This window comes from Triturus cristatus, chromosome 4_1, assembly GCF_964204655.1.
Source record: "Triturus cristatus chromosome 4_1, aTriCri1.1, whole genome shotgun sequence".
In the NCBI taxonomy this organism is placed as follows: domain Eukaryota; kingdom Metazoa; phylum Chordata; class Amphibia; order Caudata; family Salamandridae; genus Triturus; species Triturus cristatus.
The window spans coordinates 946,214,246-946,358,424 of record NC_140585.1 but is presented as its reverse complement, the minus strand read 5'-3'; positions in this window follow the sequence as shown (position 1 = coordinate 946,358,424).

The window sequence follows — 144,179 nt, the reverse complement described above, 5'->3', positions numbered from 1 at the left end:
AAAAACAGGTACGCCTTAACTTGCAGGTCTCCTCGGTCAGTTTGAGAAAAGCCATGTTTTTAATGATCTTCTGAAGGAAATGAGAGACGTGCTGTTTTTAATCGCTAGTGGTAGAAGATTCCAGGTCCAAGCAGAAAACGTCTGCCTCCCCATCGTGCCTGTCTGTACCTAGGTATTTGAAGTAGTTTTAACTGTGAGGATCTGAGGTTTCTAGAAGGCACATAACATTTCAGATGCGATTTCAGATATAGGGGACCTGTGCCCTGGAGTGCTTTGAATGCAATACATTGTGATTTAAATATAATTCTTTTTCTCACTGGTAAGCATTGCAGCGCTCCTAGTCGATGTGACACTGATCCATATTTAGGAATATCCATTATCAATCTCGCTGCAGCGTTCTGTAAGCATTGTAGTTTTTGTAGATATTGGGTCTGAATCTCCACACAGAGAGCGTTGCAGTAATCCAATCTGGACAGCGCTAAGGTGGTTACTAATGTTTTTAAAGCATCAGGGGGAATAAAGGAGCGAATCTTCCTAATCATTTTCAAAATACCCCAAAAAGTGGCAGAGAGATTTTTGATTTGGCCGTCAAAAGTCAGTCTATTATCAAAGATCACGCCTACATTTTTTGCACTGGCGACAGGTGTTGGACAGTCTCCCAAGTTAGCCGGCCACAATTTTGACGACCAGACTGGAGGGTTAGAGCCCAATAGCAGGATTTCCGTTTTCTCACCATTAAGCTTTAGGCAATTGGTCTGCATCCAGATGTTAACATGAGAAATACAATTGTTAAAGCGATCAGCAGTCTCGTCCTCGTTGTTAGTTATTGACACATCCATCTGGGTGTCGTCTGCATAGGAGATCACGGAAAAGCCATACTGCCTGATCATCGAGGCCAGAGGAGCCACATAAATTTTAAATAGCATGGGGCTCAGGGACGAGCCCTGAGGCAACCCGCACAGTAGATTGAAAACTTTGGAGATAGAGCCACCCAGTTCTACTGAGAAAGATCTGTCAGCAAGATATGAAGTTAGTAGAGCAGCAGCGGATTCCTGCATGCCCAGCCCTGCTAATCTGTCAATTAGTATTGTATGATTGACAGTGTCGAAGCCCGCCGATAGGTCTAACAAAATCAAGGCGGCCTTACCTCCTTCATCTAATGATCTTCTGAGTTCCTCAGTCGCTGTAATCAGAGCAGTCTCAGTTCCGTGGCCCTCTCTGAAGCCATATTGGAAGTGATCTAAAAGGTTACTCGAGGAGATATAAGAGGTAAGCTGGGTATTAAGCAGTTTCTCCAGTACCTTCGATGGAAATGGTATTCTGGAGATTGGCCGATAGTTGCTGGGATCCTCCGGATCCAACAGGGGGTTTCTTCAGCAAATGTTGTACTGAAGCTACCTTCCAGGCCTCAGGAAACTGTCCTGACAATATTATTTCAGAGAACAGTAAGCCCAATTGTTCGCTGAGTATTTTAGGAAATAAGTTGAAGATTTTTTGGGGGCAGGGGTCTGCTGGGGCCCAGGATTTGGTTGCCTTTATTGTTTCGATGATCTGTTCCCGCGAAGGGGTGGAGAAGGAGAAACTAGTTTGTGGCGTTCAGGGTCCAGTCACTGACTTTGTAGATTTGGTAGAGGGAGGATTGCTGTCTAAAAAGGTTTTATAAACTGTCTCTACCTTGTTAACGAAAGCCCGACCCAGGGTGTTACAGAAATCCGGGCTGCTGTCTGTTTTGGATTTGGCCGGAAGCTTGGCTAGGTCTTTCACAGTAGAGAATTGTTCCCTACTGGAGTTCTTGGCCTCCGAGATTTTTGCTGTATAATATTTGCTTTTTTCCTCAATAATTTGTCTCTTATATAATGCCAACGATTGAGCATATTTTATTTTTAATGCCTGGTCATAGTTTGACCTCCACTGTCTTTCGGTTCTTCTTCATAGTTGTTTTTGATCTCTTAATTTTTCGGAAAACCAAGGTTCGAAAGGCTTTTTCCTTTTAGAAATGATAGTTTTTATGGGTGCTGCAGCGTCTACTGCCTTTTTTGGCCCATAATGTCAAATTATAAACCGCTTCATTCGTATCTGCTACCATCTTAGGCTTGGTTTCATGTAGTGATGTCTGGAGGGAGTTAATGTCAATTTTGGCCCAGTCTTGATACGAGGATGCAACAGGTGTGATAGTTGTTGCTGTTTGTTGAGAGTATGCCTTAATTATGAAAATAATGGCTTTATGGTCAGACCAAGGGACTGGTAGCACCTCAAATATTTTGAGCATGGCATTGGAGGTAAAGATGCCGTCAAGAGTATGCCCTGCAACATGAGTCTCTTCTCTGACTAGTTGTTCCATTGAGAGACCTGTCATAACGTCAGTGAGTTCGATTTTTTTGTGATCAGCTATGTTTTCTAAATGGTAGTTAAAATCTCCTAAGATTGTGTAATCTGTGCAGTTTATGCTGGCTTCCAGAAAAGGGCTTATTCTGCCCAGCAAGGAGGTCTGAGCCTTAGGTGGACGATAGATTAGTAGTCCGTTTAAAGAGTAATTAGTATTAAGCAGTATCTGGAATGATAGTAGTTCGCAATCCTGGGAGGTACCAGACGAGGATACTGTTACTGATAGATCTTCTTTGGCAATAATGGCTAGCCCCCCTCCCGCTTACATGTTCTATCGGCTCTGGTGATGGTAAATCTAGTGGGGAGTGCGAGTGTCAGATCAGGATCAAAAGTTGTGTCCGCCCAAGTTTCTGTTACAAAGACTAAGTCGAGCTTATGGCTCTCTATCATCTCAGCCATTTCAGTGTTATGTTTGATTAGTGAGCACGCGTTAATCAGCATGGCTTTAATATCTTTGGTGGCATGCGAATGCGCTGGTTTTGATGACCTCAGTTTACTTTTCGTGAAGCTAAATTGCAACAAGCATTGCTAGACATGAATATTATTGATCACAGCAATAGCGACCATCAGTAGCAGTCCGTGGAAGGAGTTCGGTGGGGCAGTGAGGCGGGGCGGGGGAGGGGCAGGGTGGGGAAATGTAAACACCGGAATATGGATGAACAGAGGTAAGTACACATTTAAATAAATAAAACAAATTTCGTTGCGCGCGCTGCATCGCATTTTGCGATGCAGAACGCGCAAAGGAATTCGTTTTATTTATTTAAATGTGTACTTACCTCCGTTCATCCATATTCCGGTGTTTACATTTCCTCACCCTGCCCCTCCCCCGCCCGCCTCTCTGCCCACCGAACTCCCTCCACGGAAAGCTACTGGCGACCATTATGCTCTTCAGCTACTGCTGTACGGAGTGTCTTTTGGGGTCTCTAACATTGCACCACCAGCATTTACAAACTTGCTACTTTGATAGCCAATAATTGCAGAAACATTATCTGGGCAAAACTGGTAAAATATGAAACCACTCTGCCTCGTATCTATTCTTATCTGGTACAGGTGTTAGGGCCTTACATGTATGCTTCATTAAAATCTATTCCAGTGTGAACTTTCCATAGGCACTAATTTTAAAAGTGTGGAAGAGATCTGAGATAATTGAGGCTAGCAGACTTTATAAAGCAACATTGGTAGCTAGCAAAGGAGAATGGGAGTCTGAGAATTCGCTAGAGATGCTAAAAGCAATAAAACAAAATTAGTCCAGCTCCTTCAGGCACATTGTTGCCCATGGGGACATACGTAAAAATAATTATACTGAAGTTTGCATGTCTGCTGAAAATTGGGAAAACCATTTTGGACATGTGTATCAAGAATCTGTGAATAGTACACACAGAAATAGATCGTTAGGGCTCCCTTAATCCAATGCTTGAAATAAAGTCTTCATATTCTCATTGCCTGTTTATTATCTGGTCCTGAAGTTGCCATGAAATCTGTACAAAAAGCCAAAGCACCAGGGCCCAATAGTATACCTGGTGATCTGTTCAGTTCCAAACCAGTAATTTGGGTACCCTATATAAATCTGCTGTCTATAGTGATAGCCGAGGGAGCAGTTGTGCCAGAAACGCAGAAGGCAGTGATAACTTTGATACATTACAAGGGCCCTAAAGGCAATTCATCTTATTACAGGTCCATCAGCTTCCTAGACAACCTGCAAAAGGTTTTCTACAAGCAAGTTTTGGCCAAACTGAAAATGGAAAGTTTGATCACATATTAACAGGTTTCCATGCAAGTTTCCAACCTAGGGTTGTCAGGTTTTGTGTTGGAAATATGTTTTTTGAAGAGAGGCCATTTCTAACCAAGTTTTGCCGATTTACGTTCTGCTTTTGAATTTATACCTTGGAATCTTTTGCGAGATGTTTTGAGAAATGATGGCATCCCTGACTACTTACTGGGTATCCTCATTTGACATCACTCCCAAACATGTGCAGAAAGTTAGATTGGTCCTGTGTGGAGCTTACTAATATGATCCCTACAGCTCGTGGAGTTAGGCAGGGCTATGTCCTACCCCACCTTTATTTTCACTTTCCATCAATGTGGTTGTTGATTACCTAGGAAAGTGCCAAAATGAAGCTCTGGCATCAGCAGGCATCAATGTTGTAGCTTTGATGCTTGCTGATGATACACTTCTAATATCCAGGATGTTAATGTGATAACAGGCCCTGCTGAACCAGTTTTCCTCCTTCTATATTGATTAAATGTGTTCTCCTTTCAACAGAACAGAATACATTTCATCAACTTCAGAAGGATGGAGGTTCAAGCCTGGATATTGCAGAAGGTCTGTCTGGCAAGTGAGTGGAAGCAGCTTATTTCAGACACAAGTGGGGACAAAATGTCCTCCAGGACTCTAGAGATGGGCATTTTCCCCACTTATTTTGGTTGATGTATTGTGCACTGTATGCTACCTTGAGTCTACTGCAGGGTGCTCTAATTCAATAACAGCCTTTAAAAGGTGTAGTGGCTTAGAGAATTAGCAGTGGTCTGGCACTGCCTTTGTTACCAGCTGGCCCAACTCAGTGTGTAAACACAGCACACACAAGTAGATGATGGACGGATCACTGAATCTTTTCAGACGCTCACCCCCAGTCATGGATCTGGGTTGAATCCATAATTTTTCTTTAGCTTACTTTGCCACCCCCGTTCAAACTCGGCCATATACAAATCAGTCTTGACACTGTTCTCTATGGGAACAGTCCCGCTCGAACTGCCAAGCCAGGTCTTCCCTGGACCGGAACAAACATCCTGGGATCCGTTTCGGTGTAAGTGTGTGGCATCTTTAGCCACTCTTGTAGTTTTTCTTGACCACCACCTCACATATTTGCACTTTTAGGATGACACTAATATTTAAAATTGGAAATTGCAGGTCACTGGGTGCATGTGAGAAAGAATGGGAGAATAGCTTATAAGGTGACACAGTAAATTTACGAAATTGGGGGTTGGCATCTGGACAAAATTGCTTGACGCTCAGTTTGCAGGTTGACTTCTTCGCCTTAATCCAAATGAGAAACTGACTTACTTTGTCCTAGATTTCTAAGGTTTTGAGAGGAACAGATGTTCACAAACCCCTGAATTTCCCCATAAAACTGTTTTCTCATGTGTGATTAAATCCTCTCACTGTTGTCAATGGAAGTGGCAGCTGGCTTTGTTAATAGTCTAGGCAGAAAAAAGGTCATCTTAAATGTTTCCCATTTGTAGATGATGGCTTTTAGCTCTTAATTTATTTAGGAGGGCAGAGGGGGAAATGAAGATATAAAAAAGTCATGGTCTTTTGCTTTGTAATCATGTCCCACCTTCCTTACAAAGAAGAAGGTTTGCATTAGCTGTTTTCGATGTTTTTATGTGATGTGCCATACATAACTGCCAATTCTTCCCTGGGACTCATTTGTATCACCTAGAGGGACACTAACACCTGTGTGGCCCACTCAGTCTCAGAGATAGCACTGGTGCTCAGATCGAGCAAGGGCAATTGCCACGGCATATCCCTCATTTGGACAAATACATGGATATTTTGAGCAAAAAGTCATGTGAGCCATACTTAATGTTACCACTATTAATCAATGGGTAAATGAGACACATCAGAAAACACACAAATCATGTGTACTTCTCCACTCCTCCACCAACTCGGATACCAACATAGTCAAGGAGGTCAGACTTCCTGTCAACCACATCCGCCCAGCAATGTGTGAGCTGATGGACCGTCAAGTCAACTCCAAACAGCCTCTGTATCTGTATCCACCCAGCAACGTTTGAGCTGATGGACCGTCCAGTCAACTCCAAACAGCCTCTGTATCTGTTGCCGTACCCTCTCCCAACGTTGCCTCTGCACTGCCACGGGGTTGCCCAGGAGCACACGTCTCCCACTGGCTACCATGTTTGGCAGGTAATGGGTTACCAGCCACAGGAAGCTCCGAAATTCCTCTTCGCCCATGGGACGAGCCCTACCATTTCCAGGCATGATCTCACCCAAAAACAGCAAATGCCCAAACAAAACAGAACCCCCACCAAACCCCACAACTACCCCTATAACAACAATACCCCAGAAGACGAACACCTGAAGAAACACAGGACAATACACAACAATAAAAAACAAGAAAGCACAAAAAGGACTTATAGATACATGATAGGAACAGCAGACAAAACAAATCTGCTCCAGACACAGAAAAACACTCTCCAGCACAGGCAACACACAAGCACACACAAGCACTGTGACTTAAACTGAAAATGAAAGTAACTTCACAATTCCTGGTTTGCAGCATGCATAATCCATGACATCACTCCGTGGGCGGATGCATATGCGTACTTTTTTTAAATTTACCAATCATTGTGTCGATTTCACACAAGTCATGACAAGGCACCATGCAGTCATTCAGACGTGTCGGCTGGGAAGCGCCATTTTTTACTTAAGGGTGGCGGCAAAATTCAAGCTTTAAGCTAACGCTTCTTTTTTTAAATGCTACCAGTCAAAGCTTCGAATTCACACAAGGCAAGGTCTGACAAGGCACCATGCAGTCGTTCTGACGCGTCGGCTTGGAAGTATCATATATGTACATAAATATATTACCTGCTCTTTCCATGGACACTAGATGTTGATACAGAAACTGGTGAAAAAAGTACTAGAAAAAATGAGTTTATGACAGTAGGAGCTCTCATCAATGTGAAAAGACATCCGCAAAATAGTTGATCGCATGACAGAAACAGAGGGAATTAGGGGCAGGTGACTCACATACAGTACATGTTTTTCAACATAGTTCAGCAGACAGTGTACACCACCATTCTAAATCCTCCAATGATACATGATAAATTGTGACAACGCAGCAACCCCCAATACATATAAGCTTCCAGTTCATCCAATGAAGTCATGCCCCCGTGAATTCAGTTGATGGCAGCCCCACTGGAAGGAGATGGAATATTGTGGTTTACTGCTCCTAGTGCCTAATGCACAAGATCCAATAGAACCATCCAGGCCAGCTGGGAGAAACGTAGAACCCATAGAAGACAGTGAAAGTACTGAGGCCAAGATGGCACCTTGTGCCCTGGCTATGTCTGCTTGGCTTTTTTAATACAGCTGAATTATCTGTAGAGGACATACTATACCCCAAAAACGTTATGGAAGATGGGAACTGCAACACCTCCTACAGACATACAGTGCCAAGAAACTGTCAGCACATATGTGTCACAAGGAACTGTCCAAGATTCAGTCATATTGGGAATGAAAACAACACTCCCTGCAAGTAGTTGACACCCATCAAAATTACACCTATTATCACACTATTAAGGATTTTAAAAGGCTTAGTTAGTACCATGATTAGCTGTACACTTATAGGAAAGATATGTTAAATTGCAAAAAGGCACATTGCTCGGCTGTGAGGAGTTAGGATCCCCCAACTATCCAGGAGTGGGCAAATTGAACATGTGCACTAAGAAATTCGGGGTGCCTCCAGCCTTAAGCTCAGAGACATCCTTTGCTCCTAATAGGAAATTGCAATTTAGGAAATGCAAAACCATATCCGATTTCACCCATAGACAGGAATGCAATGGCATTTCCTATTTGCGATTCGCTAATAGCGATTCCTAATCTGTAGGAATCACTATTAGGGAATTGCAAATTTTGTACATATCCTTTTGCATTTCTTATGTAGCGATTCCTATGGAGTCGCTATTTAAGATATACAAAGAGGAACCTTAGTTCATCTGGCCCCAAGTGAAGGCACATACAACACTGTGCACATTTTCACACTCCAAGGGATCTTCGGCACTTTGACCAGACTAATGAGGTGGTTAACCCAATTTAATTCTATGTACGAATTCAATGAACATTTACTAGTTGACAATCGAATACTACCTGTAAGGTCTGCCTACAGTGTGTTAAATGATTTAAATGCAAAACTCAATAAATAATGTTTTTAAAAAATAAGGATCCACAATGCAGACAGTAATTGTCTTGTTATCAGTCACACACCTCATATTTGTGTAGTAGCAGAACAATAAAGAAATACTGTAGTTTTTGTCATTATTGGTCAAATCTTATACTGGATGGGATTAAAGTCAAAACTAGTGGTTTTTTGTTCATTTAACACGATTTATTCTTATGGTTATTTGGACAAGTTGAAAATTTCCCAGTTTATGTGCACGCATAAATGCAGCAAACAAAAGTAAAACACAACTATCAAATTATCTGAGAAGTTTTATTCAGCAAGTTTTCCGTAGTCACAACAGCCCAAACATCACATTTACAAGAAATGCTGCATTTTCCATTGTATTTGCGTACATTCAGTATCTAAAAATGTTTTTGTTGCTGAATCGATATGATTCAGTTACTTTACCTATATTTGCAAAAACTTGCCTATAAAAATGTAATGTTCTTGTGGGTGAACGTCTGCACCAAATAGATAAGAGTAACGCTGAGATCAATATTGTGATGTGTTTACCTCCAATATACAGAAATCTGTGTTCGTGACATGCTCCAAAATAGATTTAAGCCTAATGTTAAAATACATTTTTTTTTCCGTAATTGAAAACAGGGGTACCTCAAACTCATCCCGTCTTTACAGAACTGCTGGTCTGTTTGTGACGGGCAAATTAGGTGGACAAGAGATCTACATGGAAACTAAGGGGCATACCAACAACAACCGGCGATAATTATCGCTAAGCGCACTTAGCGCTAGGATAATTATCGCCGGCTAGCGTGAATTTTTAACGCTGAGAAAGGGTGCTATTAGCAACGCTTATCTCAAAAGCGATAAAAATCCTCACACTAACTGCCTAACGTGAGATTATCGCTGGAAACCCAGCGATAATCTCACGAAATGTGTCGTTAGCTTGTTGATAGGGACTCACAAACTTAGCCACGATATCCACCTTCCTTAGGATATCATGGTTAAGTCAGTCCTGAAGCAGGCGTAAGGAAAGTAGCGATAACAGGGGTTATCGCTACTTTTCTTGCCGCTATGCTTCATAGCGTGGGGCTTGATGATAGGAGAAATGTCGCTTAGCGACATTTCTCCTGTCATGTCAGGAACGCCCACTTTGCATCTCATTAGAGATGCAAAGCTGGGCTTTAGGAATTCCTACGCTAACGCAAGTTTTCACGCGTTAGCTTGCTAATTAGGCGATAAAATTATCGCCGCTTTTCGGCCGAAAACGGCCGCAAAAGCAGCGATAATTCTATCGCCTCGACTTGCTGATATGCCCCATTGTCTGTAAAGTATGGTCATGAGCCACAGCCTCATCAACCCAAACATCACCAACTACATCCTGTCTTTCTCTACCAGTCAAGTTACTTTTTGAGTGGGTGCTAGTTTATATTTTGACTATCCCCTTCCACCTCTTGCAAAGCTGTGCTAGACACCCATCTCCTTATAAGATGTGCCTAGTAATTGCGGAATGTTGCTTATGCCTCATTTTACCATTTTCCACTTTTTGGGGAAATCTAGGCTAAAATGCACATTTACTGCAGGTAATCCATCGCGGAAACCGTGCTTGCTTAATCTTAGTCATTTAGCCCTCCCATGAATACTGTCAAGGTTTTCAGTGTTTTTTAGTGAACTTTTCCAACATACACAACCACGGTCGTACATTTCAAATGGCAAATAGGTGAATGTTTTCATATTCAATGATGAGAAACTCCTTGTTATTTAATTACATTTTTCTACCATATCTTTTCAGTATCTTTTTCTCAGCAGTTGGTGCCGATTTCTACATATGCCTGGTCACACTGGGTCCTTTTTTATCACTCTCCCTAAAAGAATGTATTGAGTTTTGGTTATTCAAAGAATGTAATTCAATTTCTCTGCAGGCTACAGTATTTAAAACCCAGGACATAGTTCCTTACTTCACAACCTATCCTAACTTGAGACCCAGCAAGCCATACCAGAGGAAAGTCGCATGAGAGAGACCAAGCCGAGTTGGAGGCACTCTGGAACTCTCTGCCTGCAATTCTCGGAAATATGAACCTGGCAGCTTTCAAAGAAATCCTCGTAGCAAGACTTTGATCAAGTTGTTCCCATCTGCCCATGGAACCATCAGTAAGCTGCCCTCTCCAGTGCCGCACAATGAGGGACAGGCCCCCGCTTGGCGCAGTTCATCTTTCGCCGAGAATAAAAGCTGAATTTACAACAGGAGATCGATCCCTGTACTTCTGTGGCAGTTCTCAATCCACCTGCCAGTAGATTAGGAACAGTACACACCGTTTATCTACCATGTGAAGTGACATTCTGTCACAAGCCAGCACTTGAAAAAAATGTAAATATGTAACTAAGGACCAGATGCACGTGATACTTATATTGCATAGCGACTCCTTAGAAATAGCTATTTAGGAAATGGAAAATGGTATGTACAAAAATAGAGATTCCCTAATAGCGATTCCTACAGAGTAGCAATCGCTTTTAGGAAATCACACTTTAGGTATTAAGAAACCCTTCTACTATGGGTCTAAAGGCCCATAGGTACTAGTGCTTTTGCATTTCCTAATTTGTGATTTCCTATTAGGAAATAACAGATTGAAAAATGCTAAAATAAGAGTGACGTTCGGCCTAAGGCACCCCTTGCTGCACCCCAAAAAACTGTTGCCCATGTAATGCACACTAATGCTGTAGGGGCATATGTGTGCTTTATGGCAGTTTAAAAAAAAACATTTTGGAATGCTTTTTTAAATAGCACAAGGTTACCATCGACTTCGAACTGATGGTAATTGCATTTCCTAACTGCCCAATTTGCATTTAGGAAATGCTTCGTACATGTGCTGAGACATCGCAAATAGGAAATCCCTATTTGCAATTTCCTATGTAGGGAATTGCAAAATGCAATTTCTATTGTGTAGAAATCACATTTTGCGATTCTCTAAAGGCCTTCATACATAGGAAAAGGCTGTTGTGCATTTCTTAACAGGCCGAAATTACGACTTGGCCCATCAAGAAATGCAAAAAGCATTTGTACATCTGCCCCCAAATATCCATCCTACAGGCATGTTCAGACAAGTGGGAAAATGCATTTCAAAATAGCTGTTCACCTCATTTTCATTGCAATACTCTAATCCCTCTTCTGACACTCCCTCATGGTTGTAGACTGGTCTAATCGTACATCAAAAAGAAGGGGAGATGTACTCATTTTTAATGCAACGCATCTACCAAATTTGCTATGCTGCATTGCACAAAGGGAAAAACACAGCACAGAGACATTTTTGTAAAGATTGGCTGCTGGTGCTGTCTTCCTCTGCAGCTGTGGTCCTTACCACTTTGGTTTGGTGGACCAACCATTCACATCCACTGCACTACTCTTTTAGTGCGGTGGAAGTGAAAGAAGTCACCCCCCACACTTTTCAACTAAAGACCATATGAGCTAAATTAAATTTTTGCATTTCCTAAATAGTGAATCCTAAGAAATCGCTATTGAGGAAATGCAAAATGGCATGTACTAAAATTGCGATTACCTAATAGCAGTTCCTAAAGAGTCGCAATCGCTATTGGGAAATCACTATTTAGGAAATTACTATTTAGAAAATGCAAAAGCATTCCTTCCTCTGGGCCTAAGGCTCAAAGGTACGAATGGGTTTGCATTACCAACTTTGCAACTTCCTAATAGGAAATGCAAATCCAAGGGTACTTATGGACCTAAGTCCCCACTTAAATCCCCCAAAAATAAAGTTGTGCACGCGTAAAGCACTCCAGTGCCCTAGGGGCGAGTGCGCGCTCTATGGTACTGCCAAAACTGCAGTTTTGGGTGCCTTTTTTTATTTTGCACATGGTTACCATTGACTTGGATTCGATGATTGGATGATAATAGAAATTACGAGATGCCCTTTTCACATTTAGGAAAGACTTTGTACATATTCTTAGGATATCACAAATAGGAAATCCTTGTTTGCGATTTCCTATTTTGGTAATCACAAAATGCAATTTCTACGGGGTATAAATCGCAATTTGTGACGTTGATTCTGCCTTTGTATATATGGAAAGCCTATTTAGCATTTCTACATGACCTAAAATTGCGATTTGGTCTGTTAAGAAATGCTAAACTGATTTGTACATATGGACCTGAATTCTTCTGGTGCGTGCAGGGATCCACTCTCTCCGAAGTGTATCCCTGCTTGGGGAGAGGATTGCTATTGGACTGCTATTCCACAGCAGGGAACAACCCACTAGGCACCGGGAAAGTCATTTGTGGTGGGAGCAGACCCCTGGGCATAGGCCATTGCTCCCCCGGCCAAAACGTTTAAAAGCAGCCTTTGTGCCTCAAGGGAGGATGATTTTGAGTTTACCCAAATCCGAATTTTAAGATAATCTAAACCTCTACACACAAGGGAAGAGTTCAAAACAAAGAAGAGGTGCAGGTGACTTGACCTGACTTCGGGCCATGCTCACACATCAAAACAATTCCAACAGTTTTTTTGTCAGGAAAAATATGTGAATGCTGGGTGATATGCATTTTATGGTTTCCCACAGATTCTGGAATGCTCTCTCATGGAAATATGAGGAGAATGTGTGATTCTAGCTATAGTTTGAGGTTTTCAGTGGATTCTGGATAAGAGAATGTTGTGGGGTCCACACAAGTCACATGACTTTGGAATCCTCTGAGTGTCTAGTTGCTTTCATTGTCTGGGGTCTGTAGGCCTTCCTGGGTGACGGCCAAGTCCAAGCCCAAATCCCGCTGCTACCCACATCGGCAAAACATGCAATTGTTTATGTGAAAATTTGAAGTCTCCATGTTGCACTTTGGGACCTTTCCTGTCATAGGCGATAGGCCCACCCAACACAACTGGGGTAAGAACACAGCATAGTATATAACATTTGTTATTATACCCTGAATTTCTCGCTTTTTTTGGCTTCCAAATGAAATCAATTTGCAAGAATGAGCACATTTTGCAAAATGCCCTTCAAATCACATAATATTACAGGTAGCCCCAAATTCAGAGTAGTACAAGAACCACAATTCTTAAACTCTGTGTATTAAAAAAAAATGCATAGATTTCCTTCATGCTCATTTTTATTAGTATGATTGTACCAGGGGCGTAACACAGGCACCCGCAGCCCCTGCGGTGCAGGGGGGGGGGGGCCAACCTCAGCAACGCACGTCAGCCAAAGAGCTCCAGATGGAGTCCGGAGGGAGCCCCTCCACCTACCCTGCAGAGGGGGCCCTTCAGGTTTCGTCGCATGACTGGATTGTACATATGAATTGAAGAATAGTCTGCACACAATGAAAAATCATTATAAGATGCAGCTCTTGTTATCTCAACTTTTTGGCCAACCAACACATATTTCTATGACCAGATGCGTCTAATAGACATAATGGTATATTACTTTTGTAAATCAGCCTTTGGGACATGAAATTACAGATGAAAACATTGTCACCTATTTCTAGTTTTTCCAGCTTATTGTCATGATTTATTTATTTCAAGGAATAGTTTCTTTGCGTAAACCATATGTGAGCTACACAGCTGAGTCATTGCTGAATTTGGAATTTTATCTAGATTTTTGGTAATGCCTTGTGGATTCACTCACTAATATCAGATCTGTCTCTACCAGAAACAGCAAGTAGTAGAAAAGAGAATACGGTAAATTAGACTACCACTAAAAAAATTATAAATCTGTGGTAACAAAGTTGGTTATTTTACAACTGCTTGTTCCTCAAAGTTCATTAGATGGTGATCTTACCACAGCAAAGCTTTTACTGATGCGCTTTTTATAAAAAAACTTTCTGGAACAGCACTTTTTTTCATTTCTTCACCCAAAAAAGCATACTATTTTGCCGGATCCTTGCAGGGGCATCTACAAACCTTTATTACCTATACAATCCCAACATGTAGGCCATAGCAGTGTGTGCTGTTTAGCATATGATTGTAACCGGAGGCATATCCTTCCAGGACAGAATCCTATGCAAACATTTCTCTTTGTGAGCACCTACTTCAAGAGGACGTTTTTGATGGAAATTACATTCAAGCTACCTTAGCTTTGTCACGAAAACTATGGATGTTTTATTTATTTATTTATATTTATTTTGAGTTTTATAGAGCACAAACCAGACCCGTGAGGGTATCAGAGCACTTTACAGGATTGACAGGTGATATGCAAAACTGAGGAAGGGTGGATACAATTGAGGAAGAGCAAGTAGCTGCATTAAACAACAAAAGAAAAGAATAGGCAGTAACAAATCCTGGATACATGTGGGATAAAAACAGATAGAACATTATGCAAGAGAGGCAGTCTCAGTTCCCAGGTAGGATGCCCAGAAGTGCCTGGCAAGTCAGCGTTTTGGCTGTAATGACCCACTTGAGCCACCTTGATGCAGTGGCAGTTGCCAGCTACGGGTACTGTACTATAGGGGGCGGGCAAATGACTGCTGCCAGTGTCACTGCGTTCAAGTGGAAAGGGGGAGGGATGGAAGAGGAAGGCAGAAGAAAAAGAAAAAAGAAAAATCAGTCACTCACCTGGCTTGCACATCCTCGCTCCTCCCGATATTTTTCTCCATTCCAGCATCGGCCCGCCAAATCCCTTAACCAATCCTGGCACTGCTCTCATTCTGTGAGAGCAGCGCCAGGATTGGATGGAGTGCCAGACTGGATGCTCCTTCAGGCACTGTAGGCCTATGCTTGGTCTCCACCAAGCTGTCTAAGACAGCTAGGAGGAGAGCTTCAAAGTGCGCATGTCACTTTGGCTGGTGTAAGACAGCCGGCCAAAGTGACATGCTCATTTTGGAGCATCCAACTAGCCACTGCTCCTGCTCCTGTCCTCTGTTGCCGATCGGCAGCAGAGGACACCCTCTGCATGTCTCTGGGCCAAGGGAAGGCTGGCTGCTGCAGTGTGGTGCACACCAGAAAAATTAAATCTTTTCATTGCCATTTGATTTTTCCTGCAAGGCTCGCAGCGGGCGGGGGGCGATGCTCCCCTGCCCAAGTGAAGAAACTGCCACTGCCTTGATGCAAAGTAGTGCAGAAACGTTTTTGCACTATAATAAGTGCACCATAACTGTGCAACATACCTTTTGCAGTGGAAAGCAAATACAGATGCGTTGCTCTGGACAATTTCTCCTCACTTTGCCTTGGCGCAAAGTGTTAGTAAATATCGACCAAAGTGAGTATGTGAAGCATAAGCACGCACATATATAGCCCTTACTTATATTTTATATGTCATGTCCTTTTACCAGCGTTTGTAGACTCTTCAGACATTTGCATGGCCGGAAACGTATCCCCTCAAACGTGCAAGAAACATTGTAAACCAGCCCCAATATGTTCAAGAGAAGAGCCAAAATCATTTTTCCGACACATTATTTCGATTTGTCTCAGTCTGACTGTGAAATGTTCTCTTTTAAAATAATTTTAGAGAAAGCCCACCACCTCAAATCATAAAAAGCGTTACAGATGACACACGTACACCTAAGCTGCATGAAATCAAACTTGGACTTGGAAAAATGTCGGGGCGCAACTTTATATAATATATAGTAAGTCAGGAATGTTGCATGAAACTATAGTTATCTTTAGTCTTTTCAGTTATTTCTCTCTTTAAAATATTTTCCTTGTGGTAGCATATGTTTCTGCATGGATAGGATATTTAGTGTTGTATTAAAAACGAATCGCGTGGTTACACAATTTCTATAATTGCATTATAGAATAAATGTAAAGGTGATTCAAGCAGAGATAGTTTGGGCGCTGAACAGTATTTAGCAAGACACCTAGGTTTTAGTTAAAAGACATTTTTTTGGACCAGCTTGACAAAAGTAGGGTATAAATAAACAGCATTTTGATCTCAAAGAAAATGATTGTATATCTGGCAGCCCAGCAGGTTGGAAAGACTTCGATGCTGTTGATCCGCTATAAAAATGTGAAGACTGCTCACCAGCCCTGAAAATTTCTCATCTCCCACCTGTGGTGTCATGGTCCAGTGGCTGCACATTGATCTCCAAGATAATGCTCTCTAGGTGACAGAGGTTCAAGCCTTTCTTTAAGGAATAGATTTGCAATGAGCCCACAACTGTGCAGAACAAAACAGCAGTTTAAATGGCTCAGAAAACTAAGTAAAAAGCAGGATTTTGTCTTTGTAAAAAACATCACAAGCTTTAGTTAATTTGAAAAATATGCATTCACTACTTATGGCTGGTAGATAATAGTTTGCATTTTTCTTTCTTTTCGCCTTTTTTCTTAAATCTTTCTCACTCGCCAGCTCCTTTCCTATTATCTTTTAGCCAGTTATGTAGCATTCCTTAATGGGCTGAATCGCTATGTTGGCCCTTTAAAAAATGCAAAAATTATCGTTTTGCATTTACAAAGGCCTTTTGGGAATTCCAAATGTGATTTCTACCCAGTAGAGATCGCATTCGGGGCCAGATGTACGACTAGTTCCTTTTGCGAGTCGCTACTTGCGATTTTTTGCAATCAGACACTCGTAAAATGAAATGTACTAGTATGTCTTAGACGCAATTAGCGATTCCCAATCGGGGTCGCAAATGACCTGCCTCATCAATATTCATAAGGCAGGTCGCAATTTGCGACCCGTTGGGAATGCCTGCACTCACAGGGATGGTGGCCTGCTTGGGTCAGCAGACCACCATGACTGTGATAGCTTTTTATATAAAGCATTTAATGAAGCCTTTAAAAAAGAAAAATTAAAAGTTTCCTTTTCATTTTTTAAGAGTAGGCAGTGGTCGATGGGACCACAGCCTGCTCTTAAAAAAAATTGGTGCCCACATTAACAAAGAGGAAGAGGTCCCTCGGGGACCCCTTACTGTGTACGAATGGGTTACCACCTCCTACACAAAGTTGATAAAGAATGAATGTTTCGGGAGCAGTCGCTTGAGCGCCCGGCTCCGTCGGCCCTTGGCCTCGGACTATCATCCTGATTCCTATCCTTGCCGATTTTCGAGGTGCAACGCGTGCGACGACGCGCTGACTGCGCCGCCGCTTTCCCGAAGTCTTAGCCCGCCCGGATGCCGGAGTTTTTGGTGCCTTTGTTCCCCGCCCTGGACCCTTGCTCTACTGTGGCCTCGGCCGGCCCCCTGGAAGCGTCGCAGTCACCGGACCCGCTGGTGCAAATCTGAGCCCGAGGTCCCGATCCCGCCTCACGCCACGTACGGTCGCCAGAAGAGCCGGGAGAGAGACGCCCGGACACCTCCTGTACCCTGCATCTGACGGGCTGGAGCCAGAGGGTAAGCCCCGGTGTGGCGGGTCTCCTACCCCGCTCTGTGGACCACGCCGTGGAAGGCCGCAGACCCCCCTCTTCTATGGTCTAGTCGGCTGCAAAGAGAGCCCGAGGGAGGGGAAGAGACTGCTGGCTTTCATCTGTTGCGGCGCAGACCTGTTGGGAATTGCCTCCTAGTCACGATCCCCCCCCCCTGGCCACGGTACCGTTCAACGGTAAAACATGGCGCTGATTGCCTGCTCGCTGCTGGGGGGTGATGCTCCGGTCTCGCCCGCTGTCCGCTTCGCCCTCCCTCTACCAGACTCCAGCTCCCCAGTGCCGTCCCGGATTGCTGCCATTGGGGGGACGCAGCTTCCGCTGACATACGGCTCCGTTCTGGCTGCCCTGCGGGACTTTCGTCTGCAATTGTGTGTCGGCTTGCAAACGCTGAGTGAGCGGTTCGACTCTACACTGTCTGCTGCGGGCCGTGAGCGCCCCGTTTGTGATCAACAAGACGTGAGTCTGCCAGTGCTGTGGTCCTCCTGCGGGGAAGCAACGACTGGGTATAACGGTGCTACACTGGTGTCTGCATTTGGCTTTCCCGGCGCTCGGGATCAATCGCTCTCCTGCTCAATGGCAGATACTTTGTTTCCCCGGTCATTGCTGCCTGCTTTGTTGTTGCCTGCCTCACCGTGCCCGCAGGAGTTTCCAGCTGAACTACACCTGGCGACCTCGAGGAACCGTTCACGGTGGCCTATGCCTCCTTTTATGTGGAACTCATGTACTTTACAAGCCAGGTCTGGATTTTATATGGTGTGCAAGGGGACCTCCATAGATGATCGGCGGCCATTTTGTGACTCTCCTTCTCCATCTTCTCCCAAGTGGCCATATTGTCTTTGTCTGTTCGGGATGAGGGGCATTCACGAGGGGGCGGGTCTAATCGTACGCCCGCGATCGGGCCAGGGCTAGATTACTTTCTATCATCATGGCCTCACGGCCGGGCTGGACTGGGACTGGAATTGTCTACTTATGTTGTGCGCACTCGTCGCGATCTGTCTGCCTTCATTTCCGTGGTGTTACATGCTATCTTCCCACGACCGCCTTCGGGTGTAGTGGGGTTTCAGTGTGTGGAGGCTTGGTTGGCCGGTGGTGTCGGGCGCTCCTGAGGATACGTGGGCTCCTCCCCGCCTCCTTTCTTCTTTCTTCTCTTAGTTTCTTTACTCTATTCTTACTTTCTCTCTCCTCTATATTTCGGGTTCATTGGGCGACAGGCACTATGCTGGGGGGGGGGTAGGCCATAGCCTCCGCATTGGTGTAGGGTGGGGGGGTAATTTACTGTTTCCTTTTAGTTCTATGGGCCTCTTTCTTTCATGTCTCTGCGCTATACTTGTTTCGATTCGGGGTCCGGGTGTGGGGTGGATTGAGTGGGGGCGGCTTTTAGGGGGTGCGTATTTACTACTGTGATGATCCTATTATCTAATTGCATCGCCTTACTGTATGAGATTTTCTATGGCTGTTTTAATGATGCTGCTGCTCTCCAGTGTATGAAGCCGACTTGCGGACTCGAATCTCCTTGTTTCTATCCTTTACTGACTTTATTCTCGATAAAAAATTTTTTTGAAAACCTTAAAATTAACCTTCACTTCTCCTTCCCCCGGTGTCAAGGATCCCTCCAGTGTATGAATCCTGAATCGTTGCTAATCTTGACCTTGCCGCACAGGGGATGTATTGTTTGTCTCTGTGCTCAACCGTATTGTGGCCGGCCTGATGGTTGTAGGCCCGTATTTGTTCTTTTACTATGCACAAATAAAGGTTTTTAAAAAAAAAAAAAAAAAAAAAAAAAAAAGAATGAATGTTTCATGACCACATTCCGGTCGCAAAACACTCCTACATGCTCCTGCGACTCTCTATTAAGAAGGGACCCTCTTGGCATGCCCCTTCCTAATAGTGACTCACAAATCCTATTTTGCAAATTGAATTAAATAGAGTTAGTACATGCCAGAAGCCGTTTTAGCAGTCACAAACATCCAGATTCTTCATTTGCAACTAATAAAAATGGTCATATCTGGCCCTTGTGACAACCAAATAGAAAATTGCAAATAGGGAATTCCTATTTGCGATATCACATGCACATGTGCAAAGAATTTCCTAACTGCAAATTGGGCATTTAGGAAATGCAATTAACATCAACTCAATGTCAATGGTATCCATGTGCAATTTCAAAAAAGCACTTCAAAATGCTTTTTTAAGAGTGCTATAAAGCGCACACATGCTCCTAGTTATGTGCACGCTTTACTTGTGCACCACCTTTTTATGGTGTGCAGAAAGCGGGGCCTTACTTTAGCATTTCCTAATTTGTGATTTCCTATTAGGAAAACTCAAATTCAGAAATTTAAAACCATTCGTACCTAAGGGCGTCTAGGCCTATAGGAAGGAATGTTTTGGTATTACCTAAATAGCGATTTCCTAATAGCGATCCCTTCTCTGTAGGAATCGCTATTAGGTAATCTATAATTTTGTACATACCATTTTGCATTTCCTAAATAGCAATTTATATGGAGTCTCTATTTAGGAAATGCAAAATAAGCATTCCGTACATCTCTTTTATCACCCTTTCTAAATGAATATCTAATTTTCTCTATCTGTTATTGTCTCTTGGTTTCCATTTGTTTATTCACTTCTTTTGCAAGAACCTCAGTTTAATAAGCTATTGGATTCTGCTTGCGAAGTTAGCATATGCATTCTACTGAAGTGTGATTGACAGGCATGTATTACTAATGGTGTGTGCAGGTGAGGGCTTCATAAGCAATTGCTGTAGTTTTTTCTGGTTCGGGACATCTCCGGAGCACTGTGTCTGTTATGCAGGAGGAGCACTTTTGATACAAGATTACTACCTAAGTATCGGCTAAAGTGTTATCCATTTTGTACTGCCTTGTGTAATCCGGCATTAGCAAAAGACCTCTTGTTGCCTATCTACACACAGTACAGGTTTTGTGTCATTTGGCATTGGCTTTAGGCCAGGCTCACTCACAGAGAAATTTTAATGCATGGGCAAAGGGGTCAATTGCCCAGGGCCCGCATCATCCAAAGGCTTCCTGGTAGCATTATAGGGGCATTGACAAGTCTCTCTCATTTTCACCCTCTCCTTTATGTCTGTTTTTCTATCTCCATCTTTCATCCTCTATGTCTTTCTATACCCCTCCCTCAGTCTACATTTCCCTATTTCATCACTCTCTACCTTTCCACCTACATATCTTTCTCTACTTAACTGATTTCTTGCTTTGGCATCTCTAGTTACTGTTTATCACTAATCTTTGTCTATATACTTCTCCCTGTAACTTACTCTTACTGCCTGCTTGTCTACCTTTCCTCCATTCATTTCTCTCCCTTCTTTACCTCCTCTTTCTAAATTTGATCCCTCTACTGCTATCTCTTGCTGTATTTCATCTCACTGAACCTCTCCAATCACTAAATTCAGTGGTATAAAGAAACTTGAGGGCCGCCACACTCCATACCCAGTCAGGAGCTCTCAGTGCACAGTGCTGGAGGGTGCTCCCACTGCACCCCGCGGGCCATTGTTACACTACTGACTAAATTCCTGTCCTTCTCCACAACTCATTTTTCTATCTACCTTTATTTCCTAGACCTTTGTCACTTTTCCCTACCACCCTCTTTCATTGCGCTATTTATCTTATGTCTCTCGCTTTACTTCCCCACCTCTTCCACTACACTTCTCTCTGCCTCATGCTACATCACCATGCTCCAACCTATCTCTTTACTCTTTACCTCCTCTCATTCAAAACACATCTTTATACCCCAACTTATTTACTTGTCTCTCATGCCCTCCCCTTTCTCCAAATCTCTGTCCTATCTTTAGATCTCTCCCTCAATGCTCTCTACCACAACCCTCTTGCTGGACCTCACTACTATGTTTCTATCTCTCCTACCTGTATCTCTCTTTCATCTGTGTCACCTATCTTTACTTCACTTTTCTACTGCTCTCCATATTTCAAATCTCTCTACCACTTTCACACACAAGCTCCCTACTTCACCACTTTCTCTACCTCATTTCTCTCTGTAGCGCATCCTACTCTACTCCAACTCCCTCCCACTACCTACTAATGTACATTTCCATTTGCACACTACCTTTCCTAGCCACCTCCCTTCTCTCTTTCAGCCTCTGTTCACTTTAGTTCCCCTATGTCTCTACCTTACTTCTTTCTTTCTCTTTCTCTTTCTCCACCTCTACCACTCTATTTATCTTTATCCCCTCTATTTCTTGCTCATCTTTGTCAGTACTTCCTTCTCACTTTCAGTTCATCTTCTCTTGCTCAACTCTCTCTTTAAATATCTTTACTTCACTGCTCCGTCTCTACCTCTACCTACCTCACTGTCCCCTCTACCACTTTATTAAACTCAACTCTTCACCTCACCACTGCCTCTCTCTTTTAAACCTCTTTTCTCTCAACACCTCAACTGTCTTTCTACCCTTTACTCTCTGTCTTGTGCTACATTTCTCTCTGCTTTGCTATTCTTTGTAGGTGACTTATACCGTTCTCACCTTTCACTGTTTCCTCTCCCTTCCTCATTACTTTCTCTCTACTTTGTGTCTCTTTGTATTGTCTCTTTACCTTGCCTCCCTGCCTACCTCTCCTTCTGTCGGCCTCTATGTATCTCTAACTCACCTTTCTTGGGACCACATGCACGACCAAGGTATTTGCGACTCGCAAATTGAGTGGCAATAGCGATTCACAATTTGTGACACTCAAATTGGTATGTACAACAGTGTCTGCGACACTGATTGCGATTCAATGGGGTCACACATTGCATGCCTCATGCATATTAATGAGGCACTCACAATTTGCAACTCCATTGGGAATGGCTGGCCCTCCCAGGTATAATGGCATGCTGGGCTCAGCAGACCTCCATGTCTGGCAATGCTTTTAAACAAAGCAGTTTTTTAAATGCAGCCCGTTGCATTTAAAAAAGAAAAATTAAATATTTCTGTTTCATTTTTTATGGGGGACCCCTACTCTTTTGCGATTGCATTACCTCCCTCTTGTTCAGGGCAGTAAATTGAGTGTGGCTTGCAACCGCAATTGCGGTCGCGAAACATTTGTACATGGCTTGTTTGGAAGGGAACGCCCCTTCTTAATAGCGAGTCGCTAAACACTATTTTGCAAGTTGCAATTTATTTGTGACTCGCGAAATAGTGTTAGTACATGGCCCACAGGATTTTTGCATGCACAAACGGGTCACAAACCTGTTTGCGCATGCCAAATCCCATCGTACATCTGGCCCTTTATGTCGTACCTCTCTACTTCACCTGTCAGTGTTTCTATCACTCTCTACATTTCCTGCTCCCTTATTGCTATTTTTTCCTGCCTGTCTACCTCAGTCTAAAACCTTACCAGTCGCTCTACTTCTAAGTCATTACCTATCTCTTCATCTTTCTACCTCTCTTTATCTTTCTTACTGGCTTCCTCACCTTTTGCATTCCATCCTCGATATAGCTCATCCCTGTGCCTTCCTTCTTTCTCCATCTACTTGAACTCACTATGGGGCATATTAACAAGCACGGCATTAAAATTATCGCCGCTTTAGCGGCAGAAAACTGCCGCTAAGGCGGCAATAATGAGCTTGATAATATGCCGCAGAGAATTCCCATAGAAGCCCATGTTGACACCAGAACATGGGCTTCTATGGGAATTCTCTGCCGCATATTATCAAGACCATTATCGCTGCTTTAGTGGCAGTTTTCTGCCCCTAACGCGGTGATAATTTTATCACCGTTTCTTGATAATATGTCCCTATATTTTTTTGTTTACCTCTGTGTCTCCTGCACCCTTAATTATCTTACTCAGCAGAACCAGAGATAACTGTGTAGCCAGAGAAGTGTACCCATAGAAAAAGGTGAGACGGGACAACGCAGGTACAGAGAGATAAAGTGAAAACTATCATAATTTTCTCAAAACTCTCGATATTCAATGTTGCAACAGGAGTGCCGGTTCTGAAGTTTGGGGAGGCTATTTGTTATTATGGATATCTGATATATTAAGCTGAGATTTCAAGTATTATGTGCATATGTCATAAGTTAATATTATGTGCGTCCAATAAATGTCCACTAAGTCACCCTTACTGTGTGTTTGCTACAATGTATGGATTGGATGGTTAAACATAAAATTCTATATGAGGTATTGTTGTAAGTACAAAATTTATGGCCACAAGTATCAAAATAGCATTTTGCGATTACAAATAGAGATTTTTACCAAATCCTTATTTGGTAATCGCAAAATGCGATGTATGGAAGGATTTGCTAAAGATTTAGTGATTTCTTGAAATTCGCATTCGCAATTTGCAATTACCAAATAGTGACTCAGTAAATAGAATAGGCAGTTAGGAGTGCTGAAACTGTCGCAAAAACAAAGCATAGAATCAGAGGAGAATGGCAAGGAAGCAGGAGGGCGCAAATGAAAACTCAAATTCAGTGAGCAGGAATTGGAAGTGTACCCTAAGGAAGTGGGGAAGAGTAATGACAACCTATTCAGTAAAAACTCTCTCCATGTCCCAAAGTCTGAAAAGCGCAAGATTTGGCAGGAGATCCAGTACAAAATCTGTGCAGTGGGGCTGACGTGGTAGAGTCCACTCTGCCAAATGAAGCCATTATTGGAGTGACTGGGATAGACACATTAGCCACGCCCAGTACAAGCCAAGTTGAGATGCATGATTGACAACATGGGCCTTTAATAGACTGCTTTCTCAGAAAACAAATTTACTTAGGGGATAATTATGAGTACGTTGGTCCTGTGGCAGCAGTACTTGTGGTGATGGTCAGATACTTCAAACCCTGCGGGTCCCCCGTCGTATTCCAAGTGTGGCAGTCGGACCGCAACACAACTGCCGCCTCCGCCGGGATCCTGAATCCCACAGCAGTGGCAGTGTGGAATGGGGCAGGAATATACTGGCAGTTCGGATGCCGGCACCACTGAGCATATTCTGAGTTGCATTTCCACTGCCCATTTCATGGCAGTGAGCCTGCCATGAAAAGGGTGGCAGACATATGCAAGTTCGGGGGCCCTAAGAGGTCCCCAGGTGTATTTGCCCATGGGGGTGTGCGAGCAGGGGGACACGTGGTTTCGCCTATATTTACACCTTTGTTCCTGCACTGTGTGGCATGCACAACATTGTTCAAACCACACAGTGCAGGAAAGTGCAGTTGTTGTTGTCACGGTGTTAGTCTGCTTCTTGGGGTCTCCTGTAAGCGCATCAGTGGCAGCCCTACAGGAGTACTGCCAAACTCATAATCGCCCCCTTAGTCTTGACAGTTGGTCTTAAGATCATAGGCTGTACTAATGAAGAATGGATTATTGAACTATTTAATCAGTATTAAAAATAGATGTATTTGGTTTATTCATCGATTGAACTGTCCTTCCCTTTACTGATATCTCCTAATACTTACAGGAGCCAAAAAAAACTATGAGGTGGAACACTTACATTGAAGTCATGGACAGTGATTTTATCAAAACAATCTTGAGTATCATCTCCCTATTTCAATGATATGGGTCAGCCTCAACTCTTAGAGGTAAGTACCCACATCACACCACAAAGGAAAATCCTGATCAACTCATCGTTATCTAAAGAAATATTCCCAGATTTTTAAAAAAAGAGACCAGGCAAGCCTTCTCTGAACCTCTGGTGGAGTGAATCATAAGGACTGTAAGAAATTTGGATTATTTGCTGGACGGGGTGAGAACCCCCTTCAAAGATTAATCACAATCCTTGTCAGGATGAAACACTAATGCTTCCCCCTCTGGCAGCTTGGCACAAAACAGCCAGGCTTCTCTTAGGGGAAATGTATAAAGTATTTATAGTAACCCTGGGCGTAGTACTACGCTTTGCTCACAGAGCATGCGTAGTTTGCAATTCTACACACAACACAAAATGCACGTAGCACAGTGCAAAAACTGTGCTACAACACGTAGCGTAGCAGCAATATCAACAATACCCACAAATGCTTTGATAAAGCAATTTTACATGCTAAAGAGCAAATAACCAATTCACAAAAGTGAACTGTGAATAAAAAATATTAGACAATGAGAGAGGTGATGATTTTGGGGTCCCCCCTAACCTAGGGGGAGGACCAAGCAGATACCTTGAACACAAAGAGCATATCATGCTGGTGAACGATTCAGTGGTGGTCCCTTCCTCCTAGGACCAGCCCAAGCACAATTATGGGCAAAAATACAATCCCAACCAACGGCCCTGCAAAGCATTATAGGACGAGATTAGAAGTGGGCAGTGAATATTATAGTGTCCAATATCAAAATAATTCTACAAAGAGCTGCAGTTCAACTAGTCGTTACTAGATGTCCCTCACGAGTCAAATGCAAAAGCATTGAAATTATTATTACATCAAGCTGTAGTTCCACTAGTCTTTACTAGATGTCTCTCACAAGTCAAATGCAAAAGCATTGAAGCCCTTTCATGAAGCTTTTGCATTTGACTCGTGAAGGACATCTAGTAACGACTAGTGGAACTGCAACTTGATGTAATAATAATTTCAATGCTTTTGCATTTGACTCGTGAGGAACATCTAGTAACGACTAGTTGAACTGCAGCTCTTTGTAGAATTATTTTGATAATGGATACTATAATATTCACTGCCCGCTGCTAATCTTGTCCCATAATGCTTTGCAGGGCCTTTGGTTGGGATTGTATTTTTGGCAAATATTGTGCTTGGGGTGGTCCTAAGAGGATGGGACCACCACCGAATCGTTCAAGAAGATGTGCTTTTTGTTTGCAAGGCATCTCCTTGGTTCTCTCCCTAGGTTAGGGAGGATCCCAAAATCATCATCTCTCTCACTGCTTGCTTATTTATCATTTTCACTTTTGTGAAATGACTATATGTATTTTAGCATATAAAGACCTGATCCCTGAAGGGCTGGGCCTGCATCACTCTGGCTTGACCGGAGCGAGCAGGCTGCGTCACTAGGGGTGAAGGGTTTTTGGAGGACAGATAATGCTTGTCCTTCCCGCCTTGAGGGACTGGGCCTTCATTCCCTGGCTTGACCGCTGACGTCTTTGGGTAGAGTGGGCAGGAAGAAGATCCAGAAGAAGATCTCTTGGAGACCAACGTTGCAGAAGGGGTCACTAGCTTTCTCTGAGACTGCGGGACCGGGCCTGTGGCACCTGGCTTGACCGGGACCAGGCTGCACACCCCAAAGCTGAAAGAGCATCTAGCTGACAACCCCACGACAAGTCTTAGTGCGGAGGAGCAGTCTTCACCATTTCGCCCTGCACTATCCACCTGCCAGCGGACCGGACGACTTTGTCTGCGGTGTCCTAGGGAAGTTGCCTACACCCGACCCCTGCCCTGGCCGCGCCGATCGCGCTGGCCCCCTCGTGACAGAGGGAAAGCAAGGGGAACAGGGGAAGCCTCATTTTATCGTGGTTTTGCCTGACACTTGCTACTGTTATGAGTGTCTCCATTTGGAGGTAAGACTGGACAGAAATAAAAGCTTTAAAACCTCTGCTTTTCCTTTCTTGGAGGAGCACGCTTGTGACATTTCTACAGAGGCATCGGGCGGATTTTATTTCCAATCCCATCACGCCCCTTGGCCTCTGATCCCCATTTTGCATACAGGGGAGACTGCCTGTTATACCAGAGCAGTGGCGGCCGCCCGCTCCCATAGTTTATTTCGATATTCTAAACTTCTCTGAACATTTCTGTTTCTGCTAGTACACAGCGCGTAAAAGCCGGCACGCCTGCTCCCTCAATCGCACAGCAGCTTGGCGGGTGCCGATAGACATTAAGTTGAGATACCTGCAGGGGGCTTACTCCCCCTTCCCCATCGAGGCGATTAGCATGGCCTCATATGCACACATGCCTCATATGCACACATAGCTGGCAATATACGCGCATCAGATTACGTGCCAAATAAGGTGCGTGTGGAAATTGATGAAGCTCAAAGGAAGGAGAAGAATGTCTTGTTTCTCATTGAAGAAGTGTTAAAGAAGGAGTGTAATATATCTGAGAGGGCAATTGAATGTGTGCAGGACTTCTCCAACAGAGGTGTGTTTGATGTTACCTTTTCTACTGAGTCTATCTGTCAAGGGTTTCTCCACAATGCAACAGGGAAACAACACAGTAATGCTTTCTATGGGCTCTCTGTAACCCCTATGTTTGCGCCCAAGGAGACTGTGCTAGTGGTACATATGTACAACCTGTAACCGGATCCCAGGCTAATTGAGGTGTTTTTGAGTCGGTATTGTACCACCGTCAGTGGGGGGGCAAAAGATTACAAACCTGTGTGGGATTTGGAATGGGAAGAGGAAATATGTGGTTACATTCAAGGAAGACCCTGAAGGAGTATGTGGGTTAGCACATCCACCAATCAATCAATCAATCAATCATGGAACTTATATCGCGCACTACTCACCCGTAAGGGTCTCAAGGCGCTTGGGGAAGGGGGTCTGCTACTGCTCGAACAGCCAGGTCTTGAGCTGTTTCCTGAAGGCCAGGTGGTCCTGGGTCATCCGCAGGTGGACGGGTAGGGAGTTCCAAGTCTTAGCTGCCAGGTAGGAGAATGACCTTCCTCCAGCGGTGGCTCTCTGGATGCGAGGGACGACGGCGAGGGCGAGGTTAGCGGAACGTAGCCGGCGGGTGGGCGTGTAGAAGGTGAGGCGGCTGTTGAGGTACCCTGGGCCTAGGTCGTGGAGGGACTTGTGTGAGTGGGTGAGGAGTCTGAACGTGATCCTCTTGTTGACCGGGAGCCAGTGCAGGTCTCTCAGGTGGCACGAGATGTGGCTGCGTCGGGGGACGTCCAGGATGAGTCGGGCGGAGGCGTTCTGGATACGCTGAAGTCTTTTCTGAAGCTTGGCCGTAGTACCGGCGTAGAGGGTGTTTCCGTAGTCTAGTCTGCTGGTGACGAGAGCGTGGGTGACCGTCTTCCTGGTCTCGGTTGGGATCCATCGGAAGATCTTTCGGAGCATGCGGAGGTTGAGGAAGCAAGCTGAGGAGACGGCGTTGACTTGTCTGGTCATCGATAGGGATGAGTCCAGTATGACGCCCAAGTTGCGTGCGTGGTCCGTCGGTTCAGGTGCGGTGCCTAGTGCCGGGGGCCACCAGGAGTCGTCCCATGCGGAGGGTGATGGTCCCAGGATGAGGACTTCTGTCTTGTCCGTGTTCAGTTTCAGGCGGCTGATGTTCATCCATTCAGCGACGTCTGTCATCCCTTCGTGCAGGCTGGCTTTGGCGGTGTCGGGGTCTCTGGTGAGGGAGAGAATTAGCTGGGTGTCATCGGCGTAGGAAATGATGTTGAGGTTGTGTTGGCGTGCGATGGCAGCGAGGGGTTTCATGTAGATGTTGAAGAGAGTGGGGCTGAGCGACGATCCTTGCGGGACGCCGCAGATGACTTCGGTGGCCTCGGAGCGGAACGGAGAGAGGCGTACTCTCTGTGTTCTGCCGGAGAGGTATGAGATGATCCATTCCAGAGCCTTCCCTTGGATGCCGGTGTCGTTGAGGCGTTGGACTAGTGTGCGGTGGCAGACAGTGTCAAATGCTGCGGAGAGGTCTAGGAGGATGAGTGCCGCTGTTTCGCCGTTGTCGAGCAGGGCTCGGATGTCGTCGGTGGCTGCGATGAGGGCGGTCTCGGTGCTGTGGTTGGCTCTGAATCCGGACTGTGATGGGTCGAGGGATCCGTTCGTCTCGAGGAAGGCTGCCAGTTGCTTGTTGACGACCTTCTCGATGACTTTGGCGGGGAAAGGAAGGAGCGAGATGGGGCGGAAGTTCTTGAGGTCGGTCGGGTCCGCTGTTGGTTTCTTCAGCAGAGCGCTGAGTTCGGCGTGCTTCCAGCTCTCCGGGAAAGTTGCTGTGTTGAAGGAGGTGTTGATGATGTCACCACAGACATTCACCCTGGGAGCCAATAAGGGGTTTTTGGTGTACTCAGGGCAACCCCTTTTTTGTAGACTCTGCCTGCAATTTGGCCACTCCAAGGAACAATGCTCAGGCCTCATTTGCAGGAACTGCGGGGGGCAGATCATAAGGCCCAAGACTGTGTTGCTCCAAAGAAATGCAATCTCTGTGGTAGTGAGGAGCACCTCTTTAAAATGTGCCCCAGGGGTAAATTCCCCTGTGCCTCAGCAGCTAGCACCCATTCCACGCAACACGCTCCAGCTGCTCATACCACCCAGCCAGTAGCTTCACCAGAGCCACAACCCGGCAGGAACAACCAGACATTACTGACTCTGACATACTGGGTTGCTTTGATGGTATAGAGATTAGAAGCAGTAGCGCACAAGCAGAGCAGGAGGGGGAGCCAGAGGCGGCAGTGCCTCCCCTAGACACGGAAGATCCTCCTAGCCCATTCCTCTGCTGTCCCAGCTGGCAGGGGATGAGGTGGAACGCAAAGAAACAAAGAGGGTTAAAACTGCAGCTTTTGAAAGAAGAGCGTGGCGCGAGCATCTTAAATCACAGGGCGCTACTTCCTCCGCTTGCCTGGCGCTGCACCTACCCTCGCAGAGGACGAGAGTCCGATCACTGAGGTCCTTGATTCTGGTGTCTCAGTGATCCCCCCCCCCACAGCTCATGTACTTGTTAAAAACGTCACCATAGAGCAGGCAGTAAAGGGTCTGAGGCAGGCTGCACAGGACACTGCTCTTTCTTTGCATTCCTCGACTGTGACCTCAGAGAGGGGGAAGGATATGGAGCACAGCGGTTGGACTACGTACTTTTCCAACAAGCACAAAACGAGATGTACTAAAAGCCCAATGGACTCGCCTGCTGTCACCCGCTCCAAGCGACGTCCTTCTTCCTTGGACCGCTTTCCCCGAGGGGGCAGGTACGGCCCTCTATTTTCCATCTCGGATACCGAGGAGGGTTTATCAGATGTTGCACAGGTCTTGGAAGTCAGTGATGGCCCTATAATAGATATAGAAAGCACACCAGATTTGGAGACCCTGTTCTCAACCTCCATAATCACCAGTTTTGAGCGGATGGGCATCACGGAAGATGGAGAGTCAGTGAGGGCAACTACCTCTTCCAAGGTGTAAATATGGCTGGTTCTCTTATGGTTTTCATTATGGCAGTAACAGTAGCCTCTTGCAACATGAGGGACATAGGTACTGCTGTCAGCAGAGCAATTGTATTAGATGATTTTGCAAACACAGAAGCTGATGTTATATGTCTTCAGGAGTGTTATCTCCCCCATCAGATGCAATACACCTCATTCCAACAACAATGGGCATATGGGCCATTGGCTTGGTCAGGAGGAGCTAATAGGAAAGATGAGGTGGTCATCCTTCTTAAAAATAAACATTGGCAGATCTGATTTCAGTACTTATGGATGGTCTACCATTACGTATTTGTGTTGTTTATGCACCAGCCTCCAAAACAGAAAGAGAGGGCTTGTTGAATCTAATCAAACCTTTATTAACAGATGCTATACCTCTCTTATTAGCCGGGGATTTCAATTGCATCACACACAGCAAGGACAGGCAAGGCTCCCAACAAAATTATGTACTGGATGTTACGTCAAAACTGTTATTAACTCTCATACAGGATTTACACCTATATGATACTTTCCGGAAGCATCATCCGCCAGGTGAGGGCTACACTTGGGAGGCGGATAATGGCCTCACACGATTACGCATTGATTATGTGTGTGCTTCTAAAACTCTCTGCGCTGATAGCAGCTCTGTTACACCAGTACCCTTTTCAGATCACCATATAATCACAGTCTATTTGTCAGTTCCTGATCGACCTCAAAGGGGTCCTGGATCATGGAAGATTAATAATGGCCTCCTTACAGACCAGCAGGTTTGTGATAAATATGTGATGAGCTACCAGAAGTGGGCCCAAAGGAAGGCTCACTTCCCCAATGTGTACCAATGGTGGAAATGGGTTAAAACTAAAACACGGCTGTTTTTCCAAGAGCAAGGGAAACTCCGACGCAAAAGGGAATGACAGCACTTCCAGCGTTTACACAGGAGACTTATACTCCTCCACCAAATGGGAGAAGCTGGGGGTGATGTGAAAGACAAGGTACGCTCTGCGAAACTAGACATGCAGAGGTGGTTAAACAGAGGGAACAAAAATGCTATCTTCCACTCAAAAGTCAAGAATTTCCAAGAGGATGAAAAGTGTAATTCTTTTTTCTTTAAAAAAGCTCACGCATCACACACGCTGTTAACTAAATTACAAAATGAGAAAGGGGACATATTACAGGGGACAGATGCATGCCAGACCATCGCTTTTGACTTCTATCAGTCCTTGTATGATGCTCCTGTCAAAACAACTTCAGCTTCAGATTTAGAAGAGTACTGTTCTTTACTCACAGGAGGGTTAACATTATATCAAAGTAACTTCCTTGGGCAACCTTTTGGAGGTGAGGAATTTCTGGACGCACTGAGATCCTCCCCCAAAGGCTTGAGCCTAGGTTTGGACGGTCTAACTTGGGAGTTTTACAAGAAGCTCTGGGGACTGTTATTCACTGACTGCTTGCAGGTCCTGGAAGAGGGTTTTCAAAATGATTGTTTTACACGTGATTTTTCCACAGGGGTTATCACCCTCCTTTATAAAAAAGGAGATGAAACATCACTCCAAAACTGGAGACCAATTTCACTACTAAATGTGGATTACAAATTGGTATCTAAAGTCCTGGTGAGTAGGTTCAGGAAAGTTCTTCATTCATGTATCCACCCTGACCAGACATGTGCAGTTCAAGGAAGCACCATCGTTGACAGTTTGGTTACCATTAGGGATGTTCTGTGGCATGCTCAAGGAAGAACTCTATCACTTGGGGTTTTAAGTCTGGATTTCCAGAAAGCCTTCGACCGGGTGGCTCACCCATACCTTTTTGCTGCACTTCAACGCTTTAATGTACCGCAAAATATCCTAAGCATCCTACACACTCTGTATAGCACAGCACACAGCAGTGTGAGCATCAATGGTTTCCACACACAAGAGTTTCCCATCCGTGCTGGGGTGCGACAAGGATGTCCCTTGTCCCCAGCGCTCTTTGTCTGTGCTTTAGAGCCTTTCCTGTGCAAGCTACGAAGTGACAAAATCATCAAAGGTGTGTTTGTACCGGGGTGGGGGTGTTACTCCTGCCAAAACGGTTGCATACATGGACGATGTCACAATCTTATGCACAGATGCACAATCTGTGCGCAGAGCTCTACTACAGGATTCACTCTTCCAAGAAGCATCAGGTCTCCGCTTAAATGTGGACAAATGTGTGTGTCTCACTATGGGTCCCTGGGACCGGCTACCTAATCTCCCAGTTGCAGTTACCACAGAACCCACAAAAATACTAGGCGTGCACTTCACTACTGATACTCATATAGAGAATAACTGGAAAGAAGTGTAGGAAAAAATGAAAAAAAAGATCACCTTCTGGAAATTGCGCAAACTCACCATCGAGGGTAAGATCATGGTAACAAAAGCTGTTCTTCTTCCTATCCTGCTATACCTGTCTATGGTTTTCCCTCCACAGGCCCGCACATTGCAGAAATGATCCAAATTTATTTTCTCTTTATTTGGGGTTCGAAAATGGAAAAGATGAGCAGGGAAAAGATTTGCTTGATTTGGAAAAATGGGGGGAAAAGTATGCCTAATATCGAAGTGTTTCTCTTTCCTAAAGTATTATGCTATGCTGTATCACGGACTAATGTGGACTCCATGTCTGTACCAAGTTTTTTCTCCAAGTATTTCTTGGGAACTATACTGTGGGGATATGGATTGTTTACACACTCACATTTAATGCCATTTGCACTGAATGTACCCCCATATTATAATGGACTTTGCAACTTTCTAAAGACTCTGGACTCCAGCAAACTATCTAGAGTGATATGTTCCCATGCGAAAAAACTGAAACAGGCTTTGGTCGCCCATGAAAAACCCCAACAAGTGGGTCTCCTGTCAGAGTCTCAGTCCTTGCGTGTCTTGAGAATGGTGGGTCACCGAGATCTCACACACAGCCAGAGGGACTTGGCATGGATGAGCATACACAACTGCCTGCCAGTGAAGGTGTTCCAGCATCACAGAGGATTGGCACCATCAGCTCAATGCCCACGTTCCCGCTGCGGCCACAAAGAAACTGTCTTTCACCTGTTCTAGGGCTGCAGGCAGGCGCAAGCCTTTTGGACTTTGGTAAAGCCTTGTCTTCTCCATGTCGTGAACATTGCTGTGCTGAATTGGGACACTGTGCTGTATGGACATTCTATCTCAGAGAAATGTCCTCCCAAGGCTTGGAGACTTTTGAACTGTGGTAAAGAATCCCTGTGGGACTCACTGAACTTGTTCCTTTTGTTGCATAAAGAAATCTCTGCCACTGATTGCAGGAACCTCTTCCTTAACAAACTAATGACTTATGTTTATCTTGACCGAGCACTTTTGGGAGGCAGAAGCTGGTGCACTCTGGTATTCGGACAAATGGAACGGGTGGATCACTTAAAACTTGTTTTTATTGTTTGCTCCTTTCTGATGCAGATTGTCACTCATATAGGTTTTTTTTTCTGACACCTGCGAGAAATGTAATTTTGTAGCGAGATTCTCACATATCATGAGCATATTGTAGATTGTCTTTTTCCTGTATGTGTGCCTTTCTTTAACTTAAATAAAGGTTTCCAAAACAAAAAATATATTAAGCCAGAGATACTTATTTTATCATAACTTGCACTGTGCAAGATGCTATTTGCTATTATTGCTCAGAGCAGACAAGCACACAGTGCTAACAGCTACGCACTATGCAGTTTGCATAGCTGAGCGTAGTTCAAAGTGTACTTCGCGTCGCTACGTGTAGTGCTACTACACAAACTACGCCCAGGGTTTATTTATACAGCTCTTAAACAGTAATAAAGGCAACACAACACAAGAAAACCTCCAATCCAATTTAGAAAAATAAATCATAATGTAATAAATAAAATAACACCAAAACACCAAAAATCCAGTCAGTAGAACCGGAGGAATTAATTAAAAAAATGAGATTTATAATAGCATCAAAAAGCACAAAGCACCAACTGCAATTATCTGGTCCCACAAGACAGGGTCAAAAGTGAAGGCCAACTGCGAAGGAGTGCGGGTCTGACATATGGACCAGGTAGTCCCAGTGAGAAGTTTATCTTCAAGCTTAGAACTTTTTTCTTGAGAAACATAGTCAACGGGTTGGTATTCAGTGTTGGTCCCACTGAAGCCTTCGGTTTTCTGACTTGGAAACCTTTTCAGAAAGTCTCATCTCCTTCAGTGGGGCAAACCCGCAAATTGAATCTAACCGGTGATTTGACAGCTATAGCTCCATGGTGGTTCTGGTTTCCAACTGGTTCTTTGGAGGAAAAGTTGGCAAAAAGTTTCTAAGTACTAGCCTTTGCAGCCCGGTCAGGAGGAGTACACTCTAACAACAACCTAGGGGCCAGGACCTCAAAATCACCACTTGGGGGATAGTACTCACTCTAACAGGGGCCAGAAGCAGGGTCCAGAGCAGGTGCTGTTGGAATTTATTAGTTGGGTGATTGCAGGAAGAGGCCTGCCTCTGGAAGCCTGTTGTGTCCCTGAACACAAAAGATCAGCAAATGACACTTAAAGTAACTTCTGAGGACCTGGCTTCAAGACAATCAAGTCCAGTCTTCCATAAGTATTCAGATGTAAGGGCAGCCCTTCTGATCTTTACTGGTCCAGGTGTGTTCTAAGAGGGGCACTGGGGATGTGACTTTTATCCCTGGTGCCAGTCTGTGGGTAGGGAAAACTCCTGGTAACTCTCTAACCAATGGGGTAAAAGATGACAAGGGTGATCCTATCCACTTCTGCATCACTTCTTGTGTGTTTTACTGTTAACTATACTACAGTGTCTTTTTCCACCTAAGTCCAACATGGCAGAACACTTCTTCCCACTGATCAGAGCGCCCTGTGCCCACCCACAATTGTGGCTGTGATATTGGGGAAAACTCTCTCTTGTAGTCACTTCAAACCAGTTGTACGCAGCTCTATTCCCACTGGGTTTGGAGCCAAACTGATTAAGAAGACAAAGGGAGATAGGCCTAGGTGTGAGCTGCAACTGCCAGTGACTTTGTAGGCATCCTTTGAAGCTCAGGAAGGGGTGGCCCACACCTCCCTAGGACATCCTGCTCAAGGAATTAAAACACCTCTACACACGCAAGCCTTTTATCCACTGTCTAGGAGCAATCCACATCTCAGCACAGGGGAGCCATTCACCAGTCAGGTGACACTGGACACTAGCAGAAAAATATATTTGGCTTAGGCAGGACAATTACAACTTTCTAAAAGTATCTTTTTCAAAATATTTATAAAAAATATGACGTTTCCATTAAGTTGGAATTTAAATTACTATTAAAATAAGTCTTTGAATAATTTTTTTAGTGACACCCATACTGAAATCTAGCAATATAAGTTTGTTTAATGTAACCCAGTGTTTCCCTATGGGAGAGCTCTATTTGGAACCGTGAAAAATAACGTTGGAGCTTTTTTACTGCCTGGACATGTAAAACCTTAAAAATTTTAATACCAGGTGCCCTGTCCTATGGCATTCAGGACTTTCGTTAGGGGTGACTTAGATCTGGCAAAAGGTTTATTTTGCTAGGTCAAAATGTCAGTTTTAAACTACCCACTTAGGCTTCAATTGCAGACCTAAGACATATTTTACAGTGCTGTCTTCAGTAGGTGGCACAATGAGTCCTGCATCCCACTTGTAGTATTTAATATACAGACCTGAGGTATATCATTTATACTTATGTCAATTAAGTATATGCACATTTTATCATATTTAAAAGGGAGAACATAAGCACTCAACCACTGGTTAGAAGGAGTAACGTTTACAGAGTCCTTATAGTCAACAAAAATGGGTTCAGCTAAAGAAGGGAAAAATCTGCAGGGAATACCTGCCAAAGATGGTATTTTTCTTATCAAAAGTACTAGAAAGATGCAGAACCTGGCAACTAAGTAAATTAATTGTTAAAACTGACCTACGCAATGATCATATGTGTGGATTTAGGGAAGGCTATAGCATAGAAAAAGACATTCTACAGATAGTTAATGATGAGTTAAATCTTTTACACAATGGCGACTTGTGTCTTTCACCCTTTTCGATTTGTCAGGAGCCTTCAAGAAGGGGCAGCCCTTAGATGTTTCTCCTCTTTTCTAGAAAATCACTCCCAATAAATAAAATTAAGTGAAAATCTTTCAGCTCCAGCTTGTTCAGAAAGCAGTTGCTCAGGGACCAATCTGCTCCATATCTTTCCTTAATCGTTAGATTTAAACTTTCCCCACGACACTGAAACAATCAAACATTTCATGTCACCTCGATGCTGATAGTACTCAACTATACAATAACAAACCCGGAGGACATTTCCAAAGTGGGTAGGCTGAAACACTACCCACCAATCTTGGTTGGCTTACCCACCATCTAAAACTGAGTTCTCTGAAGACTGAGGAGCATATTCTCAAGGACCTATTGCCGAGTTATCGGCACTTTATCGCTGCCAAAATCACGATAAATTTATCACCCCATTCACAAGCTGGTGCAAACAGCCGATATCACCACTTTTCCGGCAATTGCATCCTCAAAAAACATCACCACAGATGACCCCTGCAACTATCGCTAATTAGATGCAGAGTAGGCGTTCTTGAGCAAAAAGCCGCGACAACACCACACCTCAACACTCTCAATGACCTGCCAGATCGGCGATAAGACCACAAAACATGCAATAAGGCGCTTTAGCAGCAGGAAATTAACACCTGCTCTGACCTGGTGCAAAGTGGGACGACAACCGGCACCAGAAAAGGGAGCCCAGCCCACAGCCACACCTGAAGACCAACAGATACCATGGAGCCACTGATCATACAGCTCGAAGCCCCAAAAGGGCCACAACACCCACTTCCACCACCCCCAGGACCACCACCCCCCCCGGACCCTCTCCCCAGACCACCAGAGAGGCAGCGCGGACAAAGACAGTGGACCCTCAGGAAACGCACCAGCCTCACAGACCTGACACCAGACAATGTCATTGCCCACTACAGGCTCAAAAGGACAACCATCCTACGCATCCTGACCATCATCGCCCAACAGGCTGACAGCACCAACACAGCGGACAACCAACATCCCGCTTCAGACATAGCTGCTGGCTGTGCTGCACCTGTTGGCCCCTGGTACCTCCCAACCAGCAACCCCCAGAGTCTGATGAGTCTCACAGCCAGCCCCATCCAAGTCCCTCACACCTGTCCTGGATGCCCTCATCAGCCTGGTACCCCAGTACCTATACCTCCCCCATAATGCTCAGGAACAGCTGGAGACCAAGCAAGGACTAAATGCCATAGCTGGATTCATGCACGTGTTGGGGGCAATCGACAGCACACATGTCCTACTTGTGCACCCTGGTGACATTGCACACAATTACCTCAACGGAAAGCACACGCATTCCATCAATGTGCAGGCAACAAGTGACCACCGGGGAATCGCCACCAACGTCGTCGCCAACTACCCAGGCATTGTGCATGATTCCACTTCTACCGACAGTCCATCATCAACCAGCGCTACCAGGATGGCACCCATGGAAATGCACTGCTCATTGGTAAGTACCAAATGAACACACCACAAACCTCAACTCCACAACCATGCAACTCACAACACTGGGAATGCACATGTTACAAACTCACATACAACATGCCCAACAACATGCCCACCCACCAGACACAACAGCACAACTTACTGTGGCAACCTGGGCTAGCCATGTACATGAGCCATCAACGGCATGGCACATCAGCCACACAATAGCAGATTGTGTGGAGATGTGGGAACCAGGCATGTGCGAAGGAGGCAAGTTACCCATGAATGAGAATGTACACAATGCCAAGTGTGGCGTGGATATGATGGCCAGACTGCAGTATGCAGACCATACCGATATCCATGTTGACATACAACGTTGGTGTATAGAGTGTAGCGGACAGTGGACAAACCATGTCACCCCAGCCAGTGGGGAAGATCACGAAAATGTAGCCTGTTACGTCCCCCCCTGTAAGCTTGAGAGGAGTGGGCTAGCCCGGCGTACACCAGGCCAGCGTAGGGGTGTGAATAAAAATAACATAGCCCTGGGCATGGTTCTCTTCTGGAATGCCCAACGTCTCTGCCAGGGCAACGCCTCTCACCCCGCCATGAGGCCGATGCTGTCGTCATGAGCGGAGCTGCCTGCGATCCTGTGCACCTACTGTATCCCGGGCCGCTGGTCCCCGAACCCAGCCAGGCCTCACTGCTTACCTGCCAACACTGGCATGTGTCAAGGAGGGTTCACCACGTGCCGATGCAACCTCCAAGCCCAAGGCCCGCGACCTTGGGAGCCTCCTTAGACCAACACAGCCTCCTCGAGCAAGGTCCGCAGTCCTCCTTTCTCGTTGACGTACTCGACCGGCATACACAGTGGACAAGTAGGTCACACATTTGGAACTGAGTCTTGATTACACAGTGGCAGAGTACATATTTATGGCTGATTTTATGTCCCAATACTCCCTTTGATGTGGTGCCACCAAGTCTGTGTATGACATTCCAACCACAAGTGTCTGTGGGCCCTCGTGGACTACTGCCCTCGGCCCACACTGCACTCGAGTAGGTCACACATTTGGAACTGAGTCTTGATTTCATCATGGCAGAGTTCATATCATTGCACGCCAGGAGAGGTGTAAGAGGAAGACGCGTTTCAGTCTGGAGGAAAAAAGGATAATCTCAACGGAGGTGACCGAGCACTACCAACAACTGCCCTGGTGTCACTAACTCTGTGCATCGCAAGCCGACGACACGTGATTGTGGGCCCCTGCTGACCGCTGCCTCCGGCCTACCCTGTGGTCGAGTAGGTCACACATTTGGTACTGAGTCTTGTTTATACAATGTTCGAGTACACACATTAATGCAGAGTTTAAATCACTATATTCCCTTCGATGTGGTGCTACCAAGTCTGTGCAGAGCATCCCAACCACACCTGTCTGTGGGCCATTGATGACTACGCCTTCGGTCTATACTGTGGTCCAGCAGGCCTCACACCAATCCAATCCAGTCCGTACCAAGCAGGACACAGCATCGTCGCTGACTGATCACCTGCTCAGCTCTGGTGCTTCTACCTCCGTACACCACAGGTCACCCCCACATGCCATTTTAACGTTGTGTGTTAGAGTTTCAGGAGGAGCTTGCTGAACAGCGGTTGGCCAGTGCTGACCGCTGCCTCGGGCATACACTGCGGTCGAGTAGGTCACAAATTTTCGGAACTCAATCTTGATTCAATAATGGCAGATTTGATATCATTGTACAGGCCTCATCGCAGACTGCATCCCCTTTCAGCTCCGGTGCCACTAAGTCTGTTCCCCAGCATCCATGGACACTTTCTGGTTGAACTTTGGTGGTGACTGAGTCTATGGACTGGGGGTTCTCGTCATCATCATGTCGGTGATGCTGACTTGGTGGCAAAAACGAGGCAGTAGCATTTCACTCCTCCGCTTGCCACTTCTACCCTCTGCATCATGCCCTGGATGACACCTTCCACTGTCCCCGGCAACCCTCCACCACATTCACCTTGGACATCGAGGAGGACCCATTCAGCTCGCGTGGCCCTATCTCACTGCACCGCAAGTCACCGTCCCGTGGCGGTGTGCCTGTGCCGGCTGCAGTGCATCTGGGCCCACTAACTCTGTGCAGCTCAAGTCAGGGACCCTGTCTGCTGAGATATTGGATGGCCTCGGAGACAATGGCCTTGGGTCATCAATGCCATGTGTATGTAGCCCTGCACTGTCCGCTGCCTCCGGCCTCAACTGCGGTCCGCCAGGGCTCACACATCAAATCGAGTCCAGACCGGCCCGGACGTCACATCACCGCAGGAGGCACACGCCACCACCACCAGGACCACCTCCAGACGCCAACTGCCAGAGTCGAAAGTGTCTTACTGACAGACCATCAGAGTTGCTCACACCTGTCGTGGATGCCATCATCTGCCTGATATCCTGCTCAGCACTCCAGGAGCCACTAACTCAGTGCACCATGACTCATGGACCATTTCTGAATGAGTTGTGTGCCTTGGAGAGCCCACACAGCAATGTCACCTCAGGTAGTGTGGTAGACCTGGGACGATGAGGAGGAAGATGATGCAGGTGTAACACACCCCATTGCAGCTGCATCAGGAATTTCCAGAAGGGACACAATCCTAGACATTTTCTTCACATGAGCATGCTCAGTTCTAGTGCCCCAACCTCAGTGCACTGCAACTCACAGACACTTCTATTTGCATATTGGGTGACCTCTGTACTTGCTCTGGCTACCACCATGATGCTCCACAGTTGTCTCTGTAATGCTGGTGTTTTCTGTTTCCGTTTTAATAGTGTTCACTGTTCAAGTTGTTGCAAGCACCAACCACTCCGTGCGGGCTGGCTTACACTCACACCACACACATCCAGCACAGGTGTCACTGTACATGTGATACTGCCAATAAAGGGGCCGGGTGCATGTGCCCGTAGCCAGTTCCACAAATGATCTGCATTTGTCCGTGTGGTCATGATGTATGCATGAGGGCCCCAGGGCCTACAACATTACATTGTGCTGTGTACAGTGGACGCAACCATGTCACCGCTGGCAGCGGGTAAGACCTTGGACATGTAGCTTTGTCATCACCCACTCAATATGTAAGAGGAGTGGACTGGGCCGTCGTACGAAGGTCCAGCTTGAGGATGTGAATGATGATTCTGGGGCTCTGGGCGTTGTTCATTGTAGGAAATGTGCATATGTATGTGTCTCTGTTGAGGTGTGGGTCTCCTTTGTGGGGTGTAGGTGGTCCCTGATGGGACTTCAACATCCACGTATGTGATCTAGTTCAAGTTCCATGAGCTCTGACCCCACCTGCACCTGTTCAGCAACCTCCTTTTGTCATTCTGACACCTGGCATTGGAATGCGATGTGTGCCGAGGTGAAGTGTTGGGAGCCAGCTGTGATGGCGGGTGCTTCCTGCTGTTTGTTGCTTGGCTGCCCTGCTCCAGGGGGTAGGTTGCCTAAGATGTCCATGGGCTGTTGTAGGGCATCAGTGTCGAAGGTGTGGTGGTCCTCTCAAGCATCACTGATGAGTAGTCAGGTCTGCTCTGCTGGAGGTGTTGTTTGTCCCTCTGCAATGTGAAGAGGAGATGCATGTTGACATTGTGTTGACATGTACGTTGGCGCATTGTTCTAGTTTACATGCAGACTGTATGACAATGTACATTGTGACTGTTTGGGAGTTGCTGAATATTTGATGCAGGACATTTGGACTACATGACGGATGTGAGGTTGTACATGTACATTTACATCTCACAGTTTACTGCTATGTTAGATGTGATTGGTGTGTTTCTGAGCATGAGCGGACCCAGTTGTGTCCTCTGTTCTGCAGTGTCGGTGTTGCACTTTGTACCACATTGTCATCGGATGTGCTGTTATTGCTATGTGTGTGTGCTGCAGTGTACTACGGGGATCAGGGACATGATCCAGGGCCATTGTGGGTGTGCAGTGTGCTACACATCGTTGTGCATGTGTGCCATTGTGCCCATCTCCCCCGTTTCCCCAGTCCCTGGTCGTTACTCACCCTGTTGATGTTGTGCCAGGTCCTATCGAGTTGTGTCCGGACTCCCAACTCCTTGTGCCATCTCCACGGTGATTACTGTGGCCTCCATTTCCTCCAGCTCCTCCTGTGGCGCAGGACTCCCACCTCCTGTTGCCGTTGCTGCCTTCCTGTTGGCAGCGGGTTTGTGCTTGGTTCGGCTTTTCACATCATGACAGCACCTCTTGTCCTCCTCCATAGACCTCCTCGACACTCCGACTGCATTCACGTTTGTCATATTGACGTTCAGTGGATGGTAGTTTTCTGTCACCTCCGTGACACTAATCTGGTTTTCCTGCGGTCTGCACCCTGTCTGCCTCTTCCTGTTCTCCTTGGCCTTCCCCGACCACGAGGTACCTTGCTGGTGGTCAGTGGGGCTTGTGGGGTTCGCGTTGGCCTCTGCACTCAGTCCGGGTGCATCCATGGTGCTACGCAGTTTCTTTTTTTCTCCCTTTTTTTTGTTGCTTTTATAGTGTATTTTCCGGCATGACGCTTGGGAATTGCAGGCCTGTGGCTGGTTTTCGCTGATTGCAGCTTTTTTTGCGTTTCTGTTTCGCATTTTTGCGGTATCGCATTGACTTTATCGCAGACATTTGATGCGTTATCGTGAGCCTATCGCATGGTACCGCTGGCTTGAGAATACCACGTTACTACGGTGATATTTTCCTGCGATAGACTGCGATGTGCAAAGTTGCGTTAAGCTAATTTTTTGATGATTATCACACATTCTTGAGAATATCCCCCGAGTACTTAGTCTTATATCCTCCTCTGAGCTCAAATCCAGTACAATCTTTGCTCAACTCAATTGGTGTACTTTGATGCAAACCTACCATAATTGAATGTACAAAACCCCGTGTTTCACACTCACAAAAATGTGAACTACCCCTTCCCAAGCACACGTTTCTGCAATACCAAAGACCACTCAGTTCCAGCTGAAATTCGTGAAGGGGATAAAATCCTTCATTGCCACTCCAGATTTCAGAACAATGGAACAGTCTCTGGTATTTTCAAGAATGGACAATGGAAATGTCTTTATTACCTGAGCTCCAAGACTCATCACATGAGTGAAATGCTTTGAACACATCACACCAAGCCTTAAAAATCTAAATTGGCTTCTCATGAAAGCCAGAAACATATTCTGAAATGCATGCATAATGAGCACATTCACGTGTCTTGCTCTCCAGCATAATTGCCACAAAACGTAGAACATTCGGGCCTCCCGATCCCTTAGAAGTGCCAAATCCATGTTCTTTGAACCTCCGTGGTTATAGAGCTAATGAATAATCTGCCATTTCTTTTCAGTTTAAGACCCCTCCAAATACATAAACCCACCACCTGAGGCCTTCAATGAGGAGTTGAAAATAACTTTTGTTTCAGCTTTAGCTCCAAGGTCAAACCCTAATATTCTCTGAAACTTCACCTGATATTGAATTTGTATATATTGTCATCTAATAGGCAACTCATCTATTTTCTTCTGTTTCAAACATCTTCTGTTGTATTCACTACAATCACTGTTTATGAGCCTGCCTTTACTGCTGTACTGTCTATATCACTTATAAAGTGCTCTGACAAAACGAGGGTCGGGTACAGAAGCTGGCAAAAAACTATAGAAATAAAAACACATTAATAAAGCTATATGACAGTTTAACGCAAGATAATGAATGCAGATTATCAAAATCTAAATATTCACTTGATTTTGTCATACCTATTTAGGTGGACACTGTGAATGCAATGTTTGGAACATTTTCGTAACAAAAGATAAATAGGATTACTTTTTTCAGATGGTAATGTGGAACACATCTTCCCCCCTGGGTACACACCAGAATTGTGCAGTTATACAAAACATGAGCACAGGTTTATAGCTTATTTACTGCAGGGTCAACAATGGCTATTTAAACATATACAAGTTTTTAATTTATAGTGGAGAACACCTGGAACTGGGATCTGATTGCAGCAGGCCCTTGCTACTCTGAGGACCAAATATGAGATGTCAAGATGAGAAATATACATATATATGTAAACTGGGAGAACATATTCAAATAATAGTTTTCTTGCAGAGTTCATATGTAATGTATCCTTCTTCTACAGACAAATTAAAGGGGTCTGCAATCTTGTGTTGTAAGAATACCAATGTAAAAGTATTACATTGAATGGGCAATGACAGGTTGCTTAGGGGTAAGGGTGTTAGGGCATGGAAAGCTATGCATTGAATGGTTCTGGCAGAAGACAATGGCTCAGGTGAGTTCCTTAACCATGTCAGGCAGACACATTATATCAGCTCCATCACACTCATCCAGGAGATCGATTTAATCCCAAGCTGAACAGAAGTGAAGGAGTCAAAAATAAGACCACCATAAGAGTGATAGAAAAGAAGGCCAAGTGTCATGATCAAAGCAGCTAGTTCCCAATAGCCAGCAAAAAGAACATTTGATGGACAGCAGAGCACAGGACCCACTTCTGGGCATACCCGTCCCACTCAGGGTGAAAAATGCAAAAAGAACAATTGATGGATAGAATGTTGAACACGGTCAAACAGTCACACCAGTACAACGATTTGGGCCTAAATTCATCATTTTTTGCTCCCCATGCCATTCCAGTTTAAACCCAGCCTTATGCAAATCAGTCTTGACCGTGCTCACCATGGGAACAGTCCAGCCTGAACTGCCAGGCCAGGTCCTCCCTGGGCCAGAAACAAGCATCCTGGGCCCAGTTTCGGGTTTTCACCCCTCATCAGCAAGGGTAGCTTGACTCAAGTGGCATGGAGAGCACAGGACCTACGTCTGGGCATACCCATTCTACCCGGTGTGAAAATAGCCAGCTTCATCCCATAGTCCTGTTTCCTTAATATACCTTTGTTGAGATTTTCATTTTTGATTTCTGTTTTTTGTATCGTTAGAGAAGTAATTTAGCTTGGGAGACATTGATAATCTGCGCCGAATTTTTCTGGACTGCGTTTTTAAAAATGGCAAATGTGTTGCAGTGATGTAATATTTCAGGCACCATGAGACCTATATACTTCATTTTGGTGTAAAACATAGCTTTCGGGGCTCAAGTAGTCTTATGAAGAGAGAAAATAACTCCTCAGAACAACTTTTCTGCCATTTTCCAATATGAAGGCTCGATAAATATATATTTTAACCATCATAGTGCACATGAGCACAGCACGTGGTAACAGAAGATCTTTACCTCCGGACAGAATGCTGCTAACTACAAATTCTGAGAACTAATTTAAAAGAAAAGCATCAACTGCAGCTGGACAGAATAGAGTTTGAGATGCTGCAGAAATATGGCAAGGCAAGATCACAAAAGATTGAAACTGATGGATGAAGAGGATCAAATATTTTATCATTGTAGCAACAAGTGCTACAAGTCGTATACAATGGAAAAAAGCCTGGAAAAATGTGTATTAAAGAAATAGCCGAAACCAGTGAATCACAAGAATCTAAGACTTCAGAGAAAGTGGCGACAATCAAACCCAATGCCCATCCACTTAAAGAAGCTTCGATGACTACCCCTCGTCCACCACCAACGACTGATCAGAAAGTGGAGGATCTTCAGTGTGTTATCAGAGGTTTAGCCAGAACAAGGGCCAAAGGACTTGACGAAAGAGCAAAGTACAGAGTATGTGAGTCTCTAAGGGCAAACATGTTTTATCTGCAGCTAGGTTCTTCAAAGACTTTGGGGCCTATTACGATAGCAGGCGGACTTTGTCCGCCCGCCACCGTATCGGGAAACGGGACAGCCCGCCATTGTCGTGGCGGTCCCGCAAGTGGCTTTAGGATGCGCCCGCTAGACTGGCGGGTGCATCCGGCATTTTAAACATTGCGGTGGGCGGTGCTGCAAGCAGCACCCTCCGCAATGTGTAAAATGCATGTTGTGCATTTGAATGCACAACGTAACAGGCACAGCGCGGTGCTAGCCACTTTGTGCATGCAAATGCAGGGGGGTACCATAGGTACCCCCGTGTGCACCCCCTCCCCCCGAACACCCTGGGGGCCCGCAACGGGCCCCAAAGACAAAACCGCCTGCCTTTCCATGGCGGAGTCTCCGCCATGGAAAGGCAGTTCACCACCATGATGCCAATATGAATGGTGGTGCCTGCAAGGCACCGCCACCATATTCCTGGGCTTCTCCGCCGGTAGGCAATCGGGCGGATTGCCTACCGGCGGAAAACCGTCAGACTGTCTTCCCATCCGCCGGGGTCCCCCCTGCCATCGTAATGTGGCTGGGGAAAAGTAATGCGGGCGGTAGATTTTAGCGGGAGGATCGCGATCCACCCGCTATCATAATGACCCCTAGGTTTTCAGCTGAGTAGCTGATCTAAACAGCGAAGTGAATGTATTTGCAGCGGATTTGTATGTCCACCCAAACTGCACGCATGTATATATATGAAAATATAAATGTACAATGAGCTCTCAGCAGCAACATACCCACCAGCCTTCAGTTGGGTTTGCACTCTTTGAAAAACCAAATGAAGTTTTAAAACCACTCTTGAGTGCTGGCTACGGGTTCACGCTGAGTGCAATCACAGAAATAATGGTCAACATTGATGAAGATGTATTGACCCATAATAATAAAATTAAGATTTTTCTGCCGAGAATGTACAATGACAGAATTCGTTTTTGTCAGTCCAACAAAAAGAATAGGCCACTTATTCTGTTGTAAGCTGATTTGCACTCCTGAAGTTCTTCCTGACAAAATAAGATCACAGAATTCAGTAAAATCACCAAGAACCATTTGTGAAACATCCGGAAAGATTTAGATTCTCAACTTAATACCAAATTTTGTGATGCCCCAGTGCTCGGCTCATCATGGGAGTCAACAAGTATCACTGATGTTGTCAAAATGTTTTACATCATTATTTAATATCAGCAAAGTAAAACTGTTACAAACTAAAGTTCTTGAGTTCTGAACAGAAATCAAAAACATTGATGATGGTTTTGAAGATATAAGTGTAGAAATGGAAGACAATCCCATGAACCAACATGCTTATGCTGTGCAAATGTACTTTCTTTTCCAAATCATGTTTTATGAATTACATCACAGCAAAAAGAAAACTCTGCTACATATGATGACTGGCCACGCAATCTATGACAAGTGCAAAAGTAGAGAGCTAATCACTTCAATGAATAGGATTGGTGTATCAACAAGTTATAATGACATAGTATAGAGCATAAACTTGTTAGCAGCCCATGCAGTAAAATCTTGTGAATCCGACAGCACACCACTTTCAAGTCACTTTACCAGGAAAGGATTTAGAATTGCTGCTCTTGATAACTTTCCAAAGAGGGTTGAACAACAACACCCCCTGGTTGTCAATGAATAAATAACCGGACCTGTCTGTGAATATACCCTTCTAGACTAACAGAGATCACAAGGCAACTATCAGCAAAATACACATACACAATCTTGAAACATAGTTATGAATATTTTGAGGCCATCTTTTACTAACAAAATGGCACACCCGACACTCTGTAGACAACATGCATCTAATTTTCATCATTTTAAAACTTTAAGGTCTCTTTCTGAAAATAACAGGGCACGCCCAACTGCATGCACGAGATGTGACTTACACCACATCACTGGAAAACACTAAGAAACCCACACCTAACCATTCTTTTTCTGAAACATCATCAATTAAGGTCAGTACGGACATATAAAAACAATGTCTGACACTTCCTGCTCCCTTTTGGGATGGGGAGAACGTATCGGTCAGAGGCAGGAGATCTCGACACACCAAGTTAGTGGAGGACTAGCAATACTAACCAAACACTTAGCGATACTGAGAGTCAACTTTTCTCTCTATAATATAATATTTTGTTTGTTTTTGAACCACCAGTGAGTGATGGAGAATACTCCTGTACCTACTCGCTATCCATGAGGCATTAGTTGACCCTATACAAGGTAGATTTGTGATAATTATTTCCTTCAACTCACTGTTAGTTCTAATTACTGCTGTAAATGATGATTTAACATTTAATAGACATGAGCATATGAAGTACTCCTATGTATTTTTTTAGAAAAGCAAACCTGGCTCCATCTATTACTGAAGAGTACTTGACTAAAGAGATGGATAAACCATGAGATCTCCTATGAGAGAGCACATTGCCAAGCTGTAGAAACTAGCAGACGGAGTCAAAATTAATATATATGGATATAAAAATTCCCACATTTTTACCAACACGTCACTTTTGAGTTTGGTGGAGATAGAAAACCAACTATGTTCACAAATTGTGACCCTCCCTTTTCTAAAATAAGTTATTCCTTGCATTAAAGAACAGAAAGCACACTGTTCTCCCACACAAGATTTGCACGGTGCAGTGTTAAGAATTCTGCACTATTAAGATGACATATATGCATGACGTATATACCACTTATTGCGGAATTACCAAATAACACACAAGTATGAGAAAACTTTATATACACTTTATTTCTTGCTCTCCCCGTTCCTTTGTCTTCTTTTCTCCCAGGTCTGCAGGCAAATACACCTACAGTTACGATTGATTGCAAAAACAAAAGAACGTACCTATGGGAGTACCAAGAAGAAAGGGGATCCTATTGGTTTAAGATCCTGATGAAGGCCACTGCTCCTTAAAGGCATTTTCCGTCCAAAACATGTTGACCATTCTACTTGATGCCAAGGATAAGTAGTTCCTCCTACTGGTGCCAAACATTGCTTTTAACCTTATCCCTATTCCCCTCACTGTTTATTAAAATTGCCTTTGGTCATAGTTGATATTCAATTCAATTCAATTAAGTGTTTTTTAGACCATACTGATCATAAAAGACAATAAATAAATGTTATCACCAAAAATGTACATACATTGTCGCCAGTACTTAACAATAACAGTTCATGAAAGTTGGTGTTACATAGTAAAAACAAAGAAATGTATATTTAGTTAAAGAAAGCTTATACTAGTTTTTTAAAAGTTTAAAATCAGTACTGGCCATTGGCAGTGGTTTATGGGGGTTGCCTTTCATTACATCTAGATTCTAAAACCATTAAAAACTAACCATACTGTATACTAGGGTCCCAATACTATACTAAGTGTACAATAAACAGGTTGGTAGTAGCATTCCCTAAAGGGAAGACCGCACATCAAAAAGAGAAAAAAGGCAGTGTAACAAAATTGACAAGTACATGCGTGAATAGTATTCCAAAAGTAGGTATGTCAGGGTGCTAAGGTAACACTGAGCACCTAATACCAAACGGTGCTATCGGCAAGTTACAAAGAACCTGCACCTGAACATTAATGAAAGAGCTATTACCGCACACCCTTACTAGTTACAGTAAATCCAAAAAGCGTGTATTGGATATTGGAGTATCGTAACCAAAACTGGTCAAATCCTGAAGTTTAAAAGCGAGTATAGTATATTCCACTCCCATACAGGTTTTCAGAGGTAATCCACAAACCTCATCCATAGAAAAATTATTTTTATTGATGTAAACAAAGTTCCCAGCAATTACTGAAGCCAACACGTGTTTCTTCTGTACACATCCGTATTCAGACTTTTTCAAGGCAAGTTAGCTATGGTGTCAGCAAAAGATCCAAGACTAAGTGTAGTACATGACAGAGCAACTAAAACAGAATGGAAAATAGTGAGTGAAAATAGTCACTGTCGCTGACTACTTGCTTTCGATCGTATGTTGGATTCTCCACACCCAACCTAAGAATTTTGCTACAGCTATCACGATAGCCTCCTGAGTGCTTGCCTTCAGTATTCGCAATGCAGTAGCACTAGACCTGGTGCCCATATTCGAGCAAATTGGTTTAAGCCATTTTCTCTGTGGGGAACTATATGCTGGACAAACAAATAGGATGTGAGGTATTGTCTCATCCATGTTCTGGCAGTATGAATATTTACTGTCTAGGGAGTGGTGCCAGGTTTTGGAGAAATCTTTGGTCGCTAGTGTACCTGTCAGAAACTGCAAGAGAAGTTTCCTGTCAGTGGGCTTTGTTATGAAGTCCCACAAATCTTCATACAATGGTTCCGACTTGTGCCCCAGGAAGATACTGGTCAGTGATGATGAGCTGGGAGAACACAAATTGCCAGCTCTAATCATTGCCCAGTATGCTTCTTTAAAAGCTTTTTTGGGGGGAAACATGTTATTCACCGGATCTTCCCACAGGTGACTCATGCCCATGTTCACTAAGGAGCTTTTCACCCGCCTTAACCGACTAATCTTGTGAGAGGTGTCGGCATCTCTAATATCTTTGAGTGCTTGGGCATAGTGGGCTAGCTCCAGGGTGGACCATAGTCTTCTCCAGTAGGCTAATGGTCTAAATCTAGCAACCTCAGCCAGAGTGTTACACCCTAGATCAAAGTATAACGGTGTGAGTGGTGTACTTTGGGGAAGACCAGTTAGACCTCTCACAAATCTGTTTTGAGCCAGGATTAATGGGGACAGGTTTTCAAACCCCCAGAGTTCCGCGCCGTAGAGAATGGAGGCCATAACCTTGGTGTTATATATCTTAAGTACAGGGCCAACCGGATTGGTCTGGGAGAGCCTGTGTTCTTTCAAAAGTGTGCCTGCAAGCTGGGAGTGCTTAAGTGCCATGATATCTCTCTGGGGTTTCCAGTCTAGTTTACGGCCTATAGCCTAGATAGGTAAATATATCCGTTTGTTCCAGTGGCTCTTTATTCATAACAACACTTGCCTTAACTACTTTGTGTTTATGTAGCACTATGAATTTAGTTTTGTCCACATTTACCTCTAACTCATGTGCCGTGCAGAATGACTCAAAGAGGCTTAGTGCTCGCTGCAACCCAACTTGTGTTTTTGATAGAATGAGGGAATCATCAGCGAACATGAGTATTGGGACCTTTTTGCCTGCAACAGAGGGAGCATCGGTGAGGGTGCTCTGAAAAATAATTAACCACCCCGTTTATAAACAATGAAAACAGGGTGGGAGCCAGAACATACCCTTGGCATACCCCTTTTAGGATTAGGAACCTGGGGGTGGTGTTTCTTTGTGAACCCCAACGGGCCTGCGCATAGTTGAATTCGTGCAGTTTAACTACAAGCTGTAGGAGCTCTAAAGGTAGACCTAGGTCTTTCAATACGGCCTAGAATTTGTTTCTCGGGACCGTGTCGAATGCTGCTTTGAGGTCTATAAAGGCGGCATAGATGGTGCTGCCCGCTAGTAGTACAACACGCCAATAGATTGAAACAAAGTAAAAAACTTGGTCGATTGTACTTACAAAGGCCCTAAAGCCTGCCTGGAATGGGGATAGTATATTATTCTCTGCTTTCCAAATCTGGATTCTGTTCAGCACTAGCCTGGCCATTAACTTTTGGGTGGAGTCAATTAGACTGATTGGCCTATAATTGCTAGGGCTAGAACGATCCTCCTTTTTATAAATAGGTAATATTTCGGCTCCTCGCCAAGAGTCCGGGATGGAAGCTCCGTAGGCTATCGAGTTGGCAAGTATCAGGATGTACCGGAGCCAATTGTCTTATCAGATAGAAACAGGACAGCTGGAATACAATAAAGGCCCTACCCTTTGGTGCTGAGTTCATGGCGCTTTCCACTTCACTTATAGTAAATGTTACTATTGTATCTAAGCTTGGTACTTGAAAGGGAGAGGCATTTGCTCCGACTGCAAATTGGTTCTCAAAGAAGGATTCCCACTGATCAGGCGCAATGTGGTTTTGAGGTATGTTGCCTGAGCCTCCTCTACCCCACTTTACCAATTGCCAAAATCTTTGCATATTTTTCATTTTGCTAGCCTGTAAAAGTTCTGACCACCGTAGTTCATCCCATTCTTCTTTTGCTGCTATTTGCGAGGATTTATACTTTGTACACGCTGTTTTGATTATACCCATGTCTTTGGTTTTAATTGCCGGGATAGTTGCTTATATGCTTTCTTACAGGCCTTGTTATACCAATGGTCATGTTTAGGTGAGGGTCTCTTAAATGTAGTATGAGGTTTGACAAAGAAGTGCCTAATCTTTTCGAACATGGCCTCGTGGACTTGGGTAATATTAGAGTTAATTTCTCCCTGGTTATTAAATTTATGTAGACCATCTAGTGTGCTCACCACCACTTCTTTCATTTTTTCAAGGGAACTTTCATTTTCGACAATCCTAGACCATTTAATCCTCCTCATGTCATTACTTATGATAGCATTGGCAGTCTCACTCTCGTTAGTTATGGGCAGGGATGTTACGTGGCCAGTTACCTTAAGCTTTAACAACATTGGGATATGGTTGCTTACGTTCCTCGCACAAACCTCCATATCAACTAGAGATGGCCAGTTCTCTACATTAATGAGAATATAGTCAATACGTCTGCTTCTCAGGCCATTACTGTATGTGTGGGATCCTAAGAGATCAGAAGGTGTATGACCATTCACTGCCCTGACTCCCCTTTTTAGGCTAAATGCTTTAAGTTGGAGCGCTGCCTCGGTCCATTTTTTGATCGGTGGCATCTCCAATTAGGAAATACCCCATTGAGCGTCTTCGTCTGCACTAAGGTAGCTATCCTCAGTGTCCAGAGGCTCAAATGTGGTGTTAAAATCTCCTCCTATGACTAGGTTATTGCCTTCGCTCATTGTTTCTAAAAAAGTATTACGTTCAATGATTGTCTTTGATGATCTTCCTTCCACCATACCCCTGGCATACACATTGACAACAAGTAGGTTAGAGGGGTGTTTGGGGAGAATGAGTATTGCTATAAAATCAATGTTATCAATCTCCTTTTCTACTATCTTATAGGAGCTCTGTCTTACCCAGATTGTTAACCCACCTGAGGGCCTACCTTTTCATCCACCTATTGCTGGCTATGAGATATTTAAATAGCCAGGGCGGTAGATTGGATTAAGCAGCCAGGTCTTTTGAAACGCTATAATATCCTGTGTGTCTATTAAATCTGACCAGTCCAGTGAGGATGTCTTAGAGGACAACCCCGCTATGTTCCAGGAAACTAATGTCATTGGAGAAGTGTCATGATTGTCTATAGGATTACATGAGCTAGCCTCCGTAGCATTTCCCAAATTGGGAGTCACTGGTACTATAACATGGTTGCCTATAAGACAGGATAGGTCATCCTGCGACGTTAGTATGGCCCTGGGGGGTTCTACTGCACAGTCCTTCCCGACATGGCTAACACTGGGAAATGATCCTATGCGATGACTATCATCTACCCCTAGTTGAGTGTCTTCTGATAGTCTAGGTGAAGGGTGCGAGTTCATTAAACATCAATCTATGTTTTGTAGAGACGAATCCCCAATACAAGTTAGCACTGGGGCGATAAATGTTTGGATGGAGACAGGGTCAGGGAGGTTGAGTTTCATCCTGATATTTGTGGGTATCAAGTGGGATGTTCTTAGGTCAAAAGCCACCAGATTCTCTACCAATACTGGGGAGGCAAGAGTAAGACACACATAATCAGAGTTGTTACCCATAGATGGATGTCTTGTGGCGTAAGATATATCTTCTCTAATTATTGATCTGCACTTATGTACATGTCTCAGCCACTGAGTGCATTTATTGATCAGGGATTGCTCAACTTCCTTGGTTAAACTAGGGGTAGTTTTTGGGACATTAGTCAGAAAAAGTTGACATTTGGAGGAACGGGACGGGGGTTTGTCTTAGTGACTTGCCCTGGCGGTTGGATTACTCCGGGGTGATGACTGGGACGGGGGAGTTTGTAGAATTGTTTTCTGTTGTCCACAATTTGCAAACTGTGGACTCTTTTCCCTACCCCTATGTTGGCAGAGGTGAGCTGCAAAGTACTTGGGCCACAGGACAATTGATTATTGTATGTTGCTATGTGCCCATAGGCTTTAGTTTCATTATTTGGACTGCCAGTGTTCCCTTTAGGGGTATTACTCGTTTTAGATGCTTGAGCTCTGATCGGAGCTTCAGTGACCGGTTGGATTGTACTAGTGCATGTTTTGAGTGCAGTAGAAAGTGTGACTATCATGCCCTTTAGTTGAATAACTTCCTCTATACGCTGTTTGGACTGAGCCTTTAGGTCAGCTATCTGGCCTGTAAACAGGTCGGTACATGAACATGTACCCCTACTGGTTGTGCGGTCATATCTGGTAGGTTCACCTTCTGACCCCTTGGTAGCCAGATGGTCACAAGATTCCTCAGGGATTTCCTCAGGGATTTCAATTAGGGATAGGAATCTGTTTGTACATACAATGGTAGGCTCAATGACACTTGTAATGAGTGAACTGGGACTTGTCAAATGATGGTTTTTACTCACTACAGGCGAAGTGCTTTCATGTGCAAGCGTTTGCTGGCCCTTCAGAATAGATCTTTTAAACATGTCTGACATTGACGGGGTAACTTTTGGGGGGGTGATGGTAGTAGAGGGGGGCAATGACTTGACCATGTTTGGAGAACTGCCATTCAAACCTGATGGAGCAAGAAAAATCTCCTCGCAGTTGCTAACAAGGTTGTCGATACGGTCCATGACACAATTGTTTTTACACAATGCCTGTTTGGATTACATTTTTGCTTTTTTTCCTTTCCCCAATAGCCCCCCACCCACACAGTCTGCTGCTTTCCTTTTCCCCATTGGATCGGTCCGAAAAAATGTTGGACGAGGACAGCAATATATTAAGATGTCAGTGAAGGAATATAAATGGCAGAAACAGAATATTTTTCATACAACCTAGGCGTGCGTCAATAAGTGGGGTTGATACTTGTTACAGCTTTGGCCTACAGCCAGAATGGATAACGAAAACAAAATAAGTAGATAATGAAATGAATCGATTGCCAATGGCGTGGAAGACAGTACCTTTTGAGTCCAGCAGGGCAGTTGGGGGGCAAATGTCAGAGGGGTGGCCCTACCCTGTCTCCTTCTGGCGCGGATGGGTGCAGATGGGCCCGCGGCCGGATTTAAAGTGCCTCCTTGTGCTCACTGATGACAAAAATGGCCGGGCACCAGTACACAATGGCAGGCTGGGCGTTGACGTCCCCCTGGACCTTGTGGCTTGATGCAGCAGAGAGTGGAGATGAAAGCGGGTCGCGCGCTGCAGGAGCCCGCAGATGGATTTAAAGTGCCTCCGTGCGCTCACTGATAACAAAAACGGCCAGGCGCCAGTAGACAATGGCAGGCTGGGCATTGAAGTCCCCGTGGACCTTGTGGCTTGATGCAGCAGAGAGTGGAGATGAAAGCGAGAGATAATTTTAATTACAGTTTTCCCACTAGTGTGACTTACCTGACACTCTCCCTCAAGTTGGAGGCATCGCTCACCTGGGGAAGCGAGTACCCAGGTGCGGAATCCGATGATGATGCCACCCCAACAATCTCCCCTAGTCGAGATTATACATGGCTCTGGAGGCAAATAGGGCTTGAGGGTTTCTTAGACAGCAATTGTGAGACTGAGGCATAACAACTGTAGTCGTCCACTCTATTTTGTGATTATATGTACATGCTCACTGGGAGCCAAGAGGACCTCTTAAAACTCCATTCTCCTTTCTTTGATTATTGAAGCATAAGTCAAGGATTGTCAGAGCTTTGGATACGTTATGGAACAGGCTAGAAAAGCCACTAAATTCCACTTCATATTCTGTACAAGAAACGTGACCCAGAGATGCCCAGTGTTCTTATCAAGGCACATATTCTTACGGCTGATGACAGTATGAGCAAAATAGGAACAAAGCTTTCAGATTTAACTGCTAAACCTGTGAAGTTTCTAAAATGATTTGCTAAGACAGAAGAACACATTTGACGATCTTTGGTGCAGTGAGTTCAAGCGATAAGTCCTGCTAAGTGGCCTTCCACTGAATTCATATTCAGGGCATGGACACATTAAAAGAGCATTCTACTTGGTCAGAAGATCTGTAAATGTTTTGGATTATGCATATACAGAGAAAGATCCATGTGAATTTGGTTGGGAAGATATTGATGGGGTGCTAAAACCTATCATATTTCTAAAAGCCTCTACCCATAGAATGTAAAATGAACATGTAATTGCAAAACCTGTGCTATAAAAATATTTCCCTGTCAATATGCTCTTCTCAAATGTTCAACATTCGGCAAATGTACCACGAGTGATTGCTGAAACAAATAAATAAAGCAAACTATGAAAATGATTAATGTGTCTTAAAAACAGGAGTGATACACATTATTTGTTTTACATATTCAGATCATAAACATTGTTTGGTGTATACATAAAAGGATCAAAACACTTTAACATTTGTTTCTTTTCTATATATGTCTCTTCTTCCTCTATTATAGCTACCATTTTAGAAAATGGCGGAAGGGCTGCTTTGAGTAGTTATTTTTTGTCTCTATAAGACTACTTGATCCCCAAAACCTATTTTTGGACACCAAAATGAAGCATGTAGGTCTCATGGTGACTGAAATATTAAATCACTGCAACAAATCTGCCAGTTTTTAAAAATATCGTCCAGAAACATTTGGTCTGGAACAGCAATGTCTACCGAAGCTAAATTACTTCTCTAATGATACAAAGACACAAATCAAAAATGAAAATCTCTGGACAACAATTTTTTACAGAGGTATATCAGGGGGCTGGGATTACCACAAGAGTATTAACTTTCTAAGAAGAACAGCAGCAATTTTGGGTGGGCCGGTGTTAGACCTGGCTTTTACAGCAGGGTTATCCCCAGGTTGTTTGCTTTGTGGCCTTCTGAACTGTTTTTGTTGGTTGTATGACTCAGGGCACTTTACCACTGCTGATCAGTGCTAAAGGGCATATGCTCTCCCTGTAAATTGTATGTATGGATTGGTGATTCCATAATTGGCTGATTTGATTTACTAGTCAGTCCCTAGTACAGTGCACTGTGTGCGCCCAGGGCCTGTAAATCAAATGCTGCTAGTGGGCCTGCAGGACTGGTTGTGCCACCCACATAGGCAGCCTGTAAATGTAACTCAGGCTTGCCATTGCAGTGCCTGTGTGCAGTCTAATTCTGCCATGTCGACTTGGCAAGTGCACCCACTTGCCAGGCCCTAACCTTCCCTTTTCTTACATGTTAGTCACCCCTAAGTTACCCCTGTGGGCAGGGTGCAGTGTATGTGAAAGGTAGGACATGCCCTGGTGTGTGTGGCATATCCTGATAGTGAAATACTGCCAATTTAATTTTTCACTATTGCAAGGCTATCTGTTTCCATAGGGTATCATGGGGAGTTTGCTTATAACATCTTATAAGCCTAACTACCCCAGGGGACAAGGTAGGAAAATAAAGTTTAGTATGCCTGAACTCAGAATGTTAAAATTAGGGGTGGGCGGAATTTGCGAAAGTGACTTTCGCAAATTATCGCGAAAATGTTAAAAATCTCCGCAAACATGCGGAAATATAGCGAAGATGCAGAAGTTTTTTTCCCGCCCGTTCGCGGTATTTTCTGCGTGGTCGCGGCTCGCCAACTTACCCATGCGGTTGCTCGCGGGCGCGGCCATCTTGTTTTCACTCTTCTCGCGGTGCATGATCGTGAGAAGAAAGACGTGATCGCGCGACCAATGACATTACTGCGGGCGCGAACTGTCGCGAGACAGCGCAAATGGCTACCAACAATCCAACATCACGTGGAGAACGCGACCGGATCGGGAAAACTTGATGGCGAACGCGGGGATTCAGGTAAGGCGATCGCGCGCGCGCGAGAATGTATTATTTTACAGCGCGAGCAAGAAACAAATTATCGCTAAGCTGCGGAATGCGGAAATTTTGACATTTTCGCGCTCTCCGCGGAACGCGAAAATGTCAAATTATCGCAATTTCCGCGAGCGGAACGGAAATTTAGCCCAGGCCTAGTTAAAATGCATCTTTTAGTGAGGGTTATTTTTATATTCTGTGTTTGAAAATATCACTTTTAGAAAGTAGGTAATTTCTTGCTTAGCCATCCGGTGTGCCTCTGCTAGGATGTGTATTGACTGGCTTTGGGGTGACAGGGGCTGGGGGTGTGCTGTGGATCCAGAGAGCCTGGATGAGTCAACGCTTAGCTAAATAGGCCTGGACTGCATTTGAAGTGGTGGGAGGAGTAGCACCTGTACCTGAATAGCGCTGTGTCTGCCATCCACAATGATGGTGTCTGGAGCCAGGGCTTACACTGACAATGGAGGTTGTTGTTCACTTGCAAAGTGCCCCCCCAGAATTGATTTGAACTGGGCTCAGAGCCCTGGGCCAGGGGAGAACAAAGAGATTTACTGTATAAAAAGAGGGGCCCAGACTGCAGACTTTTAGATCACTCCTGGGAATCAAGAGAAACCTTTGCCAATGTGAAGAGCCAGGGAAGCTGAGGAGGAATACTGCCCCTGTGCTGTTTGCTGTCTGGGGTTGGCCTGCAGTGGCTAGTTGATGTCAAGGAAAGGAGAAGGACTTTGCTCTTTGCTATGTTCCCTGCTTGAGGAAGATCTGCAAGGGCTTGAAGAAGAGCTTGCCTCCTGTTCTGAAGTCTCAGGGCCACAAATACTTCACCCCAGCTCCCCTGAACTTCCTTGCTGGGAGTTCTGACCTTCCAATAGGTGCCTGTAGATGTTCTGGGTCTCTGGAGGTTGTTCTGGCTGTTGGGAGCTGGAAAAGCAATGCTACAACAAGAAGCATGACGCATCCGCACCTGTTTTTGACGAATTGCCATAGAACTTGTCGGAGCGCCTTTTCACAGCTCAAGAAATTGCTGCACTCCACATTGAGAGCACTGATCTCCAAAATCTGACATCACTGCACCGATTCTGACGCAAGTTCTGCTGTGCGGCTGCAAGAACCCACGCATCGTCCTGCATCGTCGCATCACATCATTGGGGGACACAGCAACAAACCGACGCACCACCTCCCCAGGCAGTAAGAAACCGACACTTCACCTCCTCTCTGGTAAGGAACTGACGCATCACCTCCCATGCGCAGCAGTAAGGAACCAACGCATCACCTCCCCTGCGCAGCAGTGAGGAACCAACGCATCACCTTCCCCGGAGCAAGGAACCGACGCATCACCTTCCCTGAGTGTAAGGAACGGACGCATCACCTTACCAGCAGCCCTTTTTGTTTCTGTGCACGACGCATCCAAGGTACTTTGTGTGAAAAGTGTTGCAAGTGCACTTTGCTTTGATCTGAATTATTTCTACCATTTGAAAGTAATATTTGTATTACTGTATTCTGGATTTTTTTCATTTGGTCTTGTTTGGTTTAGATAAAAAATTACTTATTTTTCTAAACTGGTGTGGTGTCCATTTGTAGCGTTTTCACTGTATTACTGTATGTGTTCAAAAATGCTTTACATATTGCCTCTGAGATAAGCCTGTCTGCCGTGCCAAGCTGCCAAGGGGGTGAACAGGGGTTATTTTAAAAGTGTATTCCCCTTACCCTGACTATAAGCAAGGGCCCCTATTTGAACAAAGGTACCGACCTCTGCCAACTAGAGACCCCCATTTCTAACAGCTGGGCTATAAATTGGCCCACCCAAAGCCACGCCAAGGACAGGGCCGGACTGGCCGTAGCGGGCACCGGGCAATCCCCCGGTGTGCCGCACGGGTGGGGGCCGGTCTTGGGCCCCTGGGGCCGTTTTTGTTCAAAATCGGCCGAAAAACGGCCCTGGCAAAGAGCTCGGCGGCAACCCCCCGGGTGGGGGGGGCCGGCCAAACACTTTGCCAGGGCCGGTTGTGGTTCCCAGTCCGGCCCTGGCCAAGAACCCATCGGCAATATTCTGCAGAACATGAACTCTAGCCAGACAGTCCTTTATGTCCAGGTGCTACTGAATGTCCAGGCTGTACAACCTGACATCTGCATGCTACACCCTTAGCTGAGTAGTTCATGATGTGAATCCTCAGCTCTTGAGATAACAGAACAGATGTTGGCCAATAAAAGATTGCAGTTTACCTTATGAACTCCATATTGTGGTACCACCCATCAAAATCCTTTATGTAACATAACCTTTGAGAGCTAAAATAAGGTGAGTGAATTGTTGTCGGTTTGTTCCATTCAAGTGCAGTCATGCCAACTTCTACAATTTAAGACTCTGCAGTCACTGTCCTTCCCGGGTGCAGCCGTCTTCCTCTGTTTTCAATCATATGATTTATTTTTGTTCCTTGTTCCTATGATATTGTTTTTAGCATAAATGTAAATACTTTGGGGCATATTTGCAATCCCCTATCACTACCACAACGTCACTTTCAGATGGCGATAGGGGCCTCGCCTTATTTACAAGGCAGCGTTAAGCCACTTAACGTGGCTTAACCCTGCCTTGTAAATAAGACACCCTTTCACACTGTATTTGGCGTGAAATAGGAGGGCAATGGGTGTTGAGGTGGGCGTTCCACTGCAACACCCATTGATTTTGATGCTGCCCCCTATTCACAAGGACAGCGTACATAGTAGGCTGCGCCAAACTTAAGACCAGCGAAAACCTGGTCTTAAACTGGCGAAACAAGGAGAAATGCTTTATTTCTACTCGTTTTTGCTGTTTCCAATTGTGCTGCCTTGTGCAGCACACATAGAAACAGCAAATTGCCTATGATTGTTTATGTGCAGAAAGGGCAGCCTTCCTGCACGTAAACAATCATTTAAAAAAAAATGAAGTTTTGCAACTTCTATGTGTGTTGCATTAAGCAGCACACATAGAAGTTACGAAACGGCATTTAAAGAATTATGTTCAGGAAGGGGGACCATCCTGCACATAAACAATCTTCCCCCAATACAGACACCCTTGCACTATACGTTGGCGCTAGGCAGCAGAACTCAGTGCCAGAGCTAGGGGAAACGCAGGCGTGCGGCGCATTCTTGTGAATACGGCATATCCCTGCGCTTTCAGACTGGAGAAGCACAGCGTTAGCAATGTTTGCTTAACACCACGCTTCTCCATTCTGCTGTAAATATGCCCCTTTATGTGTTTCATATGACTGATTCCTCAGTATTCTCTGCCAAATTTAACGAATGTCACAGGATTATTAGATTGTTTTCAAGCAAAACAATTTGAGGACATAAAGAGAAAGAGAGTAGCTGGGAAGTACTCCCTTTAAAGACACTTGTTAGTTTAGAATTTTGAATTAGAATCCCTTGCATATTCTCCCTCCCTTGCATCATGCTTGCATAATGCTACCTTTAGCGCAACGCATTTCAGTAGCTTACATCAAAAAGTAAAAACAAAAAGCCTGGTGGTCTCTTACAGAGGCAGTGGTTGAATTACATGTACATCACTAGCAGAAATTTCAGATAGGCCTAAAAACTTAAATCGTGTACCACAGCTCCTTTCACTCCCTTAACCTCCTCTAACCCCCAGTAGCCACTCTCTTCCCATACTAGCCTCATGATCGTCTTTTATCTCCACATGAGGCACTTTTTTCCTTCTCAAGGCCCAGTCTTAGCCACTCCCACAGACTCCCTTATACCATGACTTTTTCCTCATCTTTTCAGTCATGGACTCCACTCTTCTTTTTTTTATTTTCTTTTAACTCTTTTTAGTGAAAATTTGTTGCAAACAAATACAACGACCAACCTTCCAATTGGCACTTGCTCATAGTTGACATGTCTTATATGCATCAGAAAAAGACGTTTATCGTTAGTACAATATTATACGTTTTGGGCCCCCCCTTCTATTTTGTACCATGTAGCTATTGTCAATCTTACATTGCATTGCCCCGTCCCTCCACTCTTCTTGATTTACGCCGCACTTCCTTACTATCCTATTGCTCTCATCTACTTCGTTCCCTCTTATAGCGCTACTCGCGCATTTTGTGCCCTTGACCTACTACCCTCCCCTGTCTCTGTCTGCTCTTTTCATTCTTCTAAATCTGCTCAGACTCTAATCATGGCCTCAGGCTCCATGGCGCAGTTGGGGTTAACTGGAATATGTAGATTCGTGACACATTTATGATTTATGCTAGGATAACCTTCACTGCATCATGCTTCAGGTGTACTTACTAGCATGGCTCTTCATAATATACAAGTTTGCTTGTTTCCAATTCTCAGCGTCTGTTTTTCACACGACACGCAACGCAATATCTGTGTTTGTAGCATCAGCAAGTTAAATTTCCCTGATGGGATAACTTAGAGACGCAACAATATTTTCGAATTCCACGAGCAAGGCTTTCTTAACATTATTTTGAACAGTCCTGATTTGTAGAAATACAGTGTGCTCCAAAGATGCGAGATTCCCTTGAAGGATTTGAAGTACAATTTTTTTCATTTAGAAAATGTCCTCATATTGTCCACATCAGGGAAATATGAAATAATATATCAACGTTTATTGACAGGTGTGGACGCATTCCTAATGCGTTCGGAGCGCAGTTTTACCTTTTAGTGCATTTTTAGTTTCCTCTGGGCTTTTGTCGCCAAGACGTTGCTTGTAAGAATGTACCTGGTTTATTCCCGCAGTCAAAAATTATTCCTTCTTTTTTGTTTTTTCTTTAACACATTTTGTGTTGCAGGAAGAGCACTGCCGCAATACATGTCAAGGACACATCCTTGTTTGCAGTCATGGCCCCCCCTGGTGGAGGAAGAACGTAAGTGACTCCTCGTTTTCTGGCATTTTCCATTCTTTCTTTTGATCTCACCAGAGACGAAACCATGAACAGCATTTTCTAGCCTGTAGCAGGCTGGTATTTTAGCCAAGGCTTTGACACATCCTTGAAACGATATTGACGCGTAAGATGAAGTTGTATTTCTGTGTATTTAGAAATGTCCCTATAGTCCATTATTCGCCCTGCAAGGTGCTTTATATCTGTAATGGAAACAGGATGGCGCAGATTCACAAAGGGATATTTGAGGAGTTTACGCCATGAATACTATGTGCCTACTCTAATGAATAAGTTACTCATTTTTGCAGGTTAACATGTGATCGCTTTAGTTATACGAGGAGATTATTGATATTGTAAAATGACCCCTCAAATATGTGCGATTCACATTTTCAAAATTCATTTTCGCTACATACTCAACTGCTGTTGGGAACTTGTACATAGTCACGAAAACTCTTTCTCTCCAAACTCTCCAGCACAATTTGCCCAGAGTGCACTGGCTTGACCACTTTATCTATTGCCGTATCATCTTCATTGGTTCTTCGTTGCATATCAGAATCACTTGAAGCTTTAATGCCTAGTCCGTTTATCCGTGTACGCTCAATACACTATCATTTGAGGAGCACTTTGGCAGTGTATCCTGTCTTGTTGCTCCCCTCTATATTGTCTCCTTGAGTCCCCCTTTTTCACTGAGGCCCATAAGTGGGCTACTTGAGCTCTCAAGACTCAACTGTATGCAGTGCTCTTTCACATGACCTTTGACTTAGTTCTTCCTTTTAGATTTAAAAAAAAAAAAAAACTTCAAGGCTTATTTACAAGCCCATTGCGCAGCCGGTATATCCCTTTTTGTGTGGGGAAAAAGGAGGTACTTGGGAGCAAGGGGCTTGTAAATAAGCCCCTTAGGCAGGCTCCTCCCACATACAGGTGTCTTATCATAGGTAAACTTATTGGTCCAAGTGCTGCTTACTATCATGAACCAGAAACACATATTTTTTATTTAAAATCCACTTTTGTAAATGCAGAGGAAAGAGTTTTTTTTCCCAAGAATAAGTCAATCTTCTGTTGCATCTTTCCTCTCTATTTGTTTAGATTGGGACCTGTTTTTTTGTTTTGCATTACTGGCTGAGACCTCCTAAACAGGCTAGTCAGTTTTTAGCCAAAATGTTTTCCAAGTCCCCACGTTTGGATTTTGGCTGTCTGGGCAAATTTACCACAACTTCCAAGGGTCCACGACTGGAGGGGCATCACTTGGAGGGTCAGGACCCACTTAGGCAGCGTCTAAATGCAGGTTCAAGATGGAGGAAGCCTTTTGTGTCTTAGTGGCTCTGAACAGTAGGCCAGCAAACTAGCCCTTGTGAGTCACTGTGAAGATCCTGAGGCAGTTAAAGATCAAGTCTTTGTACCCAGGTAGAAGGTAGCAGAGCAGCAGGACAACAGGGCAGCAATCCAGCAGGGCAGCAGTCCTTTAGAGCAACAGTCCACCAGAGGGGCAGTCCTTCTAGCAGCACAGCAGTCTTTCTCCCTGGCACAGTATCCACCGGTAGTGCATGGAATTCCCTGCCTCCCCTGTCCTGGCTCCAAGCTGGCTGCAGTAACAATGTGGGGTTGTTAGGTTCATTGTGTAAATGTAAAGCAAAGGGGGGCTGTGATCAGTTCTGTCCGCAGTTGGCTAATTCAGGCACAGCTAATCCCTCTACTGTGTGACTGTCTGGGAGGAATTCACAAAGTCTAACAGTCAGTAACTCATAGTTGTGTGACCCAGGCCAGTCAGTAGGCACAAAAGGGCAGAAAAATGCAAACTTTCGAAAAGTGAATGTTTGCATTGTTCAGCATTCCATCTATAATTTGTTCCTTTTACTTTTGTCACCCTAAGTGAGAAGGGTATGCCCAGACATGGGTACCGTTCTCACTGCACCACTGGATTCAAGCTAACCTGGCTGATGAGGGGTGATGCTCCAAAACCGGTCCCAGGATGCTTGTTTCCGGTCCAGGGAGGACTTGGCTTAGCATTTCGGGCTGGACTGTTCCCATGAGGGTTGACTGATTTGCATATGGCTGGGTCCAAACTGGGGTGGCGTGGCGAGCAAAATGCCACTTTCTAAAAGTGGCATTTTTTAAATTGTAATAAAAAACCTGACCATTTAATAGAGATTTCAAGTGCAATTCTAAAGACATCAAAAATGATATAGCGACTTGCTCACAATTGGGAATAAGAGTGTATTAAATGTTATAAGGAATACCCAGGGTTATCCTATGAGAGGGGAAGGCCACACACTAGTGAAAAATTAGTTTTGGAGTTTTTCACTACCAGGACATGTGAAACTAAAAAGTACAAGTCATTCTTTTAGTTACACAGCAACCTGCCCTAAAGGCTACTAAGTGCCTACCTTAGAGGGGACTTATATGTAATAAAAGGGTAGTTGAAGAATTGGTAAGGGAGTTTATACTGTAAGTTGAGATGGAAGTTTAAAACTGCATTCAGGCTGCAATCGCAGACCTGTGGCATGTTTTAAGGTTCTACTTAGGTGGATGGCACAATAAATGCTGTAGTCCCACTGGTAGCATTCAATTTACAGACCCTGGGCACATGGTATACCACTCTACAAGAGACGTATAAGTACATTTAAATTGCCAATTGAATATAAGCCAATGTAATCATGTTTTAGGGGAGTGAGCACAGACACTTTAGAACTGGATAGCAGTGGTAAAGTGTGCAAAATCCTGAGGCCTACAAAAATACGTGCAACAAAAATGGAAGAGGCGAGGCAAATGGTATAGGAGAAGATCACCCTAAGGCTGACAGGTCTAACAGTTATTATGGTGAAAGCATGCTTAAAAAGTGACTGGTACCTGTTGCATTAGACAAAGCTCAGCATCCACAAGGCTTCCAGGGCTCCTATATTTCTGACAATTTCTGAAGGCTGAGGACAAGGGTCAAATAAGTCCCACCCATTAGAAGCTTTTTCATTTAACATAATTTATTTTTTATGGATTTAATTTAAGGAAGGTTGTTGTTATGAATGTTTTTATGTGGATTTAATAGCTACCATGTATTGCCTGCATGAATACAACATATAAGGTTAAAATCATGTGGCAGATGACCCAAGGGCGGAAATGCAAGCTGAAAAGTGAAATTGAAGACCCTTGTGGGGCACTTCCTAAAAAACAGGTTTGGGATCAGAGGTAAAAAGCTTGAGTCTGATCACTGAGGAAAGATTTAATGCACTACAAGACAGCTGCATAGATCACACACTTTGAAAGGCAATGGATTGTGGTTGCTGGTGCTGAATGCAGCTGACGTGCCAACTAAAACAGCGTGCCTATTCTGCCACCAGAAAATCATGCCCAAATATACCAAATCCTGATTTGTCAATTATGAAAAAGACTACCTGTTTCCACATGCCCCAATATCTGATATTTAGCCACTCTTTCTAAGAGGTCTGCAGAATAAATAATTAATGAAATGGGACCAAAGTCCCTACATTTGTATCATTTACAGATTGTCTCTTGAGGATTAGGTTGACTATAGTGGCCATGTGTTCCACAAGTACTATTCCTGATGAAAGATATGAGTGAAGTGACTTTGCCTAAGTGTGAGGAATACATTTTTTCATCCTTCACTTATAGTAAGAGTTTAACATGGCAGATTGCACGCGGGGATCCAGTCAATTTGTTTTTGCCATAATATCCTTAAACTCCGAAGGGGATAGGATTAGTAATTTTTCAGATTTGTAGTTTTTTCAGCTTTAGAACCACTGGATGGGAAACTTAAGTTCCACCTCCCTCTACATTCATGAATTCACCATTGATGTTCTTCACCTTTTCAGAAAAAATGTGCCAATCCTTCAGCCAAAGGCTGCAAGGCTACTTTCTCATTTTGCTCAGAGTAGGCACTGAACGACTTTATTCTCTGAGATCCTAAACGTTTTTCGAAGTTAATTTTTCTAGAAAGGTATGTTTTTACTTCACCCTATTTCTAGTGCAGAAAAATTTACAATTTTAATTATCAGTATTGTTTCAACTTGTAACATACTAGGATAGGCTACGACTCCAGGCCAAATTCTTCATCTAGGTGATAAATGTTTGCTATCGTTTTAGAATGGAAACTAAACCAAATCATTATTAGTCAAACATCAATTTTTAAGTTTAGTTAATAATGAGAGTTTTGGATTGGTTTCGAAAACCTTTATTCTCATAAAAGGATTAGTAAAGACCTTTCCTTCGATCAGTAAGTCAGATAAAAACAGTTTACAGAAATTCATCAAGTGAAAACATAAGGTTAGAAAGAGCCACAATGCAAAAGGGCAAGCGTGCTACATAAAGGATTAGTCGCTATTCTAAATACAGGATTAGAATCAAAAGTTAACAGATCCCATACATGGTTTGTGAAAATAGTGTGATCAATGGAGCATAAAGCTCAGAATCAATCAGTCAAATTCTTCATAAAAAGCATTTCATGAAACTGAGCTGAGTCTCAATATTCAAAAGAGTATTCGCATACAGATGCAGCAGTAGCTGCAACCATCAAAAACTAGGAATAGGAAGGTTGAGAGTCTAGAAGCATCACCTCCAAAGTGGCAGGTTACAGCAACAGCCATTAGCAGTACCCGTCAGCAATAGTCGCAGTGCAGTCTCAATAGCAGCTCCAATGCATAAATAACTGTATATCTGTTTACTCCTTGAAATATATACATTTCAGATTTTTGTGACTTTCAAAAACACATACATTTACTTAGAAATACTTTACAAATTTACAATACTTTACAATTCAAATATTGTAATTTCTTTCTAGAATGAGCCTCAATGATAGCACTTTTTGGCTCCTTAGTTTACCATTTTGAAGCACTATCAGTGTTCAGTTTGAGCTAGTGGTTGCAAGTGTGGCCCACCGGTGCTCATTTTTTGGGATGCGACCCCGAGCAAGAGAGGTAAAAACACACAAACAGGAAAGAAGAAGGAGGAGATACAATGGAAAAAAGTCCCATTAACCGGAAAAGCAGCAACCACCAAGATTGAAATAAGGGGGCAGCAGTGCCAGTTTCTGGTAGTGGATACAAGAGGTCTGGTCGAAATTCAACATTACGTGGCCTTGCTATACAGCGCATTAACAGCACAGCTGGAGTGGAGGTTTGGGCACAGCATTCATTCTTTTACAAATTAAGCACTGCCCATGTCAATATACTACCACCGAGGTCTTGCTAAATTATTCATAAACAGACCCTCGTTAAACAGCAGTAATGATGCAGCACAGCTTATCTTCTTACATGTGTTACAGCTATGGTACCTGTAGAGCAGGATAAATCATCCCCGAGGTCAGCGTTCAAAGCATGATTTCTATAAGTATAGCTTATAGACTGTAAAATATACAATTATAATAGTTCATTATCACTTAACAAGGTAAGTTGGCAAGAAACAGGAGTTAAATTATATAACATCAATTAATATTATACAAACAATAGGAATAGTAAAACTCTAATCCAACTAATAAAATAACTTATGTGGTACAATGGTCAATACATCAGGCATTAATTATGACAATTCTTTAAAACCACAGCTAACCTATAGAAATTGTATAACAAATTAATTTAGCCTGCTTTGCTTATGACACAAAACAAGTCAGAATGCTTGCACAACCACAAAATATTTGTGAAAGAACCTAGCAACTAATCAGTGTTCGTTCAAATAAACATAAAGATCAAAAATGCAAAAAAGTGTAAGATCTTCTTATGACTCACACTCTCCTACACAGAGAATGGCTGATTTTTGATTAACATGCTACAAGCTACTGACTAGCTAATTCCAGATGTAAGGTTCCCAATTTGAACATTACACAGAGCCTCCTCAAATCTGGCAGATGTATTTCATCAAGATATTTAGAGCACTACTGTGCTTGAGGTCAAATAAATATTTTCCTTAGATGTGGTCTCTAGCCAGCAAGTTCTCTCTCTGTGCATATTTTCAGTGAGAAAGATTTAGGGCCAGTTTGGCCACAGCGGAAAAGCACTCTAGATATTCCCCCATTTAATTTAGTTTTAAATCACCCCCACCATCATTTAAACAGAATCAAATTATGTGAGACACAAGTCAAGATTTAAGACTCAGACCTCCTGAAGAAGAATTAAGATGCACTTGCAGCACTATTTAATGATGTGCGAATCAATGACATGAGTGCTCTTTAACACAGCCAAACCTCCACAGGAATTAGAAACAATTGCATAATGCCTTGAGCCCTCATGAGTTACTGTTAGTTGAGGAGGACATTTTCATTTTTAACTTGCTTACTGGGAACAACAGAAGCCTGAGATGATCATAAATTGATAGCAGTCAAGCAGAAGTGAAAGTGCCTAGAGGTGATTTGAGCTTGGTGCAAGAGATCTGAATAAGGAACATATCTCTCTACCTAGCCTTAAGAAGGAAACTAAGTCATTGATAGGTTTAAGAAATTTAGGAACAATGTTTTTTCTTGCTATGTCATTGACTGTCACTATCATGCCTACTCATGTAGATCAGTCTGATGTTTGGAGAGGCATTGTAGGTATATAGTATATATATATGAAGAGGGATTAGTTCCTCTCTACAGATTATGCCTGTGTCTCACTGCTGAGAATGAAGTTAGCTTAAGGATATCAGTATTGGGGACTTAACGCATCTAATCATCAATCTTAATCTGCCACTACACACTAGAGCGGCTTTCACTTTCTTCTTACGTTTCAACATTTTATTGATATTTCCCATTACAGATATATGCTTATTGCATACAGAGATATATCTGACATGGTCCATAGTAGTGACAATCAAATCAAAATCAAAATCAAGCTTTATTCGGTACATAAAAAATGACCATAAAAACATACTATAATATAAAAACAACACATCATTCCCTAATACATTTATGTGCAATTTTTCCAAAGATTACTCCAAAAAGGTATTTATGTCCTTATTTTTTACATTAAAAAAGATGTAGTTTAAGAAAATGTGATCTATTCATTTTCATAATTCAAGTTTTCCAAATAATCAAGATCCTTTCTTTGATTAATAGTCATCAATATAAAGTAAATTACCGCATTACAAGTTGATACATTTCCCAAATTACAAATTTGATTAAAAGCAGCTTTAAAGGAATACAGGCTATTAACAATAATAAGCATTGGCATAGCCAATAGGTCTCGCTTTTGGGACCTTATAAGTGTTTAGCATTCATGCAAGGTTAAGCTAGACCTATATGTATGCCTTAAAAACCAAAACATAAATAAAAGGCATTGTCAATTGCCATGCCAATACCTCAAACTCGCGTACATGCGAGACCTATTGCATTGCGAAAGCTTGTTATATAGAGCAGACATTACCCATTTGCAATAAAAAAAAAGCATTTGCCATGCAACAGGTCTCGCACCACTGAAGGCCTAAGCTAGCGGCGCCGCAAATAATACTGCTACACCAATAGCTCAAACCTTCAGCAATGGGAGACCCACCGCACTGCAGATGCTCCCCTGTCTATTTTACATGTTTACCCTCATAAAACATCTCTCATCAGTTTTCATAAAGCTGGCACGACTGTAATGCTGCTAAAAGAACACGTTTGGGCTCAATGACGAGCTACATGAACCCCAGGGCTTTAAGGAGTTCTCCCCACCTTTTCAGTTTTAATCATATCAATAACAAATATCATCATCATCATCAAAATATCTTTATTCGGATATTGAAACATCCAAGAAAAGAACAATACATTTACACATTTCACAATACAATATTGTGAACAAATAATCTTAAAATAATTAAAATAAGTCATTTCTGCAGGGTCTGTCCGGGGCCTTAATAACAGGATTATACTGGAAAAAAAGGCTGCAAATTCATAGAGTTTTAAAGTGCAGGGTGCTAACATCTATAAGGTACGAGATACCAACACAGTAAAATTATTAAAATGCATGATCATAGCCAGTTTAAAACAATACTTTATAAAATAAGCTATAACTTATTAAAACATCATAAAACATCCCAAATACGCTGTTCCATACAATTCATAATTTACATACATCCTCGGTAATGTCTACTATTGTGTGTAGAATATAAACAAATTTTTAAGAGGGAACTTTTAATCATAGAACCCAACCCTCTGTGACCAACAAGCAGAGTTGCTTACACCTCACGTCTAGACTTCCTTAATTTTGCAGCTAATCTTAAAAAGTTCACGGTGCAAAACAAGGTAAGGGGTTCCGAGGAGAGTTTCAGGTATAAGAGTGCTACCCTAACTTAGCTAAATTTATTCACTCTTAGGATGGTTTTTAAGAAAACTGCCCGCGGGTATTCATATAATGGACAAAAGAATACAAAATGGAGGGTATCCTGCGGAGATCCCAGATCGCAGCCGCATGGACCCTTTAATCCAATATCTCTTGTAAACCCTGCAGGGACAGCTGAGATGTGGTGTAAAAGATCCAGTCTGAATCTGGTCATTAAAAATCTATCATTTTTATTATATATCTGCGCCAGGTAAGGTTCTAAACCTGGGACAGATTTCGTTAGTATGTGTGATCGCACTGACCCTTTCAGTAATTCACTGTCTTCCCGGGCGCAGGCTAGACACCTGAGGTATTCTGCTTTTATAACTACTTTTAACTGGGGCGTCAGGGACGTGGGCTCATCAAAACAACTAGCAAAGCCCAGCCACTTCAGCGTATCCTTCACATATTTGAGCCACGGTATTCTATGTCCTTTGTCCCTATTTATACAATCTTTGATTATTTTTCTACTTAGACTAGCCTCAGGGTTGGTCCAAATTTTAATCCAACACATTATTGGTTTAATGCTTAGTCTATCAGTAATGTAAGGGAGCCCTAGCTCCTCGTGAACAATGTGGGCCGGGATACTTTGAGGGACTTGCAGAATCCTTCTCAGAAACTTATTTTCCTCCAGTTGTATCATGGAAGTGTTTCTGAATCCCCAAACCTCACTCCCATACATAATTTTGGAGCAACAGATTGCGTTATATAAATTCAATATTTCATTCAGTGACCAGCGGCCTAATCTCGTAGCTCGATTCATAATTGAGCCCATTGTACTCGACTGTTGTTTACATTTTTCTGAGATTAGTGTGTTAAAATTGAGGTGTCTGTCGAAAATTATCCCTAGATAATTAAAGATCTCGACCTTCTCTAGTTTGTGGCCCCCAATTTTAAAAATAAAATTCCTCGTTGGTCTTTTTCCTGCTTCCATGACATATGATTTTGTTAAATTGGGAGATAGGTCTAAGTTTGCCATAAACCCACAGAAGCCATCAATAAGAGACTGCAGTCCCCTCCCTGTACGTGACAGGAGTACTGCGTCGTCCGCGTATAAGAGGACAGGTATGCTTCTGTTGCCCACTCTAGGACAATCTACCCCCAGCTCTCCAAGTGCTTTGTCCAAACCATTTATATATAGCGTGAATAAAAAGGGTGCCAGGATGCAACCTTGTCTCACACCCCTAGTACATGAGAAATGGTCAGTGAGGTTCCCCTCATTACTGTATCTGACCTGGGCTGTTGTGTTCATGTGTAATGTTTTTAAAATGAATATCAAACCTGAATGGACCCCTAACAGCTCTAAAATCTCCCACAACTTTTCCCAGTTAACCCGGTCAAAAGCTGCTGTCAGGTCCATGAAGGCTAGAAAGACTGTCCCCTCGCCTGCCATGGTGTACTTTGCCACCAGGTTGTATAGATTAAGGCATTGGTCCGAGGTAGAACGTCCCATTCTAAAACCATACTGGGTATCGGTAATGATTTCATTTTCCTCTGCCCAGTCCATTAGGCGGTTTAGGATTACCTTCCCTAGAACCTTTGCTGACACGTCAATTAGTGAGATCGGGCGATAACATTGAGGGTCGCACTTGTTGCCCTTTTTGAATAGGGGAACAATGCTAGCAGTTGACCAAGACCTGGGCATTCCCATTTCAACTGCCATATTAAAAACTCTCGTAAGTATAGGTGCCCACAGGTCGACCTGGGACAAAAATAAGTCGGGGGGGATCCCTTCCGGTCCTGGGGCCTTATTCCGTGTCAGGGCGTGTATTCCATCTTTGATCTCACCCACTGTAAACTGCGACCAAGAGCATGGTAAAATGCCCACATCTGTAATTTGTCGGGCAATGGTGCTGCTATGATTATACAGATTCTTAAAATGAGAGACCCATGCTTCAGGCAGGACATTGCAAGCCACCTTCTCATTATTCGGTGCTTGGAAACTGGGGTCATTAATCACCTTCCAAAATCTCGACATATCTCTCTCTTCAGCTGCCTCCCTCAAATTCTCCCAGGGCTCGTAGTGGATAGTGTATTTCCTCTTTTTTATGGCCAGTTTATATTGGGCTCTGCATTCCACTATCCTGCTCCTATTCTTAGGTACCGTTTTGAGTGCCTGTTTCAATTCTTTTTGGGCTCTGGAGCATGCTTTGTCGAACCATTTTGGTGAGGGGTTAGACATAGGCGATGATTTGGCCCTCAGTAACCTGTCAATGTCCCTTGCCATGCTTTCAAAAGCACTTATCAGTTCTTTACCTTCAACTTCCTGGCTTAAGCACTTCCATATCCCACTTTCTGAGGATGCAATAAGTCTTTTATAAAATGCTTCCCCATCTATGTTGGTCCAGCGTATACGCCTGCCCTGGTCAATTGCTTCCAGTGTTATCCTCATCATCCTGGTCCTTGCCTGCGTAGGTAAATCCAAAACCCTCAGGGACAACACCAAAGGGTTATGGTCACTAAAAATACTGATTTCTATACTAAAATCTATGATCTTACATTTAAAACAATGTGACACAAAGATAAAATCAATAATTGTATCCCTGCCCCTGCCTTTAAAAGAGGGATTAATGGTATTAAAGTTCCTGGGTTTGATTATTGCTAAATCCCATCTCAAATTAAACCTCACAAAAATTCCCAATCTAGGTCCCATTGAAGCCGCTTACTTTACAATTATGGACACTGCCAGGACCATCTGTGCTGGCATATAGGTCTATAACCCCCCTGCCGTTACCTCTTCCTCCCTTACTACTTTGATGCATTCTATCGCTGATTTTTCTCTTAAACACCCCCATTTCACTGTATTAGGAGATTTTAATTTACATATTGATAATCCTTCCTGTACTCTAGCCTCCTCTTTGTTAGAAACTTTACAAGGACTCACCCTGTCCCAATTTGTGACAGACCCGACTCATATAGCAGGCCATACACTTGACCTCATTTTTTCGAATCATCCTACCCTCTCCACCCTCCCCCCCACTCCTTTGATGTGGACCGATCACTTTCTCATTCCTTTTTCTTTCACGGCCCCCACCCCTCCTCCCCCTATCCCCCTTAATCGAGTTAAAGGACGTAAATGGGCCAAAGTTACCTGTGACTCCTTGGAAGCTCATCTTCATTTTCATTTCAACCAGCAAAAAGACCTCAATTCTGAAACTTTGAGATTTAATTCGTCTCTCTCCGATGCGCTTGACTCTGTTTCCCCTCTTGCTCCTCTTACTTCCTTCAGATCTCGCCCCTCTGCCCCTTGGTTTTCCCCTCTGCTGCGTGAGGAAAAGAGCAAGTGTAAGCAGCTGGAACGCAAATGGAGACTAAACTATGATCCTTTAGCCAAATCGGCTTACGAATCTGCCTTAAATCAATTCCACAAACTTAAACGCTCTTCAATGAGAGCTTACTTTTCCAATCTTATTCAACAGGCGCAGAATTCCTCTAAAACCCTTTTCTCCATTGTGAAAGACTTCGTAAACCCCCCTGCTTCAAAATCCCTCTGTACCCCCACTCAAGATCTCTGCAATGGATTGTCTGATTTCTTTCAAGAGAAGATAGTTAAACTTTCTTCCTCCTTTGCAGCGACGACTCCTGACCACCCTGAAGATCGCTCTTGCCCCCTCTCTTGTTCTTTCAATTCTTTTTGCGAGCTAACTCCAGACCCTGCTTTAGTCTTGCTACACAACGTCAAGTCTGGTTCCCCCCTGGATCCAGTCCCGGCCAAAGTTATGAGCATTCTCGCCCCCATTCTAGTGAACCCGTTTCTTTCCATCTGGAATGCCTCTTTGTCGCGTGGCCAATTCCCCTCAGTTTGGAAACAGGCCAGGCTTGTCCCCATACTGAAAAAACCCGGTGCCGACCCTTTACTCTTTAGCAACTATCGACCTATTTCGCTTCTGCCTAAACCTGCCAAGATTCTTGAGAAGGTGGTACAGAAACAGTTGGCACTGTACCTTGAGTCAAACCAGCTACTACACGATTCCCAGTCCGGCTTTAGAACCGGCTATAGCACTGAGACAGCGCTGCTTGAAGTCTCAGAAATCATCAGGGAATCAGTGGATAGGGGCGAGGAGGCCATGTTGGTCCTCCTCGACCTATCCGTTGCTTTTGATACTGTTTCCCATAAAATACTTACTACCCGCTTACAACAGCTAGGGGTTGGTGGGACAGTGCTGGCCTGGATCACTTCTTTCTTGTCTACTCGTTCTCAAAGGGTTACGATGCACCCTTTTGAATCCGAGGACAAACCCCTCTTGTGCGGAGTGCCCCAGGGCTCTGCTTTGAGCCCTCTACTGTTTAATGCTTATGTGGCTCCTCTGGCCAAGGTAGTTGAGTCCTGGGGTGTCAAGGTGGTCTCCTATGCTGACGATACTCAGCTTATTTTTTCCTTTCGAGACCATTCTGACTCCCTTTTTTCCAACTTTAGAAACTGCCTTGGCAACATTTGCACCTGGATGTCAGCCAATCATCTTGCCCTTAACACCGACAAAACGGAGGTTCTTTTTTTCAGCAAGAAATCCCCCCCCCCCTGCAACCCTTTGGTGGCCTACCATCTTGAATCCTCCTCCCACCCCCGTTCAGGCAGCTCGTAACCTTGGCTTCACTTTTGACAATTCTTTGTCTGGAAGTGTACAAGTCAACAAAGTGGTAGGGGCCTGTTTTTCCAAATTGCGTATGATCAGGAAAATCTTCCCCTTCCTCCCTCAATCTTCACGCAAAACTGTGGTCCAGGCTCTTATCACCACCCATCTAGACTATGCTAACAGTCTATATGCAGGTGCCCCTCTATACCTTATCGACCGCCTGCAAATAGTTCAAAACGTGGCAGCCCGGCTCATTGGTAATATCCCTGCCTGTACTTCAGTCAGAGCCTATCGAGAAGAGCTTCACTGGCTTCCCATTTCACGTCGCATCGATTTCAAAATCCTGACTCTGACATTTCGGGCTATTCATGGAATTGGCCCGCTTTATCTGAGAAAGCGTCTCAAAATCTCTGTTTCAGTTAGGCATCTAAGATCCAACAACCTTCGTCTTCTGATGGTACCAAGATTCAAACTTTCTCGGAGTGGCGGCAGATCTTTCACCGTCACTGCCGCCAAGCTCTGGAACAGCCTCCCCCTTGATCTCAGGTTTTGCGAATCTGAGCCAGCCTTTCGACGCAAACTCAAGACCTGGTTGTTCACTAAGCGTTAGGGCCTGGCATTGTCAGACTCTCGCATTCTCCTAGTCCCTCTGTGGGATATGACTCTGGTTACTCTTTATGGGGACAATTATGTAATCTTAGCGCCGGGACACCTCCGCCGGAGGTAGCTGTGCGCTTTACAAGCTTCAAAAATAAATAAATAAATAAATTAAGTCCTTCGTGGGGGCTAAATCATATGTGCCCAGAATTTTACTTAGTTCGCTGCCTTCCATTGTGTGCTCTAAGTGCCAATCCTTTATAGACGGACAAGAGTCCCATTTTCCCCCTCCCCATTTCAAATACGGGCATTGGTGACAGTTAAAATCGCCCACTAAAATCAAATTTGGGGGGCTATTTCCCCTAACGTGCAAGTCTGCCAATCTGTCCTTGAGCTCGTTCAGCCTCTGCATTGATTGGCCCGCATTATAGAAATTTATCAGAACAAATTTTAAGCCCTTCTTGCAATAACTGATACCCTGGATATTGTCCGAGCTCCAGCCCAGGACATCCCAAGACACTTGTAGGGAGGGAGACACATACGTTATTAAACCCCCTTTAGCTCTTCCCCTTGTAGATTTTCGGGCGGGAACAAAAAACATTTTATACCCCTCTAGGTGCGGGGCACTGCTGTCCGTCTCCCACGTTTCCTGTAGGCAGATAATGTGGAATTTTTGACTGAAATCCAACCATTCCTTATTTTTTAATTTGGTTGAGATCCCTGCGATGTTCCACGATACCACCCTAAGTTCCTCAGCCTCATGGTTTATCTCTCTCCTAACTGGGATAGCCTCTGTTTGAATAGAAAGTCCTGCTAGACAACTCGTTGCCAATACAATACTCTTGTCTGGGGGGTTAAGCAAAACCTCATTTGGGTAAATATCGGATGAAGGAGGATTTCCCAAGGGACCCATAATATCCCTTAGCATTGGGCTAACTGGGGGAGGGGGAATCTCCCTGTTCTCACCTTGGGCCAGTCAGTCTAGTTCGTCCATCACTGCCGCATCAAGTAACGGAATAAACCTGTTTGATACTGAACCCAGTCTGTTGGCCCTTGTGTTGGGAATTTCCCCTCTTCTACGTGTCACTTGGCCTGACTCTTTTGAGTAGTCCCTATAAAAAAAGTTCAGGGGGAGCATCTTTATGGTCGTCCCTCTGTCAAAAACCCCGTAACTGGAAATAAGCAATTCTTTAACCAGCTCCGGGTTTCTGAAATTAACAATGACGCAGTCTCCTGCAAACTTTTTCTCTAAGGGACCCACCCAGGCTACCCTTCTTGCCATAAGGATGTGGCTACTCTGTAACTTAAACTCCTTCACATTGTTGTACATCCAATGATTGACCTTATTTATCAGGGAGCTTGTGGACTCTTCTCTATCCTGGTTATGGGCTGGAACCCCCGCTAAGACTATCGTGTAGGGACAAGAAGCTGGGGGTAAATCCAACGTCTGCAGCCCCGGAGTAAAATGCACCTGATCTTCTAGGGAGCTGTTGGCTGCTACGCGCCCTTTTTTACTACCCTCATGTTGTAATCTATGGGGCACAATAGTAGATGGAGTGCCTTTATCCTTGCTGGAAGTGGGATTAACACTCCGCTTATTTCCTACCAACCTGCTTCTGTTTCCACACGGACTGACAGGGCAAGGTACAATCCCTAACCCTTCATGTCTCGAACTCAGTGGGGGCACTGGGGGTTCACCGCTGTTCTGTTCTAGGAGCCTGCTAACTTTCTCCTCTATTCTCTTTATATGTTCCACTATGGGAGCCAAATGTTTAAGAAAAAGGGCTTCCAAATTGGCCTCTAATGTTTTCATTATCTCCCGCGACCATTCCGCCCCATTTATAGGAGAGCGAATTTCATGGTGTTGGCAAGTTGACCTGTTTCTCCCGTCCTCAACAACTTTGGGATCTTTTCTAGGCCCACCTCTTTTCGCTTTATTATCTATTCTATTTTTGTTGGTCCCGTTGCTTTGTGAGATAACCGTGGTCCTTGTGACCTCTGAGGCAGCAGTTTCTAGGGGAGAAACTGGCACCAATAACGCTTTTTTTGAGCGAGTAACCATTTCCCTTTCCCTCCTTATTAATGCATTAGGCTCCCTCTCCCCTCCAGGTGTAATACCCTCCTGCTCTTGGTCTCCCTTTGCCCCAATGCCCGATGTTTCTACCACCAAGTTTCCTTCCAATCTCTCAGGGGAGAGTATATGTTGGTGAATGGTGTTTACAGACCCCTCCAAAATTAGTGACTCTTGTTCCCCACATACTGGCGTGTTAATATGGACTTGTGCCGTGGTAACACGCTGGGTTACGCTATGGACAGGGAGTCCCTGACTTGCTAGGGTACTTACCCCTGGCGTGACACACTCAGCTATTGTCCCCAACGACGAACGTTTATGTGCCAGAAGGGAATCAAGGGACAGCCTACGCTCTGTTAGCTGTATTTCGTGGGTCAACAGGGATTCAGCTCGTGTAATAAATGCATCCAGAGTTCCCTTTACTCCACCCCCTAATCTACTTGGAGTTTTTTTGGTTTTCCCCATGTAGCAGCTTCAGGCTCACAAACTTATATTGTCGTGTATCCACTTCCTTGGCCTACCAAATCTCAAGAAGACACTTGGGACTGACCCAGGGAAAAGTTACAATGGGTACTAACCAACGCTAGCAACCAACGTTAAGAGCCTGAAACACAAATAGCAATGCACCTTGACAGGCCCCCTACTGCCAGTTTCAATACCTGTGTCTGGGGCTCAATGTGCCAAACCTTGGATAACCCTCGAGCCCCCTCCCTTGACTTGTCTCGACAGTCCTCTTGTAGATACGGCGCTGCAGTTAACAGTCTTGTTTCGGGAACCAAGAGGAACGGCCCAGCCCGGCCTCCCTCGGCCCCTGACGGCCACAGACGGCCCGCCCTTTGCCCGGGCTTAGCCCGGCACCGCCCGCGCGAGTCCAGCGACGTGGAGGGAGTCTCTCAAATTTAAGCGCCTCCGGGCGCGCTGATAGGCGGGACCAGGAAGTGCCGCCAAGGACTCTGGGGGCTGTAGTCCCCCCCCACAGCGGCCAGCGAAGGTAATGGCGGCGGGGGAGACCACAGCGTCACCAACCCAGGAGAGATGCCAGGAATTGAGCAGAGCGTCAGGTGAGTTCAGTAGGTTCTGCAAAATGCCCCCGCTGCACCGAGGGAGCCTCTCAAATTTAAGCGCCTCCGGGCGCGCTGGTAGGCAGGACCAGGAAGTGCCGCCAAGGACTCTGGGGGCTGTAGTCCCCCCCACAGCGGCCAGTGAAGGTAATGGCGGCGGGGGAGACCACAGCGTCACCAACCCAGGAGAGATGCCAGGAATTGAGCAGAGCGTCAGGTGAGTTCAGTAGGTCCGCAAAATGCCCATCAATATTAGATAATCCTGGGTGTGTCCCACAACACAACTTTAAGCATGTTTTCAGGATGTGAGAGGGCTTATCACCCACCACCAATCTTTGAAAATACCTATCTGGGCCTCTCTCAATTCGTAAAATGATGAAGGGCTATAGGTCCAGGTGTATAATAATGCTCTAAAGATATATCTGTCAACTAGCTCACCAAGGGGTCGGACAGTTTGCCAAACTGCTTGGATGCCTGCTTCAAGTCATGTGATAGTGACCCCACTGTTAAGGTTCACCACAAACTGTGGTCGATGACCCTTCGTTTTGAGTTCATTGCTTTTTCCATTGAGTTGCAATCAATTGATTGTCTGCCTCTACCCAAGTAAATATATGCTTTTTGAATTTAGGTCACATGTCCCATGTGCGTGGATATAAGCCCTAACTGCACCAGTCCTAGCTGGGATTCGTTAAACCAACTCTATCTTGACTTTATGTGAGATGTCATCATCAGCTTTTAGATGTATTTTCCGTATGTTGGAGTTATTCTCAGAAAGTGATTTCAAATCAATCAATTACAGTTCAGATCCTCTTTTGTGTCGGGAATGCTCATTTTCACATTTTAGGCTGCTTACCACTCATCAGCTTGTCAGTCTAGTGGAAGAAGTCATCACCAAAACTGCTTCTTTGGTCATGCTACTGCACACAAGTTGACCCATGTTGTTCTACTCTGCATGGACTCCTCACTTCTCAGGGAAGAGCTGAAACAATGTTTGGAGTAGTTGCATGGACACTGCCGGATGCCGCTGGGGTCTCAGTTTGTTACGCAGACCATCCAGTAGAGTAGCTCCCTTGAAGGCTTCTGTGATCACCACATGGGTTGCTATATCAGCTCAAGTGGCTTGGCCCAATGTTTTGCTTCACCATGTCAGTCTTCTTTCTTAATGTTGGTCACTTTTATTAGCGCTCTTACTCCATGTTACTCTTCCCATATTCTGGTGAGTTCAACATCTGCTTGGGTGCCCCTACCAATATAGCTGCTTAATTTCCCTTATCTTCACCTCCATGTGTACTAGGTATAGGTCTATTGCCTAGGGGATGCAAAGACCTAGACCTCATGCACCTCAATGTAGTGACCCTTGAGCTAACTGCTGTGGAACTACATCAATCAGGTCACAATGCCTGCTCTTCAAGTGCACTGTTTCTGCCCTGGTCATCAGCTACTGGTAACCACTCCTAGCCTCAGCACCACCTCCTTCACACTGGGATCTAACCACTCAGTTGCTCAATCTACCACGTCACCCATTGGGGATCGGAGGGCGCTCCTATCTGATTTCTTCAGGGTTCCGCTCTGCCCTTCTACACCACCTAGACTGCTGTTTCCTACGGACTCAAGCAGCCTGTCTCCAGGCCCACCAACAGAGGTCCCACCACCATCTGCTTCACTCTTCCAGGGTTCCCATTCATTCCCAAGGTATTGTCACTGACGTTGGTGTCTTAATCTATTGTCCACGTTCGTTGTTGCAGAGAGTGAGAGGCAAAGCTTCACAAGTTGCGACAAATAGCTCTACCCTATCACCAGAACTCCCTGCCACTATTTTGAAATAATTGTCAAAAGTCACAAATCGATTGCTAACCAATTATAATGAATATGGAATGATAAACACAGTTTTTTATTACAAACAGGTTTGAAGAGTAGTGAGCAATCCTAAGGAAGAGAAATAACAGGGTTTATTTATGGGCCGCTTATTATGAGGGGTATAAAGTGAAATCAGAGCATATTTAAATACTTGTGATACCAATAGCCTCATAAACTGAGTAAGAAATAGATTTAGGGCCATAGAATCAAGGTATTAAAGAAGCAGTTAAAACTTTAGTTTTTAAGATATCTGTATTTTTCATTTCTTTTGAGAGTAGTAAAAAATACTACATTTGTTTAATTGTCAAAGAACACGCACCGTGAAGGAGGCTTTACTGTTTAGACAAGGAGGAGGGGATAATATCAACTGAAATATAGTGGCGAGACTTTCTTGACAGGTAAATGAGACTTTTATCGCCAAACATAGGCCACGATCAGTTTTTTGGGATGAAGAGTAGTTTAATTTTTTTTAAAGTTCAGTGGAAAGCAACATATAATAAGAATGGAGGATAATGTCTTCATAATGTTATTTTCCTGTTTTTTTCTACATTATGGATCTCTGTTCATTTAGTAGGTTTGAATAATACTACTGTGAGTCATATATTCTTTTTGCATAATGTATTGACAGTCATCGACTTTAGCTTCAAATTTCACAAAACGGATACGACTAGCCATGTAGCAATCGCAATAATGTGCATTCCGATAAAATAGTACATCATTCTTTCATATTTAAAAAAATAGTTGTAGGATAATATTTGTGAACATAAATCGTGGATAGTCCAAGGTTTTTAATTAGTTCTTACAATAAAGATGATCCATAGAAGCAACCACCTCCAAATTCAAAGTGGCCAGGGGATTTCCTGAACACAAGGGGGCATATTTACAAGCCCCTTGCGCCACTTTTGCGTAACTTTTCCCATGTTTTCAGTTTACATACAAAAACATTTGCAGTCGTAGATGAAGATTTACAATTTGCAGTGCCCTAAATGTCGGGAAAAGCAAATGTGATTACTGTAAATGGATAAACCTCCAAGTGGGCAGTGAGAAACTGCCAAATGTCCCAAGAATCTGACTTCATCATGGTTGACATGGTATACTAATGTTCTTTTAGTCTTGCCCACCTGCAGGACCCTCGAGTTAGAGCTTGCAAACTTACCCATGGGCATTAGCAGTGGGACATTAATTCTAGGCCCACTTCATCAATAGTGAATCTCCCATACATTGGAAGCGTGCAACATTTGTATTTCAGAGAGTAGGGTTTCATATCTCTTAATGATTGACTTTTGTTTACCTCCCTTAAATACATGGTTTGCCCTAGAATATTACATGTTATATATCTATTTTTTACATATTCTGTCTAATCTCAAAATATGTCAACAGTATCTTCCAGATTAGCATTCTTTCTGAGTGCATGCCTTGCCTTTTCCTTGCAGATGTCTTTATAATTGTGAGGGAGAGGGACAGTGGTGGCTTCTCTCAATGCCAAGTGGTGGAGAAGAGCAGGGGGAAATACCTCCCCCCAAACGGATGAAATAATGAAAACAAAAGCTCCACTGCTTCTGCACTAATGTGAAATTGCTGGCATTCCAGGGGCTGCTGCACACTGTGCAGGCTTCCAGATGCCAATCAAGATGCTGCTCTCATGGTTGGAATACTATTTCTCGGTATGAGAGAAGAACTGGGATTGGTCCGAGTTGCCTGGCTTGGTGTTCAGACAGGGCTTAGGATACTGTTTCTATTCTCAACCCGGTTGTGCAATACAGCTCAGGTTGGAGAAATACTAAGTGTGCATATTGGTTTGGCCATCCTAAAACTGCCGGCCAAACCTTCATGTGCACTTACAGTGCCCACCACTCCTCCTCCCTGAAGCTGAGGATGGCTCCGCCTGGCCTAAGACTTTGCTGGCACAGGGAAAATTAAATGATAATAAAATTGTTTTATTATCATTTTATTTTTCACATTTGCCTCTGTTGGCTATCATCAAAGGGGCGAAGCTCCTTCACCATAACGGAGGAACCGCCGATTTAGAGGGGCGCTAAATTACAATAGCGTACAAAATGGTGCTGATACTATATTAAAGGCATCACAAAAGTCTTATTTTTCATGAAAAATCCAACTTTTACAACCTATGTGCAGTTTTTTTGTACATTTTTGGGTAGAAATAGACAAGGGTCTTCAGCAGCAATATGAAAGCCCCCACTAAGCATTACTTTTTACACTAGTATAGTAGCCTTTCTCTCTGGGACATGGATACAGATATTTTTAATAATATCCATAATTGTGATTTTTATGGCTCTGTATTGAATCACCATTAACTATGCTATTCAGAGAAGTGCAGTGTCAAGTAACGTGATTTCAAAATATTTTTACTATATGAATCGTTGAAGACAAGTGGCTCAGAATACATTTACTTTTTATATTTAAGGTGAGTGATTTATGTGCATACAGCATTCACGTATGTATGTAAATTGCACTTTGATTTCATTTAGTGAAGTGGGTACATTTTCTTCATATTTAATTATGCCTCTTGGGGTCTATTCACAAAGGTAACAAAATAAATGCAAATCACAAACATTTTTGTTCACTGGTATGTGTGTTTGTAAATGCAGGATAAAATAAAACATTTTCATGTAGTGTTTAGTTCATGATTTAGAAAAACCAGCGCATAATGAGGCTATGTCCCTCATTTGGCAATACTTCCTCTAAAACGCTACGTACAAGACCCGCGATATTAAGACTCGCCCGATCAGCGGCTAGATGCACGTCTTAAAGAGATGAGTAAGTGCACTGACTTGTTGTTGGTACTAGGAATGCGACACATCGAACATTAATCACTGTTCACAACGCATTGCTTTTAAGTAGTTTTCCTACCCATAGAACAGAACCAAAACGCACGCACACCATTTTTATTAAACAGAAAAAGCCTACAATAATACGCGCTATATCAAAATCTTCTCAAGTTGTGCCACACTTGATCTCAATACAACAAAACACACTGTATCTTAAGTATTTGGTGCTCCTACCACTAAAAGTTAGATTTCCACACCAAGTGGAACGAATTTGCCGAGTATAAGGATACAAATATTCGGTGTCCAATGTGCAACAGTCTAATCATTTGTTTACATGCAGAATCTACCAAACCATGAAAGGGTACTAAAGAATTGCCATTTTCTTATTTGCATATTTTAAATCTTTTTTAAGGACATGTTCAAGTTGAACACCGAATATCATCATCATGAGACAAAAAATAAATTTTACTTCTTCTCACTATCACTCGATTTGTCTCTGTTTGTTTCTCTCACTGCACACTCTAGGTACTTCTGACCTCATGTTCAGAGAAGTGATCACTAAACAATAACACTGGAATTCAACAATATCCATCTCCACCACTATCTCTAGGTCCTGACGAAAGCCCCCCGACCCCTATGAGCAACCAAAGGGGCTGAAACATGTCGACCACCAACCTGGATTAACAAGTGCAGCGGACTCATAAAATGTCCTATTATGCGCAACACTGTTTTTACCTCTCCCCATGCTCCAAACTGAATAAAGCTACAGTTTAGGTGGCATGAGAACACTTTTTTAATAAATTCACTCCACTTGAGCACCCTCACTTTTTCTATATTTCTGATCACTAGTAATAACCAGTGATTCCCTCCAGGTGGAGGAAGCATGAAAGAAACCCAATGATGATGCTGTCATGTATCTGACTAGGGCAGAGAATCAAGATATACCGCCTAACGACTTGTCTACGTGAATGAGGGTTGTCTAAGCATTGACATGTTGAACTCCTGAACCCTGGTAGCAGGTACAAGTGATTCATTCCCCATTGATTTTGAGAGAAATATAATGCATCATTAAGGATTCCAACACCTGTATGGGATACCTGCTTTAGTGCTATGTGACACATTCATGGTGATAAGGCCTTACAAAGACTTTTTGTTGTTGATTTTGCTTACAATACTGTGTCATTGCGCAAGTGGACTCCCTGATGTAAGTTAGTGAGCTTACTTAATATTCATACCTGATTCACAGAAACGCAACTCAATGTGACTTTTAAATGTTATCTTTACAATCATAGTTTCTCTTGTTTCGATCTGTAATTATCTCCATACTGCGCTACAAGGAAGATTTACATCCTGTCACAATGTGCAAGATATCATACAGGTTTACTCTTGTGTTTCAATAAAACTCACAAGATGGCACCCATACCTAAATTGAAGACCCAATTTCATGGTCTTTTTCACTGAGCAGGGTTACAGTTCTGAGAACCCTTACTAATCAATTCTACGCAAGATATAGTCCCTCTATTACTAACTACAATCTCCTCCACACAGATCCAAAAAGAAGTAGTGTGAAACAGGACGATGTGCACAAGTTGGAATACAAGCAGCTTGAAGTCCTATTAACACATGCAAGTGATGCCTAAACGCTGCAGTAGGGGGATCAATCACTAAATGTCACAAAGTTTTTGCCTCTCAATGTAATACAACATTGCCAATGGGGCCAATGTGGTGACTGTCCTCTTTTTTGGAGAACTCTGTGCACCGAAAACATCTAAATATTAATAATGACAGATACTCAAGAGAGGACAACTAGAGAGAAGCAGAAGGGGGTCCAAATAACACAGAGAACGAAACTCTGCTCAAAGACGTACCAAGCAGGACCCTCCATCACTGGAACCCCTATCAAAGGGAAATACAATCTAATCAACAACTTTGAAACAATCTAACTTAAGCTCAATGCCTTGCATGACTTATACCAATCTGACAAAGCCTATATGGAAAACCCACAACACATTGGTATTGGAAAACAGAAACAGAAGGGAACATCTGAGAATTTTTGGGCTCCCAGCAAGCAAGACAAATAAAGAAAAGTCTTGTGTAGACTTCCTTGAAACTTGGCTTCCAGGTTTACTATGTATATCATTTAACCGCACCTTCAAGATCGAAAGAGCCCATAGGATTCCAACGCGTTGCAACGCTATATCATCCACTCATCTTAGAACTCTTTCAGCCACTCCGGTACCAACATACAGAAATGATCCTGGAATGGATGAAGTAAATCAAAAATGGTTTCTGGACTGGGCACAGGATCTCTCAAGAATATGCCAAACCCACAGTGAAGCGGAGGAAAACATTTCTTGCCTTGCGATATGAACTCATGTCTCTGAATACTACTTTTTCCTTCACAGGTCCAGCTAAGATGAGGATCGTATTTGAGGGTAACTCACGGTTCTTTGATAGACACAAGGATTTAGAGACATTTCTGAGACAAACCTCAGAATCCCAAATGAAACATTCATTCATATCCATGCCATCTCTATGTCTGGATACTTTCTGTTTTTGCCATTTAATCGCATCCCAAAGATGTTATCCTTGGTATGACTGTTCTGCAGGGGCCAGAACTCACTTTTGCACATTGCTCTTCTACCATGAGTACACACTGTCCTGCACAATTCAATGCTAAAACGTATTAGACATGTTGCTTCCTAGACGGGTTGCTCTGGATTTAGCAATTAGAACTCAAGCGCTATGTAATAGTCAATGCCTAGCATGTCTCATTTTTGGTGAATCCTGGTTTCAAATTGATTATTTAATTACAATGCTTCTACAGATTCTTGCATGGCTAGAAAGTTCCTTTTGTTCTTCAAACTTTGACTTACGTTTACAATAATGTTAATTTACCACATAGTTTCTGATTGCTATCAGAACATATGGACATTGTTGTAGTTTCTTGTTACATTGTTCTGCTCTCGTCCAGACACCGGGTCTGGTGCCGTCCTCAATGCTGACACCAACATGGCTCTTTTTCTGGCGTTAGGGATGAGGGAGGGATGGGTGAGTAGGATCATGGAGGGGTGGTTCAGGGTTTTCTTGGATGTTATGGTTACGCCTGCTATCAGTTGGTACAATGCAGTTTTCGGTAACAGGGATGGACTTCATTCCTTTGACTTATAGTGATTTGTTACTGCTGTTCTTTTTTTTCTCCGGCACCTACTTTCTTGCTCGACTGTACCTTTTCCTCTTTGCCTTTCTTACTTCATTGCCTCCCATTTAGAGAAACTGTCATAGCTTCTAACATAATGATCAGTGGCATAGCTATCCCATGATGGCTCAAGCATCGTGCAAGATTATTTCTCTGAATCCCAAAGGGCTCAAACTTCCAATCAGGCGGAAGAAGGTATTGAACTATTGTCATAAATTAAAAGCTGACATTATACTTCTTCAGGAGGCCCGAGCTGGGGTGACAGAAGCTTGCAGTATACAACACTCCTGGGTGTCTGACTGCATTTGCTCTCCAGCTACTAAGAAAAAGAATGGGGTGTTTACTTTGATTGTGAAACATGCTACATATTCAGTTAACCTGTCTGTTCCCGTCACAGAGGGTAGATGGCTATTCACTAAACTGACCAAACACTGATTTTAATTTTTTATAGTCAGTATCTATGCTCTGACTGCTGATGACTGATCTTTTTGGTCTTCTCTGAATCAGGAACTTCAAGAACTTCCTAAAGACAGTAAAATTATCTTAGTGGGAGACTTTAACCTCCCTTTTGACCCAATCTTGGACAGACTCTCACAATGTGTCCTCATGTAACATAAACTGGCTCTCATGTAAACCACTCTGATACCCGATGTCTCTGGTCTAGTTTGCGCTATAAAACACTCTAGGAAAATACATTAAAAAAAAAATACACATACAGACCTAACCATTCTCATACTAAACTTCACATTCTGATGGAAGACAACAACTTATTTTGACATCTGGAGATTGCATAATCACACTGGTAGAGACTTTACCTTTTATTTGCATAGTCACAATACCTTATCTAGAACAGACAACTTTTTCACAAGTAAAAACTTAGTCTATTCATCTGCAGAGCACACTATTGAACAAATTCTCATATCGTACTGTGCTTGTATTACAATAACTTTAAACTTATCTTCAAACCCAGCTAAATCTGGTTCTTGGACGATGAATGGTGAGGTGGTAATGGACCTGGACACAAAAACCTGCATTGAACAATCCTTGACTAACTTTTTTATGGAAAACATTACTTCAAAGATAGATATGAAAACAATATGGGATGTCATGAAAGCCACTGTTAGGGGGACATGATTGCCATAATGTCAAACAAAAACAAACAGCTCAAAGTGAAATTAAATCTCCTAGATTAACATATAGATTCACTAGAGAAAACTAGTACCACCACTCTTGATCCCTCATTAGCAATTAAAATAAAACATCTCAAATATGAGTATAACAAAATCTTAAGTGATAGAGCACGTGTTTGGTCCAACATACTTAAAGCTAGTTATCTTCAGGATACAAAGAAACATGTAAATATAGTGGCCATTAAGGACCATAACAATAGCCTACAAACAGATACTGATAAAATATTCAAAGCATTTCAATATCTTTATTCAGAGTTATATAAGCCCTCCCAAATAGATAATACTTCCAACATAGATGAATGCAAACAAATGCTAGAACCCCTTGAACTTCCCACTCCTCCTCAGAGTGATTTGGAAACTCTTAAAAATCCAGTCTGACATGAGGAAAGCCTGACAGCTATCAAATCTCTTAGACAAAAAAAGCCCCTGGTCCAGATGGATTTCAAGCTTCTTTCTATCAAAATTTCCAACATATCCTAGTGTCTTACCATGCGACACTTTTTAACAATTTTGGCAAGAAAGGTTCTACCACCGAAGCACATATAGTAGTAATTCCAAGGACCCATTAGAAATGTAAAGTTTCCACCCCATCTCCCAACTCAACACTGATTATAAAATTCATACTAAGATCTTAGCTCTAAGGTTAGAAAAGGTTCTCCCATCTCTCATTCATCCAGCACAATTTAGTTTTCTTAAGGAATGTTTAGCTGTGGATAATAGAAGGACCTTCTGTCATGTACTCGAAAAAGCCAAACACATACCTTCGTCCTCTATGGTCATGGCTTTAGAAGCAGAAAAGGCCTTTGATGAAGTTTCATGGACTTTTTAAGAGTAACCCCTGAAAAAATAACATAGGCCCTTGTTTTATTTTTATGGCTATGGCAATTTATCAAAAATCCTTACCATGTAATAAAATTAATGCGCAGTTGTCCGATAGGTTTTCCTTATCTCATGGTACTAGACAAGGATGTCTGCTATCCCCTCTGTTCTTTTTTACTTTCAATCGAGCTGTTCTTACATTCCCTTAGGATTAATGACACAATTCAAAGTATCCCATTTAACTGTGAGCCGCAAAAACTAGCGGCATACGCTGATGACATACTGATTATTTGCTACAGATGCTACAAGGTTATTGCGAATTCTTCAGGCAGTACCCAACATAAAGAAAAGACAGAAATTTTCCCCATTAATATTCTCTGGCTTTGGAACATAGCAACCTCGTTTAATTTACAATAAGAGCGGCACAATAAAATATTTGGAATTGAACTAGCTAGCACGGTTGCTAGCACGGGTGTTGAAACCAGAGACCATATTCAGTCTGTATTATTAGCCAAAGTCAAGACATTGACAGAGGCATAGTCCCCAAAATGCATTACCTGATGGGGATAGACTGAGTCTGTTAACATGTTACTTGCACCACAACCTAACTTCTTCCTCAGAATGTTTTCTGCTAGCCTCTCTGTTTTCTTTTACAAATCCCTTGACAATATCGAACTTTAAATGGAAAGGTAAAAGAACAAGAATATCTCTTTGTAATCTTCATTTGATAAAACTCTAGGAGGTCTAAATTTTCCTAATTTTAAGAACTATCAAACTGACTTTTTAGTGAAACAAACTGTTTGGTGGCGCCACCCAACAGCTGTAGGTCACCCATCATTGGCTGACATTGAGTCAGAGTTGGTCCATACAATCTCTCTTTCATTAGCATTTTAACAATGAAACACCTTAAGGTCCCTCACTCCTTCTACATTAATAATTTGCTATTTTAGCTATCAAACACTTAAACAAATGTTTTCTCCATAAAGGGCTCGAAATTTGCATCCTTATGGTTCAATAACATTTTTAAATTAGGCTCTACACTCACTTTTTGGAGACAATGGTCATCTGCAGGAATATTCTATATCAAACAAATTATCCAACCCAGTTACCCTTTCCCTTTTGCTATCCTATATGAAAACTCTTGCCTCCAAACAATAGATCTCTACCATTTTCTAACTTAAAAAGTGGCACTTAGAGGTTTTAAAATGATCCATAAAGCTGACTGTTTAAGCTTCCTTCAAAAACTTAGCTCAAAAACTCACAAGGCATCTGTAATATAGAGAACTATACAAAAGGTATCCAAACCTGAGACGGAAAAAAATGAAGAACATGGAATGAATCATGCTCTAAACACAATTTGAAATGCATTCCTGCCATTAAATGGAAGAATACATGGGGATCTATGCTAAGATATAAAATATCTCCCCAATTATCACAATGCAAAATCTGGACTGCATATAGAACATGCTGGACTCCTGAGCATCTGCATAAACAGGGTCTTTTGCCTTTTAACGCTTGTTAGCACGGCAAACAGTCTATAGGAGATCATCTGCTATTCTACTGCAGATATATCTGCTCTTTCTGGATATATATTGAAAACAATCTATGTAACATTTTTTATTTTTTTATTTTTATTTTTTATTTTTTATTGAGCAGAGCATTAAGAACATGATATACATATTATGATCTAAAAAATAAATCATAAAAAACATTTTTATACAGATAAAATAGCTTCTTCTTTCCATTACGAATTCTTATAAAATATGTTTATAGCAGATAATTGATATATGTAAAAAACCATAGTAATTACCAAATAGCAATGTGCAAAACGTGCAATAAAGTGCAGTGACAAAGAAAGTGCTAGTGCTTTTTTACAACAAACTGCTAATATTTCTAAATCAATAACGAGTGATATTAGCCCTCCTTTAACATCTCTAGATTACTTAAAAACTTCCAATTTTTATTAAGTTTCCTGGTGGCTCCCACCCGTTTTGCAAATGCTTCTTTGAAATCACGTGTCCTTTTCAATTTATTAAACCATTTTAAGTGGGAAGGGACATCCCTAGATTTCCAATTTTGAAGAATTAAAGATCGGGCTAGAGTACAGGAAATAAACAGGAAAGTTCCTTCGGCCTCAGTTAAAAGCGTTCTATCACTACAAAGTCCGAACAGGGCAGTCTCAGCCTCGAGCGCAACTTTCTTCCCGATTGCCTGGTCTAAGTCTAAAAATATTGCTTCCCAGAAACTTCTCAACCGTGGGCATGTAAAAAAACATATGGTGCCTCACCATCTGACTGACTACGGAATCACCTATTTTCAGCATCCGGATATCTTTTTTCAACTGCTTCCGGAGTTAAATAAGCCAGCCATCTTGATAGGAAGGGCATCCTTTTGAAGTTAGCTGCACGTAGGGATTTACTTTCTAGATGGCATAAGGTTTCCCATTCATTAATAGAGAGAATACATTGTGTCTCACACACTATTCTTTCCAAATGTTTCTCTATCAAGGATACTTGACTCTGATCATGTAGTAAACGATACCAATTACCTGTGCCATTTGCTTTGGCCCCATAGAGAGCTACCACGAGTTATTTAGGAGTATCTAGAATGCCATTAGTATTTTTTAGCAAATGAACAATTTGTTAATATTCAAAAAAGGCAGGATTCTTTAGATTCCCAACCCTTGCCATTACCTCCTGCCAGGAAATCACCTTATTTTGTAAAACAAAATGTCTTAACTCTCCTAGGCCACAACCTTCCCAATTTTTCATATTACTTACACGTATCTGGAGGCCGAAACTAGTGCATTCTCCCAATCTCAAGTACTGTAGACCCGAGGAGCCCATCTTTTTAAAAAAGGACTGAAGTCTAAAAGAATATTCCTTTAAGGTCTTGTATCTGTTTTTTTTTGGGAAGTTTGGAGGTTTTTAAAAACACTCGAGTTTGAGATCCTATTTCTTGTGTCATTTTGTCAATAAAGAAGCTGTCTCTGGGACATTTAGATCCCAACGAGCCCGCCACAAGGTTTAGAAATGCAGCCTCATAATAAGTTCTTAAATGAGGCAGAGTTAACCCCCCTGTGCAGTCGATAATTGTAATACATTCAATTTAACCCTTGACCTTTTTTCCTCCAAACAAACTCTCTGATCAGGGTTTCCATTTCTTTAAAAAAAGACACATTTATTTTTATTGGAACATTAATAAAAAGAAATATAAGTAACGGAAGTATGGACATTTTAATTAATGAAACTCTTCCCACTAACGTTAAAGGGAGTAAAAGCCACTGTTCTAAAATTCACTTAATTTTTTCTTGCATCCTTAAATAATTCAATTTATATAGCTGATGGTATTGGCTGGACACATAGATGCCGAGATATCTAATTGGATCTAGTTTTGAAGCTTGTGCCCTCAGGCAAGATGGAAGGAAATTCAAATCTATGTTGAGGGCTAAAACCTCCGTTTTATTAGAATTTATTGTATAACCGCCAATTAACTCAAAATTCCTGAATTCCTTCAATACCATGTCTAAATTAACTATGCAAGGTTTCAAATATAGAATGATATAGAATGATATCATCAGCAAAGAGTTTCAGCTTTGCCATGCCAGAGATTGGAGGTTGGATAGCAGCATTGTTTCGCATCTTTATTACCAAAGGTTCTATAAAAAAGGTAAAAAGCAGAGGCGAAAGCGGACAGCCTTGTCTTGTCCCACGGTTTATTTTTACAATACCTGCACTTTTCAAGTTTATTACTACCTGGGCAGAAGCCCTGATAGATATTACGTAGCATGGTAATGACATTGGGAGGGAAGCCAAATCAACCGAGTGCAAAGAACAAGGTTTTCTAATTTACCAGGTTTTCTCCGCATCAACCATCATAATACAGGTCGGGATAAAATTGGTGTTAAAATTGTCCAGGGACTGTATTAAAAACTCGGTATCAACATGTTTTCTGCTAGCCTCTCTGTTTCCTTTTACAAATCACTTGACAATATCGAACTTTAAATGGAAAGGTAAAAGAGCAAGAATATCTCTTTGTAATCTTCATTTTATAAAACTCTAGGAGGTCTAAATTTTCCTAATTTTAAGAACTATCAAACTGATTTTTTAGTGAGACAAACTGTTTGGTGGCTCCACCCAACAGCTGTAGGTCACCCATCATTGGTTGACATTGAGTCAGAGTTGGTCCAAACAATCTCTCTCTCATTAGCATTTCAACAATGAAACACCTTAAGGTCCCTCACTCCTTCCTCAACTCCTGTATAAAATTAAAATCACCTCCTATAACAATCTGTCCGGGGGCTCCCTCAGAAGCTCATTGATTTTAACCAAGCCTGAAGTGTCGTCCGAAACAGGGCCATAATAATTTACGAAATTTAAAATCCTCCCCTCCAACCTTGTTACCACCCATATCCCCCTCTCCTGTGGGTCCCTGTGCACTTGCATAAATTCCCAGGGTAGATTTTTAGAAAAATAGATGGCAACTCCTCTCAGTGCGAGACCTGCAGATGCAAAAAAACATGAGAAAAATCCCTGGGCAGAAATATTTTAGGGGAATTAAATTTTAGATGTGTCTCTTGAAAAAACAAAACTCGGGGGGTTAAACGATATCAGCCATCTAATAAGAGCACCGTATTTTCGTTTGTTGAGAATTCCATTAGCGTTGACTGACAGGATCTTACATTTACTGGTTTCTATTACTATTTCTATTTCTAAGAGTAAACTGCGAGTTTACTCAATAACTATTCTCTAATTTTCTTACTATCTGTTCCTTCTGCTCTTGCTCTTTTTACTGTTGTGAACGCTTCCCCACCTCCACCCGTCCCACCCCAGAAACAGCCTCCCCTCCCCCAAAATGTGGTCTCCTCTGGTCCCGCAAGCCACATTTTCCCCCTTCTCTTATCAAAGGGTGCTATGGAGACTCCCGCACCTCCATAGCCGTAGTGACCTTGGACCCACTCACCAGAGCAAACTCAGCATTGGCGTGCTGTGAGGAATGGCGGCAGTACGCGGAATTCCAACACCGTGATCCTCCCAGAGCGCCCAGAGCCCCTGCGATGCAGAGAACGTGTGCATAGTTGAATGCGAGGACTTTTGCGGCGCTTGAAGATGGGAAATATGGGAAACGGAGGAGAGAAACGCGAGGCTACCCGGCATTGATAAAGGTACCGGGGGCACTGAGGAAGCGGGATGCCGCGTAAGAAGGTCCTTCAATAAGAACGGAGAGCGAGTAATATCTGAACGAGAAGGGGGCAATCCTCAATACTGAGATGTTAGTATCTGCAGCGGTAGGAGAGCAGCTTGAGCAGTGTGAATATCAGAAAGCGGCCGCCCTGGGGAAGAATGTCTTTGAGCTGGATGTGACTGGGGAGTGGAGCTGAAAGGAAGTGAGTGGGACAAGGAGTTCCGAGACTGCATTGAGGAAACAGAGGGGGCCTGTAGCTCAGCTGGTGAAACTCTTTGCACAACACAAGTCTTCTGCAGTGTTTTATAGAAATCGCTGGTGGAGAAACTGTGGTGGGAGGTTCATATAAATTGCTACTAAATTGCTACTGAAATGTGAAGACATCAAAAGCAGGCTAGTACGGTGGCCAGGGTAGAGGCGGCCACCAGAATGAAAGCCAGGAAGTGTCTAATTCAAGCCAAGGGAACCTCTTTTGTAGCAAAAACCCTGGTGTCTGCAAACCAATCCGAAGTGAGCTCCAGCTCAGAGAGCTCTACTGAAGATCTTATGGGACTGCCACCAGTGATACCTCCCTGGCAAATTCCCGGGTGGAGGTTCCAAAGGGGTTGACCAAGGGAGTAAAAGGGAGTGCAACGCGTTTCCTTTGTTTACAAAAAAAACCAGCCAGCTGCCTGTCACTCAGAGTCCAGCGCTAACCTGTTTGGTCTCTCCAACAGCCCCTCAGAGTGACGCAACAGTCTCCTTGAAGGTCTACACATCACCCCAACCCATGAGGCGACGCAAATGGGTACGACTACCTCCGCGAAATCTTCGGCACTTTCTTCAGCAACAGCTCCAGCTCAAGCAGATCAAGTGGAAGTGGAAGGAGATTCCGCTCTATCACCTTTTAATCAAGGTTCCATAGACCTCATACCTGCTCAGCAGCCCTTCTCTGAATCAGACTTAACTTCGGGGAATACCGCCAGACTGCAGGTGCTGGAGTCTGTGCAAATGCAGATGCAAGACACATTGGGAGTTGTAGAAGAAAATGGCGGAGAACTAGTAAGATACAGAAATGAAACCCTCCCTTAGAAGCCTGAGGGTCCGTCCTCCAGTACCAGCATGCAACAGATGGAAGTGAAAGATCTCCTGAATCTAATACTGGAGGAAATTAGAGAAATGAAAAAATCCCAGGCATTAGAGACTGCGATTATACATCTAAGGCTGGAGAAAATCGAGGCTTTTATTGCTGGATTCCCAATCAGGCTCGACGAAGCAGAATCTAGGATTGCTCACCTGGAGGAGCAGATGAGCTCTACTATCCAGAAAGTAAATGAGGTGACTGCAGACAAGATCATTCTTGAGTCAAAAATAGAGGACTTAGAGAATTATTTGCGTCGTTCAAACCTTTGGATAGTAGGAGTCCCGGAGGGGAGCGAAGGTACTAATACCCTTCGGTGGGTCGAAACCTTTATCAAACAAAAGTGCTCCCTGGACAGGTGGGGGACCTCACGCTAACAAGATCTCATTGGGTTCCAGCCCACCCCTTCCCAAACTCAAAGTACCCGCGGACAATTCTAGTTAATTTCTCGGACTATTAGATGAAAGAAAATGTCCTTATGAAAGCTATTCAAATGAGACAATTTGTTATTGCTGAAAATACGAAATGTCGCATCTTTTCTGACATGTCGGTGGGGGCGGCACGAAGGCGGAAATAATTTGTAAAACTGCTTTTGTTATTTAAAGCTCAGGGGGCCCAGGCATCAATTACGCAGCAATCAAAACTTAAGGTGTTGGTTAAAAGGAAGTTTCACTTGTTTACACGGGTAGAAGAAGCCCAGGAATTCTTGAAAGAAATATCTGAGACAAGATGAAATTTCTTGCAATATGTTTGTGTATTATGGAAATTTTGCTCTGATCGTTTTGGTGGGGCCAGTCACTGAGGGTGCAGGGTCAAGGCACCCCTATGTAACATTTTCAATGTGAATTTATCCTTAACTCATACTCTTGCAGCCTTAGGCGAACACACAGGTGGTGATAACTAACTAGTTAATTTCTTAGCCTCATGGGATGGATTACTTTTTGACCTCTTATTGACCATAGGGATTAAAAATATACTCTCCCATTGGCAGGATTAAAATAACATATCACATCATAAATGGTGGGCATGGGTTTGTTAACTTAGAAGTGCTGATAACATACTACATAATAACACTTTTAGCAAGAAATCTTCTCGCCTACTATGATCCAAACTAGACACGTACCTACAAAAAATCAATCATCTCTAAAAAGACAGTATGGTGATTTGATGGAACTTGAATGAATATACACTTCTTCATCCTCTTTATATTCACTTTTCTTTTACTATTTATTTTCTCCTCCTTTTCTTCTCTCTCTCCCTTCTCTTTTCACAGCAAATTTCTCATTAAATATTGTGTTGTATACTCTCTTCAAGTGAATATTCTATAATTATACACTAAAGCATTGTACTGTACTCTTATGTACTCTTTTTATATCAAATAACAAATTTCCTGAAATAAAAAAATATATATTTGTGAAGGATACTTAAGGTTTGGGCCAGCAGATGCACAGCCAGGCTCTTCTCCAAAGGATGTTAAAGCTTGGCACAGTTCAAATATTAGAGGTTGATTCAAAATTTTAATTAAGGGGCACACCTCAAAAAACACAAAAGTTGCAGTTATGCTGAAGAAGGATTTTACTCCATTTGTTCAGTGATTCAAAAGGAGAAGGCGAAAGTTAACATTATTTATTCTGACATGTTTCCATTTTGAAAACTATTTAATGGGTCAGATAAGAACCTTTCCTCCAATTAATAGTTATACATGTTGAAAGACATTGGAGACTCCTTGAAGTAAAGGTAAGTAAAACATTTTTGAGTTTACAGACGACTTTGTTTTTGATACTGCAGTCCTTCATCGGGTGTCTTACTGGGAAGATTGTTTGTTTTCCCTATGCCAATAATACCTCAAAAACACTACAGTGGGTGATACATCAGTTTAATTGTACCCCGGGATGGGGAACCGTAAATTAGCCATGCCATCCACTAAGGATCACCCACTAACCTCCACCATTACTAGCTTTCTCACTATGGCCATGGGGGCCATTACCAGCGAGATCGAATGCGTGGAGGAGAGATTGGGGGCCACAAAGTGGGCACTGCATATGAGTCTTTTGGTAGAACCTGCTAGCCTATTATAGAGTCAGCAACCCATGGGCTCTAAGCCTCCCATGGAAGATGTAAAATCCAGCGATCCAGAGGTTTCCAAGGTCCTTCTTTTGATATCTTATGCTCCCCCCTTCAAAAAGGCAAAGGCATGCAGTAAATCCAAGAGAGAGCTATTGCCACCTGCGGCCTGGAAAAAAAACTTGGCCCCCACTGCAAGGAATAGTGCAAGGGCCCTTGATTCAGAAGCTGATCCAGGACTCCATGGCAAGGGAGACTCACTATTGGATGCTCAGTTTGTTAGCTCTCTGGAAACAATTGTGAAATCTCTTCTTGACCCTTTTTTAAGTATCCTTAACAGCATTGACACCTCGCTGAACATTTTGATTGGCTCTAGTCTCTCGAGCTTGACTACTGGGATTAATAATGTAACAGACCTTGACCCCTTTGCCCATACGTTGTGATTCTTTGATCCCCCAGAGGTCAGTTTCGCCAGACCAGGAGGCGGCTTTCAACCTTACAACTGATAACATTCTATCTTGCTCTTCTCAACCCAGAGCACATGTTGTATCCACTTTAGCGGGCGGTGGGGCCTATCCAACAAAATTTAAAATGGGTCAAAGTTTGCTGGGAATTCAGAACCAGTCTTGAAACGCCACATTGAGATAAGGAAAAATCGTGATAGAGTTCTTCATCTTCCGCTGGAAGCAACCCCGTTGGGGTATAGTCCTTAAAAATGTTCCACCTCTATCATCCAACAAGGAGGAAGACTTGCCGCAATTAAGGAATAAAACTGTACACTGGCTAGCAAAAGCTACGGACTGGACGAATAGCGAAGACTTCTTTAGGAATATAAACAATGTTGAGCGAGTATCGTCGGTGGGCTCATAACCTAAAACCGTTGCTGGTGATTGTGTTTTTGTCAATTTTAAAAATATATATCTGGTACACTCACTCATGGAAAGGCTTCCTAGGTGTAGAAATGCCAGTGTCTCTATTGTGGCAGTGCCCCTTGGTTATTTTTATATGCCCAGACCACAGGTAGAGTCTAGGTCACATTATGTAAACCACAGTGCCCCGCAACATTCTGCTATGCCAAGGCTTAAACATTTTTCTCCTCTAGAACAAGTGGATTGACTACATCAAAGGGCGCTGGGAACTACACTGGTTACTAATTGTGACTCAGTTACAATCGATGCTGAGGGTAGCACTGATACAACTGTTATGCCGGTGACTAATGGTCCGTCACATGTAGGTAACTTTGTCATGCCTGATTTGGCAATAGTAGCATCATTGGAACCCGTTAACACTTCATCAGCAGACAAGGACCAAAATATGATGTCTCCAAATATAGCCCAGAAATCCCGGGATGATTGGCAGAGTGCACCTTCTGGGTATCATAGTACAATTGTTTATGGAGGCCTGTTTTGGAACATTGCAGGTTTATTAAATAAGTTGAGATATGAGACCTGGTACAACCTCATAAAAGATTATAGTATCATATGCTTCCAAGAAACCTCGATGAGGTGACAGTTCACATTGATGGTTACGCTTCCACACATACTCCGGCAGGCTCAGCTTTGGGTGGCTATCTCAAGGGTGGCCTACTTACTCTAGTAGCAACTACGATAGCAGATAGAGTAGGCAAGACACAGCTTGACTCACCGCACTTCCAAATTATTAACATCCTTCATAACCAGAATGTAACATTGGTCATTGTTAACTTTTATCATGACAACTTTGTCTTCAACAATACTGCCATTGCTGAAGATTTAAAGAATTCATTAAGCAGGCACATACAATAATTGAACACAGATTTTATTGTACTTTGGGGGGGTGATTTTAACTGTAAATTATGTCCCTTATCAAAGCAGTCTGCATGTTGTCTAGTAGATGGGGATAAGGATGGTGGTTGCCATAGTCCCTGTGTGAAATTTTTTAACTCGCTGCTATAAATATTTTCTTTTTTTTTTTACAATACATCTTATCCAACCATTTGGCCCAGATCATGTCTCTTTAATGGGCAGAGGTCAAGGTAGCCTCATTGTCTTCATTGCCCCATCAGAATACTTCAAACCTCAATCTGTGGCATTTTCTATTCTTAAAGTCTGTTTTAAGGGACCACTTTCCCCTAGACATTCGTTTAGAGACCAAAACTGGCCATCTCTCTGGGAAAACAAATCTACACCCAGTCACTTATAACCAAAATAAGGGTATCTTGCATAAGTGGTCCATGGTAGAGCCAGATTCCATTCTTCAGTGGATCTTGACCACCAACAAGACACAAATTCTGGAGTGTATTGAAAGTAGTTTAAATTCCTCACCCATGTTAAGGGCTTTTGCTGAAATAAATGAGACCATTAATGCTGCTTTACGAGGTGATAAGAGGCCGAGATCCCAGAAGCTATGTAAATGGTTCAGTAGTGCCTGCTCACAATCTCAAAACAATCTCATGAAAGCACTGACAAAAAACCAGGGATAATTTATTGGTAAAACATCTCCGAAATGAATACAAATGGGTACTCGACAAACGAAAATTGACATAAGAAAAGAGGCATGGGAACAATTGTATGAAGCAAGTCTAAATAAAGATCCTAGACTCTTCTGGAAAACTGTTAATTCACATTTTTTTCCAAAGCTCCCACAACAGTAGAATTGATGCCACAATTATACTCGATAATTGGGTACAACATTTCTCTAGACTATATAGCGTTAATGGTGAGCATTGTCCCAGTTTAATTTATCGGGACATAAAAAATGGCCATGGGATTTTAGAGCTGGCACGCCCAACGCTAGATGAAGTTGAAAGGGCACTAAATCAAACTGTAAAGAACAAGGCAACTGGCCCAGATGGTGTTCCTGCCAAACTTTTTGTGGCCAATCCTGTCCTTAGGCTCCCTCTGCTGACCAATATTCTAAGCTGCATAGCCTCCCAAGGCCCTCCAAAATCCTGGGGCTCCGTGATCATAGTTCCCATTTTTTAAAAAGGGGACAGGTCAGATCCAAGATCTTACCGCTCAATCTCATTAACTGATTGCACTTGTAAATTGATGGACTTGGGTAGCTGAAAGGGGGAAGTTTTCAGACATACAATATGGTTTTAGGAGGGGCCTGGGAACTGTTGAACAGTGTCTCAACCTGCACCTGGTCATAAGCAAGTACACAATAGCTAAGATCTGATCCCTTTATCTCGGATTCATGGAACCAGCTTTTGACTGGGTGCAGAGAGGGAAATTATGGGAAAAAATGCTGGATCTGGGCCTTGATCCATCTTTAGTTTATTTTCTAGCCCAGATGCCCCAGGATGTGACTGGGAGGTTCAGGTATGGAGCAGGCACGGAACTCACAGCTCCCATTTAAATGAATTATGGGGTTTATCAAGGGTGCGTCCTTGCCCCCTTTCTATTTTGTCTTTATATTAATGACGTAGAAAGTTATCTTAATCAATGGCATGCTGATGTTCACAAGATAGGCACTAGAAATCTTCTGGCATTATTCTATGCCGAGGACTGTGTGTTATGACTGAACTGGGCCTAAAAACTAACATGGCCAAGTCCTACACCATGATGGCAGGTAAATCCCCCCCCCCCTTTTAAAATCATGTTTTATTAATAATGAAAGGTTGTCCTATGTCCCAACTTTTTCGTACTTGGAAATCCCTTTTGACCACAAAAGTACTTGGCACCATTTAGTTGAAAAAAGGGTTATCAGTTTTAACCAAAACCTGGAGGCGCTATTTAGGTTCACAAAGAAATTAGGCTCAAGACTGATTAACTCAATAATTATTATTTATAAGGCCCGCTCGTGTTCTGTAATCTTGCATGGGGCTGGAGTGTGGAAATCTTGCAATCCTGCTCACCTTCAAGCAGCTGAGAACAATTTTCTGAGACGTTTATTAACAGTTCCAAGTAGTCTCCCTGCTATCCTTTGTTATAATGAACTTGGTTTGACTCCTTTAACTCATCGCATACAAACTGCACACATTTTATTATGGCATTCAATTTGGGCAAAAGATGAGCTGACCCTTAATAGTGCAATTATATCGGACTGTTTTAAACTTGATCACATGTTGAAGATATCATGGTTTAATTACATAAAAAACTGTTGGAGACAGTGGGGATGGTGGACTGTTTTTACAACCCAGAGTGCATTGTGAAGATCCCAAAAATCCAGTTGAAAAAGGACTTTTTATCTTGTCTAAAGTTGTCTAGTAAGCGCCTAAAGATAGGGAAAAACAGAGTCTCTGAACATTTGCTTCTGGTACGCTCTCCAAGTGTTGAACCTCATCTCTCTTTCTATTTTTGTCATGTCAAAATGTTTTATCCTACCAGATTCAGGTATGGCATTGCGCACCTTCTGGTCTCCTATCCTCGCAAAGCTTACTGTAATGCTAAACTGGATCTTTGCCCTTGTGACTCCAAATCTGTACAGAATATGCTGCATTTCCTGTTTATTTGTCAACTTTATACTAAGCCGAGGCAGGATTTTATTGTCCCCATTTAAAAAAAATTAAATATTAGGAAGTGCCAGACAACCCTATCTCACCTCCAGCCTTTAAGTGATAAATATACATATTTAATGGCCTACAGATATATTTCCACAGCTGTCTGATTATGAAATGTTGTTGGGAAATGACTCTTTTTTATCTGGATTTTAATGAATTATTTTGGGATTTTATGGTTTTAGAGGGGGTTACCGTAAAGTCCATTATACCTTGTCTGTATGTCATGCTGCTATTTGTTGAAACATTGACTTATTTATCACTGTTACATCCCCGATAATGAATTTCTATTGTCATGAAGTTTATTATATATAGTCTGTATCACATTTTAATTGTTTTAAAATAATTATTTGATGTACTCTTTTATGGCTGCATGTCAGCCGAATAAAGATACTTGACTGACTGTACCCCATGATATATGACATAGTGTCTCGACTTATATTAATGTTAGTTTTTGAATATATTTACTAAAAAACTAGCCGGTCGAAGTCCCATAAAACTTAAAACATTCGAGGAAACCTCAAATAAAATCAACTAAAATAAGGGATGTCAATCACTATTCAATCCTTAAAGATGTAAAAAACCATTGTGGATCATCTGAAGAAAATATAAATATAGCAGCCAACAGTTTTAAAATGAATTGTTTCTCAAAGAAATATAATATAAAACTGGATAAAATCCCCAGGCTTCGAAACCAGCAATATCCTCTATCACAACCTGTAAAATCTAGAATGAACCAGACTAAAACTTGGCCATAAAAAACTTAGGCAATAAAAGCCATTTAATAGCAAATCGGGGATCCATCATAGGATTTGAGTGATGTTAAAACCAGTTATTCTTAAAGAAAGTTGTGCAAATCATCGCTATTGTTAAGACCATTTGGCATTTTAGTGTCGAGTAGCATAATAAATTCAGAATCTACTTGTCTCAGTCTCTTCTCTCTGTTACCTCCTCAGATATTTTTGGGCACTGAACTGATGACAAAATATTTGAGATCATCAAGATTATTATTATGTACAAGTTTAAAATGTCGTGCCACAGGATAGTTAGAATCAGAATTGACCACTGCTCTGAGATGTTGTAAAATCCTGTTAAAAACTTGCAATTTGGTGCTACCTACATATAATAAATGGCAGGTGCATTCCAAAATATAAATGGCATAATCAGTTCTGCAAGAATAGTGTCCTTGTATTTTGACAGGTTCTCTACTAAAAGCAGTGACATATTCTGAAGTATTTTTGCCAAATTTGCATGCACGACATGAACTGCATTTAAAAAACCCAGATCTCAATGTTAGCCAAGTATTAGAGAATGTCACTTCCGGACTGTTTCTAACTAGTGCATCTCTCATAGATGGTGCCCTTCTGAAAGTTAGACTAGGAAGTATAGGCAAGATTTGTGACATTGTTATGTCAGACCGAATAATTGGCCAATTTTTGTAGAGAATCTTGCGAATCTGTCTCTCCTGTCTGCAAAAGTTAGTGATCAGTCTTATATTCTCTATAGATTCAGTAATAGTTGTATCAGTGACATTTTCAATCTAGATAAGTGTTGTTGGGTTTTCAGATCCTTCAAATGTATCACTATTTACACTAATACTGTTAGCCTTGTCTCTTGCTTTTGTTAAATCTATGGCTTTGTATCCTCTATGTAGAAATCTATCAAAAGCCTCCTTCTGACACTCTTTAAGATCCACATCATGGCTACAAATACGTTTAATTCTCAAAAATTCACCGAAGGGAATACTTCGTATCAGGTGTTGAGGATGTGAACTACTAGCATGAAGTACAGAGTTTCCTGCCGTAGATTTCCTATGTAACCTGGTATGGATTCTATTTTCTTTTATATAGATTTCCACATCCAGGAATTGTACTTTTTCTTTACTGATGTCAGATGTAAATTTCAAATTTAAAGCATTGTCATTCAAATCATTGATAAAATCCATAGCTGTCTCTAGTGAACCTTTCCAAATCAAACAAACATCATCAATAAATCTCCACCACTGGAGAACATGTTGGTCAAATATGTCTTTGTGAGTGCTTCTGAGGACATGCTCCTCCCACCAGCCCACGTGTAAACACGCGTAGCTAGGAGAGAAGCATGCCCCCATAGCCACTCCGCGTAGTTGTTGATAAACCTCCTTATTAAAAAGAAAGTAATTATGAGTTAAACAGATCTCTACCATCTTGATCAACATCTTATTGTGTTCATACATAAGAATGCTCCTTTGATCTAAATAATGGCGAATCACGTTTATGCCATTCTCGTGATGAATACTAGTATACAATGAACTAATTTCCATCACAATTAGTAGATGATCCTCCTCCCATTTGACTGTTTTTAATTTGGTCAAAAAATGTCCAGTATCCCTAATAAATGAAGGTACATTTTCCACAAATTCATGTAGGAAATGATCCACATACTTGGACATAGCCTCAAGTAGACTTTTTTGTGCCAAAATAATCGGTCTTCCAGGGACTGGTGTCAGCTTTTTATGCACCTTAGGGATAAAATATAAGAAAGGAGTCAAAGGATGGTAATTTTTTAAGAAACTGTACTCATTTTTAGATAGTAAACCAACACGCCTCCACTGTGCCAGTTCGCCAAAAACATACTCTTTATTATGTCTTAATTCCTGGAAGTTTGCTTTCCTATAACAGTTAGTATCTTTTAGATGCGACCACGCTTCTTCCATGTATATAACTCTTGGCCAGAGAACAATATTTCCGCCTTTATCGGCTTTGTTAATGATGACTTCAGTGTGCTTTTTTAATTTGCATATGAGTTTAGTATATTGAATTTCAGAATGATTTCTTCGCAAATTTTGTTGTGAAACCACCTTATTCAACTTTTTCAAGTCTTCCACCATGCAGTCACTAAATACATCTATTGCGTCCCTTGGCATCATTGGAATAAAGGTAGATGGAGGTTTAAATGGGCTGATTGCTGGCATGTTACATATGATACCTTCCTCTAAAAGATTCCCCTGTGTTGCATTTTCTTGTGTATTATTTATTCCTGCCAAAGTTTGAACTGCAAGAAGAGTATTTACATCCACAGCTTGCAAATTTGAACAAAGCCCCTGTACAGTGCTACTCTGTAAAGCAACATTTACAGCTTTCCTTAGTTGAAAGTGTTTTCTTAATTTGAGCTTTCAAATGAATTTAAAAACATCTACTCTTGTTTGGGTATATTTGAAACAATTAGTGGGACGAAATGACAAACCCAAAGCCAATAGTTGTTTTTCTGCGACTGACAACGTAATTTCTGATAAGTTGATTACTGTATTATCGCCCATTTCATTTGGTCCCTGATTTATTTCCTTCTGTTGTAATTCTTCATGCCTCTTCCTCTGAAGTTTGAGTTTCCGCCTCTGTTTCCTCCGTTGGTTCCTTCTGATCCTTGTTTCTGCGCTTGAATGCGCGGTCTTAGAGTTTGCCGGTGGTCCTCCACTATATATATATATATATATTACCTACTGGCGGTCGCCAGTAGGTAGTTATAGTTAGGACCAAGTTTCAATAGGAAGAGCATTTTTTGTTTTGCTTATAACTTTGGCGTCGTTTGATGAATCTTCATGAAATTTTCCAAACTAATTCTTTGTTCATATCAGCTCCTATGTGGGAAGTTTGGGGGTGATTCGTCAGGGGGGGCTGAGAAAAATGGGGGTCCCAAAACATGTTCTCTCCATGTTAATTTCCAAACGAAACTTTAAACAAGGCTACAGGTCGAACGGGTGAACGGAATTACCCTAAATTTGGCAGGGAGAAGGGTCTTGGTCTGGAAAGCACGCTTTTGTTTATTTGGTGTAAATTCATTCAGTTGTTTTGGAGAAATATCGAAATTTACAGATATCGATATTTGGGAATTCTGCCATCTGATTGGCTGAGGCGCTATGAGCATAAGCTTGCTGCTTATTGGCTGTGAGCGCTGCAAACGGTTGCAACTAGGAAGTGTTGGCCGCCATATTGTGATTCCATTGAAGCGAGTAAGGGGTAGAAAGGGTGAAAAGAGTAGGAAACAAGAGGATAGGAGCACTGTAACCTCTGTGGGGGAGTGTGAAGCAAGGTAGTCACACCTACCGGTCTGAAAGTGCGATGTTGCTCAGAGTGACATGGTGCTGAGATGAGATGGTGCTACATTCGGGTATGAAACCTAGAGCCTAAACCGGGAGGTCATTGCTGTAAAGTGATGTACTCTGGTGTTTGTAGGATACCTGTGGAAGTAGTGTTAGTAGGTGTTTATACCATAAAGGGTGTGGGAAGCGAACTACTGAGCTCTACTGTGCGTTTATACTATACGAGAAGCGAAGTACTACGCCTACTGCTGTGAAGACTCGGGGATCAAACCGAGCTGATTGTTGTAAAGTGATGGGCTGTGGGCGCTGTAGCATACTAGCCGCTGTAGTATAACTGTAAGTATTGTTAGTATGCGTTTATACTATACAGGGAGTGGGAAGCGAACTACTCACCCCTACTGGTCTGAAGACTCAGGGATTAAACCATGAGCTCATTGCTGTGAAGTGATGTGCTCTGTGTACTATTTCAATGTAAGTCATAGTACAATCTTAGTATGTAATGATACTATAATGTAAGTATGTAATGTTAGAATGTAGGGCTATCATGAGGGGAATCTTGGGGAGTTTGTGCACGGTGCTGGAGAAGACGGATGCCTTGGTGTCTGGTCTTGTTGGTGGCTGTTTAAGCTGTCTTCTTTTCCTGCAATAAATCTACTTATCCGAGCCACTGCTGTCTTCCTGTTCACTACATAAATTTGGCGACGAGCGGGAGAAGGTGAAAAGAAGGCAGCACTCACCAAGATTTTGCGCTGGCTTGCATTGTGCAGAAGACCCGTTTTCTTGGTGAATCTGTTTCTACTCATCCCAGGGTCGTCGGCTGATCGAACTATGTGATCCTACCTCTGGTAGGATTTATATTTTTTGATTTTGGGCTTCCTCTGCCTCTTCACTACGCTCTGGTTGCTGTACCACACGTGTGCAAGTAGTGTTAGTATGCGTTTATACTAATTCTGTAGTTATGCATTAAACAAAGCATCATAGTCCCATGTAGCGCCACCTCCCAGGCGCAGGTCATACAATGTCCCGGGGTGTGCAAGCGCGGGACATTTATGTTTGCTCTTACAGGGCGGGAGCATTGCTTGCACCCTGTGATAGTAAATTCTTGTTTGCCTCGTTGAAGCAAGAGGAGGAAAACCTGGTATCGTTTCAATAAAGCGGAACCGGATGGTAAAAATGGAGAAAAAATAATGAAGCGGGGTCTCACCCGTTCATTTAAATGAGCACACTCGTGGGTAATGTTCCGGGGCCAATCCTATTATTATATTGTGGGGTCTCTGCAGCACTGGGGATCTTAATCTCACATGTAAATTAGGGGAGGGAGGGCACAGAGACGTTTCGCAGACTAGGGGATTGACACCTCCCTGGGTATTGTTTCCGAATTGTTCGGGGGGCTTCGAGGCCAACTCAAGACCGGGGATCGGCAACCTCCGGGGCTTTATTTAAATATGCAGGGTGGGCCTCGCCATTCCTTGAAGCCTCGGTGGCCCTAGGCAGTGCCTTATTGGTTCTGAAATCATAAGGGCAGTACTCATGGTGTTATAAAGTGATACACTCCTAGAACTCTTGCCGTTGTACAATTACCCAGGCTTCATTTATGTAATAGTCTGTTGGTTTATATTTGGTAGGTGCACCGGAAAATTAAACAAAATTTCTCTTATAACCTACTATCAACCGCCGATTTTCACAATAAACTACAGACAAGTGTTGTCAGAAAAAGAAGACCCATACACTCAGTTATTTATTGGTAAAAAAATAACTTTTATTAACACAACACAAATAAATGGAAATGTAACTTTATTAGAACAACAGTAAAACATGAAAGAAGTGGGTGGGACTCCTCCGGAAGCATCGTGCAAAACCTGCAAGAAAAAAAAGAAACATAAGTATGTGTGCCATGTCTAAGAGAAAAAGAAAGGTAGAGAGAATGAATGGAGGAAAGTGAGAATGGGACAGAGAGTGAGTGGGTGGAAGGGAGAAGGGGAGGGAGAGTGAAAAGAACAGAGGGAGGAGGAGACAGAGTGCCGGCCTACTGCAACCAGCCCTCACTGTTCACCTCCCGTCACCCATGTGTCTGGGACGCTGGGATCCTCGAGAAAGAGTGCGGTCCAGCAAGTCCTTAAAATGAAACAGAGATATGAATGAGGCCAGTGATTACATTATTATCTACGGCAACATCGCTTGCCTGCACCTGTGCATCCAGGTTGCTGTACCCCAGCCCCTTTCTCTGCTCTGTGCTCAATTGCAGCTCCTGCACGCCGAGGCTTGACTGCTCACCTGCCACAACCGGTGTGTCCAAGGACGTGCCGGTGCGAGCTCCAACTCCGGGGTGCCGCTATCAGGGTGGCCCAGCAGGTCTCCTGTCGGGGACGGTGTCTTGATACCATGGTGGAAGGCGTTAGAATGCCCAGGGCATCATCACGGGGTGAGCACCCGCTCTGCCCATTTTGGCTCCACTAACCCAGTGTCTGAAAAGGGAGAAAAATATAATGTTGGAAACGTCTTGAGGTAAATGAAGGTTTCTTTCAACGTTAATAGAGAACACCAGTTGAGTGCATCCTTACTTCTTGAAGTACGATCTTCGAACTGTTAGTGGTAACCGTGGTTCAAAGAGGAGTTGGAGTGCACAAGAATACACAAGGTTAAATAATAATATGTTATGCCAACGTTCACATACAAAGGAACAGAGGGCATGCTAGAAGTATAATGTGCGTGTGTAATGCAGTGGCGCAAGCCTGTGTGCATGTACACTTAGTAATCAGCTCACTACAGTGCCCCAAAAGCCAATGCCACATGTCTGTAGGGCAGCGCTGCCCGCTGGCTCAGGCCTACAGTACAGTCCAGCAGGTCCTTAAAATGAGAAAGAGATGTAACTGAATGAGGTCACAGATCACATCAGTACGCAGGGTAACATCGGTTGTTCGCACCTTTGCACACAGGCTGATGCACCCCACCCCTCCCGCAGCACTGCGCTCAACACGTGTCTGTGGGGCAGCACTGCCCACTGGATCAGGCCTACAGTACGGTCCAGCAGGTCCTTAAAATGAGACAGACATGTGACTGAATGAGGTCAGAGAACACATTATTAAGCAGGGCAATATCGCTTGTTTGTACCTGTGCACCCAGGCTGATGTACCCCACCCCTCCCGCAGAATCGCGCTCAATTGCAGCCACTGTGCACCCAGGCCCCACTGCTCACCTGCTGCCATTGTTGTGTGTCCAAACATGACGGGCAGCAGTGTTCACAATTCAGGTGCAGTTTTGATTGCGACGATGGTGTAAGTCTCATGGATTCCTTTTTTTTATTGCGCATTGTGATATGCGAGGTGGATGTGGCCATATCACCTGAGGCAGTGTATAAGAACTGGGACATGTGGTGTCGTCGTTATCCTATTTATACATACGCAAAGTGGGCTGGGCTTGCGTACGCCAGGCAAGCATAGGGGTGTGAATATAGTTCGGGGGACCTGGGCGTTGTTCAGTTCCTGCCTGGCCAGGAAGTGTACTTATGTGTGTTTCTGTTGCAGTTTTGACATCCCAGAATGCGCAATTTACATTAATGTAGCATGTACCCGGAGGGCGGCAACTATCGCTAATGAGATGCTGTTCGAAAACATTGAATGGCCAACATCACATGTCATTGTCAAGGTTGTGGATATGCGCAGACACTCATGTCAATGGTGTGCTGTATTATTGAAAGTGTTGCTATCGCAAAGTGCATACATGTGAATGTGCTCGGATGGAGGGAGGATCAGCAGTGAGGCTACGTCATAAATAGTGATAACGTTCATTATTGTTAAGCAATGCATGACAAACGTGAATCTGAAAGTCTCACATATGAAACACTACTATACTGGTAAAGCCTGACAACAGAGAATACAGCAATACATATGTACACATTACTGTTTACTGTTTGTCACATGTGATCTAGGATGTGCACTCTGCCCGTGGCTGATGATACCCCATCGAGCCAGCAATACCCAGGCCTAAAGGCAGCACAATAATGTGCACACACACACACCAGGGGCAACGTGTAACACACATTTGATTTTTGATGTAATGTTTGAGATGTATGGTGATCACACGTGGAAGGCTAATGTACAGACCATGAATATTGATCAAGATGATCATTGCATGTTGTGTGTAGTAGAAGATATGTGTACACAGCAAAAAAACTTTTCAAAAAAGCTCTCTAAGCAGAAGGAAACGCTGTAGAGAGAGTGACTAAAATGGGTGGGGTCCTCCAAATGTTACAATGGGAAATGTTATGAACTAATCAAATGCTTTTTTTGAAGGTCACATGGCAATTGTGCATCGAGGGCGCAAGGAGGCCGCACCCGACAAGATTTTGAGAAAATATATTTATCATAATATAAGTTTATTACAGTTAGAAATAAATAAATGTTTAAAATATTTTAGATTATCGTTTGTTCCCATATATAGTTTAAAGTTATTTAGATATAGTTTTGAGACATAAAAAAAAAATGAGGGAATGGCGTACCCGGCCGGTAAGGGAGTGCAGTTTTCTCAACAAAAAAAAAAGATATACATATTTTTGGGGGAAGATATAAAACATTACTTAATTTTTAAAGTTACAAAAGAAGTATAATAGAGTTCCAAAATATGATAAAAAAATATAGGTTTTATAAACATTAAAATATGAAATTAACATTCAAAAAACCTTTGAAATTCACTGAAGAAACCATAGGTTTTACAGATGTTATAGTTAGGAATTAGCATTTAAAATACCTTTGAAATTCACTGGGTGGGTGGGGGGTGTATGACTCTGTGCATAGATGTCTGAGTGGGTGATTCACTGGTTGTATGGATTTAAAAGCCCATCTGGGAAGGGCTCTATGGATGAGTTACAGAGTGTATGGATGTGTTGGTCAGTGAATGAATGTCTCTGTGGTATATGTGTGACTAACTACATATGTTTTAAGGCACTATATGTGAGTGTTGGAGTATATAAATGACTATACATGAGAGTAAGTTATTTGAAGAGTTCGTGAATAAATGAGTGTCTGCATGTATCAGTAATTGTATAAGACAGTAAATATGTGTTAGTATCTCTATAAATAAGTGATGTTGTGTGTCTATAAATAACAGACTTGGTGTGTATAACTGTATACATGAGTAAAGGGATTTGTGATTGATTCTTTGCATTACTGACTAGGTGTGTGACTAACTCTGTGGATGAGCGGCAGAGTGTGACTGCATGTATAGATGTATGAGTGCATATTATACTACTGTATTGATGATTAACTACATGTATAAGTGACTGGATGTGTGTGTAGACCTAGGAAACAGTGAGTGGTATGTAGTATATGGCATTGTTGTGTGTATAGTTTCAAAAATTGTAGTCTGCTTTTTAGAATGGGTGTATCGAAGTTTATATTAGGGCATCAGTATGTGCATCAGATTATCACGTGGATGATGTCATCAGTGATGTCATCAGTGATGTCACTGACCATGTCATGAGTGATGTAATATGTGACATCATCAGCAGTGCATTGGGGGCGCGCGAGTTATAGTTAGCTCAACTAATTATAACAGGCGAATTTCTCTGGTTTTATATGAGTCAAATGTTCAACTAACTATAACGTCCCTGAAACCTATGTTTTTTTTAGTGAATTTCAAAGGTTTTTTAAATGCTAATTCCTAACTATAACGTCTGTAAAACCTATAATTTTTTCAGTGAATTTCGAAGGTTTTTTAAATGTTCATTTCATATTTTAATGTTTATAAAAACTATATTTTTTCTATTTCTTTTGTAGTATATGTATACACACACACATACATGTGGAGTTGAGAATAGAAATCTATACTTACTTTTATAGACTTACAATCCAAATATTTTGATAATCAATATTTTTGCTACGATATATATAATATATCACAATATTATAACTGCATGACAGTCTGACACAATCCATACCACATACCCAACACATACCAAGTAGGTGGGCAGGGAGCACCAGAGAAATCAAAGTGAAAATAGCTGGTCTCCTTAAATCAAGGACATGGCGAACAGGAGATCATTTTCCAAAGGATAACAATGATTACACCACCCCTGGATCAGTCAGGGAGATACAGGTTGTGGAAGAAAGTCCTGAGACTGAACATCCAAAGAGGCACTTTTAAGTGTGATGCCCAATAGCTAGCAAGTCTGGACATCTTTGAGAGACTGTGTCACCACTGTATGATTTGCCATGCCAAAACTGCTTAACATAACAAAACAAATGGTACATCTATCCCTCATCCGCACAGAATGAGAATATTCCGTTTGTGCCCCAGCATGGTGGATCACAGAGAACTCAGCTACTCCACGGGGCACAAATTAAGTATTTTAGTCTTCTTCAGGGAATCACGTTCTCCAAGCCCAACATAGTTTAGTAATAAATGTAATATATGTAGCCTAATCATTAACACAATGGCTTCATATGATTTTATGGCCAAATCTACAAATTACAGGCTTTGTCGAGATAGCTCGGTGAGACGAACTCTCACCACTGCCATCATAGTGTTACAGCAAGTCACATATTTGAACCTTAACAAGGTTGATTCAGCCTTCCATTTTTTCAAGTGCAGTATATAATTTACATTTAATTAGGTAATAGCATCTCCTGTTATTTGCAGCAACCAGAAACGGCAGAGGTTTGATAATCTACAATATTCAAGGAAACACAGCTAATGTTTCAAATTGGCTTTTCCTAATATAAGGCAGGCATGGACTCGCTGTACCGGACACCGGGCAATTTCCCAGCTGGCTGGGAGGGCGAAGGCCAGTTTTATTGCTGCTGGTGGCTAGTTTTGTTGCTGAGGGCTGAGCTGGCCATGTTTTTTGCCTGCAGCATATCGGGCCTTTACAAACAGTGCAAAACAAATGGTTTTAAAGCTTGGCAAATAGACCACTCTCACTTGAAAAACATTTGTTTTTCCATTTGGGTGGTGCTTGTGTGCAGGGTCATCAGAAGCAGTGCTGACTTTCAAGGTAAGGGGTGAGGGGTTAAGGGGTGTGCTGCTGCATGGCTCAGAGAGTCAAGTACATATATGCTAAAGGCTCTTCAATTCAAAACAGGGTATTTCTTTATTATGGGACCGTTTCAATATATTTCAGTTTAGTATGTTAAATTACACCACTGCATTAAGAAACAATTGTTAAAAGTGGTTCTATTCATGAACCTAGAAACATTTATGTCCCTCCGCCAATGCCCCGAAGACGATGTTATTAGTGAACCAGGAGAAAAGTCAGTTGTCTTTTGCCCCTATACGTGGCCTAGGGTGTTACAATAGATAGAGTAACATTATAGTCTTTTGGTTTGGTGCAGAACATGTTGTGAACTGATGCATTTCAAGGTGTTGTCATGTGATGATAAAGGACAGGGAGGCAGTGAGAGAAAATTAAATGCCTAGTTAGAAACTGGGTTCCTGCTTGATTGGGGTATGACCCCTGGTCGAACTGTAACCACAATACTAGTTGGGGTAAGGCACAAGTATACCTTAAATCAACCTGTGCTCATCCTCTAGTAGCTTGGCACAGAGCAGTCAAGCTAACTTTAGTGGCTATGGTCAAAGTATTTGTGCAACACTTCAAACAGTAAATCAATGAAAACACCTCACAAAAAGATTCCACACCAGGTTAGACAAATAGCTTTTAATTCAATAAATAAAACAAAAACATAATTACAAAAATCCAATAAGTAGAGCTTGAGATTTTGAATTTTAACGTTTATGGGGAAAATGGTGCCTAGAAGCAAAAAGCTCTATTTGTGATATCTGGTTGCGCCAGACAGGACAAAGTCAAAAGTTCAGGCCAACTGTGCTAGAGCGCGGGCTGGCTACAGGGATCCAGTTGGGCCCACTGACCCAATGTACCTTAATCCTGGTTGGGGAACGGTTGCGTGGATCCACGTCAAACATGTGCTTCGCAGCCGAAGCGATGCGTTGGTTCCGAAGTGTGGTCAGGCTGCAGAGTGTGTTCCTGATGTGTTGACATCTAGGATTCTATCAACAGGGCTTGCGGCGCGAAGTCCTTTGTTGAGGGTGCGAGGTACAGCTGAAGTAAAGGGTTGGTTGCGATGAGCGGTGAAGCTGCGATGCAGAGATATAGCGTTATTGTCGAGGCTGCCGCAAATGAGGGATGCGAGCAGCTTGCGCTGGGTAAAGCATTGTGCAGCACTGGTTCTGTAGGCGATGCGTCGGTCCCATATCCAGGAGGCTGCAGTTATGAGAGACATTTTGCGATGGATCCAACCCATGCAACAGCAGTGCTGCATCGGTTCTGCTGGAAAATGCACAGCTCAGACGAGAAGATGCGTCTGTTCTGCTTGGGGGATGCGTCGCACAGCAGAGGATGCATCAGTTCCACTTGAGATACACTGTAGGCCCACTTCCAAGGGTCCAGGCCTGGGGTGGCATCATTTGGCAGGGCAGACTCACAGATGGCAGCATCTAGGTGCAGAATAATGTTGGTTGGAAGTCTTTTATGTCACTGAGCTTATAGATCAGGAGACCAGCCACCTAGCGCTTGGAGTCACTCTGGGTACAAGTGATGCAGGTCCAGTCATTCTCACCCAGGCAGAAGGGCAGCAGGTCAGCACAGCAAGGCAGGAGTACAGCAAGACAGCAATCCAGCAGAGTGGCAGTCCTTTCAGCAGTACAGCAGTCCTTCTTCCTGACAGTCTTCACAGGTCCAGAAGTGTACTGAAGTGGTGGCATCAGAGGTTCAGTACTTATACCCAGTTGTGGCTTTGAAGTGAGGGAGACTTCAAATGCATGCATTTGAAGTGCACAGATGTCCTCCCTTCTTGCCCTGGCTCCCGACTCACTACAAGTGGGGGTGCAGCCCTATGTTTTGAGGCAGGACACAGTCTATTCAGGTGTAAGTGAGGCTGGGTCCAGCTCCTCCCTCCCATCCTGCCAGGATGTCCCATCAAGTCACACTTAAGCTCCCATTGTGTGTGACATTCTAAGGGAAATACACAAAGACCAACTACCACCCACCCCAGACATGAGATCAGAGACAGGCAGCGGGCAGCAGGCACCAAGTAGCTGAAGCACAAAAATACCAGTTTTCTAAAAGGGCCATTTTCAGAACTGTAATTTAAAAATCCCACTTCACCATAAGTTTGGATTTTAAATTGTGATTCCAGAGACATCAAACTTGAAAAGTCACAATTGGCAATTACATTTATAAAATCTAATAAGGTAATCCCAATGTTATCCTGTGGGAGAGATAGGCCTTGCAGTACTTAACAATGCATTTAAGTGTTGTTCACTACCAGGACATGCAAAACATAAATGTACATGTCCTGCCTTTTAAATACCTTGCACTCTGCCCTATGTAGTGTCCAGGGCCTACCTTGAGGGTGACTTACATCAATAAAAAGGGAAAGCTTGGGCCTGGCATAAGGTTTATTTTGCCAGATTGACATGGCAGTGTAAACAGCGCACACCGACCCGGCATAAGCAGGCCTGAGACATGGATAATGGTTATTTCAGTGGGTGGCACAATCGGTGCTGCAGGCCCACTAGTGGCATTTGATGTACAGGCCCCTGGTACAGGGAGTACCACTTTGCTAGGGACTTGTAAGTAATTTAAATATGCCAATTATGGATGAACCAATGTTACTATGTTTAGGAGAGAAAGCATTTTAGGACTGGTTAGCAGTGGTAAAGTGCACAGAGTCCTAATATCAGCAAAAACAAAGTCTGAAAAAGTGGAGGAGAAAGGCAAACAACTTGGGGGGGGGGGGGGTGGAACCACCCTAAGGCTGTCAGGTCTCACACTTAAGATCACGCAATGTGGTCAAATGGAAGCCAGGATTGATGCAAGGTTACCTGACATGATTATGTCTTTATTTGTTCCTTTTTTGTTTCAGCTTAATGCTTTGTATTTAATTCTTTAAAGCGCTAAATCCGCACACTGTGTTAAATTCATCCAGGCTATGCATTGATTAGTGGTGATAGTGTTTGGGGAGGGTGATATTTTAATACAGAATTAAAAATGAAAACTAGGGCAGCCACTCTTAATCAGTGCATTGAGACCATTATGTAGCTACAATTCTTTAGTCATTGTCATCCAATTAATAAATTCACCCATCCAACTATTCATTCATTCATTAATTCATTCTTTGAGTTGTGCAACCATGTCACAAATCTCCATCTACTCATCCATTCAATGATTGGACAAGGTTCTATAAAGAAAAATGTGTTGTAAAAAACACCACATTTGCAATTTTTTCCAAACCTTTCTTGGGGGGGGGGAGAACCTTCTTCATTCCTCCCTACAACGGTCACTCCCGAAAGGCAGTCTGAGGGTTAGATTGAAAACAAATTGCCAGGACTGCGTTTGGTTGCCATTCCGACCCTGACTGTGAGGTATATGTGCACAAGAAGTGTTTCTTAGAAATAACCTGCATGTGTTTGGTCGCTGCAAGTCGACGAGTTGCACTACACAAGAATTATGTCATCACTCAAGCCGCAAGGCTTGAAAAGTGAAGTTTTTGTGTCGTCCGAGTGCGGTGCACACACACCAAGAACTTGCAAAAAGTGACAGACGAGCAGATTGATAAACGATGCCTTCAGTCTCTAGCCTGCACCCAATCTGTCACTTTCTTAGCAGAAGCCAAAACCCGTCTTTGTTAACAGAACAGTTTAATAATTAAGTGCTCTATCACCGTGTCAAGAGGGAGCGAGAAGGGCACGCCTGCATTAAAGTATTATGACCCCATTCTATCACTATGAAGGAAATGGATATCTAGGGCCAAATATTTAAACAGATTCCGTAAACTGCATATCTTAATTCTCTGGGATGAAAGTTTTTTTGCGATTTGTAGTAAAATTAACTTTGGAAACGAAAGTAATAATCGATAGCCTTTCATTATGAATGGGTTGTAAATGACCGATCCCTGAGCAAATATCTGTTGCACACGGATCGAACATGCAATTAGTGTCATGTTTTTGGCACCAGGTACAAGAGGCATTTAGATTTTTGCCCCAATAAAGTTTGGCAGGTCGAAGTCCCCGAAATTTTAAGGGGAATAGGCCAGGTAAATATGGCAATATTGTGCTGCGGTGAGCCAATAGAAATTGGGGAGAACATGTGCAGACCATACATATATGCCCAATTGTTGAGGGTTTAACTTGAGTAGGTGATATTTACCACGCCTGTTAAATTCCTAACCTTGGGGTATTAGTTTTAATGGGTGTGACAAATATCCCCTGCATATCCATGTCTTTCGTCATCGAACCCTAAATCCAGATTACAAGTGCCCTGGAGGGGTTGTCAATGAGTTTTACACCCAATGAAATCAAATACCCTGATGTCCAGTATTTATTGTGTGTAATAAATATCATCTATTGCGAGTTAAAGCCACAAACCTAGATGCGATAAAGTCATCACAATTCATATTCACCAGTCCTGCTCACGAACATGTTGGTGTGGGAGTCAGAATTTTCTGGCAAGCCTGTTATCTAGCCTAGGGGTTTAAATGAAACTACTTCGTAATTTGATTAATCTTCATAATTTAGAGTCAGGGAAGACTAAAGGCTAGGGAAGGTTAAATCTTACATGAATTCAGACAAGTACCTCACGTGAAGGTTCCTAATTTCCTAGGACAATGCAAGGTGCGTTTGTCAACATAGAAATTCTGCCACTAAGGTAGATTTAGCTTCAGCTACAGTTGTGTGGTTGTCTCTGGATAGGGTTCACCTGTAGATGTCAGGGAACACCATGTGCTTGTCAGTATAGGCGTATTCTTTCAACATTTGAGGTCGTTCTCTAATCATAAACTATAGCTGTGGCTGAAATAAGTGGATTTCCAGGGTGGGGATGAAAAGGCAATAAATAGGCCCTATATTTTATGGCATTGTAGAAGAAGAAGGACCAACTGGGGAACAATATTTTGTATGTGAAAATAATAAAGAAAAGTTGAAAAACGAATGCTCTGTTAGAAATTGGATTCTTATTTGACTAAGGTATCAACCTAGGCGTGGCAGGAACTACCACTCTAGTCAGGTTAAGCTAAATGCACATTAAAAGATTACCCGTGCTCACCCTCTGCTAGCTTGGCACAGAGCAATCAGGCTTATCTAAAGAGGCAATGTGTAAAGCATTTGTGCAACACACACACACTAGCATAAGGAACAAGACCAAAATGACAAAAATCTAATGTATAGAAGTTGAGATATTGAATTTGAAAGGAATAAATGTATTAAAGCGCTTGAAAGCAAGTAGCGCTAAAAAGGTTACTTTAGGTCACGCTGGACCAGGGCAAAGGTAAAGTTCGGGCAGACAGCGATGGAACGCCTGCCAGCTACAGGACCCACGAAAGCCCTTGTGAACAAAGTACTTTTCCTGGTTGCAAAGAACAAGATGTGTCGATGTTGAGTCCCGCTGGCGCATGATGCATTGATCTTCTCCATGCAATGAAGGTGATGCATCAGTTCCAAAAATGGATGTCAGAGACAAGAGACATTGCACGATTGACTGAATTCTGCCATGCAGTTGATGGGATGAGTTGATCTCACTGAGCTGCAGCGGCAGCGCTACTCTGTCTGATGCATTGATCTCTTGAGACAAAGCGCTAGTTCCGAGGTGATGCGCAGATTTTACCCTCGCAACTGGGTTGATGAGCTGGTTCTGCTTCACACTGACAGGAGATGCGTCAAAGTTCGTATTGCAATTATCTGGGCCACTTTCAGTGAGCCAGGCACAGGAGCAGGGATAGAGACTTTGATATACCTGAGTATCAAGCAACAGGAGGCAAGCCAGCAAGCCCTTGGAGATCAGGTTGGTGAAGGCAGAGTCCAGCTCTCCTTCAGCAGAGTAAGAGAGCAGTAGGCAACAGGACAACAAACAGGAAAACAGGCCTTCCATATCATCAGTCCAGTTGAGTTCTTTACACTGCACAGCAATTCTTCTGGCAGAGCTTCAGTAGCAAGTCCTATAGTGTCTGATTTTAGGGGGTCAGAGGCCAGTTCTTATACCTAAAAGTGCCTTTGATGTGGGGGTGACTTCAAATCAGCTTTCTGAAGTGCATAACTATCCCTTTCAATCCAGTTCTATCTGCCAGCCTACCTGTGGGGCGTAGTCAGTCCTTTTTGTGGGAAAGGGATACAGCCTATTAAAGTGAAGTGTTAGCCCCTCCCTTCCATCCTGCCCAGACAAGGCCATCAGAATGCAAATGTATATAGATAGGTACTGACACAACTATCCTCCGTGTATTGTGGCTGTCTAGAGGGAATGCACAAAGTGCAGCTGTCACCCACCCCTGACGTGTATTGGAGACAGGCTGTCAGGCACATAGAGCAGTAAGTGCAGAGAAATGATCACTTTCTAAAAGTTACATTTCTTAAACAGTAATGCTAAACCCAACTTCACCAGTAATGAGGATTTATGGTTACCATTCCAAAGGTATGAAACATACAAAAGCTACTCCTCTCCGATCTGGGATTTCAGCTAAAAGGTGTATTAATTAAGTCTCAGTGCTAGCCTATGAGAGAGGTAGGCCTCACCATAGTAAAAAAACAAATTTGGGTGTTTGTCACTCCCAGGACATGTAAAGATTAAACACACATGTCGTTCCTTTTACTTACATGGCCACCTGTCCTTAGGGTTACTTAGGGCCTACCATAAGGGTGACTTATATATAATAAAATAGGCGTTTAAGGCTTGGCAAGTAGTGTTAATACTATGTCATAGTGGGAATAAACTGCACACAGAGGTACTGCAGTGGCAGGCCTGAGATAGGCTTGAATGGCTACATATGCGGTTGGCAAAATTAGTCCTGCAGGTCCACTAGTAGCATTTGCAGTACAGGCCCTGGATATATGATATACCACTTTACAAAGGACACACAGGTACATCAAATATGCCAATCAGGTATAGACCTATGTCATTATGTTTAGGGGAGAAGCATGTGCACTTTAGCACTGGTTAGCAGCGATACAATGCTCAAAGTCCTAAGGCCAACAAAAAGAATCAGCAAAAACAGGAGGTAAAAGGCAAAATGGCTGGAGGAAGACCACCTTAAGGATGCCAGGTCTAAAATGCACTTTTGTATTACTTTTGCAAATATAGATTTTCTATTTGGTGGACATTCTGCATGGGTAAAAGATGTGTTTTGAATCTTACATGAAAACTAATGTGATCCTAATTTTTCCAGGAGTGCACCCAGATATTTTTAAGAAATATAAGCATATTGGATAATTGCTTTCAGATTAAGATTAACTGCACAGGTGCTTGTATGCTAGTTTTTTACACTTCAGGGTTGGACTGACCAATAGGGTAATCGAGCATTCACCGAAAGGCTGATGTGTCAGGTCAGTGAGATGGCCGGTTGTTTATGAAGTTTGTGGGGCTGTTTCATTGGTAGGTGGGCTGGTTTCTATTTATTATTACACTAATATTACCACAACCATTGCCTGTAGCAAGCTCTGATGCATCTAATCTGCTGTGCCTCTGAAACATTTATACAGCATGTCTTTACATGTTCGAAAGTGGCCTGATTTGCAAATTGGCCAACTTTTATAGCTATCTGGGGCCGTATAATACCTACGGCGTAATTTCCCTGCTAGCACTTCGGTCCACCTTTCAAAAGCTGCACCAAGTGCAAAAAGTAACAGTGCACCTGATTATAAAGAATGCACTGTCCCCAAGGCAGCTGCAAACCTGCGCTGCCCTGAGGGCAGTGCATTCAAGTGAACAATGGAACGGCTGCTTCAAAGCATTCGCCGTCTTTCAAAGTGTGGGCCGCATGCCGACTACCCTTTGAAGAGAGGAGAGAGATCTCTTTGTAAGTGGGCTCAGTGAGTGACTGCACCCGTCTGCAGGGGATGTCTGGGAGTTCCATGGGACCTCCTTTCTCTCCTCCAGAGGACTACCATGAGAAGGTGCTCTGAATTGGCGGGTGTCTTAAAGCTGTGTCATCGGACACGGTGTGGAATAGAATCACTCATCCAATGGGATTCTTAAAGGTAAATGTCAAGGGCTGGCTGTGAAGCTCAGCCGAGAGCGAAGTCAACGTCAAACTTGATTTGGAAAGAATGTTGTTTAACTCCTCCTGTCGGCGTCTTAATTTATGACAGCCGTAAGTCAACGTCAAACTTGATTTAAAGGGGATGTTGTTTAAGTCCTCTGGACAGCGTCTTAATCAAATGACAACCGGAATGAATAACGGTGAACGCGTGAAAGCAGTAATGAATCCTGCCGTTCAGCCACCTTTCGTCAGTGCTCCGCCGTGCTGTTCAAACGTGGCGGCGGCGTGACGTTGACTTCACTCTCGGCTGAGCTTCACAGCCAGCCCTTGACATTTACCTTTAAGAATCCCATTGGATGAGTGATTCTATTCCACACCGTGCCAATACAAGGCCTACCTAGACTGTCCGTTAGGTTGCCATTGTGTAGTTTTAGTCCTGATGAAGATCCGCATGACGATCTAGGATCGCTTATATAGGGTTGAAACGTCGACATTACTGAGGCCCAGTCCAAGACCTTGTTTCATAACGAACATACAAATGGGTTCAGCACTATTTAAAGAGAGTCCATAGTATTTAAAGGAATTTCCAAGAAGTCACTTTGATTTTCTAAACAATTCTTTTCTTTATTAGATCTTTTCACAGGTATGGAATGTCACAGTCTTGATAGCACAAGAAAGCCATAGCCGACGCGTTTCGTCTCCTACAAGGAAACTTCTTCAGGGCTATAGAAAAATACATACAAAGTATACTTTAATTCACAAAACACAAACATATATATATAGACATTTAAATATACAAACATTCTGTAAACTTAAATTTATAAAGAAAGTTTTTTACAGTGCATCTTATTTAAAGACATCAAAAAAATGATCACACTGAAAAGAAGAGGGCCTATGAACAAAACAAAACAAGATGTGATAGCATTATATCACCTTTATATAGATTATTATATCTAACATTCAAAATTAAAATAATCCTGTATTTAAATAAATGACAGATCTTTATAAATGAGCTCATATTAGGCATATCATCTCATTGATCATTCATGTCAGGACAAATCTTCCTTTACAGACATGTGCATCCTTCTCCTTAAAATAGATTTTTAGGATGTAAAAAAACTATATAATGAAAAAGGAGAAAAGAAGCATGTGAACCCTAAAAAGGGAATTCCAATTCAAGAAAAGTATTGTTATTTACGACAACATGTGCCTGCTTGGTAACTAAAATGATAATCCATAAATCCTCAGTATATATGACCGTCAGACATCTAGAACAGATAGAAATGAGCAAAACCTAGTTTTTAATACATACGTACTAATAACTTCGATATACAACGGGATAAGATATTATTTGCCATCCACTTCCAAGTCTGAATAAGAATGAGGGCCTTAAAAGCAAATTCATGCGCTTAGAGAAACTAAGAAAATCCGAACTAAGCAAGTGGTGGGATGGAGCAACACTCAAGAAATATATAGAGAACAGACGCATCCCAAGAGGACTTAGGATCCTCATCTTTCCCAACTTTGAGGATTTAGATCCAGACCTTCTTAAGGAATGGGAGGATGGCTTATATGAAGCTTCCTACAAAATGATGGGTACACTCATCAATAATTCAGAAAGAAAGGTATCGAAAATCAAAGAAGAGATTAAATTGCTGGAAATAGAGATCAATGAGAGCAGCCTCAAGGATGTAATACAAAAAAATATGGAAATTTTGAAAAAAGAGTTGAATAGTTACCAACTATATCTGAAGGAGAAAAAACAGAAAAAAATATCAAGAGATGAGGGCGACTATAGAAGAGGCCGCATTTTTACATTTGCGCGGAAAGTTGGCCAAAGAATTGTTTAGAAAATCAAAGTGACTTCTTGGAAATTCCTTTAAATACTATGGACTCTCTTTAAATAGTGCTGAACCCATTTGTATGTATGTTTTGAAAGGACTTTGTCCTGACTAAAGGAGCTCAGAGGGAAGTGTTCCTTGGTTCGCTGCACTATTCAAGTTTATACTGAACGACACTATTCATTTGTCAGGTGCGGTAATACAGCCTTCACCCTCTTCGTATTTGATTATACAACTTGTTTCATAACGAATTTAAGTCATCTCTGGAAACATTGTCATTGCCTTTCTTTATACTGGCCTGTTTTACTATGTATATATATTTTTTCTAATCACTTTGTATATATTACGCACTAATTGTGTCACATATGTCACTATGTCACTTGCTCACGAATTCACTTTAATGTTTACAACTTTGGCAGCCTTTTTTTGCTAAAAAGAAGTATATGGGTGTTAATATAAATGATGGAATTTATATATAAAGAATATCTTATCACCCTACATATCTGACTCTACGCTAGTTTGTGCGTTCTTGTTTGTTTTCATGTGTTCTTTCCTAATATAATTTTTGTCGATTGACATATTCAGCTTTCTGCTAATTCTATTGTAAAGCAAAGTAATTGTGTGGTTATACCCGACAGAACCATTGTACTTTATATGACCTTTCTGTAGTACCATTGTTTACCGGGGCGCACAAAGTGGGCATACATGCCAGTTGTGGTCCCGGGATAATGTAGCCCCTAGTTCGAGATTGGGGGCAACTTTTATTTTGGTGCCAAGGCCAATTTTGGTTTCAAAGTCTAGCTCCCTGTTGTTTGTGATCTGGGCCTTAAGTGAGCAAATGGCAATTTATTTTCTTCCATCGGGCAATATGCAAACTGATTTGTTTATTTCATATCCATTATCACTATTTTGCATTTTTATTTTTATTATTGAATCCACCTTTTGCATTTAATAGCCAATGTCTAGTTTTACCTGAATAGACTAGTTATATGATGTGTTTGGTATTTAACAAAATGTATGTGTTTAGGTGGATTGTACTTGGAGCTAAGAATATTTCTTGTGATTCATTCATATACCGATAGATGTGCTGATTCATTTGGATAATAATCTTTCAAATAAGACCCAGGCAGATAATCTCTGCATGGTAGCAGTGCAACATCACATGACCAAAGAGGATAAAGACCATGAACCTTACAAAAAAGATAACATTAGGACTCACAAGGCATGTGAAAGCCCTTATTTGCCCCCCGTTGGATTAGCCATCCCCTGAAGTCTGGTGTCTAGTGAAGTACTATAGCGGTTTTCAACTTGTCAGAAATTTACTATGGCACAGCAAGACATCCAACAGCATGAGGGAGCTTTTCAGTTCTTTCCAAAATGCTGTAATGGAGAGAAGAAGGGAGATCTGAATCGATTTGTGTTAAATATTCATGTTTCATGATCATAGCATTCATCAATGCCTTATTTCATGTAGTAAGATATTTTTATTTAAAATAAGAGTTATTTTATTATTGTTTATATATTTGTAGAAAGATGAATGCATAAGTAGTTGCAACATTTAAGGGCTGTGCAAAGTAGAACTGAAAAGAAAGGAAAAGAGAACAAGGGAAACAACAGATTCGGAGAGGTGACATTCAAAAATATTTTCGAAGAATGCTGTAGTTAACACTTTCCTAAGAAAGTGAAGTCGTTTGAAAGTCCTTTTGCATTTCGAACAAGTGTATTGCAAAGTGTGCAGCATTAACAACTACAAGGCTTTATGGGTGGGTGGTGGATTTGGCACCAATTACTGAGTGCGGGTTTGGAGAGTGTATAGTGCTTGTAGTCATGCTGACGTTTCTTTGCGCTGGTTTACCAGAAAGGCTTAATATGTATTATCCATCCTTCTTGCTATCAATGCTGTAAACAAATCTTTACTTCTTGGGGTGGCATTTAAAGGGGCAATCTCTTGCTTCATGTAAACTACTGTTTTTAGGGTCGAGCCGGAGAGAGCATGCGCTCGCACATTCGACTCGCTTTTGAGACACTGTTGTATACAATAAAGGGATTGGAGTGCGCCCATGCTTACCATTTGTGTGCGTCAGCGTCAATCCTCTCTACAGGGTCCTTCATTGGACATTGCATGTGAAACATCAGTTCCGGTCATTTCTGTGGAGCAGGGACCAAGCACAGATTGATTAAAGTAATCCGTGCCCGTCCACTGCTCCTGACGTCATTGAGGAACTATTTCCTCCTCCCGGCTGCTGCTCTCTCCATAGAACTTGCACTTTTTTTCTCATTTATACAGCTTTTGGTTACATTCTGGTTTTCTTCTTCGTCATCTGTTATGTTGTTGTTGTCGCTCTTTTTTATCATTTTGCAGGTCTCGTCACTAAATTCCATAACCTACTTTTTATAACTTTTCAAGTAGATAACATCAACATAAAATGTATGTTGGGTTTTGTAGAAATAGCAATTTTGGGAAAAAACAAGTAGAAGTATCGATATAAACCAGCATTAGGTAAACGTATGCATCTTACATGGCTAGTTTAATTGGTTTTCTTAATTTTTAGTAGCTTTATTTTTGTTAGTAATGCTCCCAGTATTTCAAATCGAGGTGGTTCATAACATTCCAAAATGGCAGTCGGTCAGCATTAAACATTGATATTGAATGCGTTCTTTCCCTATCCTGTAACCAAATGAAATCTGAAAGACAGCATTTCAAATAAACTGGAAAGCCTGATTTATTTTTGTCTTAAGATAGCACAAAAACACAAGGCGCTATCAGAGTCCTCGCCTGCGTAGAAACCTACCCACTTGTAACCAGTGAATTCCGTATTACTCAATGTTTTTAATAAAAATAGCTAGATTTTCATTCCTGTTATATCTACCTTATCAAGAATATCTTCAGTGATATATGTCTCTCTATTCTTAAAAATGAAAAAGCTATCCTATATGATAGCCATATTACTCTGGCAATAATCATCATATTCTGGTAAAAGAAAAATACTTCTGGAATCTGTCTCCATAGTAACTTGACAACAATCAGACGCTGGTGATTTGCCAAATTGAAGTCTGATAAATCCCTCTGAATTTGCTCGTGCTGTGTACTTGTGAGGGGATATATTATGGTAATGTTGTGATGGTCTTTACATGCTGTCCTGATTTCACCGGTTCAGCTCTTGGTTTTCCGCCGATCACTACGACCCTTTCTGCATTCTCCCAAACTCATTCCCTTTCATTCACTGTGTTTCAATGTATTTTGCACCATTCCAGCAGTATTTGCAACAACATTTAATTTTGGATTCAATATGGAATGGGTAAATCAATTAAAGTCACGGTTTTGCAGTAAGTATTAGCAATCCGGCTTGCCCAGAATCTGATGGCCAAACCAGTTCCAGCCGGTCTATAGGATTTTTCTAGAATCGATTCCGGTGCCATATGATCACATCCGGCATCAGTGCCAAGTTTCTCGGGTCAATGCGTGATCATTCAGGGCAGTACAGTTTTTTCTTTGAATTCTGGTTCCTAAAGTTGTAGGAAAGGACCTCTGCGATGCATCAGAAGAACAGCCAGGACTCAAATGGTGTTTATCCAGTAAGGTCATTTATTCCATGTCAAGACAATTTATCCAGTACACAATGAATGAATTACCAGTCCATCATCATGTCTATAAATAACCCGCAACCGTCCCACCCATGCTCCCCATGTTTTGAATACACACACTGGGATCATGGAGCAGTCGTGCATCATCCAAGCTGTGTGCTCCTGAGTTACAAAATAGCTGCATTATACAAACTAGACCATGCACACACAGGAGGCACGAACGTGCACATCACATTAGAACACGGGCCAAACAACACTCCTGTCATGCTCGTGTTATACGTAACACACTAACTCCCTTTACATTTTTCCCATATTTAATGTTAATACATAGTCATGGAATTATGTCAGAAAGTTTGTGTATCCTCGTGCACCTAGGTTCACTGGAAAATGGTGGTTCTTTCTGCGCTATTGCCTCTAATAATATCATGTACACCCACACCTAGAAACACATTGCCTGTAGGCGGTAACTTATTCTTCCCATGGAACAGTGGCACATGGCCAAGATTCCAAAACCCCCCTCCATCCACTCACACAGCATTCTAAAAACCTTTAACCAACCTGAATGGGGTCAGACCAACAAGCTGCTCCCTTACCATCCATTTTTTAATAGTCTAACTCAATCCCCAACATTTAAACACTGCTTGCTGATAGCATTAGCAACATGTCTTTCATCTTTAAATAATATTTAATCTTTAAATAATATTCATCCACTCTGCATTGTATGGTATGGCGTCCTAAAGTGCACATCAGCAATCTCACCATGATTATTCATTTTGTTTCTCAACTAACAAGGCACCAACTTTGTGCTAGGTTGCCATCCCCTTAGCAGCACAAAAGGACTTACGTCTGTCACAGAATTAGATGAAGTGCTGTATGTAAGCAGTATCGATTGCAAAGGTTTCTTCCAAATGTAGACCACTCTTTGTTGATCGCTGAATTGCTTCCTTTCCCACTCTATTGAACCTTTCAACCTGACCATTGGCCTCGGGATGGAACACAGCAATACGTTTGTGTTCAATGCCACAACTCATCAAATAATTTTCCATGTACTGGCTGACAAATTGAGGTCCATCATCCATTTCCAATTCCTGGGGAATACCTTCTCTAAAAAATACTTCTGCGCAGATTTACAAGAAAGTGACGCATCTGTAGAGATGCATCACTTTCCCTGCGCCAAAATGCGAAACCCTTGTGTCACCATGGATGCGCCGTACAATACGGCGCACCATGGCGCAAGGATTGACAGATACGTCAGAAATTCTGACGCAACTGTTGACGGAAAAGTCACGCCTTGCTGGAGTCGTGTCGCAAGCACGAAGCAACTCCAGCAAGGCTCAGGGGCACCCTATGCCTAACATGCTGCGTCACTCCTTACGCCTGCTTCAAGCAGGTGCAGGGTTTTGACGCAGCATGGACGTAAAAGTGACTCAGTGAAATCTTGTAGATTTCACTGTGCCACTTTTACGGGGCTTCCTGCGACGGAACGCCCACCCTGCATACATTAAACCTAACGCAGGTTTAATGTGGTGCAGGGCTTCACACCGTGACACATCTCCCTAGATGCGTCATGTTGTAAATGGGCCGCAACTTTTATGCTGCCGCTGCGTCACAAGAGTGACGCAACAACGGTGCAAAAGTGACACAAGGGTCTTGTAAATCTGCCCCTTCATCTAGAAATTCTACAACACATTCTGATGTGACCTCCTTCACCATTTTTATCTCTGGCCATTTAGAAGAATAATCCTCCATGACTATATCAAAATATTCCTGTCTAGGTAGAACATTAAATGGACCAATAATGTCAAATCCTAGCTTCCGCCATGGTGCTTCTGGAAGTTCCACAGGATGAGGTTCAGAAACAAAATCTCTCACAGATTTGTTACTTGATGCACATTCATTACAACCTCATACTTGGCATTTAATAAGGTATCTGTTCCTGACCACCCGAAATGTTCTGTGACTCATCTTGTAGTACTTGAAATTCCCATGTGTCCTTCATGAGCAATACCAACTACTGTTTTCCTTAAGTTACCTAAGTTAAAAGGTGGTATGAACTCGTAAACTTTTACCATTAGTCATTCTCCACAGCTAACTCTTCTTGCACCCTAAAACCACCCATTAACTCTCCTGGGACTTTCCTCTCATCTGTCCAACCGTTCTTAATAAACATAGGCACTAGACACAATTCTGAGTCTTTCTCCATCTCCTCTTTCCATCTGGTTTCCTGTACTACTGGATGCTTCAAATCCAATATATTAATATCCTTTTACGTGAAAGCTACTTCACATTCATCGCTATCAGTATGTATAGTATCACCCATCGGCAAAGGTAGTACTTTTAACTGGGATGCACTCCATGTGGTATTGAAAATTCTGCAACCTAGAAGCTAGCCTGGCTAATCTTGCCTTAATAGCTCGGCCACCCCCAGGTGCCATCATATGCACTAAGGGTCTATGATCTGTTTTTATGGAGAACTCAGTGCCCCCAAAAGAATGTCCTGAAATACTCTGCTCCCCATACACAAGCTAAGAGCACCCTTTCAATCACCAAATAATTTTTCTCTGCCTCACGCAACTCGTACGCTACAATCTATTCCAGTCCATTATCTCTCTGCTTAAAAAAAAAAAAAACACAGTTGCTGGCATCAATCATGAGCACACTCTCTCTGCCTATGACAAAAGGTCTGAGGCAGGGTGCTTCAACAAATCAATGATTTCAAAGCCATGAGGGTGACAGTCATGCTATCATTCCATATGAACTTCACATTCTTTTTTAATAATGGTCTGAAAGGATCCACCTTTGAGGCATAATTGGGAATTAATGTTTCATAGAATTCTGTTGACCCAGAAATGCAACTGACTGTTAATTAGAACTAGCAATAGGAGCATTTGTGATATTTTCCACATGGTTGCGCTTTGGTATAATACCAACCCTGATAATAAGATAACCTGGGTACTTTACTTCTGGTTTCTAAAATTTACACTTTTCAGCTCATAGTGAAAGCCCTTTAACAGATAATGCTGCCAACACATTACTTAAATTTACAATCATGTTTCTCTGCAGTCTTGCCAAAGACTAGAATATCATCTTGGAAAGCTATTGCACCATCTATGCCTGCCAATGTTTCTTTCTCTGGATCACAGATGCTGCATTAGCTTCTCCGAATGGCAGTCAATCAAAACCTAAACAGGCCTTCTGGTGTGAGGAATCCTCTCAGATTCTTGGATTCATCCTCTAGTTTGACTTGATGAAATTCGCTAGCCAGGTCTATAGCAGAAAACACCTTTGCACTAGCCAATGTTACGACTATCTCTTGGAGGCAGGGAAGAGGATGAGCATCCAACAAGTGGCACTATTAAGGCTGCATAAATCAGCACATAATCTCAGTTCACTAGTAGGTTTCACCGAAATGACAAACGGGGAAACCCATGGATATGACTCCACAGGTTCAATTATGTGTTTTTTGCACATGTCCTATAACATGTCCTTAACTTCCCCTCAATCGAAAGCGGTACATCTCTGACTCTATGTCTAGTTGGAACCGCATTATCATATAACTTGATACAGTGTTTGAAACCTTTGTACTCTCCTAATGTATTACTAAAGTGCTCAGAATTCTTTTTTGTTTGTAGGCCTAGTATATAATTATCTGACTGGGTACATTCCTTTAGTCCTTCAACTGTTCCAACAGAATTCCCTGATGTACACAAGAAGGTCTGCAAGAGTCCAATTTAATACCCAATTCTTCTTGATGCAGCCAGCCCAATAAGGATCGTCCATTTCTTGCCCCATACAGCTTACCATAGACGTGCCTTCCGGAAAAAAACAGGTTTGCCCAAAAATAGCCCACATAATCGATTTTCTGACCAGTGTACCCTCTAGTCACTACATCAGGTCCTTTTACATTTTGTTTAGGCCATTTCTCTTCCAATCAGACAATAAAAGTACCATGCACAAGACTCTACTAACACATTTCGACTTTCTCCATCTATGAGTAAGGTACATGATGAAAAATTCTTCTTATTCTTGCCATCACTAACACTTAGGACCTTATTGGGACTTAGATCATAACCATCATCATAATACTCCCTGTCATCATAGTCTAGTACAAGATTTAATTTCTTATCAAAAGATCTGCACAATTAGTTGAAATGTCCCTTGTTATTGCATTTAGAACAATTCCTACCAGATGCATGGCACAGTTTTGAATTACCTAGATGTGACATACTGCCACGTCTATAACATAAAGGTACTTCTTTCTTCCACCCAGTTCTTTGCCACACCAGTTTTGTGTCATTTCTTTGGCAAACATTTTTGTTTTGTCCCCACTATTTTTTTAAACAACATGAACCTCAGTGTTGGAATTTCCTCTAATTTCCTCCACTTTCTGAATGCACAATAGCTTTTGCAGTTTTAATTGCGGCATTAAGAGACATGTCACTAGTGGACCACATTCTCTCCTGTATGTTCTTATTATTAGTCCCTTAAAACCTGCTCATAATTGATATGTTCAAAGTCACATGTTACAGCCAAGGATCTAAGTGCTGACACATATCCTTCTACGGATTCGTCATCACTTAGTTTTCTAGAATAAAATTTTAACCTCTCCATTACAGTTTTCAATTTGCTTGTCATAAAGTATACACAACTATTTAGAAGCATACTGATACACGGCAATATCGCCAGGATTAATTAGCATAGGTAAGTACTTGAACTCCTTCAAACCAAAACTACCTAAACAGTATTTTAACAAGGTCAGTTTTCTCTCTGGCCCACAATCATTTCCATCCAAAACTTCAACATCTGCCAAAAACACTGCCTTCCATGTTTCCTAACCCGTAGGTTGTTTGCAGGTACAGCAAGAAATTAAGGGGGAGGTACAATCCCTGATATTTTGCACCTGGACCACAAAGACAATTGTTACAGAAAACAAATACAAATGTCATGTCCCAAAAAGTATTGTAGAAAAATAACAAAAGTAGACACCGATGTTATACCTTATGTTTGGCTGTGCTCATCATTGTTGTTTATAATGCGCCCGGTGGTTAATTCTAGTCCATTCACATATAATCAAAAGTTTAATCCACAATAAAAGTGCACTGTTTGTTGAAAAACCACACTGATAAAAAACCTCTCCGAAAACAAACACCATAAGTTTAAGGAGCCTTGCAACATAATCATACAATGTCAGGATTCTTGCCATATCTCACCTCTCTTGACTATTCCAATATATTGGCACGACCCATATCATTCCTCCCAAAACATATGAATGAACAAACGTCTTGTACCCCGACGTTTAACCATATTACATTCTGTTGGTAATATCTAGCTGCAGCTGGTGTCCCCTGGTTTGTTTGAAAAGCCTTAATAGCTTTTATAAATGTTTTACCATGCATATGTAAGGTCAGGTTTCATATGACATGGAAACATCCAGAAAATCCACCAGAATAATCATCAAGCAACCTTCATCAAATTATTCCCCTGCCCTTGCCATAAGCAATTAGAATGCAACCTTTGTGAACATTCTAAAACACCTTCTAGAAGATAACCCTTATCAAATTAATAATCTGCACCTGTTCCTTGCTACAAGCAATTAGAACACAACTTTAGTGAACATTTTAAAGCGCCTTCTAGAAGGCAGATTATCTGCACCTGTTCCTTGCTATAAGCAATTAAAACATGACTTTTGTGAACATTCTAAAGCACCTTCTAGAAGGCTGCCTCATCAAGTTAATTATCTGCAGTTGTTCCTTGTTACAAACAATTAGGATGTAACCTTTATGAACGTTCTAAAGCAGTCTTATTTAAAGACCGTCCACGCTTCTCCCCTTTGCTTTGCCTCTTCACCTGCCACTTACCTGTTTCCCGGCTTCCAGGACTTTGTCTTGCCAGCTCCCTTGATCTTCCAGCTTCGCCCTCACCTCAAAGAACGTCCTGCATTAGTCTCAAACCTGTATGGAAAAAAGAAGAAAAGGAGAAACACAATAACAGACTTGATTTTACTACTCACTGAGCTCCGTCACAACATCATGCTGCAAACAAAGGTACAAGTTGTTTTTGTTCAACTTGTACATACTGTTGCCAGAGATGACTTAGGTGAAGCTAACCCCATTTAAATCTGCTTGTGGGTTTGATGATGAAATCATACTCAATACAGTTTCAAACATTTTGATAAAGGATCCTCTACGGACAATCTAAATGAAAACAAAACAACAACACAATTAAAGGATGTTTGAGACGTTTCGTACCAAAGACCGTACGGGTAAAAAAAAACAACGATTCTGATCCGGAACAGTTTGTACGCGACGTCCGGACGCATTCAAGCAGCGGTTTCCAGCCCAGAAAGTACGATTCGTCCCTACGTCACTCCATACGGCTCTTTTTTTACGGGAGCCAAACACAGCCGGAAAAGCAGAGTCCGACGCGAACCGCTACGCCACGGAGCCCCGGTACGCGACGTACACGCCATGAACCCCATCGTACGTGTCATCCCGGTCCTCCTAGTCTATGACCTGGTGCACCAGACCAGACGCACACGCCGCAGAAGGTGAGAACAACACCCAGGGGCCAGGGGGGGGTGAGGGGCAGGAAACATACACCATACCCAAAGCAAAACCTATAATATCGAGCCCATACATTACCACCAGGGTCTGGTCACTTGGGGGGGCATGGCCAGCAACCCCTGCGTACCGCAACAATGGAAGTGGACGTGTACGGTGCGTTGCACATGTACCCCTACGGCACCAGTAGAACAGTGATACGGACCGTACACATGCAATGAATGCGTGGGTACAGTGCGTTCCACACGTACCTCTACGGCACCAGTAGAACAGTGATACGGACCGTACACACGCAATGAATGTGTGGGTACGGTGCGTTTCACACGTACCCCTACGGCACCAGTACATTTGGGATAAGAGGCGTACACACGCCAGGAATGTGGGCTTACGGACTGGCCCTGCATGTTACCTTCATATTGGTGTGTGTGTAGGTCCAGGCCAGCAGTGTACTGCTCCAAGGGGGTGGGTGGGAGGGTGTAGAGGAGTCCCAGCAGTGGCCACACATATAGGGGTGGGTGCAGATTAATACCAGCAGTGGACAGAGACATGGGGTGGGTGCATAGGACTCCCAGCAGTGGACAGAGACATGGGGGTGGGTGCATAGGACTCCCAGCAGTGGACAGATACATGGGGGTGGGTGCAGAGGACTCCCAGCAGTGGACAGAGACATGGGAGTGGGTGCAGATAAATACCAGCAGTGTCCAGACATATGGGGGTGGTTGCACAGGACTCCCAGCAGTGGCCTGCAATATGAGATGTGTGTACAGATGAATACCAGCAGTGTCCAGGCATATGGGGGTGGGTGCACAGGACTCCCGGCAGTGGACAGAGACATGGGGGTGGGTGCAGAGGACTCCCAGCAGTGGCCTGCAATATGAGGTGTCTGTGCAGATGAATACCAGCAGTGTCCAGACATATGGGGGTGGGTGCACAGGATTCCCAGCAGTGGCCTGCAATATGAGGGGTGTGTGCAGATGAATACCAGCAGTGTCCAGACATATGGGGGTGGGTGCACAGGACTCCCAGCAGTGGCCTGCAATATGAGGTGTGTGTGCAGATGAATACCAGCAGTGTCCAGACATATGGGGGTGGGTGCACAGGACTTCCAGCAGTGGCCTGCAATATGAGGGGTCTGTGCAGATGAATACCAGCAGTGTCCAGACATATGGGGATGGGTGCACAGGACTCCCAGCAGTGGACAGAGACATGGGGTAAGTGCAGACAACTCCCAGCAGTGGACAGAGATATAGGGGGTGTACATCATTATCAGATGACCACGCCTACATGGTGGTATGGACGTATCCCTAACTTTGGACTATGATGATAGTGCTATAACAACACATCACTGACAGCAGTGTCCCACTCCCAGGAGGATGGATGTATTTCACGCACTGCATGACACACCACATGTGCGTGTGAGGACATATAACACATGCATACCCACCCATGGCAGATGCAGCACAATACACACCCTGATATCATGCCACGAGACTGTATAGTCATGTAACTGCCTACAAAACTAGGATTTCCAAAGGGAACACACACCGTCACGCACATCCCAGGACTGATAGGAATGTCCAGGTGCTGGTCCAGCTACCAAGATGTTGTCTCTCATGGAAGGAATAGGGTGGAATTCCCCTAGATACAATGCTCACAATTGTCAGTCAGGTGCCCAAATACCCTGCATAACAAGTACCATTTGTGTGGTAGGCCATGATTACACACATGCATAGTGCTGAAAAGGGGGAATTTGTCCATTAGGGCATTTCGACATACTCAAAACACAAGTACAGTGACTAGCAAGGATGGCACAGACGATTCAGCAGGAGACATCGGTGAGCAGACATGGCCATTGTTGAAGGGATCCATCACCAACAAAGGAAATGTTGACACAGGTCAGCACAACAATTGTGAAACTGTTTGCAGGGAAGATGTCAGGTGCCACAGAGGAAGGAACACTCCTTGGGACAATGTCTCTAAACAAAATTAACACACACTACCAATGATTCTTGCAGAGACATTGTGATGGCACACAGATACCATGGTCCACCTCATGACCATCATACAAAAACATTTCTCTGAACCCTAACACATTACCAGAACACCAACTCCAGGAGCCTCAGCACCAACATCAAGTACCTGAAATGCAATAGTGTTGAAAGTAAAAATAACGGCTTTATTCAGCACTAAAAAAAAACAACGAAAAATAGACTATGTACAGAGGCCAATGGCCAGTCCATATTTCAAGTCCAAGGGGGGACGTAGGGGACCGCGTCTACCCCTAGCTTGCCTGCACAAAGGAACCTAAAGGTTTGTCGACCGGGGGGGCATCATCTGTGGCAGTACCAGGCACCGCAGGGACAGGAGGGGGAAGGGTAGGTGTTACGGGTGCAGGGGGGATGTCTCCACCACAGGGGGTGGGGCAGTGCCGAAGGTGGAGGTGAGCTCGGCGCTGCACACCGCTGCCAGTACCTCCATCCGAACCCCTGCACCTGAGGATTCCCCATGGTCAACAGAGGGTGTGGTGGGTGAGTGATGGGGTGCAGCGCTCTTGGGGGAGGGGGTCGACATGGTGGGGGACTCAACTCCCGTGCCCAGGGACTTCCTCAACCGCTTGTGGGGTGGTCGCTCAGTGGGGGTGAGGTCCAGCTCACCCATAAAGATATTCTTGGGTGAGAGTTTGGCAGGGGAGCCAACGTTAGTGGTTTTGGAGGAACAGGGTTGTGAGGACTGCGGACTGCGACTTTGGCTGCGTGTATGTCGTCTGTCCCCAGACCCTGTGGGTGTGCCTTAGTTGGGGGTGTGCTGGCTGTGTCTGGTGGGGTGCGTGCCCGTGACTGTGTGTGCATTGGACAGGCATGGGAGAGGGAAGTGTGGATGGGTCTGGGGTAGGGGGGGATGGAGCGCTGCCTGAGACTAACTGCTGCCGTCAGGGAATAGTCCATGGACCGCAGAATCCTGCGTTGGTCAGACATCGTTGCTGACATGCCCTCCATGAACAACACCATCTGTGTGAGCAGTTTAGTGTGTCCATGGAGGAAATTCAGCACCGATGCCTGCCCAACCTGCAACTGCCGCAGTATGTCCACAGACTCTTCACTGAGGGCAGCAGGGGGGACAGGGGCAGGGGGTGCAGTGCCTGGGCCGAAGGAGACATGGAGGGCCTCTGCACGGACAGAAGGGATGGGAGCAACTGGGAGGGCGGAGATGGTAACGGAGGAGGCGGGGACAGATGTGGGGATGCTGCCAGGTGGTGTTGCAGCCTCCGCCTCCCCCAGGAGGTCAGCGTTGGACCCGTCGGCGTCGTAGCTGGTATCGTGTCCAGACAGGTCCTCTGACTGACTCCCCTCGCCCTCCATGCCACTGGCTCCTCCTGACTCTACAGCACTGGTGGCACTGTCGCTGCGTCCCTCCTCCAGGTCCGTGCAGGTGTTTCCCTCCATTGCGGATGATGATGCTGTGGGCAAGGAGAAGAAACCGAAATGCATTAGTCACCTGTATACATCTGACACATGAGCACAAAAACAATTGATCACAGTGCATATCAGGCAATGCATCATTAGTAACAGCTAGATTACTCCGCACATATGTAAGCCCTGTACTGCCCAGTTGGTAGACCCACTATGTCACTTGGACACAAGGAAAAAAATAACACACCAGGCCACTACTTGAATGAGAAATACACTGAGACGCTAGTGTCTGAACCGGTGAGCACAGCAATACAATGAAGTCATGCCACCTCTTGTTTACCCTGAAAGAAACAGTAGTGATGCACCCAACGTAAACTGACACACCTCAATACTCAAGGTGTCACCACACTCAGAGACCTGTAAGTACTTTGGAACACAAAACGAAAAAATGTTGGTACCTTTTGACTCACAATACTTTACACAATCGACATGTTTGGAATGTGCCAATTCGCCATTTCGTGAAAAGAACACTCATGTGCCTGCATGAAATATGTCTCACAAGGCAGTGCACACAAAACTACATTTACACTGTCATTGAAGAAGCTGGCACCTTTTCTAAGAAGCCACAGTTAGAAATGAATGGTGTTGCAGAAAGTACATATACATGGGCCCACGGAGGTCTGGATGTCTTGAGACTTGTTAGTTTGTATCACCAACAACAAAGGAGTCTCACAAAATCAAGACCACTGTGGGAACATGTATAGGGAGAATCTGCAACACCATTTAATTCTAACAATGGCTTCTTTGCAAAGGTGCCAGCATGTTCCATGAAAGTGGAAATATCGTTTGGTGTGCACTTCCTTGGGAGACAACTTTCATGCAGGCACATCAGTGTTCTCAACACAAATCATCAAATTACCACATTTAAAACATGAAGAACTGTTTACAAGTGCTGTGAGTGCCAAGGTACAATTTTTTTAGAGTAACAACTTGAATTATGTCAGTTGTCACATGGCCATCCGTTACCTGATTACACAGTTGGCTACACATATGACCTACTGCCTGTCATCTGGAGTGGAACCAATGTCCACACCCAGGACAATGCATAAGCTACTGTGCCTGCAATTGGGTTGTTAAAAAGCATAGCTGTACTGTGGAGACACCCTCATGGCAAGCCAGAATGTCCACACAGATGTCAGCACACAAAGTCCAAACTGCGTTGCATCTGAAACACACAGAGGTGCCAAAAATGTATGAGCAGGAATCATGTTTTTGAAAGAATGACACAGGCTGCAAAGCATGAACATTAAGCACTGGCCAGCATCACAGGGGCACTGCACGGGGATTCTGTGTACAGCCAATTCTCACACACAGGTCAGACCTGGCAAGGAAAAATCAGGGGTTCCCATGTAGGCCTCTCCCGCACAACCACCCATACCTGAGTCAATGTGATTGATACAGATCAAGAAGTGACACCTCTTATTCAGGGTAACAAAAACTGAGCAGCAGAAATTGCTAGATTTACACAACATCACCTCCTGGGGCTGGCAACACATATTTGTGACAAACAACCAGCAACAGATTTTTGTGAATAGCCACACAGGCACTGCCAAGTGTGAGTATGCACAAGCAAAATGGTGTATCCCTGTCCAGTGGACACATGTAGCGCACATTAGAAAAATACAAACTAGGCCAGGGACCAATGCCACAGAGGCAGACCTATGCTGAACCCACTGAGAATGTGCACAGTGTTGGATGACACACATGATTAGGAGGCCAGGGTGTCTCAGGGGACTGTAGTGGGCACACTGCTCCGTGTTCCTGGAATGAGCTAACTGTACCATGAGCAACCGTCATGGCACTATGCATATCTCACACTCATGCACATCATGTCTGAGGCCACAACATTGGTCATGCATGCTGCAAGGGTGTTCAGTTGAAACCTCACACTCCTATGTTGAGAATCATCATCAGTGCCAACAAATATGGACCCCCAACATAGTGAACAGGTCATGGCACAGGCAAGGTACTAACACAAGTCACAGACCACCCTCCCACTTGATCCAGAAAGCAATGTGCACTTAGATTTACTGGAACCTTAGATGACCATGTGCAAATGTGATTACACACAGACCAGGGGACACATGTCAAGGAGGGGAAGGGATGAAAAAGAGCACCAAGTGACATTGGGGAACAGAAGATGCACTGCACATATAAACTCTGGGAGTGTATCCAGGCTACAGAGCACTTCCAAAAGCTGATGACACTTAACACAACAAACAGCCATGTACCTACCCCCTTGTTACTGCAGTCTCTCCTGTAACTGCCTATCGAGGTCAGGGAATACCACTGCCAGGACACAGCTCATGTGGGGGGTCAGGCGTTGGCGCCTGCCGTGGGGGTGAGGAGGGTTGATCCCCAGCTGGACCCGGGTTCCGCCGGGTCAAGCACCGGATGTCCTGCCACCTTTTGCGGACCTGTGACAGTCTCCGACTACGCCCCCCCGCAGATCTCACGGCCCTGACGATGTCCCTCCAGATCTCCCCCTTCTCGTAGGCAGTTACCTGTCAGGATGACAAAGTGACACAACATCAATACACCTGCTCCATGTCCCAGAGACACACATTTGAGGTTTTGGGACCCACTTTAGTTTTTATGACTATGCAGTCATAGTAGTATAGGGTCAGATAGAGGCGTGTTTATCCCATATATTGTTAACTTCAAATCTGAGAGCAAATCCTTCATGGTGTCTTGCAGAGTGAATACCAACAACTAGTTATAGAATGATCACTTCTAGTCGAGATCTGAAGTATCAGCTGGCAAGACGGTTCCTGTTCTGTTTTATCCAATATACTATGGTTCAGTGATAGACGATCGATGCACAAAATATCCCCATACACAAATATGGAGTCATAAATATCGATGTAAAAAATATCGACATCCTATATTTATAATGGTAAATATAAATATATTGGCAAAACAATATTGATGTCAAAAATATAGATGTACAAAATATTTTTTTTTATATATATATATAACAAATTATGTTACATATATTAAATAATAAAATTAACTTAAAAAAAAATTATTTGGATTTAATATACATTTTAACAAATATAAGAAATAAATCTAACTTAAAAAAATGTAAACATACATATATAAAAAATAAAATGTAATATATATATATATATATATTCGCTTTAAAACAATTAATAAACTATTCATTTTAATTTATGTTAAACAACTTTAAATATATAAATATGTACAAATATATATATATATATATATATATATATAGCTATAACATAAAATCTAATAAAAAATACCATTATATTATAAATTAAAACATTAAACTATTTAATATTCTTTAAACTTCAATTTTGCACTCCATTGAGTGCAACAGCAGAAAAAGTGTTGGATAGCAAAGGGGTAAAAATAACCATTCCTACTCCAGTGAGAAAGGGGAAAATATTGGATAGCGGAGGGGTAAAAATTAATATTCCCATTCAAGTGAGTGCAACAGTAGGGAAAATGTGGAATAGCCGAGGGGTAAAAATTACTATTCCCACTCCGGTGAGTGCAACTGTAGGGAAACTGTTGGATAGCGAAAGAGTAAAAATTACTATTCCCACGCCAGTGAGTGCAACAGTAGGGAAAGCGTTGGATAGCGGAGGGGTAAAAATTACTATTCCCACTCCAATGAGTGCAACAGTAGGGAAAGTGTTGGATAGCAGAGGGGTACAAATTAATATTCCCAATGTAGTCAGTTCAAAATAAAAAAACAAACAAAATATCAAGTACAACATAAAAGATTTTTTTTTAAAACCAAAAAAGAAAACGTACATAAAATTATTAAGAATCTACAAAAGAAACATATTATAGTGTTTAAAAAATCTAACAAATACCTTGAAAGATTTTTTTACATTTAAAAATAATTTACAAACAAATAACCATTTTTAATTATAATCAGAAACATTAACTATTACATACATTTATTCTTTTTTATTTCCTACCCTATAACACCACACAATTCACTACACACGTCTACATTTAAAAAAAAGGTACCTGCATAATTAACATAATGAATCTTCAATTTAAGAAATATTATTAATTAAAAAAATAATGTAAACAGATAAAAATTAATTTACTCTCCAAACGTTACCCCTTTAAAGCCAAAACCCACACACAAAATAAAAGTAAACAATTACCATAAATATTTCTGAATTGATGAATTAATATTAAGGATCAACTAATTAATAATTAATTAAACATAAATTAATTTCCACCTTCTACCACAATAAACACCACAACATTTCTCCCATGGTGAAGTCCTGGCGGCTATAAATGCGAGCAAAGGAAGCAAGGCCCCAGGCCCTGAAGAGATTCCTGTAGACCTATACAAAACAACAACTGAACTTTGGGTTCCTCTGCTAATACGCGTCTTAGAAGTATGCTGTGCAAAGGCTTTATTAAATCCTGGTCCGAGTCAGTCATAATACCTATTTTTAAAAAAGGGGACTGGGATAACCCAGCGTGCTATAGACCCATATCTCTTTTAGACTCGTTTATGAAAATTGCAGGAAGGGTAGTGTTAAATAAGCTTTAATCGTGGGCTCAAGAAAACAATATTTTGAGCCCGGTCCAATACTGTTTTAGGGAGGGGATGGGCACTATCGAACAGGTTTTAAACTTCACTATAATACATGGGAAATATACTCAAGCTAAGACAGGGCAACTGTTTGCGGTATTTGTAGATCTTACCGCCGCCTTTGATTGTGTGGACCATAGTAAGCTATGGAAAATCTTAGAGGACTTAAGAATAAAACCCACAATTGTGCAATTCTTGAGACAACTATACACAGGGGCCTCTGCAAAAGTGAGACATGGATTTAAGGGAGAGTGCACCAAGTCTTTTCGCGTGGATAGGGGTGTTAGGCAAGGCTGCAATCTGGCCCCGTTCCTCTTCTCATTATATACCAACGCATTGGAAGAGGAACTGGGGGCCAGCGCGAGAGATTCTCCGAGATTTAAAAACAAGCAGATTGTCTCCCTTCTCTACGCGGATGACGCAGTGTTAATGGCTAGAATCCAGATTGGCTTACAGAGAGCCCTTTCCACCTACATTGAGTTTATGGCCAATAGGGGACTGAAACTCAATGTAAAGAAAACATTTGTGGTGACATGTGGGAAGGGGAAGAACAAATGTAGAAGCTTAGCAGCTGGGAGTGGTAAAATTGAACCCACCAAAACGTTCTCCTATCTTGTCATCTTGCTTGAGGATACAGGCTCCTGGGGACTAGCGGTCAAGAGCAGGACCCTTTTGTTCAAGAGGTCGACCGCGGCAGTAATGAATTTTTCCAAAAAATTGGAAAAAAGACCCCCGGGATCCTTCTTAAAATCTATCAAGCAAAATGTGTAAGTATTGCAATCTATGGGGCGGGGGTTTGGGGTTTTTATGATGTGGCACCTATACAAGTAGTAGAAAATGCTTTTTTAAGGTTTATCCTAGCAGTTCCTCAGAGCACATCTGTTTTTAATTGTCATAGTGAACTGGGAACTTCGCATATTTCTGACGTTATTAAAATGCAACCTATTTTACTCTGGCACAGAGTCTGGACCTCCCCTAGTTTAGGGTTGAATCGCAAAATCATCAAGGATTCAATGGGTTTGGACCAGGTTAGAAAAATTCCCTAGTTAAACTATGTTAGAAAACAATTAAATTATCTGAATCGACCAGAGTTTTATGTTAAGCCAGATTCCATCTGTTCCATATCCAGAAAACGCTATGCTTGAATCAATTCGAGTCACTCAGAATTGCAGTGGAAATTAATTAAAAAATCTGTGCTTCAGCACCAAAAAATGACTCTGGCCAGCAATTGTATCCAACCTTACCTAGTCTGTTGTATAGGGGGTTTTGATAGATACAATCCGACCAACCCCTTGTCAAAATCATTTCTGCCTGACTTGGGTTCAGCGGGTATAACCGACCTATTATGATGTTTCTGAACACCGTTCGGTCGGACTCCCATTGACTTCAATGAGAGCCTGTGTTCCAACCAACAACACAGGTCCCAATTGAAAAAAGGGGTGGTTGCGTAACACTTTGCACCCTGTGGGGGTCACACTGTTCATGGTTGCAAAGAAGGGTCCCATGGTTTCCCCCATCGGCCCCATCCGGAGGTTTCCAGGTGAAGGGGTGCCTGCTGCGGGACCCCAAAGTCAGTTTTAGACAGCCGTTCTGTGTCAGACAGACTGATTCAGAAAGGCTGTCTGAATCCGACCTTGTGATATGTCGCTCGGAAATGGCTCAATATTCCATAATTTGTGGAATCAGAATTATAATTACCAGAGTAATTAATATAACTGGTCAGTAGGATGAAACATTTGCTTAATTCATGTTGTGTTGAAATGTGCTTTTTAAGCCAAAATGTCATATTTTTTAATGAAATGTATGATATTAAGCTCTTAGTTTTTGGAGACAAAAATATCACTAGCATTAATATGCGAAAAGGGGCTAAAATGCTTTGTCTGACGAATTTACTATGCTTACTTTTAGATATTGTTTATGGACAAAGTGTGACAAATGAAAGAAAATAACCTGCTTTTGAAGTACTTCTTCAGTTTCATTTACAATTTTCAGAATTCTACTGGTCTTTTTTGTAAATTATTTTTTTTTACAGTTCAATACTGTGAGAACTAGACCTGAACGTATTGTAGTGTTTTGGGCCCTGGACCCACATGCTACATGAGTAAGTGACAGATGCACCGTGGGTATGCTGGTTAACTGGCCATGAGCACATGCACCTGGGCCCTTTTATTGGTAGTGTCATGTCACTCGTGATGCCTGTGGAGGATGGGTGTGGGGTGCAAGTGTGTCCAGCCCTCGAGGGAGTGGCTGGCAATATCAGTACCTGCTGAGACACTAGAACGTGTCCAGCACGAACCTAAATTCCTGTGATATTGTTTGTGTTGGACAACTTAAACATAGTGCATCAGGAGCATCGGTGGAGTCCTGCTACAGAGGCTTCTCTTTAGGGCACCTGGGCATTGTTGTGAAGACCAACCTGCCAGAACTGGAATGGTCCATGATGCTTAGGACGTCATCATCAGAAGCCCCGGTGCCTCCTGGTACATTGTCGGTGGAGCCGCTTCCAGACCATCTATTATGCCAGTATCTCTGAGTACAGGAATGTCCTTGAGGCTCTTGTGAAGGACTACCACAATATCGTGTGGACTGTGCAGTGCTGCTTTGGGGCTACCTGAGGGCCGCTGCAGGATCACTGACAGGATCTGATGACATTGTTCATTCAACTACTAGAGTAGGTGACTTAATGAATGGTGTGCCCCCAACAGGACACAGGGGCACATGGGCTGTCAGATAGCCCCTGGACACTTGGTCTCTCACTTTGAAGGGATGCCTCGGTCTTTTGGTGCTTTGCAGGTGCAAGGCTCCACCCTGGTGACGATTTGCTCCTTCGCTGGATTCGGTGATGCACATTGCAATGATGTTGTGGTTGCCACTGGACCTGGATGAAAGGTGGTGATGATTTGCCTGGAGTGAGGATGACTGGAGGGCCTTCACAGCTATTTAACTTAGTGTCTTTGCTGAGGCTGTTCTTCACCCATGGCATCTGCGGTCACAAGCAGGGATGCCATCTGACTTAGACTGCTGATGTTCGGGAATTAACGGTCACACTGGGAAGTGTTAGGGAGAGACGAGGTGTTTGGTTCTCCAATTGAGCTGTCTCCAGGGACGTTGCTCCGCATTGGTGGCTGTCTTGTGTCTGTGGGTGCACTCTTGTCTTATGGTGGTACATGTCCTTGTTCTTCTCCCCTTGTTGGTCTTTCCAGCGCACCTGTGTTCTTCCTGTTC